The sequence below is a fragment of the Onychostoma macrolepis genome, chromosome 23 (genome assembly GCF_012432095.1).
Source record: "Onychostoma macrolepis isolate SWU-2019 chromosome 23, ASM1243209v1, whole genome shotgun sequence".
Lineage (NCBI taxonomy): Eukaryota > Metazoa > Chordata > Actinopteri > Cypriniformes > Cyprinidae > Onychostoma > Onychostoma macrolepis.
Genome location: NC_081177.1, coordinates 21,882,816 through 21,985,651, shown reverse-complemented (window position 1 = coordinate 21,985,651; position 102,836 = coordinate 21,882,816). Strand labels below are relative to the sequence as shown.

At 36.3% G+C, this 102,836-nt stretch overlaps 1 protein-coding gene and 1 long non-coding RNA gene across 5 annotated transcripts; both read left to right on the top strand.

Annotated features, from left to right (window-relative positions):
* Positions 1-16,096: 16,096 nt before the first annotated feature.
* Positions 16,097-18,908, top strand: LOC131532588 (uncharacterized). Its single transcript, XR_009268925.1, has 3 exons — positions 16,097-16,496; positions 17,005-17,133; positions 18,435-18,908. It is a non-coding gene; the product is annotated as an uncharacterized LOC131532588 (long non-coding RNA).
* Positions 18,909-21,732: 2,824 nt separating this feature from the next.
* On the top strand, positions 21,733-101,876 carry cntn3a.2 (contactin 3a, tandem duplicate 2). 4 transcript variants are annotated; one of them, XM_058764258.1, is made up of 23 exons: positions 21,746-21,894; positions 36,408-36,544; positions 42,083-42,212; positions 53,412-53,587; positions 61,466-61,558; positions 62,160-62,363; positions 63,726-63,828; positions 64,339-64,523; positions 68,240-68,376; positions 68,582-68,711; positions 73,522-73,672; positions 75,490-75,617; positions 77,975-78,144; positions 84,755-84,872; positions 86,767-86,925; positions 87,299-87,448; positions 89,486-89,556; positions 89,864-90,098; positions 95,355-95,464; positions 95,879-96,065; positions 97,012-97,124; positions 97,489-97,654; positions 101,038-101,876. In XM_058764258.1, the coding sequence occupies exons 1-23, from the start codon at positions 21,842-21,844 to the stop codon at positions 101,136-101,138; spliced, it is 3,207 nt and encodes a 1,068-aa protein (XP_058620241.1). In that variant the 5' UTR covers positions 21,746-21,841; the 3' UTR covers positions 101,139-101,876. The 4 variants fall into 4 exon arrangements, 3 of the variants coding, with proteins under 3 accessions (XP_058620241.1, XP_058620242.1, XP_058620243.1); XM_058764259.1 differs by lacking the exon at positions 21,746-21,894 and adding an exon at positions 25,755-25,888; XR_009268917.1 differs by lacking the exons at positions 97,012-97,124; positions 97,489-97,654; positions 101,038-101,876 and having other exon boundaries at positions 21,733-21,894; positions 94,531-95,464; positions 95,879-95,916.
* The last annotated feature ends 960 nt before the right edge of the window (positions 101,877-102,836 follow it).

The window sequence follows — 102,836 nt, the reverse complement described above, 5'->3', positions numbered from 1 at the left end:
GGAACCACTAATCAGAGTTAAAATGAACTCTACTATACGTAACATACTGTAATTGCTTTTTAATCTCGGAGCAGGAGGGCAGTTAATGTCCAGCCATGCACGTAATTGGTCCTTCTGCTTTCTCTTAGTTATAACATGCAATGGCTGGACAGCTCTGTTTGAATCCTATCACAGAAATGTTGTCATTATTCATAATGTGCAATTACAATGCTTTAAAGGATGATCTGCTTCAATATAACACTACATTTATTCAAGTGCAAAGTGTTCCCTCAAATTTGGTATAAGTAGTGATTGAAAGTCAAGAAAAGAAGATCCATGGGTTGGTAAATTCACTCCCTTCCAAACATTTTTGTCCCCTTATTCCACCCACCACCAAAAAAAATCAATCCCTGTAATTATGGATAATGCAAATGTGTTTCTCTCCTCTGGGGTTTAGACCCCCTCTTTGTGGATTATGGTGTGTGGAAAGCCAGTTTTGCATTAGAAGGATCAGAGTGCACACAAGGGATGTTCTGAAACCTCATTCACTGCCTAGGCCACTATTGTCCTAAAAGATGCCTTTTTTGTTGTCATGGTGATGTTGGCTCTGTGGAATGCACAAAGTCACTTAATGAGCTGCGCCGTTCTGCTCGTTCCATTGTAAATCATGTCTGATGTGTGTATTTTAAGCTGGCACTCGGACAATTATAGATATTATAAGACACATCAATCACATCATTCAGGAAAAAAGGTCTCTTCTACGTTTAACAAAACCTTTTGTCTTTAGATATTTCTGCATTTGGAGTATCTCTCAGATGTTGCAGTGAGACTATCAAGGGCTGTTTTGCATTTCTCTGAACTTTGACCTTCAGTGCACTACTTTGCGGCTTTTTGTAAAGCACAAAGGCCAAACATTTGCAGTAAAGGTTTAATAGTTAACAAAATGAAAAAAAAAAAAAAATTTAATTATATAATGTAAGATTTTAAAGATTATTTTATAAGCCAACTAAACAGATGCCACACGGTAGGACAGGGTAGGATTCTTTTTGAAAGTCAATTTCTATAGACATGTTGTCACACTATATGGGCATAACTGGAACAGCAGAACAATTATAAAACAATTAATGAAATAGCAAATAAAAAAAATAAACAATATATAGAAATTGTAATTAATAAATGTAGAACATTTAAAACACATTTGCCATTTTGCCCCAAAAATGTGTCAAATTGCCCCAATCTATGGAAGCCTGTTTCCACCCCTGAATAAAAAAAAAGGAAATTGCGAATTTGTAATTCACAATTCTGAATTTTTTTCTCACAATTGTATGTTTACGTCTTGCAATTCTTTTTTCTCAGAATTGTGAGATATAAACTCGAAATTGCGAGTTATAAAGTCATAATTGTGTGATATAAACTTGCAACTACGAGAAATAAAAGAAATACACCTGAAGAGTTTATATCTCAAAATTCTTTGGAAAAACGTCACAATTGCGAGATATAAACTCTCAATTATGATAAAAAATTTAAAAAAAATAAAGTCAAAAGTGTGAATTTAACACCTAACACCTGTGTAGCTTTTTAGCTACATCTAATTGTTTTCATAATATTAAATTTTTTACTATAGAAATGTAGCAAATTGCTTTTATTTAGTCTTATTTAGTTTTGTATTATGTTAGGTTTTGAACTTTATTTGAACTTTTTTTTTGAAAATAGTATGTAAGCGTGCAAATTGGCTTGTAGGTACATAGAGTTTTTGGTGGTGGTTGTGTCCGACTGAGACAAGAAATCATGTAATATAAGAGATGTAGTCATTGAAAATAATTTACATTTTAGCCCACACAGATAGCTGTTGTGCTCACTGTGTGAAGAAGAGGTTTGGAAAAAGTGACCAAAACATTGAGAAATTGGTCTTAGCCATTGTAAAAAGTGTAAATGAATGCCTTGCCTCCAGTAATATAGTACTGCCCTCTAGTGTAAGTGTAAGAAACAAAGCACACAAGCGGCATGGGAGCACTTGAGCATGTACAGCACATCCCAGACACAGCACTTACATTCAGTATCAACAATCACACACGCCTCCAACATACTAGAACTGCTCAAGGCTTTAGTAAGAGCAGGCTGCTGTTAGAGATAACACAGTCAGGAGACTCACGACGCCTGCAGAGTCTCTGATGGCGCTTGGCACGTCTCGCTCACTCATGTAGAGACGGACAGAGAGTTGAATGTGGGTTTAGACAAGCTTTTCAAACCTCTGGCACTGCGATGAGACAGAGAATTGGAAAACAGTATAAACAAGGTAATATTAAAAGTGTACACAAGGCATTTTCCTCATTAAAAAGTTGTACAGATAATAAATAGCAGGCCTTTCTGAAAAAATATTTTTTGAAATCATGTACGAGTGCACATGAGATGCAAGCGTCTAGACATGAAAGAAATTACATGGAGCAATTTAAATTTGTTACTGGTCACTTTAGCTCAAAGAATAGATTGATAGATTAATAAAATTAACCTTTTTTTTGTGCAAAAATCATTGTAAACTTTATAAACTAACTTCAAGAAACTCTGAAACTGCATTTCATGACCCCTGTAAGCAATCAAATTCAAGTAACCAAGACAGCTTTACTCAGAGCTGTCTTTAACTGTCATCTTCCTCCATGTCTGATGCTCTTGGATCATGCTGCAGAAGCTTCAATCACAGCTAAATTTAATTCCAGGCAACATGTTTATGTGAATTCCCGAGCTGTCAATAACACAGAACTCGACTCACAGGCAACATAAGCGAAGATACTGCACACTAGAGGGCACTCACTTGCTTTGAGATGGTCTTTGACAGTCTTGTCCCTATAGTTAAAAGAAGATCAAATATATTGAAGCAAATCCAGAACTTACCAAATATAAGAGAAAATGTGGCACAATGTGAAGTTTTAATGAAGGAATACTGTATACTTTGGTTTCCCATTTGTTATGTAAGTTAATGATATTAAACATAAATGTCCAGCTCAAAACCTTCTTGACAATTTTGACTTGATTTGCTTTTTTGTCAATTTTGACAAGACGTAGAATCATTTGTTACTGTTCTACATACTACAGTATATAATACTCAAACAATTTAATCCTGTTACTCAAAGTAGTATAAAATATTTATTTTTAACGCTACAAAGATGTAACATTACACTTCTTTTTTAATAAGTGCTTTTGGACTGTCCCAACATTTCGTTGCAGGGTTCCTTAATGATTTTCAGGCCCTGTTTTGTCTTCCTGTTCATGGAATGTATCTGCTATTGCTATTGTGCTCAGACAAATTCTTTGTTACACTGTTAAGGACTTTAGTTAAATCAATGAAAAACAATGACTCATTATAAAACACTGTTGCCAAAGAAAAAGAAAGAAATCTATTTGTTGTCTTATCTGAATCCCATTCTCATATTTCTATAGAGCATGCAAGCCTTTTAAGGAAAAAAAGAGGAGTTCTTGTTCTGTTAACCATTTATTTATTTACATATTTAAGTATTATACATACTGTATGTGATTGTGATGGATCTCAAATTTTTCTCATGCTTATATAAAATGTTTAAGCATGCATACACACATGCATGCACACACACAAAGTTTTAAGTATTACTCACCACCACTGAGCAGGACACAAACATACAGTCAGGCAGATATGTCAGGTTTAATATGTTATTTAATGAAGGATTTTGTGAGTTAATAATTAATGTACAATTAAAGAATAGCAAATGAACATTGTAGCCGGCCTGTGTGCAGACCTCAGCCAGCTCCTTCTGAAAGGCGCTGAAGCATTTAAGATTGGCTACAGAGCATTCTCATTAGCAGCATGCTGATGAAACAAAAGAACTCCCGGAGAGCGGTCTCTGATCTGCCTTTCCGCTATTGTGTTTTTGCTGTACAGGACAACCAACGCTGCTTATTTTAAGAAGTGCTTAATTAATTAGTTTGATTGTTCTAATTTTAACCAATCGGAGGCCCGGAAATCATCAGTAATGACTGACTGTGCTCAACACTCCACATCCCCTCCAATCTTCACCTGAAATATTCTTAACCCTCTCTGAAACAGCAAAGAGTAAGAAGAGAATGATTGTTTTACTGATGAAAATTGATTCTATTACTGCCATAAATCTCACTGCCACTAGCTCCTTGTGTAGTCATTGTGTATCTGCCTTGAATTATTTGTAACCTTCAGATTTGTGGCGATAAAATGTTTGATCCAGGCCATCTGTGGCTTAAAAGACAATTCGGTATTTGATTAATTCATTGCACTTAAGGGAAGAAACCATGGTAACAAGTGTTTAGGTAGCAATTATGATTATCTCTTCTGTACTGCATTATATACCATTCATTGCATGAAAAAAAGGATTTTTTCCTCCTCCTGTGAGAGCTCTCCGACCGCTGCCACAACGCCAGGGTCCAAACCCTCCTCCATCGGCTGTAGGTGAACCAAAAATAACTGATAACAGCTCTCAGTGATGTGTGTCGGGTCCCCGCTATATTAGCAGCAACATTCACAAATGTTTACAGAACAAGCAGGAATCCAGTGTGCTTGTAGCTTTCTCTATCTCTGTTTTATCATATGATAGAAAGTCTAAGGCCTTCTCAAGCCGTACGACTGACCCATCTAATCTGCGGCCTATAATGCATCAATCTAAGATTGCTGTAGAGACAAAATGTAATTCCATCAAGTTAGCATTTTTAAACATTCGCTCACTAAAAAATAAATCATTTCTGATCAATGATTTAATAACCACAAACAATCTGCATTTTATGTTTCTAAATGAAACATGGCTAGAAGACAGCTGCAGTGCAACAGTCCTCAATGAAACAGCCCCTCCTAACTTTCATTTTACAAGTGTCTGCAGGACTGTTAGGAGAGGTGGAGGTGGAGGTGTAGCTGCGGACGGACGGTGGACGTTCTTGATATGCGGAGTCCCACAAGGCTCAATTCTTACACCCCTCTTGTTTTCCCTGTATATATATGCTCCCACTAAGTCAAGTACCTATCACAGCTATGCTGATGATACCCAGATTTACCTAGCCTTATCTCCAAATGACTATAGACCCATTGACTCCCTCTGCCAATGCATTGATGAAATTAACATTTGGATGTGCCAGAACTTTCTTCAGTTCAACAAGGAGAAAACTGAAGTCATTGCATTTGGAAACAAAGATGAAGTTCTCAAGGTGAATGCATACCTTGACTCTAGGGGTCAAACAACTAAAAATCAAGTCAAAAATCTTGGGGCGATTCTGGAGACAGACCTTAGTTTTAGCAGTCATGTCAAAGCAGTAACTAAATCAGCATACTATCATCTCAAAAACATTGCAAGAATTAGATGTTTTGTTTCCAGTCAAGACTTTATCACCTGCAGGGTGGATTATTGTAATGGTCTCCTTCCAAAGAAGACCATTAGACAGCTGCAGCTCATCCAGAACGCTGCTGCCAGGATTCTGACTAGAACCAGAAAATCTGAGCATATCACACCAGTCCTCAGGTCCTTACACTGGCTTCCAGTTACATTTAGGATTGATTTTCAAGAACTTTTACTCGTTTATAAATCACTCAATGGCCTAGGACCTAAATACATTGCAGATATGCTCACTGAATATAAACCTAACAGACCACTCAGATCATTGGGATCGAGTCAGTTAGAAATACCAAGGGTTCACACAAAACAAGGCGAGTCAGTTTTTAGCTATTATGCCACCCGCAGTTGGAACCAGCTTCCAGAAGAGATCAGATGTGCTAAAATATTAGCCACATTTAAATCCAGACTCAAAACTCATCTGTTTAGCTGTGCATTTGTTGAATGAGCACTGTGCTACGTCTGAACTGATTGCACTATGTATAATCATTCTCTATTCTTAACTGTTTTAAATTCCTTTTAAATCAATTTTTATATAATTTTGTTTTTATTGTTGTGATTATTATTATTATTAATTCCTTGTTTTTATTTTTGTGATTACTATTATTTTTAATCACTATTTCACGTCCTTTTATTTAAAGCACTTGAATTACCACTGTGTATGAAATGTGCTATATAAATAAACTTGCCTTGCCTTCATCAGAACAGATTTGGAGAAATATAGCATTGGACATCACTTGCTCACCAATGGATCATCTGCAGTGAATGGGTGCCATCAGAATGAAAGTCCAAACAGATAAAAACATTGCAATAATCCATCAATTTACCATCAATTCCATCTATTTATCTTGTAAAGTAAAAAGATGCATGTTTGTAAGAAACAAATCCATCATTAAGATGTTTTTCACTGCAAAAATAAGAGTCCTTAATCTATAATATTGCTTTCTCCAGTGAAAATGTAATTTCATCTGAATCAGGAGAGAAATATTCAGATCTTACAGAAATATGCCGTTTCTTACAAACATGCAGCTTTTCACTTCACAGGATGTTAATTGATGGACTGGAGTGGTGTGGATTACTTGTGGATTATTGATATGTTTTTATCAGATGTTTGAACTCTCATTCTGACGGCACCCATTCACTGCATTGATAAACAAGTGATATAATGATACATTTCTCCAAATCCGTTACCTCAAAGAAACAAACTCATCTAGGGTAAACGTACAACTCACGTACCCATTAAGCATACTTCCATATTTGAGCTCAGATTATAAAAAGAAAAAATAATGTATTATCCTACTTGATGTCTTAAACAATTGATGTGTTTGTTACTATATACCTCCTGTAATTTCAAGTCAATCAGATCATTGCACACTGAGATATGGGTCTCCATGTGTTCACACTGTCTGGCGGCCATTTTGAAAGCTGTCTGAAAACTTTCACCAAAAGTGGAGCCCCTTAAATGTGCAGTTTTTAGATGTTTAAGCCTTTATTTTGGGTAAGTTTCACTACTTACTGTGAAATTAAGAGATTAATGTTCAGACTTGTGCACATTATAACCTGGAACTTGGATGTGGGAAATAATTACATTAGATCCAAAAGATAATTTTAGCAACATAGCGCAGATGCTACAGAACACAGTTAGCTGACTAGCTGTATAAGATTGTGTGCTACTCTAACATATTACTTCACAGGCATTACTGGCTTGTACTTTTACATCCATAATATTATAAATTGACAGTCTATTGCTGGTCTGTCGCTTTACAGTGCTGTAAATTTTAAAGATTTCATATTATTTTAAGGTGAGTTTAAAGGGTGCACTACTATGAAAATCACACAGCTTCAGTCTGACATCAATAAGAAAAGTTGAATTTCATAGATATTGTTAATAATAGTTGTTCATAATAAAATATGTATGAACTTAATACATAATTATATTATTTAATTTGCAAAATCTTGTCATTTTAATAAATATTACATGATTATCAAAAATTGCCGCTGCTCCAATTAAACTCAGTGTGCTCAAAATCTAAACATAACTGTAGTTTATGCCCAAAGATGAAAGAGGCATGTCATCCATTCAATGAAGGAGCCATCAGAAACCGGTCGTATCTGTCCAGGAAAAAAGCGACTAAAGGCTGGAATACACTACATGACTTTTAAAATTTGAACAGATTTTTAAAACACCAGTGTATGATGTGATCCTCAGTCGTTTAGTGTATGATGGCCAGTTTTCCTCTGTGACTTGTAAATAGTCACAAAGGAAAACTGGGCATCATACACCAAACGAATGAGGAACATACACTACCAGGCCTTCAAGTTGTTCCGATCACAACAAACTCATCCAGAAACGTGAGCATTGTTGCTAGGAGACACGTGAAATGAAATGAAAACAATATGTATTCTAAAATCTGCTGAAAATATCAAACATGTTTGATCTCCTCCGACTGGGTGGAATCAAAGTCTGAAGCTAAAAAATTTAAATCTGTGACCATCATACACTATGCCATTTTCTATGAATTCTGTCAACTCAAATCTACAGAATGGCTCTGATCTTTGGCAACTAGCATCAACTTCTCCCGACTGTAAATTGGTGGAAAATCGGGGGGAAACCGTGCAGTGTATTCCAGCCTTAAGATAATATAGATAAGTTGATATCCGTTTAATAAGAGGTTTCATAATGAGGCTAGTTTCTGTGTTCTTCCCAATGAATGAAATGTTTTATTGGTTTGTTTTATTTGATTTTTGAATGTGTTACTTAGCTGAACGTGGACTAGTCCAGATGTTGCAATGTGCTTTAATGACACTTTACTATGAATATATAACTGATCAAATTGAATGTCTTGTTGCTTGATTTTAGTGTTCTGTTTTTTTGTGATTGACTTTGTACCTTCAAAAAATATATTTTTCAATTATTCTTTAAAAAAGGTTGTTTAAAATGAACAAGAATTTCTAATAAAACATGATGTGAGCTTATTGGGAACAGGGGTGTGCTTAAAGGGTACAAAAATGTACCCATGAAGCACATCCAGACTTTTTTAATTGAATGATGTATATCTTAATTGAAATGCTTTTTTCATTTAAAATAAAATTAAATATTTTTGTGTGAGAGATTAATATTTTATTTTAACATAACTTTTTGTACTGAAACCAATATCTTGTGCACTAAAAATGTCTGAACGTAGATTTTGGTGAGCTTAATAGGTACGTTTACCCTACATCTTGAATGGCCTGAAGTTAACTATTCCTTTAATCAGTCATTTTGTCTCAGTAACGCAGTTACTGTTAGATAAAGCAGGTTTACATTCGGTCATTCCAAATTACAGTTGTTTTATTTTATCTCTACATGTCTTTCATAAACTGATTTACATGAGTATTTGTGAATTGGTGGTGCTCGTTTGCCAGACAGGAGTATTCCAGTGACTTAACAACCAACGCAAGAAAGCAAATAACTGCATTGACAAGGCCATTCATGATCTTATGTGGCCGTTCATTGCTGCTGTCAAAAAGCTTTTAGTGTCAACCCTTTGGTAAATATGGTGAATGAAGCCACTCTGTACTGAACATGTGTAGGCTACAAGTGTGTGGCAGGATGATTGACAGCTCTCTGGCTGCCTTGTAACCTCAATTTGATGATCAGTGACTCCAGCATGTAGGAAATAGATCTTGTTTATACTTTTTGATATTGGACGTGTTGGACGAGACTTTGATATAGCTTGAACAGGGGAAATAAAGAGATTTGATACATAACGTATAATTTAGACAATTACCTAATTATGGATTTGTATTAGTAAATTGTCATAATTCTCCTAAACCTGTACCAACAACAGTGGAAATTTTTGAGTGTGACTTCCTGTGTTTAAATCCTGTGTTTGTTCCGTTCCTTTCCTTTATCACATTCAAACCGAAAATAAACAAAGCTAAAGACCATATCATCCTCTGCTTATACGAGTAAACATTTAATTTGACTCAAACACACAGAAGTGAAGTGGACCAGATAAATACAAGAGCATACAGGACTTTATAGAGAAATCAAGCCAACAACCAAATAAATTATATTTTTACATCCTCATAAGAAAATGATGTGCAAAATTTGCCCTAGTATTGCTACAGTGTGTTCTGGGTGGTTCCTATAAGCCATTGCTTGAGCGCTTTAAAAGTGCAGACACATTAGCAAAATTGTGTTTCTTTGTCTATACTGTCAATAGTGTAGCGATTTATGAAGATGTAGAAGTCACTTTCAGTCACTTTGGTTGGTATGTGTTCTGAGGGGTTGTAGTGTGCTATTCATGAGCACTGAATGGCCGCTGCTAACGCCCTGGAGCTCACATCTCCGAAAGCGCCAAAGCAAATTTTCAAACAGACATTATCTTTAACAAAGTGCATATCTGAAGTCTAAACAAGTACATTCTCACCTAAAAAAAAAAAAAAAAAAAACTCTTAAAACTACATTCCGTGACACAAAATGGTATTATTTTTTAAATTATAGTGGATTTGGGCATCTGCCATGACACTTGCTGTGAGAAATACCACAAGCAGAGTGATACAAATGGTGAAATGGTGGGAGTGCTGTTATCACTAGAATATCACACTCTTATCAGCCAATCAGAATCGAGGACCAGAAAGAACTGTTGTATAAATGAAGATAATGCATGTAAACCATTCCAATTAAAAATACATGATTTAAATTATTCTTGGGTTTGTGAATTCTGTGTCATCAAAAAAAAAAAAAAAAAGGAAAAAAAATCTTACTACTTATATCAAATGTATTTCCAGGATGTTTCACACGATGTTAAAATGTAACAGGAGGAACTTGCACTGTGACAGCCGAGTTATTGTTTTTGGAAAGCTTTCCAGAGGAAGTCCACTCACAATATACTGTACAAGAAAATGATGAATCTATTTTAGAGAAACAGTTGCAATACAGTCTGGTCTTTTTTAAACAAGCCTCAAGCTCCTCAATTTTTGCACCAGTATCACAACCTTGTAGCTCTCTCTGAGCCCTGGGGTCATTTAATATGGAGATTATTCATGTAATTAAGCTTCACTAGAATTGTGTGTATCGGGTTACTCAAAGTTGCATCACACTAAAATTGCCGGGATAGACTTTTGCACCAGACAATACACAATTTCCAGCTGTGAATGCTTTTATGAAACAAAAACTCCAAAGCTAGATTCAGCTCCAGTGAATGTAGTCTGTGAGGCCTGTTATTGTTGCAGCACATTAGCATATTGATCCTATGGTCTCAACACTTTGCGCTCTACAGCCTCATTGTTTCGCTGGTTAGAAATGCAACCACAAACATCCTGCCTCAGCACCAAAGCAGAAAAAAGAGCAGTCTGGTGAAAATAAGTGCTGAAATATTTATTCAAGATGCATATTCAGCTTTTTTGACCACAATTTGACTGTGATCCATCTCCATGAGCAGGCGGATTAATAATTGAGCCCCAGTTAAATAACTGACAAATGAGATGGCCATGTGAACAAGGGGGGAAAATTATGGTGGATGAGGTGAGACAAGAGAAAGAGAAAAGCTGGTTTGAAAACATGAGGAGGAATAAGATTGCCAACATTGGTTGCATCCAAACCGAACCAGCATTTATACCACCAAAATGTGTTTTTCACACTTTTTAATGCGACACAGAAGCACAGGAAACAATGAATCAGCTAGATGATTTCTGTTGGTCTTATCGCCCATATTGATTTCATGCTATTAAGCCAGTGACTCTAATGAGAAACTCGTGTTGCAATTTAAGTCTGAATAAATTTAGTTTCTAATGAAAAACTTGGTTTTACATGTTATATTATATTATAATATCAATTTACCAAAATAAGAAGGATTATACAAAATTCATGTTATTTTTTATTTAGTACCATCCTGAATAAGATATTTTACTTTAAAAAAAAAGATAATAGCTGAACTTCTAAAAATAACCCCATTCAAAAGGACTTTTCCAGCAGCTTTTGCATTTTTGAACCATTTCCATCAGTGCTGTATGATTTCGAGATCCATCTTTTCACACTGACGACAACTGAGGGAGTCATATTCAGGTTCAAACATTAGGTGTTTTCGCACCAGAGAAACCTTTTCATAGTTCCTAGAACTACTGGCGGAAGTTCCTGATTTTTGGCGTGTTCGCACCGCAGGAACTAGGAATGTATTTAGTTGTTTTATTGGTATTATTGGTTTTAATGTATTAAATTTTATACTGTGATGGCACAGCTGAATTTTCAGCATCATTACTCCAGTTTTCAGTGCCACATGATAATGTGATAATATTCTGATATTACTCAGGAAACATTTCCTATTATCAATTATGAAAACAGCTGTGCTGCTCAATATTTTTGTGGAAACCATGATATATTTTTTTGATAAATACAAAGAACAGCATTTATTTGATTATTTTTTCAAAAGTCTTTATTTCACTTTGATCAATTTCATGCAAAAAAAAAAATATAATAATTTTTTTTTTTTTGCATGAATAGCATTAAATTGATCAAAAGTGAAATAAAGACTTTGAAAAAGAATCAAATAAATGATGTTCTTTGTATTTAGACATACAAAGTCATACAAATGTTCTTTGTATCTATCTATATATATATATATATATATATATATATATATATATATATTGTATTTTATATTTTTTATTTATTACTATTACTATTTAGGCTTTGCTGACAATCTAACAATGGTGTGAATTTCTGCCTTACCTTGTTTCACCATTGTTTTACTTTGTAAAACACTGCAGCAAATAATGGTAGAAAAATGTTCTGGTCTGTTGTCTTTTGTCACAAAACCACGACACCAGGTCGGACTTAAACAGTGTTTGGAGAAAAGATTTCAATTAAGAGCGGTTTGATTAAATCTCAATTTACTGGAGTCAACGAAGCTTTGCCTGACTCCCACTCATGTTGTGCCGTGAATCTCAAGGCCAGATTGACATTTGGAAGTGTTTAGACCCGCCACCTGCTCCCGTCTCATTTCCCTCCCCATAACGGGAACGCAGGCACAGACGGAGCCGCGGTCTGTCTGGGATAAGTTATCGCTGTCATGTGCCTCCGAGGGCCACGTGGTCCGATTGTCATCCCGCATCCCACCAACTCCACTGGCCAATCCAATAAGGATTTATGTCTGGGATGCTGTCCTCTCATTAAAGTCCACCATGGACTCTCTTGGAGAAGGTAAATTCAACCTGCTCAGGCGTAATAGACCCCTCCACCATTGCACGGCAGTGCGCAATGAGAGGCAGAGAGGGCCATTAGTCTTATGCGGCCCGACTAGCAGCAGGCAGGATAATGAACTAAGGAGAGGGTTAGGGCACCCAGAGGAAATAAGGCTCACACTGCAGAGGTAAATTCACCATAAGAGACAAATACTGTGAAGACCACGGGCCTCAAACTGACAAGGAGGGATATAAAAAAGTTTTTAGTGCTTATTGAGTGGATATATATTTTCACATATTTATTTATTTGTTTGCTTAGTCCTTCATTTACGAGAATTTCAGATGCTTTAACAGGGAAAAAGCCTCGTCTTGAGAGCATATTTTCATTTAAGAGTGTAGCCTCAAGGCAAGGCAAAGCAAAATGCTGTGACGGGAGTTTTAAATTGCAACACGTCTACAGTGTGTAAAGTGTCTTGCTCGGTTTGTTTATGAATGTGCATTATATCGCCACTTAAAGCCAAAAGTTGTACCTGTGAGTTTTTTTTATGCATTTGGGAATGTTATTAAATTGCTGTCATTTTTAATAGGGTAGGATGTGATATGGGGGCGCTCATCCGACTTCATCAGATTGAATGCATATTACATTCCGAGGAAAATGAGCTATATCTTTTACAGTGAAAATAAAACACAGTGATAAAGCAAGACACTGGAATTTAGGAATATATTCACACTGTACTAAATATGATGCATGATGCATTTCCATTAGACAAAACCGTCTGTGGAAGGAATATGACTACAGTCAAACAGCAATTCAAAACGCAAATGACCATTTTCAGAATGCACATCCGCCCTCAGCGAGTACAAATAGATAGTTGTGGGCTTCGTGAGTAATTGTCCTCCTATGGTCATCACCTCAGAGAAGAATAACAAAAATGAGATGTATGGTCAGTGTTGCACGGTGATGGCCTTGCGTGCATTTCCTTTAGTGATGCTGAGTAAGCTTTGCCTGGAGTGTGGAGGTTTCTCTCTATGCCTTCCAAACTGGATGAAGACCAAGTCCCTGTCTGCGTTTGTTTTTGTCACCCTGTTCTCTACGCCAGATGGTTTGACAGTCTTGCCAGGAGCTGTTATTGCCTTCATAGATATGCTTCTCTTGACAGCACGTAAGTAAACTTAAGCTAAAGGCAAGAGAGGGTAATTACACATAGACTAAGCTGAGCTCCATTCTAGTGATTATGGCACTTGGCACACACTGCTGCGAACTGGATTTGATTGGATTGAACTACAGAATGTTGCAGTTGTTGCTGTATTTTGTAGCAATGTCATTGGTTACGGTTGTGTTTGTGAAAATCATTAATCTTTAAAGAATATAATCCCACTCCACAGATCAAGTCGTGTTGCGCATGCATGTAATTAATGTAGCCTACTGTTTTCAGCAGTGTGAAGTATTTGAGTAAATGTAATTAGTACTTAAGTATCTTTTTGGCAACTTTGTAATTTGAATGAGTATCAAAGAGTACACTCTAAAAATGCTGGGTAATTTTTTTTTTAACCCAAATGCTTGGTTCAGCCTGTTGGGTTATTTTATTGGGTTGTTTTTATTATTTTTTTAGACAGGTGCTGGGTAGTTTTTCTGTAACTAGGTTGCTGGGTTATTTTTTTCTACCCAACCGCTGGGTTGAGCCTGTCTCCGATGAAACAACCCAGCTGCTGAGTTACAGTCAGATCGTGGGCTTTTTGAGTCCTCAGGAGAGAGCGGTTCTCAGTGTCGCTGCCGATTTGGTGCACTTCTCATAAAGTCTTTACTGTGCTGTAAATTATATTATTTTACACATGGCAACATAAAGATGAGGTTGTCAGTCAACTGCGTCAGCAGCAGTCGTTTCGCATAATGGAAACGCCTTTTGCCTTACATAGCATAAATGGATTTTATTCGTTATAATACTGGATTTAATTTAATTTGATGTTAAAATATGTTCTCTAATCTCAGTACTGAGATTTATGTTTAAGGGCAGGTTTTGGAGTCAGTCACGGCATCTTTCAGATACGAGTGAAACGGCCGCGGTCTGAGGTTAGCAGCTCCCCCGGCGAACAGCAGCCCTTCACCTGCTCAGATTTCGGCGACACACCAGCACACGAGTTAGCACTATTTTGGTAAAAAGTGATTACAGAGAATGGCTGAATATACTTAGATTAAAATGCTACTTTTAAATGTTACATTTTTTGTTTCTAAAATGCATGTTGAATGAGTTTAAATGCATGTAATATTGTAAACTATGCTGTATTCAACCGAATAAATTCAATTTGTCTTGTATTCTGTCCATGTGTTCTTGCTTAATAAATGTTTATCGTTTGATTATTGCTGTTGCCTCTAGAAATTCTGTGTGTGTGATTTTTATTTTATTTTATTTATTTATTTTAATTCCAGCCCATTTTAAGGCAGCAAAATAATAATTTTTAAACAATAGTTGACTTAAAACAACCCAGCATCTTGGGTAAAAACATTAACCCAACTAGCTGGGTCAAAATAACCCAGCATGTGTTCCGTCCAATATTTACCAAAGCCTTGGGATGCCAAATAACCCAAGTTGGGGTTTTTTAACCCAGCATTTTTTAAAGTGTAGCAAGTTTTAATCTCTACTTGACTAGATTTTTGTATAAGTACTCTTTGCTCCACTACGTTTTTAATAAGTAATGCACTTACTCAACATTTTACATGGTACCTAACTTTTTCTGCAAACTGGTTTGGGCACAGGACGCACATTTTTACACTCTTAAAAGTGCTGGGTTATTTCTGTAAACACATTGTTGGGTTAATTGTGCTGGGTCATAATTCTGTGTTGTTTGAGGTACTGTAAACACACAGTTGGGTTGCTCATGCTGGGTCAAATTCTTTCACCACTGAACCGCTGGGTTGGGTTATTTTGACCCAACCGGTTTATTTTTCCTCTTCATCGAACTTTCTGGATTCTTCACTCGTCCCGTCGTCATGCAACTTGCAGCAAGCAGGATTATAAGGTAAATTAATATGATGATATGATTATTTACCTCTATTTTTAACAAGCTGTGGTAAGAGCACACTGATTTCACGGTTAATGTGGTATTTGATCTGTCGCTGTGCAGGTTAACGTTAGCGTTATTTTGTGAATGAAGTAGCCGCCTACATTTTTTTGTTGAAAAAAAGGCCTCAAAAATATCATTATCGTTATATAAAAGTTATATATTTATATGTGTGTGTGCGCAAAGTTTTATATATATACTTATTTTAACGCCTCATGGAAAAGGTATGATCTAGGTCAGAAATACAGGGGTAAGTTCAGTTAACTTACTGTCTGTGTAACGTTTCTGTATGGCTTTGTAATGTTTTGTCAGAATTAGATCATTTCGTACTAAAAATTGATCTTTTAAGGTCAGATCTTTTTTTTTTTTTTCCAAGTAGGCTAAATGTCTGCGACGTGCCGAATCCAACAATAACTTCCATTTTCGCGCTCTTTTTTCCTAAGGTAAGGTTTGCATTAGCTACCCAAACCACGATATTACTGCCTGGTATGTAATATTATTCTTAAATAATCTTGGCTACAGTATGTAAAGTTAGACTTAATCTCTAAAATGGTGTATGAGGACCTTTTACTCTTCCTCTATTTTAGTGAATGCTTGTGTTGCTTTAATCAAGACACAAGAGGTTTATCCAGGTTAACAGTAAGTTAGAGAGGCCATGTAAAGTGTTCTTTATATGTTACTGTTAGAAATAATAATTTGTATTTGAGATTGATGAATAATAGGCAGATCACTGGATTTCCAGGCTGGCATACTGTATGGTTTTGCTAGCTTTTAATCCAGTTTTTCGTCCTTATTTTACAGAATTTTTGCCTCCCAAAAAAATTGGAGAAATGGTGGATTCGCAGCAATGGGTCTACAAGCATCCCAGAAATCTTGAAGGAGTTCCCAAGGCTTCTAGAAAAACTTGGCATGGTAAGAAATCATTTTGATTTTATGGTTTCGTTTACAGAAATTTGAAATGGTTAAATTGTTAGTGGGGTTGAGCAGATAGACGATAGTATAGTGCATTGACGATAGTCAGAAATATCGCTGAAAGCTGATGTCTTTGTCGATAGTCAAGGCGATATTACAGGAGCTGCCCCACATCTTTAAAATTTGAGCACATTGTTTTCTGTGAGTGTACACAGCAGCAGCACCTCTGCCAGAACGTCACTAACATCTACATATTCCTAATAAATTACATTATGTTTGTCTCAGGAAGTCATTAATGTAGGCTGACTAAGTCACACTTCAGCCATGCCATTGTCACATGGTCTGCCTGTGTTATTTGTTTCTGATCCAATCTATTTAAATCCAATCCAATCCAATCCAAGCCATTTAAAGAAATGAAGACATTTTCACAGGGAAAGTGTTTCAGTGTGTCGTTTTGATTGTGAGATCAGTTTTACAGCTTGCACTGTATTATTCTTATGGTTTTTAGATGCTAAAAGGGAGAGTGCTTTCAAAGTCCTGCCCACTCTGCTTCCCCAATCAATATACAAGAACGGAGGAAAGGTCTTCAGACCCACAACCACAGAATCCCGGAAGTCATTCATTTGACGTACAACCTGTACGTTTTTTTTTTTACTTTTTCTACTCTATAAACAGTACTGTCTGTGCATACGTTTTAGGCCACTAGTATTTTCACCAGTTAAAAAATGGTTTTAAGTCAGTTATTTATATCTTTTGCTGTAGCGTGGAAATATCAGTTTAAATTTCCATACATTCATTTTGCCATTAATTGTAATAATCCAGTGAATGTCTGACAACAGCCAGTGCTCCACACAGAGATCTGATCTGATCATCATCCAGTCCGTCTGGAATGACATGAAGAAACTGAGACAGACTAAATCCAAAAGAACTGTGGCAACATCTCCAAAATGCTTCAAGAAACCTACCTGCAAAGCTACAGTACTGTTAAAAGTTTTAGGCACTTGTGAAAAATGCTGTAAAATGAGGATGCTGTCAAAAATAATGTCATAAATAGATTTCCTTTATCAATTAACCTCTATTAACTAAATTAATTCAACATTTGGTGTGAGCAGCTTTTGCCCTCGGTGCACTTCAGGAAGCTTTACAGGGAGGTTCCTTGAAGCATTTTGGAGACGTTGCCACAATTCTGGATTTAGTCTCAGTTTGTTCTGTTTCTTCATGTCATTCCAGACAGACTGGAGGATGATCAGATCAGATCTCTGTGTGGAGCACTGGCTGTTTTCAGACTCTGTGTGAAAATCTCACTGGATTATTACAATTAATGGCAAAAGGTGTGGAATTGTAAACTGATATTTCCTACTGACACACTACAGCAAAAGATAGAAATAACTGACTTAAAACCATTTTTTAACTGGTGAAAATACTAGTGACCTAAAACTTTTGCACAGTACTGTGTATGTATATACAGGTGCATCTCAATAAATTAGAATGTCGTGGAAAATTTCATTTATTTCAGTAATTCAACTCAAATTGTGAAACTCCTGTATTAAATAAATTCAGTGCACACAGACTGAAGTAGTTTAAGTCTTTGGTTCTTTTAATTGTGATGATTTTGGCTCACATTTAACAAAAGCCCACCAATTCACTATCTCAACAAATTAGAATATGGTGACATGCCAATCAGCTAATCAACTCAAAACACCTGCAAAGGTTTCCTGAGCCTTCAAAATGGTCTCTCAGTTTGGTTCACTAGGCTACACAATCATATAAATATTTTGTTTGAGCAACCTTTACCAGACCCAGTTCACAGGAAAACCCTGATGGTTTGGCTGATTTCCATAAAATACACTTAAACGTCATTTATTTAAGTCAACTTAAATGTTACAACTTGTAAAAATGTAAGCTATGTTGCAAGACTAAGTGTCGTGTACTTAACAGGTGGGGACCAACATGGTGATGCATTCCTGCACATTTTGTGCCTTGGTGACGAGACAACGACATCCCACATCTTCGCCATTGTTTCAGGCCATGCCATTGAAACGGACTTGTTGCTTGAGGCTGTTTATCTTTTTCAAGTCCTTTTTTGTGCTTGATGTTAGCTACACTAACATCTTCCTTCCTGGGAATTTCTCCAACATGCAGTATATCATATTGATGGACATGAGTCTTCATGTGCGAAGTATTTGAGGGCAACAGTTTTTTCTGGCGACTTATAACATTTAAATTTTTTGTCACATGTATTGTCTGTTGTAGGTCTGTTGTTTGGCTTAGTTTTAATGGCACAATGTTTGGACTGATTCTCATGTGGCAATAATCAATTTCATAGCGTTATGATGCTGCAATGCTGACAAAGAATAGGAATCTACAGTACCTAGTTTACAAAGTTTTGTGTTTTAAAGAAACTGATCTACAAACACCGTTGTTTTATCTGTGTCTATAGGGGTTGGATGTAATGTGTAACAGTAGCACCCATTCAAAAATTGTTTTGAAAAAAATGTGAAAAATCATTAAATTGATATTGCATTTTTTTGTGTTGTGTAATTGTATTACAAAAAAATAATAATTTTACATTCCTTTGTGATTGTTATTTATTATTATTGGTAATATTGGTAAATATAAAGGTAGCAAGGCAATGAGACAACAAATAACCCAATGTTTAGGTAATGTTTAACCCAGAAACACAGTTAACCTGACCCACTGGTTGGGTCAAATAAACAACCCAACATTCTGGGTCAAATGGTTAAACCCAGCACTTGGGCCAAAACAACCCAGTGCGTGTTCTGTCCCATAGTTACCCAGCGTCTGGGTTAAGGTTGGGTTATTTTTTAACTCAGCATTTTTAGAGTGTACTGTGTGATACTGTAAATATCACACAGTACTGTAATAAGCAGCACAGAAGTTTATATGTAATATTTATCCAGAAATGGATAAATATTAATTCTGCTGTTTAAAACAAATAAAGAAAAGGAGAGTGGTTATTATGTGCAAATAGCGGGAAACTATATTTGCACAGTGTACGCATGTCAAAAAATAAATTCCGATTTGAAGCTTGTGACATACAGTATAAACATCAACCAGATCACTTTATTTAGCGTTCATGTAAACACTACATTCAGATTCATAAATCGGAATGAATTCAGTCCAATTTAAACAAAAATAATACATAGCCAGAGAGGCCTAATTGAATGTGAGTACATTAGCAGCTAATTGCTGAATCACAGAATTAGGCTAATTTTATAATGCTGCCACAGGTTGTGTTTTAGTCCATGACCTTGAATCAGAGGGGGAAAAAAACAAACAAACAAAAAAATAAAACCGAATGAACGAATGTGAAAACCCTGAAAGGTGGTTTTGACCCCTTGGAATGTGATTAGGCTGGTTTTAACTACCAGTGGGGCTTGTTTTGTTACACAGACCTGAAAACCCTGAGAGTGATATAGCCAGCTACTGGCCTAGCATGCAGAATACAGAATTTTTTGTCATTTTCGCAGATCCATGTGAACAGGGATCATTTTGACAATGTTGTCATCTGTATTGGAAAATTTTCAAAAACACAAAGTACATCATTGTTGTGTAAACATACCCTTATATGAGATGAGGTCATGGCTGCAGCCGGTCATGAGGTCGAAATCAGCATGTGCAAGTGGGTTTTGACTGTTTTACTTAATATGTGACCCTGGACCACAAAACCAGTCTTAAGTCGCTGGGGTATATTTGTAGCAATAGCAAAAATACACTGTATGGGTCAAAATGATTGTTTTTTCTTTTATGCCAAAAATCATTACTACTGTATATTAAGTAAAGATCATATTCCATGAAGATATTTTGTAAATTTACTACTGTAAATATATCAAAACGTAATTTTTGATTAGTAATATGCATTGCTAAGAATTCATTTGGACAGCTTTAAAGGCGATTTTCTCAATATTTGGATTTTTTTGCACCCTCAGATTCCAGATTTTCAAATAGTTGTATCTCAGCCAAATATTGTCCGATCCTAACAACCCCATACATCAATGGAAAGCTTATTTATTCAGCTTTCAGATGGTGTATAAATCTCAATTTCTAAAAATTGACACTTAAGACTGGTTTTGTGGTCACATATTATTTTATTTACTGTACGTGTTATTCTGAAGAGATACTTTTTTGAAGGATATTGATTTACTAATGCCCTTTTTGACCACTTGAGCTTAACAGAGACTTGAGTTTTTGTAGATCTTTAAGAGGCTGTTGTGTCAACCTTGATTTATTGCAGTATTGAGGTGTTTTATTTCTGTTTTAGAAAATAAATGATTTGTAAAGGAAGTTTTCTCCTCTTGTAAAGGAGTCAATTTCTCTTTAAAGAGTCCTTGGATGCGACATGCACTTTTACAAGCCATTTGAACTGAAATGTGTGTTGGCAGTGTGTGTACACAACCACCCATGATAAAGATCCACCCAGTGTTTTTTTTTTTTTTTTTAATCTCGTTAAATAATTTCCCTTTCTCATATCAAGCCATTCTCAGATGCCTGTCTGTGTGACGTCACACAGACCCAGGCCCTCTCAGGATTGTTGATTGACACTAGCGTTTTACCTTAGACCCACCCTGAGTGAGCTGTCACAAAGTCCCTTTCAAGGAAAGTCCGTTCACTTGGCCGCCATATTTGCAACCCCTCTGGGCAGCTCAAACAAGACCAAGTCCTATCTAAATGAATGGGGGAATCCTGAAATCTCAAAAACTGCTTGCTGAACTCGCAATTAAATTACATATTTCAAATCAGCAACAAAATCTGAAATGAACTGCCCGATGAATGTTATTTATTATGCTCAAACAGCGTTTAAAAGGCTTATTTTTCAGGCTAGACAAGCCAATGCGCATGTGTAGTTCCAACGCGATTATGCCTGCGCAGGCGCATTGGTTGGTCCAGCCTCAGGCTTCTGTGGGAACCAGAGCTTCTAAAGGCTGCTGCAGTGACGCAATGACTTTATTTTTGAAGGGAATGCATCCTCCGATCTGCCTAAAAGCGGGATTTATACTTTCACAAAAAAAAAAAAAAAAAAAACTCTTCATTGTTTTCCCTCAAAGCTTAAAAGTTGCACTGGTGGAGTTTGAAATTAACATCAAACTGCTTCTGTTTCACACAAATGCCGGCACAGACGTGCATGTTCGGCTAGAATCGCCTAGAACTCGTGCATCTTCGGAAGCGGAGCTGCGCGGAAAGTTATAAAAAATGTCGTGCACACCGTCACGTGAAACGATGTCGCGCGCACTCAAAGCAAACTTCCGCCAACACCGCGATGACGTCATATTTGGCGCGCGCACCCAAGCGAAATTGCGGAAGCGTCCAGTATAAATCAGCCTTAAATGCGTTTATGTTCGCGCAAATCATTCATGATCCAGCCTCACCTACAGAAGAAGTGAGTATAAGGTTATTTTATGAATCTACTAACTTTAGCAAGTTCTGCGGCTAATGTAAACAGTATCATGAGAACAGCTCGGGGTGAGCAGAGCTCATTAGCATTTAAAGGAACATGGACTAAAACGGCATGCTGAAAACTGAGTTGATTTTGACAGAGTAAAAAGGTGTTGTTTTACACTACCATTGAGAAATTTTAACCAAAGTATGTTATAGACTTTTCATTAAGACCCTAAAGAACCATATCAACTTGTGGCTAAAGTGGCCCAAATCCGACTTTTTTGCCCAAATGTGACCCATATCTGATTTTCATAAGACAGTCTGAACAGCACAAATCCGTTTTTATTCAAATCAGGCCTAGGCCACTTTCATTTGTGGTCCTAAATCGGATACATATCCGATGTTTTGCAATGCGACTTCAGTCTGAACGGCCATGTTGCATTTCATGTGATATTTACGTCATTGAAATGCGACAAACGTCACAATTCTGCGCTGGAGGAAATCGTGCTCTCCTTCTTCTTAATATTCTTTTTCTTATCACTTCATTATTTAGGCTCCGATTGCACATTAACTTAAAAATGGCTAAACACACGCTAACACGACCAGCATCCATTTTTATTTCCGCAAACACAGTGTACTGCGTCTGACGTCACATCTTCTTCAACGCATGCGGGTCATTTCAGGGCCGTATACGGTTCACACATGAGACTGATGGAAGTCGCATTTAAATGACAATGTGAACAACAGTGCAAAAAAATCGGATTTCAGCAAAAAAAATCCGATCTGAGTATTAAGACCTGCAGTGTGAACTAAATCTTAGTTCCTGATTCATCTGAGCGAATGATTCAGTGATTCACTTATAAAGGCAGTCGCTTGATGCCACCTACTGGACCGGAGAATCGACGTAAAGAAACAGAAAATTCCAAACACTGTGCTTTAAATTAAATCAAATTCAAGGACAAGAATGAAATGTTGTAAAAGCCAATCTTCGCATACATACATTCTCTAAAACACTTTTTTAAAGAGTGCTATATAATAAGTTACAATGATGACTACAGGGGATAAAGCAGTTTGGAAAATGGATGGGATCGATTGAAAATATAAAATCAATTTTATGCTTGATTCTGAGGTGACACCGATGCCCTTTCTGCGAGTCTTGCAGTGTAAAATGTGTTTTAACTGGAAATTACATTAGTGGTCACCAACAGCCAATGAGAACGCAACATACATGGCACAGGAAATTTAAGGGGGAAGAGCTGTAGTCTTACGAGATGTCCTGTATCACTTCCTGCGCATGCGTTTTGTAAATGAGACAAAGTTATCACGTATTTGTCTGAGTAAAATATTGTGTGACCCTCAGTCGTTGATCTGTCATGTAATGTGCAAACACGATACCAAAACACTCAGTACAGTAATCAGACAACATTAATGTAACTGTAAGCTCAAAGCCTTGAATGTGGCTCAAGTGTTTACTCAACAAACTAAAATGTATGACAAAATTACCTCCTAGTAACACAAATATAATGCTCAAAATATTTCTGACACAGTAACAAACTCAAACCTGTTTCAATTGGCACGTGTGTATCGGGGGCCTAATGGCTTCCCGGCTTAACACACACAAATAGCAGTCATGCCTCCCAGCTTCCTCATTAGCATAGTTAATCCTGTGTCTTGAAGAGGCTTGAGTAAAATATTCCTCGCAGGCAGCTTCGCACAACAAGCGCCACTGATACAGTACATGAATAAATTACGGAGATAATTAAAGGAAATGTCAACGCGGGACTGGATGGAGCGTTATTAATGATGGCTGGGCTGTGTTAAAGTATCCTGGGCTGAAGTAAGCATGATTAATGTCTGTTTAATGGCAGTGGGGAAGAACATGGCTTCGGCTTTAATAAAGAGAGCTTATTTTACTGGGGTTTGTCTCTGGAATTGACCTGTTCTCAACACCCGGAGGAGCGCTGTTCGACCTTTCCAAAGATCATCTAATCTTCCGGTCTTGTTCAGGGATTTATTTCCAACAACAATTATAATGGGGTGATATGGATGGATATGTCTGGGAAGTGCTAATAAAACGCAGTGTTTTTTTGTGGGCGAATGTGGGTGTGTTTTACGCTCCAGTGCAGGCCTGTGGGGTCTGTGCTGATAGACAGTGACGTTTTTATAGAAATTCTTGACTGACGCACAAACAAAACGTAGAAAGTATAGCCTACTAAAGGTTGAATTTAAGTTATTTTCATCCTTGAATTATAGGTTTGTGTGCGTGATAGGGTGAAGGGGCTTGTTTATTGCAGAGACCTGAATAACTTGTTAACCCTAGAATAGTGTAACCATTTGGAGCTCAAACCAGTTGACAAGTTCAATCACAGAGACCTGACACTCTTGACACCAGGTCCAACTGCACTTGTGGACCAGTGGCACCCATAGAGTCATGCCATTTGTTCCTGAATGGGATTGAATAGTCTCATTTCAAGGTCAATTTGAGCACACTCAGATATGTAATCTTTCTCAAGGCATTGAGCATAACTGCAAGCCTGTCATGTTTGACATAACAAGTTCAGCGCGCTTTGTGCTGTAGGTGTCAGAGATAAAGCATGTCAGTCCGTTTTTGCTATACAGCCCACGCTGTAAAAATGTTTTGGGAGGCATCCTAAAAATGAGCTTCATTCTGTAACTGACTAATTATGTGGCCAAAAAAAAGAGAGGAAGTATTCAAATAAGAAAGAAAAATCATACTTTTCCGTTATAAATATTTAAAGATCCTTAAAACGAAATACATTTGTATTTACTTCAGAAGCAAAATGACATGCAGTATTAAGTCGTTTTTCAGAGAAATAATTTTGTGCCAATGGGATAAGAAAAATAAACATAATTCAAAGGGAAAACATGTTTATTTTTCCTACCCCATTGGCAAATCATAAATAAATATTACTACATTCAATTGTTTCTCTGAAAGCAAGTCGTGATATTTTATTTTTCATTTCGAAAGTATGTTTAGGGATGTTCAGATATTTACACTGGAAAACAAGACTGATTAAATTACAGATTAAGAAAAGTAAACTACTGGCTAAATGTTAGTTATATATTATTTTTTTTTATTAAATAAATAAACTCCTGGCTAATGTTTTTGAAAGAAGTCTCTAATGCTTACCAAGGCTGCATTTATTTTATCAAAAATACAGTAAGGACAGTATTATTGTGAAATATTATTTAAAATAGCTGTTTTCTATTTTTAATATATTTAAAAAATGTAATTTATTCCTAGGATGCAAAGCTGAATTTTCAGTGTCAGTCTTCAGTGTCACATGATCCTTTAGAAAATTACTTATATTATTTTATTTAATTATATTAAAAATGAATAAACACTTTTATTCAGAAAGCACTTATTAAATTGGTCAATATTGACAGTAAAGACATATTTAATGTATAATAAAATGCAATATTTTATTTCATTCACTCATTCATAGAGCCAAAAACGTCCAAATTCCTCACGATCCCCTTCTGTATTCATAACGGCCAGTTGTGCGCTTCGGTCAGAAGGTGGCGCTGTTGTTCACAAAGTGCGTCCCTCCAGTCTCTCGCTATCATTCTGCTGATTTGCTGGACCCAGCGCTGGCTGGACACGCTGAATGTAAATCTGGCCGCAAACAACGTCTCTCTCTTTCTCTGTATGGCTGTGAATCCAGCGAGGTGAGCTTGGCTCAGGAGAGGGACTGTCTGGGTTTGCGCGCAGTTTGCAGACAGATTTGCGAGGGAGCCGTGCTGGAATATATTCAGGGGTGAAGAACCGAAGGAGAAAGGGCGAAACCCTCCTACAGCCTGCGCGTTCTTCTCTCTCTCTTTCTCTCTGTCTCTATCTCTGGACGCAAAGACTTGGGCAAAATGGTTTTTCCGAAATCTCAGTGACTGCGATGTCAGCACCTCTCATCTACCGCTTGTGGAGCACAGACTGAAGAAATACACGCACTGAGAGAAGAAAAAGACACGTTAGTCGGGTAAAGTAGAAATGTTCATATCAGAATTGAGCGTTTTGTTATTATAATTGTTCTGTCTGTTCATTGTTTCACCTTGCGTGGCTTTCAGGTTCAGCCGTATAATTCCGTGTCATTTATTGCTGCATTAGAATTCACAGCGAATCAGTGATTGAAGCAGCAGACGCTTTAATCAGCAGGTCAAATATTAGTTCACCCATCAGCTCGTGTTGGTTTACTGTTAAACAGCGTGTGCTGAATGATGCTGATTGACAGGGTTGGATTTGACAGATACGGATATAAGGAGCTCTGCAGCAGTGAAGTTCAGGTAGAGCTTCAGCTGCGCATCTCCTGCAGAAATGCACAGGTGCTCTGCTGGTGTGTCAGGAAAGCCCCTGGAGAGAGCCTGACATTCAGAACAAAAGTGCCATTACTTTACATTACAATGTCCTTGTTACACCAATCGCGTTTTATATTAGCCATAATAATATGTTAGATTAGCCTATATATAATAATAATGTATAAAATAGTAACCTGCATGCCTTAAAAGAGCTATTTCTACCTGATTTAACCCATAAAATTAGTGATGATAAGTCATATTAAAACCAGGTCATTAACATTTTTTTTTTCATTATACACACACACACAAGATTTCTTTTTCCAAACATGCATACTTCATGCATTCATCAGTAAAACCACTTCAGAGTTCCAGAAAGGAGGTTAATGGACATTGTAGCTTTGTGAAGTTCTTGAAAAGTAGTTGAATGAGCACTTAAGAAAGAAAGATAAAAAGAAACCCATAATAGTTCTTGCAAGAATGTTATTTCTGAATCATGTACTGTTAGCTTTTGTGTAAAGTGTATTTAGCTCTATTAGCTCAGCGTGGTACGGTAACTATATCCAGAAAGTGCATGTTGGGTTATTCTTAATCACGTAACATGAATACTGTAATGTAACAAATAGCATAAATGTATCCAAAATGCCTGTTTGTGTTTCCTGAATGTGCGGTGATATTGTATCAGCGAGGTATTTTATGTTTTTTATACTTCTCATGTGATGTAACGCTTCACCATGCTCTGCGGTTGAACTGATATCAACCACTTCCTCCAGAAATGATACTTGTAATATGGCTTTGCATTTTTAATGTGAACTTTTGGTTTTTAATTTCACTTGAATTATTCATCTGAAGTATGCATGCAATATGAGAATCACATGGAGTCAAGAGAAGTCAAGAAATGTCCCTCACTTTCCGCACCGCTTAGAAGTGCCAAGTGTCCTTTCATCTCGCAGCCACAGATTTTATATGAATCTGCGATAAAATTCAGCCGAGGACTCTATTGCTCATACACATGAAACATGCAGTCTGCATTGCATGTGAGGAGAGGCTGAGATTTAATGCAGCATTTTACTAATTTCATTCCACACGTGTGGCGTAAAAAAAAAAAAAATCTGTGGACCTTTAATAATACTGAAGCTGTGAAATGAAGTCATTCATCGCCACAGACAACTTGCGTAAAATTCACACCATGGAGAATCTCCAAATGACCTGCTTTATATATATGCGCTCCCCTCAATTTATTCATGCCAAGAACTAAATTGCATTTCGAATAATCTCTTGCAGAGTTTATATGGCACAAAAACAAGTAATTCTAGGTATCTGTTAGCATAAGTGCCCTTGTGGGTTGACATTTTTTAAAAACGGCGTTGTTCTTAAAACTCCTCGTGCACAGGGAGCAGCCATGATGAGACTTATTAGTCGTCTAGTCATGTAGGAGTGGGAAGAATTCTGTGTCCTGAGACCTCTTTCCAAAGCTGCTATTCGTTATCCTAATGAGTGTCTCCGACTTCGGGCTTAAGGGAGCAAATAAATTAAGGACAAACGCATGCCTACTCTAATTACAACAGATCAGCACTTAACAACACAATGTGATAGAAAAATCCTGAAAGACACTTTTTTTTAAAATGGAAGGTTTTCACGATTTTATCATGTACAAAATATGGGTTGTTATAAGTACCTCCGTTTTTGGCTAAAAGTATTTTGTTTGTCAGTAAAAACACTTTAATACCTCTTCTAATTTCCAGAAATTAGGTTTAAATGGATTTGTAGCTTTGTAAAGTTCTTGGAAAGAGCTAAATAAGGTCAGTACTTAGGAAAGAAAGAGAGGAAGGGGGGAAAAAAACATAACAGTTTTTGACAGAATGCAATTTTTTTATGAAAATAAGTTTCTGAATCTGATGTACTTTTGATGTTCCCTCATTGATTTTAAAAGGAGGAAAACTATTGCTTCAGTTCAGTAAATGCTCATTTTGAAATAACAATATAAAAGTTATTCTTGCGGTTACTTGAATCATTGCAGATTTTACAGCAAGACCATGTCCTGAAGGGGAACATTTTTAGAGTTACATTAAAAGGCCTTTTATCTTGCTAAAAATGTATAAACTATCAATCAGACGACAGAAGGTGTATAGTAGATTGTGTGAAACATGTTTTTAAGCAATGTTTTGATCATGTTGATAATTTAGTGGCCTTAGTAATTCACATATCAAATCAGGTTTTTTTAATGTCGCCGTGACTGAAGTACACAAAAATTAAAATCTCTTGTATAGTTCTGTTGTTCCTAGAAACGGTTTGCATTCATCCGCCCTCTCTCAATTGCTAGATTGGTCATCTCACCTGTTGCTAAATACAACCCAGCTGTTCGCCAAGCTGTTCATCAAACATTTATTCATAATTTAAAAATGAAAAAACAGACATCACGTAGGAAAACAGACTTCACCCGTTACAGTAATGCAATAATGTGCACATTTATCCCAAATCTCGCTGGTATCACCGTCGGCTGTTTCTCTGTCGGGAATGGTTTTGATAAGCTGTCTTCTATGCATTTGCTTAAACTAACATGTCACTGTGAGATGCAGTTGTCATTTGTTTTGATGTAAAGTGCCTACAGGCAAAGGGACAGAGTGAATGATGATTATCACAAATCTGGCGCCTCTGTGTATTGCTTCCCTCGCCGCTACCGCCAGCCTCATTTGCTATTTTGATGATGTGCTCCGGTATCCGTAGAGGCCACTCTCTGGTTCCAGAGAAAGAGAAAGCAATTGATAGGCTGTTATTAATGGCTTTGTGTTTCAGAGTGAAAGCTTCACTCGTCACCACCTGAGATTAATATTGCCACGTCCACTACAACTGTGCCTCAAAGTCAGGCCTTGCTCATCGCTGTATCTCTCCATTTGTTGGGTTTCAGTTTGACAGTTGGTGTTAGTAGGTCACTAGGGCTGACCGATATATTTTTATATCCTATATCCTGTGTGGTATATAAGGCTTTTCTGCCAAGTAGATTCAAAATGTTTAATGCAAGAACTAAAATGTCATTTACAAATGTAATCATTTTCATTTGCACTAATATAACAAAATGTTAAAAAAAGCATTGAAAACTGAGATAGATAGATAGATAGATAGATAGAGCCATGTGGATTACTTATTTTGAGGGATGGATGCACTTTGGGCTTCAAAATCTCGACACCCATTCACTGTCATTGTAAAGCTTGGAAGAGCCAGGACATTTTTTTAATATAACTCCGATTTTATTAATCTGAATGAAAGTCATTTACACCAAGGCTTGAGGGTGAGTAAATCATTGGATAATTTTCATTTTTGGATGAACTATCCCTTTAAGTTTCAAGTTCCAGGCAAGAATCTCGTAATTAGTCTCTTGACATGTAATTACCAAATTAACAGTTTATTCAAATTGTTGCAATATTTACAGTGTTAAATCATTTAATAACGTCTTTGCAGATATTATTTTAATATTTGATACATTGCCCAGCTTTATATTGACTATATACTGTATGTGTGTTTACATGCACAGCAATACACTGAAAACTATAACAGATATATGCATGAGACATATGCACATTTAATAAGACACTATAACATACAAATGTTTACATGCAGAGTAAAATCAGAGCAAAGATCTGTGCGTACCAATTGCTTTAAACGGTAATGAACTAGAACTGTTGTACATGACCTTAAATGCTGTCAGATTATTAAGCATAACCAGTGTAGGATTGTGCATGTCAACACAGTTGACTTGAACATTAATATTATCCAATATAGATTGATTTATTATTACATTCAATTTCTAAATAATGATATATTGCTGTTCGGTGTCATTTTGTGACTGATTTCAGCAGCTTTTTTTAAAAAACCATTTCACACCTGATGCCATTTATATCTGTGTCCTTACATAAGGGACATAATAGATATTCATCTCTTGTTTCAGGCTCATTTCACGTGTCATCCACCCTGTAAAATAATGAAATAAATGAATACAAATATAACATCTGTCCCGCTAAACTGCGCTCAACAGCTTCGTAATTGAGAAAATCAGTCAGGCCGGCCAGCGACACAATAATCCCTCTTATACCCCGCAGAGGATCATCAAAACATAAACCAGCAAGATCTCACCCGCATATTATACAGAACAAAGTGTTGTTCCTTGAAGACGCCAGCTAACTAACCTATAAATGCGACGTTACGGGACAGTAACAGATTTATTTGTCACAAATGGACTGTCTGTCTGTGTTGCTTATGAGAATGCTTCTTTTTGTCTTAATGTCTCTGATATTTCAGTTATCTGAAGCACTTCAGGGCATCGTAATGCATTTAGTTACACTTGCTATTGACAGAATATTGTCCTCAGGAGAGAAGAATAATAAAAGTCAATTTATTGCTACACGCGAACATTTTTTCATTACATTCTGTATCTCAGCTATATCAGCTTGGTTTGAGTGTTGCATTTGGGTAAAGATCTGGACTTTTTTTTTTTTTTTTTTAGTCTTAGTCCTATGTCTGTTTTTATCATACTTTGTCAGCGTGTCCAAATTTTTGTCTTAGACAAGTTTTAGTTGACTAAAGTCTCGGAAATTTTAGTCTAGTTTTAATCAATGAAAACTTTGTCATATTTTATGCTGTGTAGTTAAACAGATAATTACAATTATTTTGCTCAACGTTGTAATCATTACTGGTGTTTTTCTATTAAAACAACAATTAAAAGACTTTTCTATTGTTAATTTCTAGCCTGATCTCACGGCAATTCGTACATATTTTACGAGGTGGCTAATTCATACGAATCCGTACGATTTTTGCTAAATTGTACGTATTTTACGAGTTGCACAATTCGTATGAATTCGTACGAATGACCTACACCTAACCCCGCCCCTAAACCTACCCATCACTGGAGTGTAGAAAAATCATACAAAATTGTCGTAAGAATTAGCCACCTCATAAAATACGTACGAATTGGTCGTGAGATAGCGTTGTAATTTCTTACAAAAGTTGCGTGAATATGGAAGCTTGTGTCTGGATAAAATATAATTAAAAAGATAATTGCAACTTTTTATCTCACAATTGAGACATCTTTCTCGCAATTCGGACTTTTTTCTTAGAAGTCTGATAATATCGCGCAATAAACTCAGAATTGGGAGATGTTAACATTATGTTGCAATTACCTTTTTTTATTTTTTATTTTGTGGCAGAAACAGACTTCGATTCGTAAGTGCATTTATGCAGCAACCAAGATCACAAACAATATAGCCAAGATTCATGGGTGGATTTATTCATCACTGAGAAGGTTTGATTGCAGGTTTAGTCACAGCAGCCATGTGAAGGAACACAATGTTCTCATGGTTGCCAGGTTGTGAAGATTAAGTAATTCACGGGGCAGGAATTATGTAAGCTTGTTTTGTCACGGGATAAAAAATAATTCCATAGAAAATGTATCCTTTTTAAAAGAAAAGCTCTGATTGGGGGATTTAATCTCTTGACATCTGGCAACCCTTAGCATGAAAACCTATGGAGGCTTGTTAAAAACAGTCTATAACATTTTCTTTCCTCTTTTTGATGAAGAAAACATCACTTTTTGTTTTATTGAATTGTTTTAAGGTTTATTTTTTAAACTGCATTGTCTTTTTCATCAATAACTTAGTCACTGATAATGTTTTAATGACGTTGGTGTCGTCTCGTTGTCTTGTTTTAGTTACGAAAAAGGTGGTCAACTAACATTTTTTGACAATTTTAGTTAATGAAATTCACACTAATCTGGATGCATATACTGTACATTCAAAAGAGTGTTTTTGTATTGACCTGTAATTATGTTTAGTCAAGGAACAAGCAAACATAATCAAGGAATCAGTGAGTTGTTTGTAATGGAGTAGAGATGGCTTTTTGAAGCAGTCTTCGCTTCAGAGAGTTTGAACATTAAGCATTATTGATGTAGCTTTACATCTTCAGGGTGTTTTATTTGGAGGGATGTTGAATTGTTTGTATTAAAAGGCATTAAATTAGGCTGCAAATAACAGAGCCTCTAATTACACAGCGCACACTTTTCATTAATGGGAATGAACTAGACAGTTCAGTGTGATGAGAAGGTCTCACAGGCTCACTGCCGTTGAGGATTTCACTTCAAGACTGCTTAGCAAGAAGGAACATGACATGCAGTGTTCTTCACACAAAATCCAGAGTATTTAAATCCCATTTTACACACTTACTCCTGCTAAAAGCAGCCTAAAACTTGAGATGAGGGGAATCCTTCCTGAGGCCCCACGCTCCGGCAGCTACACGAGATGGCAATAATTATCGTTCTTGGAGTGCCCTTATAAGTCTTCAGTGGCCTGGATATTACTTGGCTTTGTGCGAGCGTGTGTGTTTTGTGCGTCAGTGAATTGTGTGAAGCGCTTCTCTGAAGTGTATTATGAGAAACTGACGTTGAGCGTCTTACAGCAGAAGTTCTTAACTGGTGGGCCGCATCCCAAAAATGGGTCACAGGTCTATTCTGATCAAACCCTGCGGTATGTGCGCGCAAATTAATCTGCCGTTTGGTAGAAACTAGTCAGATTAGGCAGATGCCAACATGGACAGATTGTATGACACGCTCTTATCCTTGAAAAGCATGGACAAAACTGCACAAGGTTCAGAAAATATGACCAGCATAACATTAAATATGCAGCTAGGATAAACATGATTTTGTGCCATCCAAAAATGTTTTGTGCAGTAAATTATTTGCTTCTGAGAAGAAAAAAAAAGTCATCAGAATCGAGGAGATAATAACCAAATACTAACCATAGTATATTTTCCAGTTTGGCGTAACAGTTAATCAAGTGCATGCTAAATGTAAAAATTTAAATTTATCAATATGAACATTTAATATTTAATTCATACTAGTTGTATATACAGTCAGTGTGTATTAATTTATTTAGAATGAAAAACAGCAAGGACACATTCAAATTGCACAAAAGTTACAGTAAAGACTTTATGTTGTTACAAAAATCATTTCAAATACAAAGTAAATGTTATAATGCTTTATTTCTATTCTTCAGATAATACTGAAAAATATATTAAGCAGCAAAAGTTTTTTTTATAACACTGATAATGATGATCAAAAATGTTTCTTAAGCAGCAAATCAAAATATTAGAATGATTTCTGAAGGATCATGTGACACTGAAAACTGGAGTAATAATGCTGAAAATTCAGATTTTATCACAGGAATAAATCACATTTTAAAATATATTCAAATAGAAAACTGTTATATTAAATTGTAATAATAGTTCACAATATTACATTTTTTATTGTATTTTTGATCTTTCACAAAAAAATTTTTTTTCATTTTTTAAATCATACAAACTCTAACCCAAAATTTTGAATGGTAATATTGTTCTTATTAATAATATGAATAAATGTATGTTGTTTGGTTCTATGTTGGATTGCAGTTTGATGTCCAGTGTAAAATCAAAATGCAAAACCAGTTGAGATCCAGTGTTTTGAAATGTCTCTGTTCTCACATCCGCAGTATACTACATCCTTCCCTCTGTCTCTTTTCACTGTCTTTGGCTCCATAAATTGATTTAAAATGTTGCTTGGCAGATTGGCATTGCAGAAAATAATCGACTGAAAGCCATCCAAACCCCATAACTCACTGGCTGTTGTGAATAGTGTGTCATTTTTAAAAACAAGCACACCCTGCAGACCATCACTTTTGTAATGTGTACATCCTGACTCATCCAAATGGTGATGGCCAACTGACTTAGGTTAGGACATAACTTTCCCTTTAACTAGACAGTATCTCCAGACTTTTTAACATTTTCTGCAGTGATTTTATGGTAAATGGATTTATAGCTTTCCTATAGCATTGGTGAGTAGTTGCTTCAAGTGTTAGCATAAGATTGCTTACAACATAACACATATGTTATTTTAAATTAAAAGTTTACCAATGCATCATCTTGCTCAGAGAGACATTATGAATGCTTGGAAATAAAGCTTCATGTCCAAATGCAGTCAGCTTTATTACTCTGAATAAGCTGTGATGCATGTATTTTATGATGACTTTTTATTAACCAACATCCGCTTCAGTCTCTTGGAAACAAGGGCAGTTAAAAAGCTACAGGAAAGTGCAAATTATATGGCTTTTTGCTAGCATTAGTTTAGTTCGCATAGGAATGAAGTGTGTATGTGTATATTGTTGAATCAAGTGTCAGTTTAATCAACGTTTAAATTGTTATCATAATGACTTTAAAATGCATGCTGTTAACAAAATCATTATTGAATCATTTACAGTCTCTGTACAGGGAGATTTGAGATATAAAACTGTGACTCAGTAGATAATGTTGTCTCATTAAAATCAGATGATTTCCCATTGATTCAATACGTACAATATTTGGGAATAGCAATATGACAGTGAGCTGGCAATCCAGTTTTCTGATTAAAAACAAAAAAATCTGTGGCATAACCACAGTGGCATTTGCCTCCTGTGACGTCATGTGCACACCTTTTATTAGCAAAATAATGGTTTAGTTTAAAAAAAAAATAATAAAAATTAATAAAAGATTGTTTTGGTTTAAACTCTTAAAATTCGGTTTAAATTACCAGCCACTTTCCAATTGTGTTGTCTCTGTTTCTTTCATATATTTTGGATTTTTCTGACTGTTTCTGCAGGTTACATTGTTACTCCAGCAGGTCGTAAGAATAGGTTGTCTTTAAGAGTCATTGAATCATTAACTGAACCAATTCAATCAGAAACAAACTGCTGCTACATGCATCATTTGAATCTCATGCAGACCACAAAACCATGGGACAATCTAAGGCCCCGTTTACACTAGTGCGTTTTAGAAGGAAAACGATCCTCGTCTACACTGGCGTTTCCACTGCGTTTCAAAAACAATCTCCGTCTACACTACACAACCAAAAACGTATGTCACATGACCATTCATGCAGGTACAACCATAGATATGTATAGGTAGATGCCCTATTATTTAGATGGCAGACGGCCACATCTACGTGCTTGGAGCGGTCGAATGGGGACTCTACCTCTACATGGGTACAACAATGAGCATGATGTTATTGTTTATACGGTCGTCAAGGATACGCAGAGCGAATGTGGGCAGCAACGCCATCGTTTTCAAAAGTCTCCGTTTTGGTCCGTTTACACTGAAACGCAACCCCGGAGTTTTCAAACTAAAACGGGGTCTGCAGTGTTTTCAAAAGTCTCTGTTTTCGACCTCAAAAACGCCAGAGTAGTGTAAACGATAGGCGAAACCGTAGCAAAGGTTATGCGTTTTAAAACCAAAACGCACTAGTGTAGACGGGGCCTATAACGCTTGACATATTAAAAGATCAAATTAAATATACGCCATATGTTTATGCGTACTAAATAAAGCAAGCAGATGAGCCCTGAGCTAAATTGCACCTTAAGGTTTGTCTTTGTTATAGTGAGAATATGAGAAACACTTGGACACATTGTGTTCATATTGTCGGTTCATCTGCTTACCTATGCGTAGTATGTTTTATTAATAATGTGTATACTGAGATTGACCCTTCAATATCATTGTTGTAGGCCTGGTTTCACAGACAGGGCTTAGATTAAGCCAGGATTATAGGCCTCAAATTAAGTTCAAATAGTTAAAAATTTTTTTTTTTTTTTTGGTAATGTGCCTTAGAAAACATTATTTATGTGCATCTTGATACAAATCAGTAGCACTGACATATTTTAAGACAGCTCAGACATGCATTTTAGTCTGGGACTGGGTTTAAGCCTTGTCTGTGAAACCAGTCATTAATGTATTAAACCACATTAAGCTAAAATGCTTTTTTGTGTTCGTGTATATAATGATTACATTACATTTTAAGTGAAAAGCTTTCACATTTTGCATAAATCTTGTTGACCTATTTGTTGATATTGTTGATTATAGGCTTTTTTAATTGTGAAAATCTACTTTAGTTTCTCCAGCCGATCAATATAAATTTGCATCATGGAAAAGAGTATTGTTCTGAATGCAAGATCTCACTTGTGATCTTTTAAGCCACATTAGCCGCATTAGTGCTGTGGTGATTTCGCCACATAATGCGTATTGTAAGCACACAGCAGCCACCACTCATTACCTCATGGCTTTCTTTTGCATAAAAACTAATTTTTAGAGTTAATTGAGAAAAATAGACTGGACTACCTATAACAAAGTATTTCTAATTTCTCATAATTTGTTCCTCAACAGGTCAGGTGGTTTTCTCTCGAGAGAGCAGCCGTTCATTCACGGCGCACTGGATTCAAGTAACACTCGCCCCTGGCAGCTGAAGATGACGTTACTATGGAAACAGTTTTTGCTGCTATCAATCATGGAGTATCTTGCAGGTAAAATGAATTGGTAATTCCTTCCCTCTGTGGCTCTTGTGGTGTATTCACAACTATGTCTCTATCAACTTTAACTTAATCTTTTCGTAGGTAGACTGTGACGATGTTCTGAAGCTCAGAGTTAAAAAAGAGAAATCTGACTGTAGATATGTGACAAGTGCTCCCCAAAAAGCGTCCTCTTGTTCAGTGAAGCATTATGTATGTGGTCAACCTGGTTGTTGTTGTTGCAGCATTTGTTGCTATCAGCCCATATCTTGATTATGAGCGGAAGACAGTAATAGATCCTGACGCACAGAATCAGGCTTACAGGAACAGGACGTGTTTTGGATGTGGTGGAGGGGCTTTCAATTAAGCTGTGCAGTCATTTTGAAAATGAATTGTGTTGTGTAATAGAAGGTTTTGGAGGCTTCGATACAATGTGTCCTCCAAAGAAATTGAACTAGTATGTCACAGTTTATGGCTCCACTTCCTACAGATGTTATTTCTGTGAATAAGAATTCACTGAGAATATACAGCTCTTAAAGGGGTAGTGCACCTAAAAGTGATGCTTCTGTCATCATTTACTCACCCTTGTGTCGATCCAAATTTGTGACTTTCTTTCCCAAAAGCACAAAATAAGATATTTTGAATATTTTTACTGATTGCTCTTTTCAATGAATCCCTGCTGAGGCTTTCAAGCTTCAAACAGGATGCACCATAAAAGTGGTCTGTACAACATGTGTGCTATATTTCAGGTCTTCTGTAGTCATACGATAGCTTTGAGTGAGGAACAGATTTAAATTTGAGTCATTCTTCACCTCCTGTGAGCTGTTAACGGCTGTGACGGCATCATTTAGTATGTGAGCTGAACTCGAGGACCAGTTTGATTTGTGAATGAATCATTCAGATCAATCATTCATGGTTTTGTGAACTGAAAGAACCGATTCATAAAAAAAATAAAAATAAAAATTGATTTGTTTTATTAGGGGTGAAAATTGGATATATTATCATGATACCATCTAAAACAGATTATCTGGAAGAAGAAAAAAACTATATTTGATCAAAACATGCTGTGATCTGATTGTGATTTGATTTGATTTAGGGACCTGCAATTGATATATCGATAATACGAAATTACTTTAAAAATTCTCTGAAAATTGCAAATCCTGTATCCCAATTGAGACATCCATAACAAAAAAAAATACTCTTTAGTTTTAATTAATAGAAAAATTATTTAAAAAGAGATCATCAGTCATCTGATGACAGCTCATAATTGGCTTGTGCAATGAGATAAGCAATGACAAAAGTCAAAGTTTTAAAGTCTTTTGTGCTCTCTAAGAATTACACGCATATCCTATATATACTGTATATATATATATATATATATATATATATATATATATGTAAGCAATAAGGTACTCGAGGCCATGCTGTATCGTGAATAAATCACGGCTGAAGGGGTTGCAGGCACTCCGCGAACAATGCCCTTCAGCCATGATTTATTCACGATACAGCACGGCCTCGAGTACCTTATTGCTTTTATAAAAGGGTTACCACACAATAAAACAATATTGAAACCAAACATTTATGTATTGAAATTTTACTATTTTGAAGCAAGTTCGTTAAATGCTGTCCTTCCGCTTAAAAATAGTTCCTGACAGCAACAGTAAAAGGCAAGAGAATGTTCCGAACATGCCTCTCATCTAATGGAGCTTAAATAAAAACGGAATATGAGCTCTTATCATCCGCTGTCATTTATTTTTTTAACACCATATATGATATTTTCTCACACACATACATCTACTTATCACTCAGCATGAGAAAACGGTCTGTTTTCCGTTTTTTTTTGTTTTAAAACAGACCTATTCGCGGCACACTGCGAGTTTGCAAGCGTCAAATGCTGCAGTGTAAAATGATTGACATATAGACATACAGAATCATACCTGAAAAATAAAACTAATAAATACAGTAACATTCCCTCCTCACTTCGGAAACTGGGCTTTCGCACAGACACGCGCCGCACACACATCAACACATCTCCGCAAGTGTTTATTAGATGGGGAAGGGCGGGGTCTCAAAATTAGATGAAAGATGCAACATAAAGCCAGCAGGGATCACTCATACTTCATTAAATAAATAACAAACAGCTAATATTGCCAAATTACATAATACACGGAAAAGATTTAATGCTATATTATTGATTGTTTATGTTGCTAAGGGTGTTGCTCAGTGATACACAGAACCGTTGGGTGAAGCGGTCATAGCCGTGCTGTATCGTGAATAAAACACAGCTGCTGACCAATCAGAATCGAGGATTAGAACTGTAAACACACACACACACACATATGTAAGCTATAAGGTACTCGAGGCCGTGCATTATATATATTTATGCCATGGTCTGTCTGAATACTCGATTCTGATTGGCTGGCAGGTGTTGATTAAGTAAGGGATAATCAACGGCTAGCTGTGCATTAAACGATTTGAATGCACGACGTGGAGGCGAAGAACCACCCGACACGCAGCGGAGTGCATTCAAATCTTTTAATGCACAGCTAGCCGTTGATTATCCCATTTATGCCATGTTCATTTGCCAGCATTAACATATTAAAGATGTTAATAATATTTGCACTGCAATATTTGACCGGAAAGATAAAAATGACGGTTATTTTCGTCTGTATTACTGTTCAACTGTAACTGTATGTTACTATGGTTACCGTTAGGAAGCGCATTAATATAGAACATGATTAAACTGACCTGGAACTACCTGTGCAGTTCAATGAATTTAATCAACACCTGCCAGCCAATCAGAATCGAGTATTCAGACAGACCATGGCATAAATTCGTTTAACTTCGCGGAGGCAACCGCTGCGCGTCGGGTGGTTCTTCGCCTCCACGTAGTGCATTCAAATCGTTTAATGCACAGCTAGCAGTTGATATATATGATCCCTTACATATATATTGAAGCGAGTGTGTGTGTGTGTGTGTGTGTTTATGTGGTTTACGGGGACACAAATTTGTTCAATGACATGGGTATGACAGAGGTATTACAATTTGAAGGTGGTTTATGAGGACACTGCCTATGTCCCCGTAAATCAAAAGGCTTAAAAAACATACTAAATGGTGTTTTTGTTTTTAATCTAAAAATGCAGACAGTCTCCTGTAAGGGGTAGGTTTAGGTGTAGGGTTGGTGTAGGACAATAGCACATACAGTTTGTACAGTATAAAAACCATTACGCCTATGGAGAGTCCCCGTAAACCACATAAACCAACATGTGTGTGTGTGTGTGTGTGTGTGTGACCCTGGACCACAAAACCAGTCTTAAGTGTCAATTTTTTCGAAATTGAGATTTATACATCATCTGAAAGCTGAATAAATAAGCTGTCCATTGATGTATGGTTTGTTAGGATAGGATAATACTTGGCAGAGATACAACTATTTGAAAATCTGGAATCTGAGGGTGCAAAAAAATCTAAATATTGAGAAAATTGCCTTTAAATTTGTCTAAATGAAATTCTTAGCAATGCATATTACTAATCAAAAATGAAGTTTTGATATATTTACGGTAAGAAATTAAAAAAATATCTTCATGGAACATGATCTTTACTTAATATCCTAAAGATTTTTGGCATAAAAGAAAAATCAATAATTTTGACCCATACAATGTATTTTTGGCTATTGCTACAAATATACCCCAGAGACTTAAGACTGGTTTTGTGGTCCAGGGTCACACACACATATATATATATATATATGTATATACCATATTCAGCCTGCTCCTCAAACACAAGTTACTATTTTTTTTTTCTCTTTTTGAAGCTCAAAAGCTTCAGTCCATGTTTATTTCAATTGCCAACATATTCTTCAGAATTTCTTCTTTCGTCTTCTGTAGAAAAAAAAGAAAGTCATTGGACAGAATTGTCATTTTGAGTTGAACTGATCCTTTAAAAGTTACATATAACTGAATAGAGACGTATTTCAGTTAGTTGAGGAGAGGATCAAAAATAGAGACACTGTATTGTAAAGTATAACTTCAATGTGCACAATGTAAATGTCATATGAGAGTGCCTTAGTTCCCATTTTCTGAACAAATGTCACACTTAAATGTGAAGATTCCTGTGAATTTGCCGCTTTGATAGCATCATAAGCAGAAACTGAGTGATGCAAGCATAGCACTTGATTAGAGCCCACACACCTGGTGTGATCTCACCACATATGGTCCGCATTTCTGCACTCTTTATGCATGCATGTTACTGTGCAGCTTCTGTCATCTGCAGAATATTTACCCACAAACTTCTTTTTAAAAATTCTTAAAGGGATAGTTCACACAAAATGGAAAATCTGCCACCAGTTACTCACCCTTATGTTGATCTAAATCTGTATGACTTTCCACTTCAGAAAACAAAAGAAGATCATTTGAAGAATGTTGGTAAACAAAGTTTTCCCTCAATAAACTCCTAATTTGATGCTTATTAATAGTTATGAGGTAGCTGTTATGTTTAGGTATTGTGTCAGGTTAAAATATGCCTATAAGTATGAATAAACAGCCAATATGCCAGTAATATGCATGCTAATAAGCAACTACTTAATAGTGTTAATTGGACCTTAAAATAAAGTGTTACTAAAAATTCTACTTGGTATGGTTTTAAAGGCATAGTTCATCTGAACATGAAAATGCTGTCATCATTTGCTATGGAACATAAAAGACGATATTTCACAAAACATCACAGTGGCTTTTTATGCATACAATAGAAGTCAACCAAAACTCTTAGTTGATAGTGAATATGTGTTGCCTATTATAAAGTGTTATCGAATTTTCTTTTGTTAAGGCCAAATAAGCTGAAGTGTGTCATTTTTGTTTTTTACTAGAGTAAGCGTAACATAAATGAATTGCAAAAATTATTAATTGCAAACAGGTTTCTTTTCTTTTGCAATCATCTATTCTTCTCTATTGTGATGTATATCCAATGAAACAGCTTTTTGAATGAGATAAAAATGGGGCTTGATTTTGTCCATTGGGAATTGATTGGATCGTTGTCGTCCTCTTAATGGTGCACTTGTCATCAGAGAAGAGAAGAGGACAGGAAGTTTTTGATTAAATGTTATGAAAAAATGAAAAAAATAATAATGAATACCAAGATAAATCATTTATAATAGACCCTGTAATTTTCCATATCAATAAGAATAGTCAATCTTGAATTCATGGTGACTTTAAACCCATCAGCCTTTGGTTCGAACAAATTAGTCAGACATTATTCCCGCTACTAAACTAACACCATTGGCTGAGTCGGTGTCACCGTCTCCGGCTGCTTAGGATACTCAAACAAACAGATCAATAGTTTAATAGCGCCACAAAGCCGTAGCGTTTACATCTTTTGAAGGAATAAACCTACATATAATTGTCTCTCCTTAGTAAAAGAACAGGTGTAGTTCTGCTCTTTATTTGATGAACTATTCCATTAATATGAAAAGGTGTTTTAATATTGGAAAAATGACACACTTCAGGTTAAACTGTGCATTAAGATACAAATATGTAATTGCATTCTGTTTTTTGTTCTCAGAGTGTGTGGACTATAAGTCTTTCAATGGACCGAAATGGCGAATGGAGCCTAGTGATCTGACAGTGGGCTCACTGGAGGAAGAGGCTACACTGACCTGTGACGCAAAGGGCATTCCTTCCCCTCAGTACAGGTACGTTTGCATTGTCTGCTTCTATTTTTCTCACTCTTTAGTCTAGTGAGCTTCATAATGTCTTCACATTAGTTTTGTGTCAGTACTTTCTGCTTTTTAATGAAAAATACTAGTGCTGGAGCTGGGCAGCGATTAATCGCATCCAAAATAAAAGTTTTTGTGTACATAATATATGTGTGTGTGTACTTTGTATGTTTATTATGTATGTATAAATACACATGCATGTACATATTTCAGAAAAATATGTTGTATTTATATATTAAATGTATTTATAGATAATATAAATTATATGAATATAAACATATACGTGTAAATACATGTAAATATTTTCAAAATATATACCGTATGTGTGTGTCTTTATATATATATATACTGTACATAATGAATATACACAGTACACACACATATATTAATATAAACAAAAACTTTTATTTTGGATGCGATTAATCGCGATTAATCGATGCCCAGCACTAAAAAATACTTTTGTAATTGACTGTTATAATCATTTATAATGTATTTTAAGTGATTTTTTATGGAGCTTGTTGCATTATTATATTAGCTTCTCTGTGAAGAAATTACATAGATGCTGCTTTAGAATTTGGCCGAACGAAGGTATCTGTAAGAAAAAATAAATAAGTGCTGCCTACCATTTGGAACAGTCTTCGCATCTAAAGCGTGCTTGTAGCACCTTAATGCTGCCTATGTAGTTTTGGGACATTTGAATGATTCTGCAACACCAATCATGCATGATGTTGTTTATTCATGAAGTACTGTATGATATTATTAGAATTTAATGACCAAGATGTACAGAATTCACAACTTTCACTCCCTCGCAATGGTGAGAGGTACCCGTGACAACAAAATGATCTTTCTTTTGGGTATGTCTCAACAGTCCATTAATTTTTGCTGTATGTTCAGATTAGATATATGCCGGGGCGCAGTGTGTCACATTGTGACATCTGCATTATCTGATGGCAATGTTTAGTCAGGAATGTTCCTGTAATTTAATGGATTATGGATTTCACATCTCGAGGCTGTACCTTGAAGTGTCTTCCTGGGCTCCATCTCAACAGAAGAGCCATAAAACTGCAATTTGTATACCAGCTTCACGCTGGCAGGGCTCAATGAATGCATTGACACATGCACATCAATTAAACATGTTGTGCATGTTATGTGCCATGCATCAGTCAATTTAAACCAGGCTAGATCTCTCAAATGCAATGTGTACATCTTTTATTCAAAAGTGTGTTTTGAATACTGGGTTGAAACATGCTTACTGTTTGCAGTCTGTTTCAGAAGGTCTGAAAATAGCTGATCAGAAATGTTTTTTCGCTTAGAAAATTTCTTATGCCCTTCTCAACACTGACGGTGTTTTTGAGGTCACCAGGTTGCTGTACTTCTTCACTAGTAGGCATTACTGTCTCTTCAAACCAGACACGATGCAATAAGATTCCAGTGACAAGCAATTTTCTGTCCATACCAGACACGACACGGCTACAGGATGCAACAAAATCAATCACTAATCAGAGCCAGTAGGAAGAGCGTGTGGGTGGGCTCTCTGCAAGTGCACTGCTGTCTCACACTCGCAACAAAATGGAAGTAAATAATTAAATTAATAAAAATTCAAAACACACACAGTGACTGATACAATATTTCCTAAAATGTTCTTAATTTCATTTCAAGATATGTGGTAAATTATGATTTGTTACGTTCTTTATGGCTTTCCAATTAAAATTAAATGATTTTAATATTACATAAAATGCAATGAGCTGTCAGCCGTGATGTTGCAGAAATAGAAAGCATTCCAGAAACAGAATCTCCTGGTGCTTGTCACGTATATAGCCAACTTGGCTGATTAGGATTTTTATCACGTCTTGTGGCGTCAAGTGTCCAGTTAGGACTTTGTGTTAATAAAGTTGGTGGTCTGTGTAAAATCTCACAAATTAGATGTATTGTTGGTAAAAAAAAATGTAAAAAAAGAAGAAGAAAGAAAAAAGAAAAACAAGAAAGTAATTATTTTGGAATTAATCAGTTCATTTTACAGCTTAAATAATTATTGAAAACATTTCTTTCTTCAAGAAATTAGCATTTTTTTCTTTTCCTTTTATTCCTTTAAAGTACTAAATGGAACTGTTAAGGAAATGGAATCGTTAAATTCTTTACTATTCACATCCCGAATCTCACAGGAGATGGATCACATGATCTCCACTGTCTTTGCTCCTTTTCCTCACAATTAATTTGCATAAAGTGAAAGTTTTAGCATTGTTGAATTGCAGCCAATCACTTATGCCACCAGCAACTCTCATTGAAAATCATTGACCTCATCTCTTTTTCTCACTGCAGATTGCTGTGTATGACATATACAGTGATTTATTTGGACTTAGACCCTGTTTACACCTTGCATTAGGTTGTGTTTTTGTCGATCACAAGATGACAATTCTAAATACAGTTGTAAATGGGGTCTGAAACATTTTGCGCTTGTCCACATTTGACCGTTTCTAAAATGCATTTGACTGTATTGCTTTCATAAACATTAATGTGGTCAAATGCATTTGAACAGGCACAAAAGAGTGCTGCCTCTCTGCCTACTGGTCTAATTCTTAAACATTATGGGATGTGTTGTTGAAGCGTGCTAGCCAGACGGGATTTAAACTTTGCCAGCTGAAATCTTAAGTTTGATTTGAAATGTTAAAAGCCTATACGGGCTCATTGGAAATATGTGCCTCTACCTACATTACTTCAAAATAAAAAAAAACGCACCTATAAGTACGAATCACTGCAGTTTCCAGTTGAAATGAATCCTTTTTACACAAAGTATGATTTACAGGGCCAGAGTTTCAACTAAAAAAGCCTAAATTTCACACAATTCCTTGCACAATATTATGACTTCAAAACGATTTAAACATGCTGCGAGATTAGAAAACTGATACATTTATATCACTTTTGCTTTCATTAACACTATCGGGTAGGTTTAAAGTTGGGTTTGATGTAGGGTGTGTGTTATTTTCCAACATGATAGAGCATTAAACTTTTAGCGACACTCCCCGGACATTTGAATTCTGAACCGCCATAATACGTACCTGAAGCAACGTAATTAAGGTAAAACGCACACTGTAAAAAGTGATAAGTTGACTTAACTTAAAAAAATTGAGGAAACCTGTTGCCTTAAAATTTTTAAGTACAGTAAATAATAATTAAAAAAATAAGTTAAGTGAATTATCAAGTTCGCTTAACTTTTTTTTTTTTAAATTACCGTATTGTCCCAAATATAAGACGACCCTGATTATAAGATGATCTTCTAACATTATTACAACACACATTACATTACATATTTCATGGCACACTCGTTTTATGCGTTTTTGGCGCCACCTATTGTTGTGGGTGTGTTACTGACATGTCAAAGTCTAGACCCCGAATATAAGACGACCGCGTTTTTTATTTCCAAGAAAAAAACATCGTCTTATATTCGGGTCAATACGGTATTATTTACTTAATAATTTTAAGGCAACGGGTTTCCTCAATTGTTTTAAGCTAAGTCAACTTATCACTTTTTACAGCAATACATTCATGTACCAACGTAATAAAAACATGGCCACTGTCACGTATTGAATGCGCGTTTTAGCACCACTCACTAGATATTTCAATTTGAAACTGCTGCAAAACATAGGTACAAAATATCGGTGTTGCAGAAACATCTCCACAAGCGTGTATTTCCAATGAGCCTGGGTTACAAAAAGCACAATATTCTCTTACTATTCCTGATTACCCGGCATATCCGTATAATTTTCCGTTGTCTCCTTTTACATTCATAAGTAAATTGCGCAAGCTTATTTCACAATATTAGACTGAGAGATCTGAAAAGTCCCATATACACCCTCCCCGCCTCAAAGAAATCAGGAAAGTGGTCGAAAGTGGACAAAAGAGATGGATGAAAAAGCCAGGGGTAAATGGGAATTCTATGTCTACACGTGATCCAATCTACCAAAACGCATCTTGATACCAGGTGTAAACAGGAAGTTAGACAGACATTTTAAAGACACAAATCTGTAATCACCATCCAAAGCGGTTGCTGTGCTCATCTCAGTTAAGTAACAGATTTCCTCCCATGAAAGCGCATGGGTCATGTTTAGCCTTACTGTAGCCTTACTTTACAGACCTGTGCGTTCTTCATTTTCTTCTAATCATCTTTTTGCTCTTTCTCTTGCTGTGCCACACATCATGCAGAGCGGTGCCTGAGCCTTAACCTGCACACCTCTCTTGATGTGCAAATAGGGCTGAAGCGCTTCTTCTCTGGCTCCTTCCTGCTATTGAGCAGGGAAGCTGAGTTGTCAGCTCTCTAGAATAAATTGCCCGGCTACAACTGTGAGGTTCATAAAAACTGAAGGTAGATGCACTTTTAAATTACTCTTGCACTATCTCACCGGCCGGTTCTTGAACAGTGCAGCACTTGCTCCCCTAACTGTCAAAATATGATTTTTACCACCCAAGTTTCCTGACACCCAGGCAAAAAAATATTGACGAAGCAACTCCAAAGAATAAAGATTTGACAAACTTTATCAAATCCCAGTGCTTACTGGCAGCATGAGATATCAACGATGAATTGCCAAAAAGACTTGATTTAATCCGTATAAATTCTTCAGTGAAGTGTGATTGCAGACAAAAATATCTTTTGAAGTGAGTCAGTCTGCGGAGTTTAAATGAAGCGTGTGCTAAAATGATTTGTGCAAACGACAAGGTAATTACTTGAAAGAATACATCAAACCCCGAATTCAAAATATCCAGTCTTACAGAGTTATATTAGAAATCCCAAACTCCTGTCCTGCTGCAGCTTGCATGAGAAATGAGTTTCCTTAATAGATGCATCTTTCCTCGGTGAATACAAATACAGCTAAATGCTGCAATAAAGACCAAATGATGGTTTGACTTCAAGCATGGAGAACAAAAGTCCTTGTGCACCATTTTGGCAGACTTATTACATTTTGTGAATAATAGGGCTAGGTGATATAGCTTACTAAAATATATATTGCATAGTTTGGACAGCCTTCATGATGTATTTGGATTAGAGGAGCCATAATTTCAGCCAAACAGCATAGGTGTCATTTACTGTCAAAACATTTTTCACTTTTCACTCCATTTTGTGAAATGGCTTGTGGAATTAATGTTTCAAATAAAGAGGAAGCATCTTTAGTTGTTGAGCAGAATTTTTACATTTTTTGTTAGTGATTGTGATCATCTGCAATGGTGCTGGAATATTTTGCTGCGTGCTCCTTGTGGTTCGTTGGTGATAGAAAGTGACAACAATATTTTCACATATTGCTTATTTGTGACCACAAATTTGCAAAACTAGATACAAACAGAACTTCTGATATGGATCCACTGATGAACAGCTGCAAAGTCAGTTCATTAGGATGAATTCCAAATCCATACTTAAAGCTAAACCAAAAAGTCACAATTTATGTAGTAATTCTATATTATCTACTGTACTGTATGTCTGTTAAGGCAAGTTCAAGACAATAACTTTCAAGTTTTAATTATTCTAATTTCTGTGAGAATAGGGAAGTCCGCATCTGTTCTGTTTTGTATGTTTCCGTGTTTTCTAGTTTTGTCTCCTTGGTTACCATTGATTAGTTTACACTTGATGTTTATTTCTTTGATTAGTTTGGGTTGTATTTAAACCCCATGTTTTGTTCAGTTCTTGGTCCGTTCTCGTCGTTGCTTTGCTGGTTGTTCTGTTCCGTTTTTTGGAAGAAATTCTCCTAGAGTGTTTTGTTCCTTTATAATAAAAGTACTGGTAACACTTCAGTATAGGAGCCAGTTCTCACTTTTAACTAGTTGCTTATTAGCATGCATATTACTAGCATATTAGCTATTTATTAGTACTTATAAAGCACATATTCGGCGTGACAGTATTCTACAACCCTAATCCTACCCAATACCTAAACTTAACAACTAACCCTAACCCTTACTAACTATTAATGAACAGTAATTAGGAGTTTATTGAGACAAACGCTGTAGTTAATAGTTAATTAATAGTGAGAACTGGACCTTAAAATAAAGTGTGAGCAAAGTACTGCTGGACTTAAATCCAGCTTTTTTATTTAATCTGTTGCAACCACAGCATGGCAACATCATAGCAATTCATAGATAATATCTTAAAAATATCTTTCGGAACCATTGAATAATAATAAAAAAATAACATTGATAGCCAATCAGAATCATCCTGACTTTCAAGCATTTAATGCTACAGACAACATACCTGCAGCATGCGTTTATATTAAATACAAACTTATCATCCATTAGTGTGGACGCTAATATAGTTATTGTTAAGACGGTATGATTATATAAATTGTGACAATGATATAAAGTCTTTATCTCTGTCTATCTCTGTCAAGCCTCTAGCAAAGTGTTGACTTGCTTAAAGTGACAGCACCCTAATATATCTGTTGCCACCATTGTCATTAATGTTAATCAAACAACAAAACAGAAAATCGCTCACTGCTCTTGACTGAATCATTTTTTTGCTTTATTAAGAATTGTTAAATTTTATACAGTGTAAACTATGCAGTGTTTTATTTTTACATTTGATTTTCAATTTCTGTAATATTTCTTATGTTAAACCTTCTGTACCTGAAAAACCTATTATCTTTGTTCTATTATATTTGTCCTATTGTCTGTAATTTACTACTTTGTTCTCATTTTTAATAACAAAAATAAAATTACGAATAACTTTTTTTTGATTATATATATCGTTATTAGGGGTCGGCACGGTACACAGATGTCACGGTTCGGTACGTACCTCGGTTCGGGGGTCACGGTTCGATACGATTTCGGTACAACAGGAAACAAAAACGAATCTACTATGCTCGGTATTTTTTCATTTATTTTGAACAGACAGTAGTACAAATTACTATTTTTTTCCACCTAGATGTGAAAATACTAAATATTATTACATTATGTTATATATATAAAATCTGCAGTACATATATATATATATATATACATACAAGGAATAAATTCTTGAAATATATTTGATTTAGTTTACAGATAAACATAGCCTATATATGCTGAGTTTCTGTTCATTTTTGTGACACGCTTAATTTGTTCACAGAAAGGAAACTTAAATGGCAGAAAGCAACATCCTATTTGTTTTCTCTTTTGTTTTCATTGTGAGTGTACACAAATAAAAGCAGACCTTTATACAGTGATGCATTATTAATAAGACAATAAGTGTTTAAAGTTGATTCTGCTGGTATAAGGAAACAGTTGAAGTGATCGCGCCTCTGTGTCACCGCTGGAACGCGACTGAAGTACAAAGCCTATCATGTACATAATAAATAATAGTTTTGCATTCAGATACGTTACATCGCAAATATGGAAATATTACGGAATATTTGGATTTGTGCCGAATGACAGAGGTAGGATACACGAGCACAAAGCTCCATTTCGCAAACAGTTGAGTGCGCAAGCCTTTAAAGTATACTCCGTTGTTAGTGAGAGATGCGTTCAGAATCAGCACATGGTCACTGTCTAGGGGGCTTTGTTTTCAAGTGCGCAACTCATGGCATTCACTGTTCTTCTGCTGGCGGTTATCAAACAGCGTTGCATTACTGTGGGCGCCCCCTTCTGGATTGGGGGTGAATTGCCTTTATTCGTTGTAAGGGCTCATGCACCGAACCGAGATGTCCGTACCGTGATGGTTCGGTACGAATACATGTATCGTGCCACCCCTAATCCTTAATGCAAAATACATTTATCTTATCGTGAAATTAGATTTTGGTCATATCGGCCTATCATTACAGTTATTTTTATTGGTGAGAATGGTCTTAACACCAAGTCTACACTGGCCGCTCTGCGCTGCAACAGCTAAAGTCTGTCTACGCTTGACGCGACAAAGCGACCGTTAAAAATAATTTGAACTTTGTGTCAGTACGTCATAAATAGAATGTGGCATTAGTTTACTGTCGGAGATTTGTCGTGTCATGCCGCTCCGCATCCAGTGTAGACAGCATCGCTGATTATAATGGGTTCTATTGTATTTTGTCGTGCTGCGCCGCTCGTGTGTGATTTTTAGTCTGATTTTACCAAAATTGAACAATTTGAGTTGGACTAAATTGTTCACATGAATTTTAAAAAGACAAATTGTTTTAGTTGGACTGAAATCTAATGAAAGAGTATGTAGAAAAGTGATGTAATCAATTTAAAAAAAATTTAATTTCTGTTATATGTGTTAATATAACACTATAAGATACAGCAGTATGAACAACATACATTTTACTAGAATATTTAATAGGGCTATAGGAAAAAAAAACACTTATCTGAACATTTTTTGGTGATGAATAATAAAAAAAAAATGTTGAATCAGTGTTTTAAATTGTTTAAATCAGAAAGTGTATTAAAACATCTGTCTGAAAACTCTCCCACTCGCAAATCGCAAAAATTAGCCCAGTCAAACTGCTTAGTTTAAAAGCATTCAATTGCAATAGCATTAAGTTGCAAAACAAATGCAGTTCATTTTTATGTGTTCTTGTTTTGGTTTTTCTTAGAAACCGTTTTGAAGCATTGAGAGTGTCTGGCCTGCATTGCTGGCCCATGAGTGTGTGTGTATGTGTGTGTGTTTTGTGGAAGCAGAGATTGCTCCCCTGGAACATACGCTGGCTGCCACAGCCAGAGACTGGTCTCAAGGGCGGTTCACAGGTGTTGAAGGTCTGAGCACCATGAGTAGAGCAGAGAGATGAGCAGATGAGCCTGGTGCTTTGGATCCCACACCAGCAGTCATATCAATGATGCCGCCCCCCCTCATACAAAATTGATATGAACAGCAGGGTCGACTCCAGTTCAGCCTTAGCCACACTGGAGACTCGGCACTTTCCAGAAAAGCCCTGAGGCGAACGTAACCCCAGTTCACAGCTCCCTTCACTCGATCTCCGTTTTCTCCTGCTATCGCAGCCTGCGCAGATGTGTCACCTTTGCCGCTGTGTGTCAAATGCCCTTGATCGGGCCTCACTTGCCTCGCAACTATTTTTACCCAACAGAAAACCACTTATTGACGTCGAACGGCTCTTATTTGCATTGCTCGCGAAAGACCTCACATTAGAAGCAGCTGATGATTTGAGCGGAGCGAGAAAGCTATTACATTCTGAGATGTCAAGAGCGTTTTGTTCTTGGCCCTTACCCTGATCCCTGCTATGTTCATGACATATACAGCTGCTCTCAGAGATAAACATGCTGAAAAGAAAAGATAATAAATATACATGGGTGAAAATGGTAAGAAGCTGTGACTGGAACCAATGCATTGAGTCAAGTGATATTCCATCATATTTATTCATTTATAGATGTATGGTTAACCTGTTGTGCCATTCACTAAAGGCACACTTGACAGCTGATGGGCATTCTTAAGAATAAATTTGTGAATTTCACAGCGTGGGTGGAGAAAACATGGCCTTCCTTGTCAGTAAACTGTGCTTTTTATTCCCATGGAGAAAAAAAAAAAAAAAACAGTTTGGAAGACAAAACAAATTTGTGAAGGGGAAAAAGCTTGATTTATAAAAATATGAACTACATGTACAATTAGCATTTTCATCTGAATGTTAGTTGTTGTTAGGTTTTTTTCTGCCTCAGTATGGAAGTGAAGTTGAGAAATAATGGAAATATGCAATACTGTTTTCATGCATGTGGAATATGAATTATTAAATTAAAACCATTATTGAATTTCTTTATTATTATTATATTAATATTTTTATATTGTTGTTGTTGTTGTTTTAATTTGTATTATATTTGTATTGTATTATATAATATTTATTATTATTATTATTATTATTATATACTTACATTATTTGCATAATTAAAAAAAATAAAATAATTGTACATATATATATATATATATATATATATATATATATATATATATATATATATATATATATATATATATATATATATACAGTCACACTTTATTTTATGGTCAACTTTTGTCTCAATAAACTCCTAATTTGCTGCTTATTAATAATTAGTGAGGTATTTATTAAGTTTAGGTATGAGGTAGGATAGAGGGATCTAAAATATGGTCATACATAATAAAGCAATATGTGCTTTATAAGTACGAATAAACAGCCAATATGCTAGTAAAATGCATGCAAGTTAATAGTGAGAATTGGTAAAGTGTTAAGGTCTTTGCACACTGAGTCCGAAATTTTTGCACGTTAAAAAATAAATACAACCTCATGTCAATCACGTTTACACACTGCTTTCAAAACTTTCCTCCGTCATAAAAAAACGTTGCAAGCATTTTGATAGGAAAGGATGACGAATATGCACACAAAAAATTCCGGTTTTTATTGTGTGCAAGGACCTTTAGCAAAAATCCTTATGCTTAATCCTTGTCTGGTAAATCGCGAACAACTGGAAAAGTCTTAGAGCCTTTGTATATTGTTGTGGACAATAGGGGGCCTTGATCACGGCTCTATAAGATTGTTTTTGTATTTACACCTCCATTAGCTTATTTGCATCCACTGCTCACGCTAGTAAATTAGCACACAGCATCTGTTCCTGGGGTGTGCAGACACACAGTTGAACTATGGGAGTTCAACCCAGCTGACGCCCTGTCAGAGTGAATGACTAGTGAGGCCTCAGGATCCTTAAATGATCTTGCGCCCTTTGAAAATCTGTCCACATTAGCGGGCTTGCCCCTGAATTGCATGCTAGTAGTTAAGGCCTCAGGTGGGCTCGGGTCTTGGGTCTTAATGATAGGCGTAGATGAGGTGTGAGAAAGTGGAATTGATGAGACTCTCCGGTGCTAATCATCGCACAATGAAAAGGACAGCAAAAAGAGCTGCTGGAAATCTTTAAGCATAAAAACTCAACATAAATTGCCATTTGAAAATGATTTTACCTGCATAATATGATCCATTTCCAAGTGAAACAGGACGTTCAATGAGAAAAATGTAGCTTTTCTTCACAACATATTTCATAGGCGAGCAGACTGTTCGGGTTTTGAAATATTTCTTATTGAAATGAATCAGAGATGAAGTGTAATACCAATCTGAATCCGCTTTGTAATGATTCATTGATATTCCACATGACATTTGTACATCCAAAACTAAATCAATTTTAAAGGTTGTCACGAAAAATCACTCAAAATCAGCAGTTATCACAACACATTGAGCTGTGTGCACTATCATCTGTCTGTTTGTGTGTCTGTAGGTGGTCTCTGAACGGCACATTGATTAATCTCAGTACCGATTCCCGTCGGCGGCTATCTGGGGGAAATATGGTCATTAGGAGTCTGGACCGAGCCCAGGATGGAGGAATATACCAGTGCACTGCCTTCAACCCACAGGGAGCAATTCTTAGCAGAAGAGCGAGCCTCCAGTTTGCATGTGAGTCATCGACTGTGCGTTAGCATGCTATATTAGCACCTCAGCCGCTCAATGCAGGGTGACAGGTGTTAGAGTGGATGCTGCCAATATTGCACTAGCTTAAAGAAGAGAGAAAATGAGTTATCAACACCTTAATGCAATTAATGCAAATATAGCTCCTACAAGAAAATACAGTGAAAACAAATGGTTACATTACATTTATATTTACATTTAGTCATTTAGCAGATGCTTTTATCCAAAGCGACTTACAAATGAGGACAACAGAAACAATCAAAACCAACAAAAGAGCAACAATATGCAAGCGCTATGACAAGTCTCGGTTAGCCTAACGCAGTACACGTAACATTGTTATATGTATTATACCTATGACTCAAGCACACATTTAATTTAGTCTTTCCATTGAAATATAGAAAATATAAGTGAATTTGATTGATTTATTTTATTTTATTCTTTTTTAAATTATATAGTTGAACATAATACAGCATTTGCTATCAACCCACAGCCTTAAAGGGCACCTATAACGCCCCTTTTTACAAGATGTAATATTGGTCTTTGGTGTCCCCAGAATGTGTCTGTGAAGTTTCAGCCCAAAATACCCAACAGATAATTTATTATAACAGCTGGAAAATTTCATTTTTGGGGTGTGTCTAAAAAAGAGCTGATTTGGAGTGTATCGCTTTAAATGCAACCGAGCTGCATATTTCCGCCCTGTCTCCAGAAGAGGGCATCGCGTATACGTCTCTTTGCATTGCATATCTACAGCAATAAACAGCCGGTAGAAGCAACATAACTGAGAGCGAGAGAACCAGTGTTTAGTCGTACATATGGGAAGCCAAATGCACTGAAAGTGGGACAAAACAGCGCGATGTTAAGAGCTCGCGCCGCGCTGACCTGTCATCGGCGCGGATCAATGGAGCGAGCTGCTCGACCGCGCTACCGAATGAATCTCGCACTACGAACAGCGCAAACTAATCTCACATGTGCGGCGCTGATCAGTTAAAAATGCTTAATGTACGCACACAAATACAGTTAAAATGCTAAGCACTATAACGACATTTAGGTAGATTTTGAGGCACATTACCTTGAAAAATTAAAGTAATCCACAGCGTCCTCAGCAGCTCAGATATTGGGAGAAAATGAAGACTCTTATGTTCAGTCTTACATCCAAACACAGAGCCTTGTAAGACACTGTTGACGTTACAGCTAATGGAGGACAGCTTACAACCATTGAGGGCAGAAACTATGGCAAAGTATGTCAATCAACCCCCGTGGCCCAGCCCTACGCAATGTGACGTCACACTGTGTGAGAATCAAAATGGCAGGCCTAGTGAGAGTGAGGAGTGGGTGGATTATCATTATAGGGTGGTTGTGTTCACACACTGCCAACACACATTTATGTACAAAGACCATGTAAAAGTGGATTTTGCATAATAGGTGCCCTTTAAAGTTACATTTTTGGCTCTTCATAGTAAAATATTTTGGCACCTCTGATATAGACACTGAAGCATACATTATCAAAGGGATAGTTCACCCAGAAATGAAAATTCTGTCATTAATTACTCACCATCATGTCGTTCCAAACCCGTAAGACCTTCGTTCATCTTCGGAACACAAATTAAGATATTTTTGATAAAATCCGAGAGCTTTCTGACCCACGATGGACAGCAAGGGTTCTACCACGTTCAAGGTCCAGAAAGGTACCAAGAACACCGACAAAATAGTCCATATGACATCAGTGGTTCAACCGTAATTTTATGAAGCTACGAGAATACTTTTTGTTGCACAAAAAAATTAAATAATGACTTTATTCAACAATTCTTCTACCTTTCTGGGCCTTGAATGTGGTAGTTGATTTAATCAGTTTAATCAGTTGATTTAATTGCATTTAATTAATGGCAGTAATTAAATATGTTAAATTCCATAACATTTAGTTAACACATTTAACCAATTTGACTTAAAAAGAAAAGAAACCTGTGCATGTGTGTGTATATATACTGTGTAGCATAGCCTATATAAAATTCTCACTGTACATTTACCTGCCACTAAGGTTTTGTTTTTCTGCCCTTCATAGTAAAACATTTGGGCACCTCTGGTATATATACTAAAAATGCGCATTTATTAACGTATTGAATTGTATATGTGTATGAATGACTTTAGAAATTTACTAATGTTTACAAAGATTCATAAAATATTGAGTCTGTCAGTTCATTTTATTGCATGTAATTAATGACAATTAAATATTTTCAATTCCATTACATTGATTTAACTAATTTGAAAGAAATATTTACAAGTAATATTATTTTGAGACTAAAATTATTGTCACTGTACATTTATCTATTATTTTATTTTTTACTTTTATTTAAATTTATACGTTTATAAAGTGCTTACATAAATACTTTTACGTTTAGTGCTCTTTCTGTCCAAAAATGTCCATATACTAGGGCTGTCAATCGATTAAAATATTTAATCGTGATTAATCGCATGATTGTCATGAGTTAACTCGTGATTAATCGCAACTTAATCGCACATTTTTATTTGTTCTAAATGTACCTTAAATTAATACTTTTCACGTTTTTAATACTCTAATCAACATGGGCATGGATAAATATGGCTGCTTTATGCAAATATACTGTATGTTTATTATTAGTGAAACCATAGTCAACAGAGCATGAAGACTAGTCATGTTTCAAAGGTCATAGATGTTTTTCAAAAAACTTGTTCATGTCTATTAGACACATGAAAAAAGAAATTCCAGGTTCCCATTACTTCTCTTTCTTTGCACTGAGCAATTTACTGACACAAACCTGTTTACATTTTTGCATGACAGGGCAGCTCACTTCTTCTGAATATGCAAAATGTACATTTATTATTTATTATTACATTTGTTTGCCTCTCTGTGCCCACATACTGTATTTTGATGCAGCTAAATTCTCAATAAAACTGTTCATTGATATATTTTACTGTTTCTGTTGTCAGACAACGGAATGAATATGAAATAGCGATTGAAATGTGACCCATTAAGACTGCATTAAGACCAGCTCTCCCTTCCAAGATGTTAATCTGCACAAAAATCCTGATAATCGAGCCGTCGTCTGAGGAAATCGAATACACATAAGATAATGACAATAGCTGTGCTGTGATTTCAGCTATACTTGCATGTAAAATTAGAGAAGCAACATAATATCTGTATTTAATTGAAAGCGATGCTCCTCTCCACCGCTCGCTGAACAAAGCAGAGAGAGAGAGAGGTGTGTGCGTGTGGGAAAAGCCCTCGCGCTCGTGCTGCAGTACCTTACACAAGTCTCAGAAACTAAAGGTTTTTGCGCTTTTTTGAAGGGGAAAAAAGTTGCTAAAAGGGTCTGCAAAGTCACTAAGTTGACAACACTGTGCATTCCATTTCTCCAACTATGGGCTTGGCCACGGGTCAAACAGAAAATGCGCGCTGCGTTAATCGCGCTAATAAAATTAGTGCCGTTAAAATGAATTTGCGTTAACGCGTTATTAACCATTAATCTGGTCTCTGTGCTGTGCATGGACAAATTCTGCCAGTCCCGTCATTTTACAGCAGTGAATAATTTATTTTAATGGATAAAACATCTGAAAAATAGCAGAGGTCACAGTGTGAGCAGTGCAGGAAAAATGCTCAATCCAAACTGCTCAAAACATGAGGATGCGTCATGTTACATTAAGTGCTTTAAATAAACTCTTTAGGCATATATTTTAATATGGCTTGCCCTGTCAAGTGCTTTGACAGATGTCTGTGCTGTTTAATGCATTTTCAGACCAGCAAATAGCTTACATTTTACACTACCATGGTTTTAATATTAATTTTTTTTTTGGTTTTTGTTTTCTTGTTTGGAATTGATTGATTGATTGATTGATTGATTGATTGATTGATTGATTGATTGATTGATTGATTGATTGCAATAAAATACAGAAAAATATGACTTTTTCTCCAAATAATCGAGGAAGTAATTGTCAGATTTATTGACATTTGTTTACATATAGTTGTCTCTACATCCCAGCAGGCACCTTGATTTTGAAAAAACATCAAATTGACATCAAACATTGGAGTCAAAAAAAAAAAAAAACAGGTCAAAAATGCAAATCAAACTGATATCAAAAACTTCACGTTCATTTGACATCTACACAATGATGTTCTTTCGACCACCAAAATAATGACACAAAAGCAATGCAATAAAATAAAAGTTTTATTCAAAAAACTTAAAATCAATAATACAAATGTAAATTCAAAAAGAAATGCACCTATTTTAATTGTGAACAAAGACCACAGAGCAACAGATGATTAACTACTGACGTTAATCCATATCACAATCTGAATTTGATTAGCTGTTCCTGTGGCTCAGTGGTACAGCATTGCATTAGCAGCGCAAAAGGTTGTGGGTTCAATTCCCAGGGAACACATGCATTAAAAAAAAAAAAAAAAAAGTATGGCTTTAATGCACTGTAATGCTAAATAGTCTGCTAAATGCATAAATGTAAATTGTCACTTCTGAAGTCATATTTTATTTCAACACATTCTCACTCCCAACTTGTCACATATTGACGCTTGGTCAGGACCCCTTGGCATTTTTTTAATGCACAGGGTACCATTTTAGCGTCACTTTTTCACGTGCTGGGTCCTCCGTTGTTTTCACTTGTTTACCTTAATTGAATGGTTTGCATGCATTTGTAAAATAAGAAATAATTTTATATAAATTCATACTTTCATTGGGGCACCTAAACCTACCCATTTCTGAACAATATGAAACACGTAACAGGCAAATAGAAGAGCAGTCACGGGTATTTATTGCAAAAACTGACCATAAAAAAGCAGTATAAAAGTATTACAAACAAGTCGTATTGTATTCCAAGTCTTCTGAAGCCATACGATATCTAGAGAGTAGTAACATAAGGTTTTAATCGCTGAAAATGATCCCGCTCTGTTAACACGCTCACATCTCATTCAAAAAGCAATTCATATGCAATAATGGCAATATTATTACATTTTGTAACGAACAGTCCACTGGAGGCGAACGTAGTGAGAACACAAGTACAGTTTATTTTCAACAAAGACAAAACATAATCCAAAAAGACTTGACTTGACTTGACTTGAACAGACTTCACTTGGCATAAACAGACACACCAACAGCACTGTTACAACATCAATACTCAACAAAGGACAAAGGCAATATGAGGGCTATTTATAGCAAACATTGAGGGTCACATGACAAGATCCAACTAATGAGCACCAAGAAACATGACTTAGACAACCAATCAGAACATGACACATACCCAAGGCAGAAATACATGAGGGCAAGGGAAGCATGACAGTAACAGCATGAATCAAATTACAAAATAAAAGACATGGAAACAAAAACATGAAACAAACCACAAAACCAGGCATGACACATTTACATTTATTGATTTAGCAGACGCTTTTATCCAAAGGGACTTACAGTTGAGGAATACAATAAGTGATTCATAAAGAGGCAAATAAACGTGGGAAGTGCTTACAATACAAAGTTTCAGGCATTGTTCAGATTAGTACACGCTAGACAGGGAGAGATTAAGGAAAGAGAAAGGGGTTTTTTTCTTTTTTTTTTTTTTAAGATGAAGTCAAATGGTGACGAAAGAGATGAGTTTTCAGGTGCCGCTTGAAAATTGTCAAGGATTCAGCATTCCGGATAGGGGTGGGAAGTTCATTCCACCAATCAGGAATGGTGAACGAAAAAGTTCTGAAAAGTGATTTTGTGCCTCTCTGTGATGGTACCACAAGGCATCACTCACTAGGAGGGTGCTGAGCCTGTGGCTGTTCTATATGCAAGCATCAGTGTCTTGAACTTGATGCGAGCTGCAGCTGGGAGCCAGTGCAGGGAGATAAAGAGAGGTGTGACATGGGCCCTTTTGGGTTCATTAAAGACCAGTCATGCCTCTGCATTTTGAATGATTTTGTAAAGGTTTGATTGTGCATGATGGAAGTCCAGCCAGAAGAGCATTGCAGTCTAGAAATGACAAGGGCCTGGACAAGAAGTTGTGCAGCATGCTCCGTTAGGAAGGGCCTGATCTTTCTGATGTTGTGCAATGCAAACCTGCAAGATCGAGCAGTTTTTGCAATGTGGTCTTTGAAAGTCAGCTGGTCATCGAAGATTACACCAAGATTTCTGACCGAACTTGATGGGGTAATTGTTGATGAACCTAACTGGATGGTAAAATCATGCTGTCTTTGCCAGGCTGAGCTGTAGGTGATGATCTTTCATCCATGCTGAGATGTCCGCCAGGCAGTCTGAAATTCATGCAGCTACCATTGGATCATATGGTTGATATGAAAGATAGAACTGTGTGTCATCAGCATAGCAATGGTAGGAGAAACGATGTGCCTTTATGATGGGACCCGGTGATGTTGTGTATATGGAGAAGAGGAGGGGTCCAAGAACTGATCCCTGAGGAACTCCAGTGAGCATTTGATCTGCTTTGGAAACCTCCCCTCCGAAGGTCACCTTGAAAAACCTACCAGTGATGCCCAGTGATGAGAGGGTGGACAGGAGGATCTCATGATTCACAATGTCAAAAGCGGCAGATAGATCCAGCAGAATGAGAACTGATGATCTGGAATCAGCTTTTGCAATCCGCGACTGACACTAGCGCAGTCTCAGTTGAATGTCCACTTCTGAAACCTGATTGGTTAGCGTCCAGTTGGTTATTCTGTGAAAGAAATGACGATACCTGCTTGAAAACAACTCGTTCAAGTGTTTTGCTATGAAAGGAAGGAGAGAGACAGGTCTGTAGTCCATAGGTCTATCTGTAAGTGAAGTGGTTGGTTTGAGTTCCTGTGTGTGTGGAGCTGAGAACTGGCTCCTGATTATTCTAGTTGTTACCATACACGTCAAATTATTACCCGACATGTCAAAAAATTACGTTAAAGGGGTACCCTGTGCGTCAGAAAGTGACGCCAAAGGTTGCTGATGAAGCGTCAATATGTGACGAGCTGGGAGTGAGAATGTGTTGTTTATTGAAACACATTCTTGTAAGTGTTGAAAGTTACCGAAGCCACCAAAGCTTGTTTTACATGACATGACATGTACCCACCTGAGAGTGACAGAACATGAGCTGGACACAAGGTCATGGTTCGTTTTAGGATTGTCAGTGCTTTTGAAGAAGAGTCTCCCCTGTCACTACTAGCATAGCGCCATCTACAGGTGTGGTTTTAAACAGCAGAGAAAGCTTTGTCATGGAATGGGCATTAGAAAGGATATGAATGTGTGGATATGAAATGGACATCAAGTTTCTGACATCAGTTTGATTTTGGGACACGCTTCAAAAGGAGATGTGGCGAATCAAAGAAGTCCGAGACCTAGTTTAAGAAATAATGCTACTTAATCAGGCTGACAAAGAATTTATATTATGTAATAAATATCAATCAAACACACAAATCATTGATGTCATTGTAATGTCATCATGTGACATCAATTTGACATCTAAACCTTGACACTGATTTGATGTAAACCGAATGTCAAACACTTTGACCTGCATATACATTAAACCAATTTCAGTGTGAGCATTAACTTCATATTTTCACCCAAATACCACTGGAAGAAATTGCTGTCCAAACTGACCTTAAAATGATGTTATACAGCATCTTGATCAAATCTTGACTAAAATTAGATGTCAAATTGATATCACTTGATATCAAGGTGCCTGCTGGGACAGCATCTTGATCAAGTCTTAACTAACATTGGATGTCAAATTGATATCAATTGATATGCCTGTTGGAATGTTAAGCTGGGATAAAAGAAATAATCTCTAAAGGTATTTTCATTTCATGCTTATGTCTAGCACTGCTGTATCTTTTTTCTCTTTTTTTTTCATGCCTTTCAGACTTGAATTTAAAAACTCAAACAAGAAGTGCTGTCTCTGTGCGAGAAGGCCAGGGGGTTGTTTTACTTTGTGGTACACCATCATATGCAGGAGGTAAGGCATTTATAGTGTTACTTTTTTGGTTTATAGTCTAGTCTAGCATAAATATGCTGTACACGTGTGAAATATAGAGTTCTGACTTTTATCAGTGTGCTCCAAGAAATGTTTTTTGAATGGGAAGACCTTGCATGCTTTGTCTAAAATCATTTTTAGAGACCATAGAATTTAAACACTTTAACAAATTATGTTGTTTTGTTTTGTTTTTGCACCTTGTGGCCTCTAAAAAGTTTTACAAATTTGAAGGGCTTAATGGCTTTCAAGTAAGTGTGTGAGTTCATTCATTTGATCTTTAAATCTACACCTGACACCTATGTCAGAGTATTTTTTATTTTTTAATATTGTTTGGTTTGACTTTCTTTTTAGTGTTTTATAAAGATGCGTTTAACACAGCTTTGGCTTCTAATTACCCTATGATCATTTTAGATACACCTGGGTCAGATTTCAGAAGTGCTATTGGAAAAGAAAAGTGTTATCGGTGCCCTAATGATTATAACAGAAATTACAAAGAATTTCTCATTTATGTTCCCAGGAGTGTTTGGCTAGCCTAGTTGATTTGTTTTAATTATATATGTTTTGTTCCCCATCTCTTTTCCAGATCTCTCATTTGCATGGGTCTTCAATGAGTACCCTTACTTTGTTCAGCAAGACAATCGTCGCTTTGTCTCTCAGGAGACGGGAAACCTTTACATCGCCAAAGTCGAGCCCTCAGATGTGGGTAACTACACATGCGTGGTGATAAACCGCATCACTAAAGGCAAAGTCCTCAGCTCCCCGACCCCTCTGGTACTACGAACCGATGGTAAATATCCAGTGAGCAATTTAGTAGGCAGAAGCTGAATCATAGCATAGCACTAAAGGGTTTGATTGACCTGTTGATGCAGTTAAGCATCAGGTTGGGTTGAATTGTGTCAGAGCACTTGCTGTAGGAGGTCCAACCAGCTCCATCTTCCACCACGTACATATAAAATTAAACAAATAAAGAGCTTTAATGTAGTATATCCAGTAACATAATAAAGTGAAAACTTCATTAACACACAACTCTGCCCAAGTAATATTAAATATGAAACACTTCAAGTGCTCAAACTAAATAGTTAACATGTTCTTATGCAACATTAGATAAATTATGTGTCTAGCATGGGCTAACAGCAACTTAATATTTTTTTTTTTTTTTGGGCTTGGGTTCAATTCTCAAGGTGGCATAAACAAATATACAGTATGTCGGGTTATTTTTTTTTTCTTTTTAATAAATGAAGTAGCAGGATCTTAAATTAGTTCCATATTAGATTTCACTAATTTGATTAACTTCATAAACCCTCTGAGTAGACCTTTACAATATTACCACCAGGCTAGTAATTTTTTTTTTTACCTGATACATGACTGATATACAGTATATATATAAAATATAAATATTAGTCAATCAAGCATTTTTTTGGCTGGTAGTAATGTTTACTACTAATAATATAAAATGCGCTAAGGTCTGATAAGTAACTACAGCAAATAAAACCATTGCTCAACAAACTAAGACAAAAACGTATATTTGAGAATAGTATTAAAATCAACAAAAACAGAAATGCTAGTATAATAACATTGGTTGGCACTTGGTAGCAATGGTTTACTAAATGTATTGAATAATGTAGATGAATAGTTGATTTATATCTCTGTCTTTGTATTTGGACTTTAAATTTAACACTAATTTATTTTGCTTAGGATTTGAAAGCAACACCGAAAACACTTTCTGGTGTCGACTTGACAGCATGTTAACCATGCAAACACTTTTTTAACATAACAAGACAGTGTAAATTAGTTTTAGACAGTGTTTTTTAGAAGTCAGAGCTTCGTAGACAACCCTGCTTACTCTCAAGAAACGCTTTCACAGTCCTAAATATACTTTGCCATAAAGTAAACACAAACAATGGCTGGATAAAATATTTACCGACACTGTAAAAACTGCAGCAAACACCACACCTCTCCACGTTGTGTCAGACTCCAGATGATGGTATGAAAAATTTGTTGCCATTGTTTTAGCTGCTTGTTCACAGGGAAAAAAAGCTGTTCACCTACTAACACTCTTTGGTAGCTATCGTATAATGTGTTTTCTACTATTATACATAAATGAATGTTTTCATTATAGAATCAGTTTTGTTTTGTTTTTACTTTATAGGTGTAATGGGTGAATATGAGCCGAAAATAGAGGTTCATTTCTCTGACATGGTTCCAGCTGCAAAGGGATCAGTTGTGACACTGGAGTGTTTTGCTTTGGGGAAGTAAGTGTGATTCCTCACCCTTTTGTAGTTACTGATGCCGCTTCCTTCCTTTACAGCTACCCTGACTTTTAATGGTACTCTGTCACTGAGCTTAATGTGTTTTTCAACTTGGCCTTTTTCCACCACTTCTCGCCACCTTTTAAACATGCTTGTCAAAATCTGTTTGGGAAATACCATATAACAGTCTATTTTTTGCCTTGAGGCAATTTTTCTCTCTCAATTGATCCCATTAGCGGATGAGCCATATACGTATTCCTTGCAAAAAGAAATGAGATGGTGTCTTATGAGGAAATGTAACTCATTTAGTATGTTAGAGCTGAGATATGAGGAGGAACGACAGTAATCTACAATATAATGATATTATACAAAATTTCTGTTCTTTATCTTCATCTTTTCTGTTTCTCTCTCTCTCTCTCTCTCTCTGTGTTCTTTCCTTCTTTTTTCTCTCTATGTAGCTTTTTCATTTTTCTCTTTTGCAAGATTACTCACCATAGTTTTTCATACATTCAGCCCAGTTCCAGAGATAACGTGGAGGAGAGCGAATGGAGTGCCGTTTCCCAGCAAGGTGAAGATGAAGAACTCAAATGTAGTTCTGGAGATTCCCAGTTTCCAGCAGGAGGATGCCGGAGGCTATGAATGTGTGGCTGAGAACAAGATGGGAAAGAACACAGTGCAAGGACGACTGTCTTTCCATGGTATGATTATTTCACTCATAGTACTTTTATATTCAGTGCACATGGTATGATTAATTTTTGCCATAAAAATGACCCGGATTTTGCAAAATGTCATAGCAGTTTCTTGCAATAAATCGCTGTATTCAGAGTTTTACAATGAAATCCTAGACTAGGTAGTTTTCCACTGCATTGTGATTTACCTAATCACATAAATGGTTTAATCTTCCTTTGACATTGCACAAATACTACTGTAAAAATTGATCTGAAAGTGTGGTAATAAGTTGCCAGGAACATTCTGCAACTGACAAAAATTGTACATTGTGTAAGTGGCGCTGTTTTACACATGTAGATACACATGATTGTTTTATTCATCGTATTATATTATTTTGTTCGCATTTGTGTCATTATTTCAAAGTACTGTTACACAATGACTGGATATTAGTGGGATTTGCAGAAGCCGGTCGTCTTTGCCATATCGTTTTCTCTGTCATTGAAATTAATGCTTGCTAATAATTTAAAACGCACTTAATGGATATTATTGTTGTCATAACGATTCAGATTCTTGCCAGCATTTACCATGAGGAACCCTGCCAGTTCAGTCATTTCTCAATTGCAGTGAATTGCTTTCTGATTGCTTTCTGCCCTGTCTGGACTTTCTTATAGTTTCTATAACTGCATAGTAAAGACCAAAATGAACAGAGCTCATGTAATGGATTTGGCAGCGTGATGTTGCATCGTGCCAAGACTCAGCAGTGCTAAATGCTAATTTCAGACACTTTCGTTGATCCAAAAAGGTGTCAAATGGCAGAAGTTACAGTTTTATAGAGCCAAATCGTAGATTGATAAATAGCAATTTTTGCTGATAGATAGATAGATAGATAGATCGATAGATAGATAGATAGATAGATAGATAGATAGATAGATAGATAGATAGATAGATAGATAGATAGATATTTGTTTTATGATGGATAGATAGATATTTGCTTTTTAAAGGATAGATAGATGTTTGCTTTATGATGGATGTATAGATATTTGTTTTATGATGGATAGATAGATATTTGCTTTTTAAAGGATAGATAGATGTTTGCTTTATGATGGATGGATGGATATATATTTGCTTTATGATGGATGGATAGATGTTTGCTTTATGATGGATGGATAGATATTTGCTTTATAATGGATAGATAGATATTTGCTTTATGATGGATGGATGGACGGACGGATGAATAGATGGATATTTGCAAGACAGAATCATTATTTCACCTCTGGTGTGTTATTCATTATCATTGTATTTTAGTTAATAGTGCTGCTCATTATTAGCAATTCAGATGCTGCAATTAGGTCAGCTCTTATTATCTTTGCCATTTCACTCTCCAATTTATTAACTATTTTGCTTTAGTTTTATAAGATAAAGATTCTGTTCCAAATCTGACACCAAAGTCTGGCTCAAAGGGATATCGCTTAAATATGGACAAATTGCAGGTCTATCTGGATCTTAAGCACTTGTGAGCCCATATTTGGAGGCGAGACATGACTCAAAGGACTATTAGGCACTAGAAGCAAGCATGTGAGAATCATTACCTCCTTGGCTCTGTCATTTTCCATCGACACAATAATAAGAAGAACAGGCCTCGACCTAATGATGTGGAGATCACTGACTATGTGCAGAATTACCAGCCATAGCGTGCTTAAAAATTATTGAATAGCAAGATAAAAATAGCACGTTTCTCATGATAATTGATAGCAGAACAGCTACTCAATAGGTACGAAGACCTTTCACATGTGGTGTTATTGATTCAAATAAATGGATATATATTACAAATAAGAAAACTACTTGCAAGGAACCCATTAGTGAAATACAATACAAACAAAACCGTAGAGCAAATCAGCACAGCGCTATTGCATTAGACAGCTGGGATTTCAAAGGTGTTCCTTTCACTCACATTTGTGTACCCACCACTTCTAAGTTCCCAGATGAAATGCTGTTATTGTGAATACGAGTTTGTTCATTCCCAAGGTTTGTGTATGACTTATTGAGAAGGTTAGAGGGGTAGGTGCAACTCTGACCTTCTTCTGAAAAGACCCGGCCTCCACAAACGATACAAAAACATGAAAGCTTTTCTTCCCAGTGCTGTCAGAGTGCAAGCGTCTTTGTATAATGCAGTATGAAAAAAAAAGCCAGAGCGTAGAAAAGAAGAACTGATAACAGTTGCGAGGTTGGTCAGCTCTTTTGTTTCATAGATGTTTGGGTTTAATTAATTCTTGGAAAACCAAAGCTGATCAGTTTTCTTGATGAGTCAATCAGTGCATGACTCCGATCGATCAGTTAAGTGCTTAGTTGCCACAAAACCTGCAAGCGTTGTTAGCAGGAATGGTGATTGATGGTTCATCTATAGGCATGCTTGCACAGATCTTGTGTGATTGGTGGGAATCAACAACGCAGAACATGAGGAGAGTGACACGTTATAGAACCGTGCTTGACGTTTCAATTGTGAAGCTAGACAGAATCAGGGACATGAATGGAAACCTGTCACCTTTTCAGTCGGCAGGAAGACGGATAGATCAAGTGCTTATTGACATTTTGTGCTTCCAATTAATCGAATAAAAGAGTGTCCATGTTTCAGCAAAGCCAAACCTTAAAATCATTGTACAGTTGGAGGTTTTTTGTAACTGCTAGCAGCATGTTACTAGAGCACAAGCCCAAGTCTCTCTGATTTTCTAGTCGGTAAATATGGCCCTCAACTGGAAGTCTTTATCGTAAGAAAATAATTAATTTAGAAATACAATAAGAAAATAAATAACTAAGCAGTAATCAATGTTGACAGTGCTTGCCTTAACAATTATGTTTTCATTAAGACTGGAAGACGTGGTACTATTTATTTATGCATTTAACAGATGCTTTTAACAGACAAAAGAGGAACAAAGCAATCTGTCAAAGAGCCAACAATAATCGTAATACACAATGCTGTGTTTATTAGACAAGGAGGCAAACTTGAGAGGAGAAATGCAAAGAAGATAACAATATAAATAAAGTTAGTTTTTTTCATAACTAATATAATGTTTTCTTAAGACATTAACTAACATATAGAATTAAAAAATATTCAGTGTCAACCTATCAATCAATATTGTGATGTTTATACATTACAATTTATCTGTAATATTGTATTATTATTATTTTATTTAGCAAGGACACATTAAACCGATGAAGGTGATATGCAGTTATAATATCACAAATTATTTCTAATAATATTATAACATTATATATTTCTAATGCTATTCTTTTGAACTTTTTATTCATTTAAAGAAAAAAACAAGTGTCTCAGTTTCCACAAAAACATTAAGCAGCACAACTGTTTTCAGCATTGATACTAATAATAAATGTTTTTGAGAAGCAAGTCAGCATATTAGAATGATTTCTGAAGGATCATGTGACACTGAAGACTGGAGTAATGATTCAGCTTTGCATCACATGAATAAATTAGATTTTAAAATATTAGTTATTTTTAATTGCAATAATATTTCACAATATTACTGTTTTTGCTGTATTTCTAAACAAATAAATGCAGCCTTGGTGAGCATAAAATGTGGAAAGATGAGAAACTGTGGCCTCTCTGTTGACAACATGATCTGAAAACAAATACCATAAAAACATCTTTGTGATTCAACAACATAAAAATAATATATAAAGAATGACTGATGAATTAATTCATAAAAATGATTGACTTTTGTCTCTTCAGCAAAGCCTCAGTGGGTTCAGACGATGCGAGACAATGCTTTGTCGATCGAAGAGAGATTGTTCTGGGAGTGTAAGGCCAATGGGAAGCCCAAGCCTTCATACAGCTGGCTGAAGAATGGAGAATTACTGGCAGCCGAGGTAAAATTCAAGCAATGGTGTAGTCGTGAAAAGACTGGGTTGGCAGTGCAAACATTCTTGGGTCAAACCTCAGCAGGGGAGCTCTGTCAAATGTATATGAGAAAGTTGTATTGATTATATAATGCTTAAATCTCTGCCGCTGTTGTTAGAGTTGAATGCACAGCTATTTTAAAATTCTTTTCATTGCTGTTCCTCTGTTTCACAGGACAGGATCCAGATAGAGAACGGAGCCCTGACAATCAGCTCCGTAAACCTCTCAGATGCTGGCATGTATCAGTGTGTCGCTGAGAACAAACATGGAATCATTTATTTTGGTGCTGAATTGGTGGTGTTAGGTAAGAGAACCTCCTGTACCCTTCTCATTTCCAATTATCTTGTGCCTTTGTTCACTCTGCAACACAATCCCAGCAGACACAAAACATTTATACAACATTTCATTACACTGCTTTTTGGTTGCATGTGCAGTATAACATTTAAAATCTTTCTAGAAACTAAAATCATAAATTAATGTATATAATAGAGGTCTACCGATAGTGGATTTTACCGATACCAATAGCTAGGTTGGACCACACTGGCCGATACCGATTAATCAACCGATAGTTTTCAAAATAGATACTGAAAGAGAGCTAGTGCTTTACTATTTAAAAAAAAAAAAAAAAAGCAGCAGCAGTACTGAACCATACTTTGTAAATGAATAAAAAATATTAATATTATTTACTATATTGATCATTAAAGTTATTTCATAGTTTGCTAATGTTAAAAGAAGAAACTTTAAAATTTAAAAATGTAGCCTATTAGTAGCTAATAGTGAATGTTGAAATGAACAAACTCTAACAAGGAACAATACTTCTACAGTTTTCATTAATGCTACGAATGGACTCTTATTGTTAAGTATTACCATTTAATTTCAACAGCCATGCTCTACACAAGGCCATAGCATTAAAATTACATACATATGGATATTGTATGTGTACTCAAACACTTTATTTGCTTTTATTTTTTAACACTTGATAATTATCTAATCAAAAAAAAAAAAAAGTTAGTCACACACCGGGCAAAAGCGCAGCGCTGCGTCTAGGAGAACTCGGAGGTATCACAAACACACGCCAGACGCTTTGCGTTCAAATCAAGTAGCGGTCTAAAACAATTTATTTAATCACCAAACGGACATAAGTTTGCTTCAAGAATGAACAATGTGGCATAAATGAGTTTGAAGTTCGGTGTTTAAAAAAACAGAGCAAGAGGAAAGAGAACACGCGATCTGTATTAGAGCTCTCTATATGAAGCATACAGACTTTATTAGAGCCACAGAAAGACATAATTTATAGCCTAGGGTGAAGTCATTATGTACATTCACAACAATTTGGGACAAATATAATGTAATTTAATAGAAAACTATGTGAATGGCGCTCTGTTCCGCGGCAGGCTTTTCTGTCGGCTGTATTTAAATGCGAGTCTGGAGTTTCCCGCTCTGTGCAGCGCGTAGTGTCACGTGTCAAAATAAACAACACGTGCTGTCAGTGATTTCCGCCTCTAGAGGCCGGACCCTTCTCAGCCACTCCAGCAATACCGATAGTTGTGACAATCAACTATCAGTGCCGATTAATCTGCAAAATCGATGAATCGGTCAACCTCTGGTATATAAACTAAAATATTTTATAATAAAATTATAATTTTTGCCAATTATTGTTTTGTTTTGACTGCCATTCAGTTGCCTGCAATAAATTGTGATTTTTTTCATACTATCATTTCAACAATGAAAGAGACTGTTTGAATGGCTGTATAAGTATTACATTAAAAACTAGAGTACATAGAGTGAATTAAGACTGGCAGATGTGATGCTATATGGATATTGTTATTTTAATGTAGGTAAAGCAGTTGGAGAAGTTTTAAAAATATTAAAATTTGTAAAAAATATTGAAATAAAATATTTGTTTTGTTTCTTTTCGTTTTGTTTTGTTTTGTTTCTTTTCATTTTGTTTTGTTTCGTTTCGTTTTTACTGCCATTCAGCTGCCTGCAATAAAATATGATTTTTTTTCATACTGTTGTTTCAACAATGAAAGAGACTGTTTGAATGGCTGTATAAGCATTACATTACGTTTATTATACATTGTACATTTTTCATTTACTAATAATAATAATATTTCTTAAAAATGATACCAGCTTATAAAATAATGTAAATAATATCATCATAATGTTTTAGTCTTGGTCTCCTATAGAGTAGATAGAGTTCATTAAGACTGGCAGATGTGATGCTACATGATGCATATTTTTATTTTAATGTAGGTAAAGCAGCTGGAGAAATATTAATAAATATTAAAATGTATACTAGATTAGAGTGAATTAAGACTGGCAGATGTAATGCTATTATGATGCTATTGTATATTACTCTAAATATTTTTATTTATAGTTATTTTAATAATTAGGTAAAGCCTTTTTTATTTCTCTGGCAGGTGGACAAATATTAAAAATATTAACATTTGAAAAAATATTGAAATAACAAAATTTGTATTTGATTTATATTTCATCATGAAACTCCCAGTAATAAATTGTTTTTTTTTCATACTATTGTTGTTTATCGTACTATTGTTATTGAGACTGCTTGAATACCTGTATAAACACACATTTCTCATTTGCGGGAAAATAATTGTAAACAAAGCAACACTTAATTTGCAAGCTTTTAACAAGTAACATTGAGAACACTTATAATAGCATTTAGGTGTCTGTTACCAGATTAGAGTAGACAGAGTAATCTAAGACTAGAGCACCTTTTTCCTTTTTTACATAATTTTACAGTGTGCTTGAGTGTTTTTTTTTTTTTTTAAATAAAAATGATGGTGAGTAGACTTTGAGTCAGTACTTTTAAATGTAGCTCTGAGTCACTGGTTCAATTGGCACTACAAAGAAGTGACTATTGCAGTTTGCAAAAAAAAAGGTTGAAACTGCAGTGTGACCGATTATGAATATCAGAACACAGCTCTCATCCACTGGTGTGCGCTGAGGTTTTTACAGGCAAATAAACTCTTGAAATGGGCTCACACACCAAGGAGCTGCCCTCTTTTCAACATTTCCCATAAGAACATTGATTTTGCAACATTTAGAGTGGGGTGGCGTGGCACTGTGACTTTCAGTAATGTTAATCCACTATTGATTGGCTGGTGGGAGATGACGAACTGTGGCCGCTCTGTTGACAACATGACAAAGCCACAACTGAGGGGTTCACTGGTTGAAAAACCTTCGAGTAGACAGTGACAAAGACCAGAGAAAGATCTTTGTCATCGGTTCATACAGAGATGGAGAAAGAGAGAGAAAAATGGTGGAAAGTGGGTGGAGGTCATTAAGGACACCTCTGCTTTCTGACTGCAGCCAATTCCTTCACTGGTCTTGTCTAATGATGTTTGTGTAGGAGCCAGCAACCCTCCACGGGCTAATTAGGTAATAGAGATGCTATTTAACAATGCTTTAGGCCACAGCGTGTTCGCTATGACAGTGCATAAGCAGCTTTCCCATTCGCAGCATTGGATAAGCGCTGCTTCTCGGCAGAGGAGACACATTAGACCCAATTAGTGCTGGTCTTTTAGCGTTGCGTCATCGCTATCGGAAAATGTCTTTCATGTAAGGGCTACTTTAAAAGCTGGACAACTTATATAAACACTGGTGTCATCTGACTGTGTAATATCAGTCATCCTTAAACATGTTTAGGGTTTTATACTATACGTTTTTAAAGGGATAGTTTATTCAAAAATGACTTGAATGTTGTTATTTTTTATAGAGACAAAGAAAAAATCAACAGAAAAAATCAAATGAAATAATTTCAAAAGTTTGGGGTCGGTAAGATTTGTATTATTTTATTTTTTTTAAGTATAAATCGCTTGCACTTACCAAGGCTGAATTTATTTGACCAAACCAGTGTTATTTCAGTATCATTGAGGTACTATTATAGTTTTTTGTTAATATTTTGACTTTTATTTATTGTTTTATTTTTTTCTGCCTTTGTGGTAATTTTAATATTAGTTTTTGTTGTTTTTAAGTATGTCTAAGTAGTTTTTTAGTCATTTAAAATTCCAGGTTCAGTTAATTATTTTAGTACATAATCATTTAGTACAAGTTAAGCTAAATGAAAATGAGAAATGTTGCCTTGGAAACTAGCTGTAATTAAATAATTTAGTCAACACTTATTTATTTCAAGTAATGAAAATGTTTTTAATGGGTTTATTTTAAGTTAACTGTATTAACCCTGGATCAGTATTACAGTAAAACAGTAATATTGTGAAATATTATTACAATGTAAAATAATGGTTTTCTTTTTCATATATTTTACAATGTAATTTGTTTTCTGTGATGCAGAAACTGAATTTTCATTCAAAAATGTGTTGCTCATCTAATATTTCTTATTATTATGAATGTAGAAAAGAGTTAATATTTATTAATTTGTTAAACTGTTTTAATATGTCGAATACATCAGATACACCAAATTAGCTCAGTTAAAAACCCATTCATTGAATGCCACTTCAAGAAGACACATTAATGCAAAATAAACTAGCTTTAAAATAGTATTTTAAAAATACACTTTTTCTATTCTATCTACTTGTTTTCTTTTTGTTATATGTATATATATATATATATATATATATATATATATATATATATATATATATATATATATATATATATATATATGTGTGTGTGTGTGTATATATGTATATGTATGTGTGTAGGCCTATACAGTATATATATATATATATATATATATATATATATATCCCAAAAGTATGATTTTTTTTTTTGGTGGTCTCAATAAAGACTGGTCAGATTATGGTAGTGAACTGCATCTTGCATAACCTAGTGCTTAAAACTACCCGCACAAAGGGGAGCTGGACTGCGCAAATTGCATTCATCACTAATTTTCTTACCTGATTTGCATAATTCCTTTAGTGAAGCGCTAAAACAACAGATAGCGTACAAGTGAAGTCCCTCCAGAATTTGCATCGAACTGTTCCTTTAAGAGAAAATGCTTAAGTGGTCCTACATCAGCAGCACACACAAACACAAACAGAATGCAGCTGTCCGTTTACAATAATGCACACAGGGCATCCCTGCCTGAGGTGGCAGTTTGACTCTCTCGGCCCTGTGTTTTTCCACAGCCTCGCCCCCAGACTTTTCTAGAAGCCCTCTCAGAGCTCTGCTTAAAGCCAAGACGGGCAGCACAGTCACCATGGAGTGCAGGCCGCAGGCTTTTCCCACAGCCATCAGCATGTGGAGGAAAGGCAACGAACCAGTTCAGAGCTCAGAGAGGTACGGATACAATCTTTTTTCTCTCTTTTCTTTGTATTCTTGTCCTTAATTCCTCTTATTCCTTCTTTCTGGCCATCTATTCATTCAAGGCTTCACCCCAGCAGCCCTGCTATGTTCACACTATCTGTGCACAGCCTGCAACTGAACAGTTATCAAAAGGAAGCTGCATTGCCAATTGTGGTAGCTCACTGACCATAACACTCATGAATTATGAAGCAGGCCATTAGGCTGGGCCGGCAGGAGGTCGCTCGGCATTTTGGGTTGAGTCTGTCAAGTATGAAATGATTCCTGGTAGGAGGCCACTTGAGGAAGCACGGCGGATCGCAACCTTGGCTCTTTTTATAATGAAGTTGGATTAAATAGTATGGGGAGAATCCTGTCAAGGGTGCAGAAGTACTGTGGGAAAACAATAGATTTGCATTAAGCCACAGTTGTTTGTTTTGAGAGCATTCGGTGAGACATCCCAAGTCCAATTTAACTGTAAGCGCATTGCCGGGGAATTGTGCATTACAACATTAACATTCCAGTACTACAGCATTTGCTATCTGGTACTCTGGATGATATATTGTGAATAGCTGTTGTTATATAAGGAAGGCCGGGGGCCTATTTATCCAAATAGCATTGCCTTAGTATATATTAACGTTACTAAGGAGTTTTTGGGTGTATAAAATGCTAATTCCTTTAGATCTCAAGAATAATATAGACTACTGTTCAAAGTTTTGGTTTCAGTAATACTTTTTAAAAGAAATTAATACTTTTCTTGAGCAAGGACACAAAAAAATAAGCAGCACAACCATTGACAATAATAAGAAATGTTTCTTGAGTAGCAGATCATCATATTAGATTGATTTCTGAAGGAACATGTGACACTGAAGACACGAAAGTATAATGATGCTGAAAATTCAGCTTTACATCACATGAATAAATTACAACTTGAAATATATTCAGATAGAAAATACTTTTTTAAATTGTAATAATATTTCAAACATAATTATTGTATTTTTTATCAAATAAATGCAACCTTAAGCAAAGGACACTTTTTCAAAAACATTTTAAAAAATCATACCGGCCCCAAACTTTTGAATGATAGTGAATATCTAAATGTCAAATTAGAACCTACATATAATTATATAAAATAAGTCACAACCCTTTCTATTAAAATATATTGATTAGCTTACAAGCCAAAAAACATTTTTCTTTTAATTCAGTCATGCAATTTTTTTAATTACTGGTATAACTACATATTGTAGAACTAAAATTACCCCCACCCACAAAGCCAAGACAAAACACCAGCAACAGTGCAAGAGGCGTGTTATACAGAGTTTTAAGGGGTTAAAGAGTCATAGATTGCAGTTACAAGTAAATAACAATTACTGTAAATGAAATTGAAAGCGCTTCAAATTATAGGCACTTCACATGTGCATGAGAAAATAAGGTTTGTATTTCTTAAGAGCCTGTTAAAGAGTATGTTAAAATTGTAGAAATAGTCATGAAGTGTTGGAAGGTGGTCTAATTCAAATGATGGTGCGGTAGATTGAGCGATGCAGCCTTTTACGTTTGGCTTTACGTTTGAATGACTGTTTCGTGTGAACGCACACTCCTCAGCTTCATTGGCTCTCGGACAGCTGCATGCACCGAGCCATGGAGAGTGTCCAATGTACAGAGATTTATGTGCCATTGTATAGACACATTATGTTCTTCTTACTACATTTCTACTGTTCCCGAAAGATAAAACACATTTGTACTCGGAATCTAGCTCCATTATGAGTTAACCAAGTTTAAATTTGATTTGAGAGGATTGTGCTTCTCTCCTTTAGGATAACTTTGCTCCCTGATGGAACACTTAGAATTACAAATGTGACCAAGATGGACGGGGGAAACTACGCTTGCTTGGCTAGAAACCAGTTTGGTGCAGCCAGCACTACAGGAAGACTGCTGGTCACAGGTATGGATTACTGTAACAGTATTACGCTGCTTTTTCTGCAGATGGATGTTATTTTAGACTGTCGTTCAACTGTGGGAAGTGCTGATTTTTCTCCAAATTCTGGAGGCTTCACAGGCAATTGTGTGCTTGATAGGGCTGCACAATTAATCAAAATCATGACAGTTTCTTCATAATCCAAAAATGAAAATTCTGTCATTTACTCTACATCAGGTTGTTGCAAATTATTCTTTCTTCTGTGGAACACAAAGATATTTTAAAGCATGTCTCAACTGTTTTTGTTCATACAATAGAAGTCAACGGGGTCTATCAGTTTCAAGCTCCAAAAAGGACATAAAGGTAGCGTTTATGATACTTTCAAAAGAAAAAACAAATAAAATATGGAAAGGTGTGAATAACATCAAACCTCACTGTTTTTTGTGTTATGACATTATGTTCAGTCACATGACTGTAAGACATGTAAGAACCAATGAGATTTCATGTTATTAATGCGATGCAGGGTTAATATAGTTAACTAAAACTAAAACCATAAAAAATAAGTTATTTAAAATAAATAAAATAAAATCACCTGCATACAAAAAAACGTAATCGCTATACAAAAAACATATTTTCCTTCAGCTAGTTTCTAAAGCAATAATAAATAAACTGAAAAATAAATAAAAACTGTAGACATATTTTAATAATAATAATAATAAAAAATACAACAAAACTATCAAAACATGAACTACAATTAAAACAAAAAAAGCAAATACTTAAATAAAACCTAATTCAAAATGTGTTACAAAAAAAAAAAAATTGATTGACTTATTTGATCACTTGAGAAAACTTTAAACATTACTCCACTGATGTTGTATGGATTACTTTTACACTACCTTTATGTCCTTTTTGGAGCTTGAAACTGTTGGACCCCATTGATTTTAATTGCATAAACAAAACAGCTGAAATGTTCTTCAAATATCATATTTGTGTTTAAGAGAATAAAGAAAATCACATAAGTTTGGGAAAACACAAGTAAATGAGAATTGTTTTGAGTGAAATATGCTATCTTGACCTGATAGTTACCCCAGAACAACATTTACATTCATGCATTTAGTAGGTGCATTTATCCAAAGTGACTTACAACAGCAGAACAAAAGCAACAAATAGATTCATCCAGAGGAGTATATACAAAGGTGTTCTGCCAATTAGAGGATTTTTGTTTCATGTAGTTCATTCTGTTTTTATAATGCATTCTGAAAGGAAAGTTGTTTGATTGCTTTCTGGGGCTTACATGCTCCTCTAGTGTAATGCGATGGGTTGAGCGGTTCAGCTCTCCAACTGGCAGATTTTGTTTTTTTCTCTCAGCTCAACTCAACAGGGATGGAATACAGTGGCTTTTTGTGTGTTGTTGTAATTACCCGTTTTCACGCTCCGCTTATGGCATTGCAATTACCCTGGATTACACTAATGGAGTGTGTGAGGGTGTAGGTTATAGGTTGAGCGTGCACAATTTAGAGAGAAAAATATACAATGCTGCATTTGCACTCTGGGTTTTGCTGAGATTACAACATCGCAGTCTTTTACAGCAGATTCCGCGCCAGCAGATTTGAATATGAATCTGAAATTCCGCATTAAGCAACTGGGCACTTTTAAAAACATTGATGTCATTAAAGGGGTCATATCAGTTGAATAGAAATTGAATTTTCCTCGATCATTTGTAATTCATGAAGTTCGTTACACTATAATTTTTTTTTTTTTTCAGAACATTTATTGTAACTAATCATTAAAATCATTGACCCTATTTGTTTTCTTATACAGTGTGTGTGTGTGTGTGTGTGTGTATAAATAGTGTGTTATCTGCTCGTTTCTGTGGCATTAAATAAGTCTACATCAAAAACAGAGAGAACGAGCAAGAGACTACTAAGCCTTTTTCCTTATACAGTAGACAAAGCTGCAGTGTCCTACCTAGTGGATAGAAGTAAAAATCCCATTCATTTCCACCTTAGAGAAATTGGTTTTTAGTGATATTGTATAAACCTTTCAAGACAGACCTGCTGTGAGCTCCAAGGTTGTTAATATGCCTCTGTAGCAGTCTGTGGAAATACATCGCGGTGCTTCATCATGGGATTAGTAGTTCATTCATTGATAAGAACACAGTCTCCTACCTTTGTCTGCTGCTGATTTTAATCTAAATCTTACAGTCGGTTGGCCTGGCTTTTGTAACTGGAGCATTGATTTCAGGTTTTGCACAAATGTCATGGTTTTCTGGTTAAAAATATGGCTCTTTTAATTCTGTGGTTTAGAGTTTATTTATACTGTATGTATATATTTAGATGTATTATTCATTTAAATGAATCAAGTTTATGTGTGATTTGGAGCAGATCCCACACAAATCACCCAGGGTCCAGTGGACATGGAGATCATTGTTGGGGAGAGCATCGTATTGCCCTGCCAGATCTCCTGTGATCCTGCTCTGGATGTTTCATTCTCCTGGGCCTTCAATGGGCAGCTCCTCAATAAACTAGACCAACATTATGAGCATGTGGGTGGGGTAAGTCATATGTTGTTGGATATTCTTGCTGTCTATATTCTGTTCTATACTGTTTAGCATGCCATAGAACTGTGAAAAGATTTTCAATAAATATCTAGCATTTCATCTTCACCAAGCAGTTTCTTGATTATCCATTACCTAATTTGGATTTCCCAGTCAAAAATTGCTTATAAACCTATCATAATGCTGTATTATCACCAAATCTTGTATTCAGTCTTTTTGTCAATTTGTTTTCTTTCAGTTATCAATTTTTGTATTTCTTTTTGGAACTGATTGATTGTAGGCCTTGCTTGCTTGAGCAAAAATCATTTTGACAATGTTCAATCAAAAACTGTGGTTCTTAACTGCAAACAGGGGCGTAAATTTCATCTAACAGTTGGGGGGACAATAAACATAACAATTTTTGAAGGGGACACAAATAATACAGCTAAAATTGTACTTGTAAGGATAGATATACATAGAGGAAAGCCTTACTACTGTTAGTGCAGCAGGGAGACCGTGCCAAATTAGACAACTTAAAGCTGTTGTGGTCGCGTTGCGACAGTGGTCGCGTCCATTGTAGAAATTACTATCCGTCACAGTGTTGCCAAGTCCACGGTTTTCGCGTGGAATTTGGCTACTTTATCACTGTTGCCGCGGGTTCTTTTTCATGTCCGCGGGTTGAAGCGACCCCAATAACGTGTATTTTAGAACCTGGAAAGCGTTTTTTACCGGGGGACCCCCTCGAAAAAAAACAATTTTTGGGATAATTTTGAGTTGCAATTGGGCGGGATTTGTTATCAAAACCTGGCAACCCTTTCTGCCAAGCAGGTAATGTTATTTACAATGGGGTTTAAAGAAAATCCTCCCAGTAATTTTTTTCTTATGTTGGAAACTTTGGTAACACTTTAGTATAGGGACCAATTCTCTATTAACTAGTTGCATATTAGCATGCCTATTATTAACATAATGGCTGTTTATTAGTACTTATAAAGCACATATTCTGCATGACCATATTCTACATCCCTAATTCCCCAATACCTAAACTTAACATCTATCTTACTAACTATTAATTAGGAGTTTATTGAGGCAAAATTTGTATTAATGGTTTTTAATAGCAAGAATTGGACCTTTTATTTGGCTGATCATATGACTGGAGTCTGCATCATAATGTATGTGAGTACAAATGATTTTAAACAGATTTATAAAAAAAAGTACTATGCATTTCTTTGTGTAAAATACTGAGTGTACCTTTAATGTCTTGGTACCGTACAGCTGTTACAGCAAATACATTTATTATACTCATTATACTCAGCAAATGTCAGCTTCTGAAGGAGTATATCCAGTTTGCTGTATACTGCTATTATACTCTGAGCCAGACCTACTGTTAAAATGTGGAAGACTTGGCAGGGATCAATTCATCACTCTCTTTTTGAGGTTTTTAGCTGTTCCTTCCACTGCTTAGCAGCCCACTACGTTCACTTTGAGCTCTTTTCCCTCCTCTTCACAGAATAAAAATCAATCCATCAAAGTATTGCCTTCAAGGATCTCAAGTGTAATATCCTCATATGGCTGTTGAATGGTCAGATCTCATCTCAGATTGCTTTTCTCTGGGATGTAATGACGCCTTTCTAGAAATAGTAATGACTTTAAAGACTGAGAGAATGCCCTAATGAGAACTGACTGGTCAATATTGGATGTGCATGACTCAACTGAGCAATCCTTAAACAGATTCATTAATCACCACCCGAAAGCCATCAAAAAGATGACTTATTTTTCAAATAAGGTTGCATATTTTAGAGAATTAAATGAGTTTGTTTTCTGTGGAAAGCAACAGCAAAATAAAATAAATTTTGACTTTTATATAATTATGGTAATTCCATCATAAATGTGAACAGAAAATGTGAAGGTTTTCAACATTTGGGACACACACATAGGAAGTGCTCTCATCTTCAATTTAAGCCAGTGATTCTTATCAGTAATTATATTCCAGTTCTTATGAATTCTCCGATGCCACCCGTCTTGTAGGATTATCAGCATGAAGTTCACAGCTTGGATGAATTCATTTCCATAATGAAACTAAATTTGTAGCCTAATATCCTTACTGCTGAAATCGCAGATTTACCTCTTGTTTGCCATCCACAATCTCCCCTTCAGATAAGAGCATACATCTTATCTCATGTAATTTAATTGATTTGAAATCTAAGCGCTTTTTATTAAATTAGTGAAGTTGTCCGTGCCAAAGTCTTCAGTGCTGCACAGACAATATCAACATCCAGGCGAATCGGTGTCTATAAACAATGGCAATAAAGGATCCATTTTAGCAAACTGAAGATTTTTGACAGATGGGTGAATAAAGTAAGAATTAAATGCACCCACTGATCGTGCTATTTATTTTTATCTGCTGTCTGCATGGTTTTAGCGACTTATTCACTTATTAAGAGAATTATGCAAATCAGGTAACAACAAAAAAATCACCCACAAAAGTGATGCCGGTTGTGAACTAGGTGAGTTTTTGCACTGAAATATCACATGAAAAGTGAAACAACTGCCAAGTATTCCCTGAGAATTGTTTCACTCATTTCATTTGATCACCTACACTACAGGTGCATCTCAATAAATTAGAATGTCGTGGAAAAGTTAATTTATTTCAGTAATTCAACTCAAATTGTGAAACTTGTGTATTAAATAAATTCAATGCACACAGACTGAAGTAGTTTAAGTCTTTGGTTCTTTTAACCCACCAATTCAACATCTCAACAAATTAGAATATGGTGACATGCCAATCAGCTAATCAACTCAAAACACCTGCAAAGGTTTCCTGAGCCTTCAAAATGGTCTCTCAGTTTGGTTCACTAGGCTACAAAATCATGGGGAAGACTGCTGATCTGACAGTTGTCCAGAAGACAATCATTGACACCCTTCACAAGGAGGGTAAGCCACAAACATTCATTACCAAAGAAGCTGGCTGTTCACAGAGTGCTGTATCCAAGCATGTTAACAGAAAGTTGAGTGGAAGAAAAAAGTGTGGAAGAAAAAGATGCACAACCAACCGAGAGAACCGCAGCCTTATGAGGATTGTCAAGCAAAATCGATTCAAGAATTTGGGTGAACTTCACAAGGAATGGACTGAGGCTGGGGTCAAGGCATCAAGAGCCACCACACACAGACGTGTCAAGGAATTTGGCTACAGTTGTCGTATTCCTCTTGTTAAGCCTCTCCTGAACCACTGACAACATCAGAGGCGTCTTACCTGGGCTAAGGAGAAAAAGAACTGGACTGTTGCCCAGTGGTCCAAAGTCCTCTTTTCAGATGAGAGCAAGTTTTGTATTTCATTTGGAAACCAAGGTCGTAGAGTCTGGAGGAAGGGTGGAGAAGCTCATGGCCCAAGTTGCTTGAAGTCCAGTGTTAAGTTTCCACAGTCTGTGATGATTTGGGGTGCAATGTCATCTGCTGGTGTTGGTCCATTGTGTTTTTTTGAAAACCAAAGTCACTGCACCTGTTTACCAGGAAATTTTACCTTCCCACCTTCCCACACTGCCAAAAGCACCAAAAGTTGGTTAAATGACCATAGTGTTGGTGTGCTTGACTGGCCAGCAAACTCACCAGACCTGAACCCCATTGTCAAGAGGAAAATGAAAAACAAGAGACCAAAAAAAATGCAGATGCGCTGAAGGCCACTGTCAAAGAAACCTGGGCTTCCATACCACCTCAGCAGTGCCACAAACTGATCACCTCCATGCCATGCCGAATTGAGGCAGTAATTAAAGCGAAAGGAGCCCCTACCAAGTATTGAGTACATATACAGTAACATACTTTCCAGAAGGCCAACAATTCACTTGAGATAGTGAATTGGTGGGTTTTTGTTAAATGTGAGCCAAAATCATCACAATTAAAAGAACCAAAGACTTAAACTACTTCAGTCTGTGTGTATTGAATTTATTTAAGACACGAGTTTCACAATTTGAGTTGAATTACTGAAATAAATTTACTTTTCCACAACATTCTAATTTATTGAGATGCTATACCATATGCTCACCAAGGCTGCATTTATTTGATCAAAAATACAGTCAAATTATGAAATTTTATTATAATTTAAAATAGCTGTTTTCTATGTTAATCTAATTTAAAATGTAATTCATTCCTGTGATGCAAAAAACTGAATTTTCAGCATCATTACTCCAGTCTTCAGTGTCACATGATCCTTAATAAATCATTCTAATATGCTTTGATTTGATAATCCGGAAACATTTCTTCTTATTATTGATGTTGAAAACAATTTTTAAGGAAATCATGATGATTTTTTCTGGATTTTTTAAAGGGATAGTTCACCCAAATATGAAAATTCTGTCATTTATTACTCACCCTCATGACATTCCAAACCTTCATTCATCTTCGGAACACAAATTAAGATATTTTTGATGCATTCCGAGAGCTCTCTGACCTTCCCATAGACAACAAGGATCCTTACACGATCAAGGCTCGGAAACGTAGCAGTGGTTCAATCGTAATTTACAAAACTAGGAGAAAACGTTTTGTGCAAAGAAAACAAAAATAACGACTTTATTCAACAATTCGTCTCCTCTGCGTCACCCTATAGCACCATTTTGGAGAGTATCGCATACGTAAACAACATATGCTGTTCTGTGTCACAGATATGCTGTTTACGTTGTTTCCACTTTGATCTGAACATAAACAACGTATCCACGTACATACGTTTCATACGTTGTTTACGTATGTTATACTCTCCAAAATGGTGCTATAGGGTGACGAATTGTTGAATAAAATCATTATTTTTGTTTTCTTTGTGCACAAAGTGTTCTCATAGTTTCGTAAAATTACGATTGAAACACATGGATTATTTTAACGATCTCCTCTCTACGTTTCGAGAGAGCTCTCGGAATGCATCAAAAATATCTTAATTTGTGTTCCGAAGATGAACAAAGGTCTAACGGGTTTGGAACGTCATGAGGATGAGTGAAAATGAAAATTCTAAAAAAAACCTAGCGCCATTTTGGAGAATATCCGCTGGCCGTAAACAACGTATGCTGTTCTGTGTCAGCTGCGTCATGCCGGATATGTTTCCTACGTTGTTGTGATTTGATCCGAAACATATCCGATGTGACGCAGCTGACACAGAACAGCATACGTTGTTTAAGTCCAGTGGATATTTTCCAAAATGGCGCTAGGGTGATGCAGAGGAAACAAATTGTTGAATAAAGTCTTTTTTTTTTCTTTTGCGTACAAAAAGTATTCTCGTAGCTTCGTAAAATTACGGTTGAACCGCTGATGTCACATGGATTATTTTACCGATCTCCTTGCTACATTTCTGGACTTGGGAACATTTCAGTTGCATTGCTGTCTATGCAGGGTCAGACAGCTCTCAGAATCCATCAAAAATATCTTAATTTGTGTTCCGAAGATGAACGAAAGTCTTACGGGTTTGAAACGACATGAGGGTGAGTAATTAATGACAGAATTTTCATTTTTGGGTGAACTATCCCTTTAAGGAATAGAAAGTTCCATAGAACAGCATTTATTTGAAATATAAATGTCTTTGTTTCTGTTGATCAGTTGAATGTATCCTTACTATGTGAAAGTATTCCTTTATTTAAATATATAAAACAATCTTACAGACCTCAAACTTTAGAACAGTAGTGCAAGTCACGCAAATATATTTTCTTATTAGGGCTTTTGTTATAGAATGTTAATTTAATGCATACATAAATGCTTATGTTTAAAATGATCTAAATGGAGAGCAATGGAGTGAAACAAAATGCTGGAGTCTTGAGTTTTTCAAAGTTGTCTGTTCTTTTAAAAATTGTCTGTTCAGTGCTTTCGGTCTTTGAATTAAATTGGATTCTTTTCTCAGCATATATTGATGCATACAATTAATCAGCATGTCAATTAATATGATTCAAAGTTTTAATCAGTTGACAGTCCTAATTTTCATTTTAAGAATAAAAAATTAGTTTATCAGAAAGTACTTTACAATAATTAAGGTCCTCGTTATGATTATGACTTTATACTATATGAGGATTCTGATGCTCTTTTTACTTGTTAATTACATGTATCATGATGAATATAATTGGAAATATCTTTATTACTTCACCTGTTTTCACAGTACTTCATCGATTCCCTTGACAAAGCGCTTTTAAAGTTCACCTCCACTCTTATGAACAACTTTCTTGATCTTTATTAGATTAACAAAGGCATTTAATTGTCGCATGTGGATTTAGTATGCATCACTTGTACGGTTTCGTATCTCAGGGTTTCGGCACACTGAATCCAATCACACTACCTCTTAAATGTGATTAAGCTCTAATTAGCCAATTAGCGAGTGAGTTTGGTAGCTGGATTCTGTGCAGTGCTGAAGGAGCCTAAGGCTTGGCCAGAGGGAATGTTTATCCATGACGGACGTTTCAAACGTAGCAGCAAACAGCCTTTGCCAAAAGTCATCCATTAGCTGTGGAGTTGGGCCACATTTTCATTCCCAAACCCAGCAGGGTGTCTACACTTACTGAATCACTTGCCGGCAAATATAGCAAACAACTCACACATCTTCCTGTCGCTTTAAAGCCCCAGTTGATAGAGTGGATTGTAATGCGTATGTGTGTGTTTATATCTTTAGAGTACATCTGGAGATTTGATGATACGGAATATACAGCTGAAACATGCCGGAAAGTATGTCTGTGTGGTCGACACGGATGTCGAGAGTTTATCAGCGGCGGCTATTTTAATCGTGAAAGGTAAGAGAGCAACGGCCAGGCATCTGGGGGAGCTTCAAATGCAGGGTTTGGATTTGGAAGGAAAACCTGATAGAAGGACACTCAAATGCTTTGCTTGCTTTGCCAAGGAAATGTATCTGTCTGTTGAATTGATCTGTTATTACATGTTCCATTAGAGGTAATTAGAGGAACGTATCAAAGCTGTTTATCAAAGGTTACAAATTAGATTTAGCGGGATCAATATCTTTCAATTGAAATTAGATTGACATGCCAACTTTTACTGCCAGAGCCTATAATAATGCTTTATAACAGTGTAGAAGCAGGGTATAAAATTAGCGCTCAGCAAGCACAAAATGCATGTAAAAGCTGGCTGTAGTGACCAAATAAAATCACTTTTTTAAGGATCTGCATGCTTCTCAAACATCCACTTGAGGGTCTCAGCAAACTTCCAAGAGGGCTTTGAGATGACTTAAAATGACTAAAAATAGTAACAAGCATTACAGTCAGCTAAAACAACTAAAAAACAAGATATTTGCTATTTTAATTCAATCCCATTGTCTTGAAAAAAACTGAATAGACTGCTGCAGCCATGAACCTGGAAAAACTGGAAGACTAGTTTGCTGTGGGTTCCAACAAGATTTTCCTATGGGTTTTTATAATTTACTCATAAATTTATGAGTAAAACAAGGTCTGTGAAACAAACATTGATGATACTTTGACTTTTCGATCTGCATTACTCACACCCATACTGATCATGTAAATTTTGATGCAGTTATGTTTATTTTTAAAAACGTGTGTTTGTAATAATGTAATAAATATCTACATAAGAATGTTTGGGGTGTGAGTGTGTGCACTTTATATTGTACAACAAAACAAGTATCGTCAAGTTATATTTACCACAGACCTTATTTTACCACCATTATAAAAACCCATAGGAGAATGTTGAGCAAACCCGTGACAGTCTTCCAGGTTTTGACATCACAGCTGCTGTGCTTTATAGATGGGGAGTCAAATTATAAATGTATGATTTCTTCATCTAGAAAAGTCATATAAATTAATGCAGTCTCAAAACTCAATAGCAATTTTTCAATGAATATACATTTTTGTAGTTCTGCCAAGCTCTAAAATATTTTATCAGGTAGAAACTGTGAGTAAGAAGTATTCTTAAAAATCATTATTTACTGGATAAAGGTTAAAGAACTGGAAAAGGCATTGGGAACCCTAAAGAACAATCAGCTCCTAAAACGTCTGGCAGTTTAATTTACAGAAACTAGGAGTGTCTGGCATTTGAATATTATGCACAGTAGGGGTCCTTGGTTTAAAATGAATTATGTAAATGTTAGTCTGGCCAAAGATGCATGCAAACTCATTGCATTAAACCACCAAAACCAAATATAAAGAAACTAATTCACAATTTGTCCTCATGTTTTGTCTTCAAGTCCCTTGTAGGTGAGAAACAAACACTGTCTGATCTAATTATTGATGCTACAAGTGACACAATGACCTGCGCTGACAAAACCACTAAATATGATGCTCCATTTCTTTATATTTCCCCCCAAAGGAGTGTGATTTTGACAAAGGAAGACAGCGCTCTGCACATTTATAATTGGAGGAACCAATTAAAGATGTGCAGAGGAAGGCCTGCTTGCAGCTTTTCAAAGAAGACATGCTGTAGCTGTTAAGAAAACAGCTCAAGCCTCTGAAAAGCTTTCCTATGATTCTCAAAGAGATCTAGTGTTCCCACAAAAGCAACAGCTTAAAATGTAATAACACCTTTTAGAGACTAGCCTTATATCACAGCTTGGTGGGGCGATAAGCGGAGTGCTTCCTGGCAGGGGGTGAGCAAGGTTAGATGTCAGTGAAGGTAACTTCATTTCTAATTGCTAATTCACTGCTAATTGTCTGATTGAATCAGGTCCCCCAGGAGCTCCAGATGGCGTAACAGTGGAGGAGATCACAGACAGCACGGCTCAGCTTTCTTGGAGACCTGGCCAGGATAATGGCAGCCCCATCACAAGCTATATCATCCAGGCCAAGACAGCTTTCACAGTGGGCTGGCAAGCGGTGAACACGGGTAACAATACAGGATTAGCTAAAGCTAGTCAAGCGGAGCATCAATTCAGCGAGAGACTGAAATTACCATAGCACGTCTCATGTGCTTTTAAGAAAGAAGCTTATGCTCGCATTGAGTACATATAAGGGCCTCTAAGTACTAACGCAAAACGACTTAATCTGGTCTCTTGCCCTGCCGCTCGAATCCGAATTCATTCAAACAACATCCCACCCAGACAGAGATGCGGAATAGAAAATTTTTTTTTATGTTTTGTGACATTTCTGGCTTACTGTAAACATTGGCTCAAAATTGGGCTCCTGTTGTTGACTTTCATGACGCCACCGTGTAATCCAGGTATTTTCGGTTAAACTGTGGCTTTTCTGTTTGCTCTCAGTCCCGGAGGTGATTGATGGGAACACCTTGACGGCAACGGTGGTGGATCTGAACGCATGGGTGGAGTATGAGTTCAGAGTGCTGGCCAGAAACAGCGTCGGCGTGGGGGAACCGAGTCCCGCTTCTCTTAAAACAAGAACTGAAGATGCAGGTGAGTCACCAACAGTGTTATTTATACACAATTTTTAACTGAAAGTCCAATCAGAAAGTGTCTAATTTAAATTGTCTTTTTGCCGTGTAATAGTCATTCATTTTAAGCATTTTTAATTTGATCTAATTTTAGTCTATGAAAATTACATTTTACTTGAGAGAGAACAAAATTGTTGCAAACATTCAAACATTTTATATATTAAATTAAACATACCAACATTTAACAAGTGCATGTGAAACAATTATTTCTAATACAGTTCATAACTTTATTTTTACACTGTCATTCAAAAGTTTGGGGTCATTCAGGTTTTTAATGTTTTTGAAAGAATTCTCTCATGCTCACCAAAGCTGTGTATTTGATCGAAAATACAGTAAAAATAGTAATATAGTAAATATATTACATTAGTTCGCTAGAGAAATTAAATCTAGAGAAGAGCATTTTTCATGAAATATTAGACTATATACTCATTATATTTTATTTTACCTGTTAGTGATGTCTTAATTATTTAATGTATGTTTAAATAAATCTGTTATGAAACAAGTTATCACAGCCACTGTGTCAATGAATATATTTAAACAACAAATAGATATATTATAATTTAGAAGTTAATTTAAAAACTGCATTATGTGCAATTTACATGTTTGCATAAAACTTTTTTAAGTTGTGTTGATTATTATATTTAAAAATAAATAGATAATTAAAATAAAAATAATTACAATTGCAGTAAGTACATTTAAGTAATGTAAAAGGGTTCCCTATAATTTAAAGCATGAGCTGAGGAGTAGATTTTTATCCCTAAAATATTATTTATAATTGAATGTATTTAAAGAAAGAACAATTTGTTCTTTAATTAATGTTGTTTAATTTTAAAAAAAGCATACCGAAACCATACCGAACTATAACGTCAAAACCAAGGTACATAACGAACCGTCATGTTTGTGTGCCGTTACAGCCCTAGTAGATAACGGTTATCAACTGTATTAATTTCTTTTAAAAATCGTACTAAACCTAAACTATTAAATGGTAGTGTATGTTATGTATATGTGTAATCTAATATGTGTATAGGATGCATTTTGGTTAATAAACCCGCTAGCAAATGCTGTAGTTTACCAGTGTTCATTCAGCTTCTGCGAACTCTATTGACTGTCAGTGGATTAAATGAAACAATCTTTTTTTTTTTCTTCCTGGGGAAAAAAGCATTGTAAATATCTTGCACTGTTATTTTTTCTCATCATATTTTTATCACCAGTATTCTTTGTTTTAAATCGTTTAATTATTGTGATGATTTACATTATCATAACACACAATCAAAACATCTTTTGTTGACTTATTTTCGCTAGCTATTTTCTTTGACCCGGTTAAAAAAGAAGTGGTCAGAAGCAAAATTACTCCAAGATCAGAATTTCTGCCTTTCCAAAAGTATTAAAGTACAAGTTCCAAAAGTACAGACTATTTCACAGACAGAACTGCTCTGCGTACTCTTGATCTGATTTAATCATGGCAAACTTTGGCAAGTTCAGTGATAATTTCATCCTCAAAAGGTATGCAGAATGCCCATCAAATTAGTCAGCCAATCAGAACAGAGCTTGCCAGATTGAGAAAGCGCAATCCAGTTTTGTGTGCGGTATGCATCAGATGGTCAGTAAGTGACTGTAGGCGGCCTGTGGGCGGGCTGTCTGAGGTTGAATCCACTAATGCTCAAGTGCCCATATTCTTCAAAACGTCCCATGATGAAGCGATACAATTTCGGTGCTCAAGTGCCTCTTTGTATATTATAGAATGTATTCTTCGAGCATTATTGTTAAGAGACTCTTGGCAAATGGTGAAATTCACTAGAAACAAAGCCAGTTAACTGAGACACTGCCCACAGAATCTTTTAAAAGCAGTTGCTAAGGGACCGGAGCTTTGTTTCATTTGATACTTGATAATGAGGCTTTGAGTAAAAGAAAGAGAAAAGAAACAATGAGGAAGGCAGGGGCTGCATCTATCCGCTGTACTGAAAACATGGCTGCTTTTTCTTTGTTTTTCTGTACGCAGTTCCTGACACGGCACCCACCGATGTCGGAGGTGGGGGTGGCTCCAAGTCAGAGCTAGTAATAACATGGGAGGTAAGTCATCTGTCTATATTATCACTCCCTCTGTGCGAGGTAATAGTTTTGGCTAATTAAATGGAATTGAATGGGGGTGTTTATTACCTCAGTCAAAGCCAAGCCTGTTTTCCATCTGGGCCCTTTACTCCCATAATGGCATTCAATTCAGATTTGGTTGTATATTAGAAAGCAGTTCATTTGCGCTCTCAAGAGGTTGCATCACTTTGCAAAAACTGTGTGGGATTTGGAGGTGCTGGGTGTGAACCTGAGGCTGGATCTGGTCTGTATGTTTTAATATCACTATAGTTTCTTGTTTCCCTCCCAGCCTGTGCCTGAAGACCTGCAAAATGGAGATGGTTTCGGCTACATCATCGCTTTCCGGCCGCTGGGGGAGGTCAACTGGACACACGCCGTCACCTCCATACCGTCCCAGTCCCGTTACGTGTACCGAAACGAGAGCATCCTGCCCTTTTCTCCATTTAGCGTCAAAGTGGGTGCCTACAACACCAAAGGCCAGGGACCGTTCAGCCCTGTTACCATTGTGTTCTCGGCTGAGAATGGTGAGACTGTCAATCGCATTATGAGCAGCGCACAAAAGCTTACCTTTTCAGTCATTTACAGTGTTTTCAATTGACTTTTCTTTTCGCTATGTCAAGTCAAGTCACCTTTATTTATATAGCGCTTTCAACAATACAGATTGTGTCAAAGCAACTTTCCAATATCAAAATAGGACAATAGTAGCCTGGTAATACCAAACTCTGCTACTTCGTTTTGCTTCGTAGACAGAGTCTGGAAGGGCATAATTGACAAGCGTTTACTTTCTCGTGGGGGGGTGCTTGTCTGAAGTTTAAAATCATTGGTGTACCCATAAGCCAATCACATAACGGTTGGTTATGACGCATGTTATTCGCCGGCTCGGCCGCCTCGAGCTTCCGCTGTAAACACAGGTATGCGGCAAAAACAAAACCATCGAGCGAAATACCGAAGTGAAGATGGCTGTGAACGACTTTTGCAGATTATGTGAAGTAAATCTACGCATCCACAATTATCGCCTTGCCAAACTTTGGCCTCCCCAGTTTCTCGCTGACGATCGGTAACAGTTGATAAATTAAACTTTTCCCAAAACCTGTCGGGAGTAGGGCCACAACATCACCTCCATTCAAAATGTGAACCAAACACTCTTCTTGTTCGGGCTTCAGTTGGCAAATGCCGGAATATTCTCCACAACAGAGCGAATAGCATCCCGTGTCTCCATGTCCGCTGTTCGTTTTAGATTTCCCTCAACTAAACCTAAACTACAATCTTAAATTCGGCGCTTAGCGTCTACATCATGGCTCTCAGCCCACCCTCTGTTCGTTGGTTGGCCCGGCTGTGTATCTGTGCAATCAAGTCGATGATATCGCTGGAAATTAAGTGTCCCCAACTAAGCAAGCCAGAGGCGACAGCGGCAAGGAACCAAAACTCCAATCGGTGACAGAATGGAGAAAAAAACCTTGGGAGAAACCAGGCTGAGTCGGGGGTCCAGTTCTCCTCTGACCAGACGAACCAGCAGTTCAATTCCAACTGCAGCAAAGTCAGATTGTGTTAAGGACTCATCTGGTTCCCGAGGTCTTGTCCCGATGGCCGTCTAGGTGACAAGGTCTTCACTGGGGATCTGTCTCTGGGGCTCATCTAGGTGTCCTGATCTCCGCTGACGTTCAGGGCTGTAGAGGTCATCTCTAGGTGCTGATCCACCATTTGATCTGAATACAGACAGGATCCGGTTGACTGCAGTAACCAGTTGACGCAGCAGACGTGGTGGACTACAATGCGATAAGAGCTCGCTCAAGTACTGAAGAGCTAAACCATTCAGGGCTTTATAAGTAATTAACAAGATTTTAAAATCTATACAATGTTTAACAGGGAGCCAGTGCAGTGTTGACAGAACTGGGCTAATGTGGTCATACTTCCTGGTTCTAGTATGAACTCTAGCTGCTGCATTTTGGACCATCTGGCGTTTGTTTATTAAGCGTGCAGAACAACCACCCAACTACTTTTCTCTGGGCAATGAGCGATGCCCATTCGCGAACGATTCATTCTTTTGAGTCAATATTGTTGAAAGGCTTGATTAAACCAGTTGGCAGACTAGTGAATTGGTTCGCGAATCAGTTTGCATGATCGTCGTCTGAAGCGGTTCTCACTTAGAGTTGTAGCATCAAGAGCGTTGAAGACGTGGCTTTGGATCTACAGTCAATTGAAAGCAAATCTGCAAAGGCTATTGTTTGCTAGCTATGAAGATCTTTAGCCTGTTAGATGAACACCGCGTGTGCTGTCTACGGTTCCACAGGTATAGATAGGCTACATTCGATTACAGTACACGATACCTCTATTACCAGTTTACTAATTTGTTATACATGTACCTTATACATTAAATACAATGTACATAATTGTGTACATTAAATAAGCTGTCACAGAGTATGAAATGAACACCCAACAAACCCGCGTTAGTGCATTTTTTTCGTTATGTTCAGTAGCGGTCATGTGAGGAGTTTTCACTCTTCTCCGTGTCAGAGGTTATATACATATACTTTAAAATATAATTTAATTCAGTGATGCAAATCAGAATTTTCATCAGCTGTTACGTCAGGTTTTAGAGTCATATGATCCTTCAGAAATCATTCTAATATATTGATTTATTACCAGTGTTGGAAACAGTTTTGCTGCTTAATATTTTTTGGAACCTGACATTTTGTTCAGGATTCTTTGATGAATAAAAAGCTAAAAAGAACAGCATTGATAATAAATCAACATATTATGATTTCTGAAGGATTATGTGACACTGGCGAGTGGCGTAAAGGCTGATAAAAATTCTGATTTGCATCACTGAAATAAATTGCATTAAAAAAACATTACAAATCTTTTGAACGGCAGTGTGTGTGTGTGTGTGTGTGTGAGTGTGTGAGTGTGTATATATACACACATTACATAAATTTTATCTATATATCTAAACAAAAATAGACTATACAGTATATGATCCAAAGTAACTAGTAACTAACTTCTTGAGTAGTTTTTTTTTTTTTTTCCCAGTACTTTTTTACTCTTACTCAAGTAACTATTCAGACTACTTCAACTATTTTTTTACTTGAGTAAATATTTCTATAAGTACTTTTACTTGAGTACAGTTTCTGGGTACTCTACCCACCTCTGGTTCTACCATACTTGTAACAAGGAGTAGAAATTGCAGTTTTAGCTATATGGAGTGTACACCAATCTTAGCACTCAGCATACCCTGTTAAAAAAGTCACCGCTCGCCACTGGTTTACACAAGACTAGATAATGATCTGAGATATCATCACTTTGCTGCAGAATTTCAATACCATTAACATCAATTCCATGTGACAATATTAAATCTAGAGTATGACTTTGACAATGAGTAGGTCCTGAGACATGTTGTCTAACCCCAATAGAGTTCAGAATGTCTATGATTGCTGATCCTAATGCATCTTTTTTGTTATCAATGTGGATACTAAAATCACCAACAATTAGGACTTTATCTGCAGCCAGCACTAACTCTGATAGAAAATCAGCAAATTCTTTAATAAAGTCTGTATGGTGTCCTGGTGGCCTGTATACAGTAGCCAGTACAAACATCACAGGGGATTTATCATTAACACTTGTTTCTCTAGATAACGTTATATGAAGCACCATTACTTCAAAGGAGTTATACTTAAAGCCTGCCCTCTGAGAAATACTGAGAATATTGCTATAAATTGTGCCTTCTGGACACGGTTCATTTTTATAACAGTAATCTTGGGGGGTAGACTCGTTTAAAATAATGTATTCATCTGGTTTCAGCCAGGTTTCTGTCAAACAGAGCACATCTAGGTAATGATCAGTGATCATATCATTTACAAAAAGAGCTTTCGTAGAAAGAGGCCTGATATTCAGTAAGCCAAGCTTTATCATTGGTTTCTCTGTATTATATACATTTTTTTATTTGTTGAACGTCAATTAAATTGTTACTCTTAAATTGGTTTGGACGTTTTTTGTATTTTCTAGTTTGGGGAACAGACACAGTCTCTATAGTGTGATATCTATGTGAAAGAGTCTCTATGTGCTGAAAATTAACTGACTTCTGTGACGTGAGGCGGCTAGCAGACAGTCGGTTTAGCCAGTCTGTCTGCTTCCTGACCTGGACCCCATTTAGTCAAGTACGAACTCTAAGACTATGTGCCATATTTCTAGAGAGAAAAGCGGCACCACCCCAGGAGGGATGAAGACCATCTCTTTTCAACAGGTCAGGTCTGCCCCAAAAACTCGTCCAATTTTATTTAGTCATCTATTGTAAGGTGCATAAAACATTCAAAGAACAGGCTGGAATTGATTCCTTTACCACCAGCACTTTATTATGTGCTGCACTGAAAGAACACGGCTCATTTTATAACAAATGGTCAAAAAAGCAGGATACTGTAGGATATAGATTTAGATTCTGTAACGTTATATCATTTTATGGGTTTCTCCAACACTGTTGCTTGCAATTTTCTGTTCTTTTAGCAGTAATTTGCCCTTTTTTAACAGGAAATAGTTTTTACTAAATGTACAAGAATCCATAATGCAGTTTTCTTTTTATAGTAACTACAAAGTAAAGCATGTACTATAATGGCTGTACGTGATGTTGTTTTGTGAGTGCCAGGTGGTTTTAGGGCTGGAATCATGCTCGGCAGTGTGGGAATCTTTCAGCTAGTTAGGATCGGTTTGAGATGAGCTATTACAGTGTGGAGTGACGGGCAGACAGCGGTGTGTCAGGAAGCTACCGCATTAATTGAATTCCTGTACAGATAATGTTCCTTTATGTCACTCAACTATCCTATTAAAATAAAGACTAGTAATTTACCATTTTAGAGACAAAGGATTTTGCATCAGTCATTTATAAATTATTTTTCATCAGCCTCTGATTTGTGCACTGATGATTATGCTTTTCTTTTTTTCCTTATCTTGTCTCTTCTCTTCTAGTCTTGTCTTGTCTCTTTCCTCGTCTTTTTTGCATCCTACTTCTTCTCTTCTTGTTTCCTTGTGTCTTCCATTCTCCTGATCTCGTCTTTTCTTGTTTTATTTCATCTCTTCACTTTCAGTTTTGTCTCATTTACATTCTTCCATTGTCTTTTCTTCTTGTTTATTCTCTTTCAATCTTGTCTCATTTTGATCTTCTCTCCTCGTTGTTGTGCCTCTTCTCATCCTGTTTTTTTTTCATTGTTTTATCTCGTCTCTTGTCTTTCAGTTTTTTCAACTTCTCCATTTTGCATCCTAGTTCTTGTCTTTTTTTTTTCTCTAATCGTCTTTTCTCGTCATCTTCGCTCTTTTTGTCTCATCTCACCTGTTTCAAGTTTGTCTCTTCGTTGTATCCTCTTTCTTCCTCTTGTCCTGTCTTATTTTATCTCATCTCTTCTTTTATCTTCTCTTTGTTGTCTCTTCTCGTCTCATCCAGTCTTCTATGGTCTCATTTCAGTTTCTCTCCTGTTCCATCCTAGTTCTTTTCTACCATTCTCTCGTCTTTTCTCATCTTGTCTTCTCTCATTTTATCTCATCTCTTCTCATAATTTTGTCTCATTTATATCTCTCTTCACTGCATCCTCTTCTTACAGTCGCTCTTTCATCTTCTCATTGTCTCATTTTACTTTTCATCTCGATTCTTTTCTTTTAGTTTCGTCTTATTCATCTTATTTTGGCTCTTCTTTTTTCATATTTCCTTATCTCTATTCTTCTCCTTTGTTCTCATCTCTCTGCTTCTTTTCCGTCTTTATGTATTCATCTTTTTCTCTTTTTATCTTTCCTCTCAGAGCCCAGTGGCGTTCCAGACGGCGTGTGGGCCAGAAGCATTTCTGCCACTGAAATTGAAGTGAGCTGGCACATTCTCAGCGCTTCCTCAGAAAGAGTGTTGGGCTATGAGGTGCGTCCCTTCTTCTAAATGGAAATGACTCTCTGTCCAGCTTTGAAATGCACCGTGGGTTCTGTCAGAGCCTGTCATCTCCCACGCTGCACCTCAAAGTTCCCTCTGTACCCATGGAAACGCTCCATTTGAAAATAAGAATAGGGTACCCTGTTCTTACCGTATGCATAGGAGGCCCTTTCTGCCGCATGGGCGAAATGGCTTTTCTTCATCCTTTTTAAGGACACAGAGAACACATTACACATTCCTCTGTGAAACTCTTCATCCATGTCACCCCAAACCCACTGTGTGGAAAAAGTAAAATACTCCTGTATAATAATTCTCCTGCACTGAACATAATGGCACCGTAGCATTATATCCGCGAGGCTTTAGATCCCACAGGCTGTGCTTTCTCTCCATTGCTCTTGAAATCAGGTGGTGTACTGGGAGGACGATACAAAACCTGAGACCATGGGCAAAGTCAGAGTGTCTGCCAATGAGAACAAGGTTAACATCAGCGGTCTGAGAGGATACACTCAGTATTTCCTGACAGTGAGCGCTTTCAACACAGCAGGAACTGGCCCTCTTTCTCCTACCATCAATGTGACCACCAAGAAGTCCCGTAAGTATACGCTTGTTAAAATTCTCAGTTTATTTAGGCATTGCCACTGCAGGTATATAAAACTAATTATTTGTTGTTGTTTTTTTGTTTTATTTTTTTGTTTTTAATTTTAATATTCACACTTTGTAAAAAAAAAAAAAAAAGTAGAATTGTCCTTTTTAATATTTAAGTAGGATAAAGACACCTGCAATTTGATATACTCTACTGTTATTACTGTTAAAGTTTTTTTTTTACATAATTTTTTACCAAGGGATCATTTATTTGATCAAAAATACTGTAAAAATCTGTGGTATTGTGGAACTATAAAACTCTTTTCAATTTTAATATTTTTTCAAATGCCATTTATTACTGTGATGGAAAAGCTGAATTTTCATCAACCATTAGTTTTGGACATTTTTGTAATATTATAAATGTATTTACTGTCACTTTTGTTGTGTGTCCTTCCTGAATATAAAAGTAAAGAAAAAGAAAGATTTAAAGAATTATTGGTTATAAGGTTATACGTTTATGTCAGCATTTAATCACAGTCATCATTTCAAACCTCCGTAGGGAAAAAATTTAATATTTAAATGAATGTTCATGCTGCTCTTTCTCATACAGCGAAAGAATACAGTGACCAGCAAAAGTACCCAAGTAGTCCTTAACTGGCGTACTATATATTCATATGACCTCAAAAGTCTAGGGATATAACATACAAAGCATATGGACTATTTTATCGTGTTTGGAAAAGAGCAGTGTGAACATTCTACTAAATGTTTCCTTTTGTGTTCCACAGAGGAAAAGAATGTCATGCACATTTGAAATGCCAGAACTGCCTTTTTTAGGCTACAACTATACGTTTAGTGTAATACATTATGAAATTATGAACAAACAGACAGCCAGGCACCTCTCCTGGCTTTCTGATGTCGTCACATGTACAGTAACTAATAGTGGTGTTTCCTCTCAGCACCCGGGCAGCCACCTTTGAACGTGGAGTGGAATCTGATTGGCTCTAAGCTCACTGTTCATTGGGAGCCTGTCATTTCTCTGGAGATGGAGTCAGATGTTACCGGGTATCAGGTAAGTGCTTCCCAGCAATGTAAGCCTCAAAGCCAAACTGTAAGGCATTATTTTCACATAATCATATTAGCTTGTTCTATTCCAGTGAGCATTTAGGAAACAACTACATTAAAATGCTTATATTATTTCTCTTGTTGGCCGATTACCCACCTTAGTGGTAACGGAAATAAAAATAAAACTAATTTATACCGCAGATCTACAAAATATGTGCTGTGCAGTATAGCAAAAACACCAGGTGTGCTAATAAACACTACAGTTCCCCACAGTGTATGATAATTTGATTTTACTTCCGTTATCGACTAAAATAGCTTGTGCTGAATAAATCTAAGTGGTTGTTAGCACCTCTCTCATTTGTTCTCTCCAGGTGTCTTACAGAAGGAACCGTCATAAAGAAATTAACACAATAACAACAAATCTGACCTCAGTGGAGCTCACGCTACCTGCAGATGATGATTACATCATTCAGATACGAGCGACGAGTGATGGAGGAGAAGGGATGCCAACCGAACCCATCAACATACATAAACTTAGTAAGAACACACTTTTTTAAATATGATGCATTTGTGTGTAGTGGTCTCCTGAAATAAGTCCAGTGTACGCTATTGTTCAAAGGTTTGGGGTGCATAACAATAATGTGAACTTTAATTAAAAATTTAAATAAATACTGTTCGTTTGAACATTGTTCATCAAAATATCCTGAAAAAAAATATCATAGTTTCCAGCAGCACAAATGCCTAGTTCTTTCATGAAACTCTAGATGGCACGGGCTGATGGGGCTTAACGTAAATTATGATATTCACAGCATTAATCTACTTTGCACAAGCTGATTGGTTCATGTTGCATACGCAGCCAATGAATTTACTGCTTTATATTTAAATGGTTAGTTAGTATTCACTAGAGTAGTTTGCAGCGCGCTTTCAGAGTTCCTCTGAAACCCTCCACCTCCCCAGCTCCACCTGTATAGATCTGCTATGGGTTATTTTATATGCTATTTGTGCAACAGCATTATGTCTTAAATACTCAGCACCATATCGCCGTATGCATTGGCAGTAGCAAGTTCCTGTACTTGCTTGCAGCAGCAATAATCTACAACTACAGCAATAACCAACAGCAGCAGCAATTCAGCAGCAGCGTAGCAGATCTATTCCACCAAGACCAAATACATTAACACTGTATCATATCCATTACCATGCTAAAATCTTCAGAGAGTTGTTTGATAGCAACATTGATAATAATAAGAAATATTTCAGCAGATCAGTTTATTAGAATGATTTCTGAAAATTTAGCTTTGAATGACAGGAATGTAAATATGTAATAATAAATAATAAATTACATTTTAAAATATATTACATTAGGAAACAGTTATTTTAAATTGTAGCCTAATAATATTTAACAATATTACTGTTTTACTGTATTTTTGATTAAATAAATGCAGTCTTGTTGAACATAAGAGATGTCTTTCAAAAAAAAAAAATTACTGACCCCAGAATTTTAAACAGTAGTGTAAATTCATGTTTCAGTTACATATAGACAGTTTCCAGGTTACATATACCATATAACTACAGTTGCACCAAAATTAAAATAATGGCTGATATTGCGATTTTAAAAATGCTAAAAGTGAATTTAGGCAACATACTGTAACATCAGAATATACAATATGAAAAATGGCTGTTCATTTTGAGATTTGCTAAAGATTACATTTACCAAGGTTTATTTTTTTGTATTTTTAAAAAATTAATTTTGCTGTCATTTAACGCTCACTTAAATCTAATTGTAACAATATGGGAAATGTTATAATGTGCTCCACCTTTCAAACAACCTTGCTTTTTTGCTGACGTCACTTAGGCTGCATTGGCTATTGGATAATGTTAACCAATAGCGAAATATTTGGAATGTAACATTTTCAATCAATCAATTCCTGATGAATCAAATTAAGTCCTGCCCCACATTTTTCTAATCAAATATCCTGTTTCACTCAAAAACTAAAAATCGGACTCGGCTCACCTGACTCGCAGATCTTTCACTGTGGCTGAATAGTTAACTCAATGTTTATTCCGTCCATTTCTTCTTGTGAATCAGTTGTGAACAATGATATGGGGGAATGACACTGAGAGGGTAATGAGCCAATCACAGTGCTGTGAAGTCACTGCTCATATTTGCTGATTACCCTTCAGGAACTTTATGACAATGTAACAAGCTCAAGGGAGGCCCAAAAAAATGCTACCATCCTGGTGTTTCTGTTGGACATTGTTACTTTAGAAAAATGAGCGATTTATGAATTCGATTTTATCAGTTGTTTATATTTGGCTCATTTATTTCAGGTCTGCATCCTTACATAATATTACATTTCCGTAGGTGAGTTAAACCTGCGGGCCTGTGCAAAGCTCATCCACTGGCTTCCTCTTTCAAAGCCTGTGATGTAAAAGATAAATATTCAATGCCAAAGGGATATTAAACACACAGGCCCCTATAAAATAAACAATGCACAGTTGACCTCATAATGTTCTCCTCCTGTTCCCCCGAGTGAACAGTGCAGGTGCAGTTTGCAGCGTAGACGCTCTTTTACTGCAGCCCACAGAGTTTAATGCGCCTCTCTAAATGAGTTCTCACTGATTTGATGTGTCCTCCTTGTACACCTTTTATTCTCCACTGGGCTAAGCAGTCTGATCTTTATTAACTAGCCCAAGCTCTCGCCATCTATCTCTGCCCGTTGGTCTCCGCTCCCCCATGGATACAACGTCACAGGCTGATGCAACTACAAGGGACAACGGTTCTCTGTGGCTTATTGTTCACATTTTTCATCTAATGGCCTGCAATGTCTCGGTTTCAAGAAAAAGCCCTGACTCTTTTCCTTTGTTAATGTTGGAAATTATTAGCTGTGCCAATAACAAGGTTTTCAAACCTGCTTTAGTATTAATTAGTTAGTCACTTAAACTGGGAAAAACTGCTTAGTGAGCATCTGCTGGACCTCAGTGAAAATGCAACTGTTTTTCCTCTAATTTAGATTAAATAAATAATTGTTGAGCATAAGATACTTCCTAAATTAAAGAATTTTATAGACCCCAAGCTTATGAACAGTTGTGCACAGTTGTGTTCACCCAAAAACTGTAAATTTACCCTCAGGACATCCAAGATGTAGATGAGCTTGTTTCTTCATTGGAACAGATTTGGAGAAATTTAGCATTACATCACTTACTCACCAGTGGATCCTCTGCAGTGAATGGGTGCCGTCAGGTTGAGAGTCCAAACAGCTGATAAAAACATCACAATAATTCACAAGCAATCCACAATTGTCTGTTTTAGACTGTTTCCATTTAGCAATGTTATGGATAAAGGAATCGTATTTAAGCCAGAAGCAACGGTTTGAAATTAAAAACTCATTAATGATGGATTTGTTTATTACAAACACAAAGCGTTTCTCTTCAAAAGTCTTTAATTAATGGACTGGAGTAGTGTGGATTACTTGTGGATTACTGTGATGTTTTTATCAGCTGTTTGTACTCTCATTCTGACGGCACCCATTCACTGCAGAGGATCCATTGGTGATCCATTTTTTTTTTTTTTTTTTTTAGAATTACTTTGCTGTCATAACGCTCATCTAAATCTCAATATAACAGAAGAGAAAATGTTATATTTAGGAAATTAGCTGTGCCAATAGCAAGGTTTTCTAACCTGCTTTACCATTAATTAGTTAGTCATTTAAACTGGAAAAACTGTACAGTGAACGTCTACTGGAAGTCAATGCAAATCTGCTTAGAGCACAAGACTGTCCACTGATAAAGCTATAATTTCATCCTTCAATTCCCAACGATGCCTTCCTTTATTGCTCTTATATTACTCCCAGTCTATTTTTATTCATCAATTACAAGTTAATAAGCTTCAGCGCCTTTAAGTCCTGTTCTCCATGTTCCAGGTATGAGTGTACGAGGGTCCAGAGCCTGGCGACCCAACACCATCCCCGTCTCCTTGCTTTCTATCATCGCGTTATCGACACTGAGACCGGCTTTGTGTTAACGGTCCGAAGGATCAAACATCCTCTGACCAGTGTGATTGCCTGCACTCTTCCTCGCTGTGGAGTCGTTGGAGAGGTGCACCAAAACACTTTTGAAGAGAGATTATCGATCTATCTCTCCATAGTTATCTGAGGCAATGCCCGGCGAGGCCTTCAAGGAGCGTAACGGGAAAACATCAGCGTCACGGTGGTCAGATTTCATGTGCATGTGTTATGTACTGTGTATCATTGTGTCCTTGCAAGTGATCCGAGACCCTAACAAGGTTTCAACTGAAGGTTTTTGAAGCGTATTGGTGTACGAGGAGGGATCAGTCATGTTACTGCACTAAGATTTCATCTTCTCATTGATCCGTCAGAAAAAATGCCTTACTTCCATGTACATGCCAAAGTAGTTAACATCATTTTACTTCTTACTAAGTTACTGTTTGATAAACTTGTGATTGATTTGTAGTTATCACATCATTAATTGAAGGATTAGTTCACCCAAAAATCATGTACACACCCTCATGTTGTTGTCATGTGACTTTAATTGGCTGTGGGACACAAAGTGCGATTTTAAAGAATGTTCCCATGCAATTACAATGAATGGAGAGAGAGGCCTTTTAAAGTAATAGTTCACTCAAAAAATTTTAATTCACTTACACTCAGTTCTTCCAAGATGACTTTCTTAATCAAAACAGATTTATAGAAATTTAGCATTACATCACTTTCTCACCAGTGGATCCTCTGCAGTAAATGGGTGCCGTCAGAACGAGAATCCAAACAACTGATAAAAACATCACAATAATCCACACAACTCCAGTCCATCTTGTCAACTGAAAAACCACTTGTTTGTAAGAAACAAATCCATCATTATGGCATTTTAACTTTGTCACCATCACTCCTGTCCAAAATCATTGTCCATAATCTATAAAACCGTTTCCTACAGTGAAAAGTCCATCCCCTGTTGTCCAAAAACATAAACTCACATCAAAATCAACCCTACATATTTGTTTAGAACTGATTTAGACTGTTTTTGCTTTTCAACGTTGCTTGATCTGTGCATATTTCTTTCCCGATTCAGACCAGACAACATTTTGACTGTAGAAAGCAATATTATAGATAGAGGAAGATGTTAAAAATGTCTTACAGATGGATTTGTTTATTACAAACACTCAGCTGGAGTGGTGTGGATTACTTGTGGATTACTGTGATGTTTTTATCAGCTGTTTGGACTCTCATTCTGACGGCACCCATTCACTGCAGAGGATCCATTTGTGAGCAAGTGATGTAATGCTAAATTTCTCCAAATCTGTTATGAGGAAGAAACAAACTCATTTACATCTTGGATGACATGAGGATGAGTACATTTCCAGCAAATTTTAATTTTTGAGGTCATGAAAGTGCTATAAAAAATATCATAAATGTGATCCATACAACTTGCATGCTATGTCACCTCTTACAAATTCATATGAGAATTTTATGTGAGAAGCAAGCCAAAAAATTCACCTTTTGTGTTTCAAAGAAAAAGAAAGACATTTGGAACAACACAAGGGTGAGTAAATAATGACAGAAGGCTCATATTTTGTGTGTGAATGATCCCTTTAAGCTGTTTGTTATACTTGTGATTGTTTTGTTATCACATTATTAATTAACATTTAGCCTTTGCTTATTAGTTCAGTTATTCGTTCGAGAGTTGTCTCTGTGCCTTATCTATGTTT

What these genes read in the sequence shown, in the direction of transcription:
- cntn3a.2 (XM_058764258.1), top strand. Translation starts at nt 21,842, where the DNA reads ATGCGTTTATGTTCGCGCAAATCATTCATGATCCAGCCTCACCTACAG. An exon ending in GAGAATTACTGGCAGCCGAG is followed by an intron (nt 68,377 to 68,581) that starts GTAAAATTCAAG and finishes TCTGTTTCACAG; the next exon opens with GACAGGATCCAGATAGAGAA. An exon ending in CAGATGTTACCGGGTATCAG is followed by an intron (nt 97,125 to 97,488) that starts GTAAGTGCTTCC and finishes TGTTCTCTCCAG; the next exon opens with GTGTCTTACAGAAGGAACCG.